General features: G+C 39.3%; 2 protein-coding genes across 3 annotated transcripts; both read right to left on the bottom strand.

Moving 5' to 3' along the window:
* Positions 1 to 31,967: 31,967 nt before the first annotated feature.
* Positions 31,968 to 76,836, bottom strand: KCNK13 (potassium two pore domain channel subfamily K member 13). 2 transcript variants are annotated; one of them, XM_036384561.2, is made up of 3 exons: positions 76,404 to 76,543; positions 48,059 to 48,135; positions 31,968 to 33,865 (listed from the first exon to the last, which is right to left on the bottom strand). In XM_036384561.2, the coding sequence occupies exons 1-3, from the start codon at positions 76,454 to 76,456 to the stop codon at positions 32,973 to 32,975; spliced, it is 1,023 nt and encodes a 340-aa protein (XP_036240454.1). In that variant the 5' UTR covers positions 76,457 to 76,543; the 3' UTR covers positions 31,968 to 32,972. The 2 variants fall into 2 exon arrangements, with proteins under 2 accessions (XP_036240454.1, XP_036240453.1); XM_036384560.2 differs by lacking the exon at positions 48,059 to 48,135 and having other exon boundaries at positions 76,404 to 76,836.
* Positions 76,837 to 80,516: 3,680 nt separating this feature from the next.
* On the bottom strand, positions 80,517 to 118,231 carry TDP1 (tyrosyl-DNA phosphodiesterase 1). Its single transcript, XM_036384135.2, has 16 exons — positions 118,155 to 118,231; positions 116,912 to 117,462; positions 115,742 to 115,785; positions 115,048 to 115,103; positions 113,004 to 113,100; positions 111,879 to 111,913; positions 110,700 to 110,792; positions 109,040 to 109,204; positions 107,428 to 107,506; positions 104,417 to 104,602; positions 103,609 to 103,657; positions 100,256 to 100,322; positions 95,286 to 95,393; positions 93,637 to 93,739; positions 85,041 to 85,155; positions 80,517 to 80,982 (listed from the first exon to the last, which is right to left on the bottom strand). Exons 2-16 carry the CDS (start codon positions 117,456 to 117,458, stop codon positions 80,909 to 80,911), a joined length of 1,818 nt encoding a protein of 605 aa, XP_036240028.1. The 5' UTR covers positions 117,459 to 117,462; positions 118,155 to 118,231; the 3' UTR covers positions 80,517 to 80,908.
* Positions 118,232 to 144,179: the final 25,948 nt, after the last annotated feature.

Genomic DNA, 144,179 nt, shown 5'->3' with positions numbered 1-144,179 from the left:
GTAAACACTGAAATGAGAACTGCATTATTTTCCATTCTTTTTAAGGTTCCTCTGCCCACAGCTTTATGATTTTACAGAGTGCACCAGGACCTTGTGTTCCAGCTTTTCTTTGTGACCATGACAAGAGTACTTTCTTTCATAAAAGCTGAGATTCTACCAGATGACAGTGACACAGGAGCTGGGAATTCCACAGAAAGCGTTCAATGTGCTCAATGCATCAATAAAATCATGGTGTTGACAAATCCCATGAATACTGATGATCACTCCAGGAGCACAGACCTTGCAAGGCAGTGATGAAACAGTAAGAACTTGTTGGTTAGATAAAGGGCAACAACAGGTGAAGCAATGAAAGGAGAGGCAGGGGAGCAGAGTTTTCTTGGGCTGTGCTGCCTGGCTGCTGGCTGAAGTACAAAGGAATTTCAGCTGACTGCTGGCACCTATAGCCAGAGAAGGTATTCTGTAAGAGTCAAGTAAGAGTCTGGAGGAGCTGTATAACAGTGAACAGAAAATGGGAACATAATTTCATTTTCAGCACTAGCTTATGGTAGGAGCACTGGAAAGTCACTGTTTACATGTGCCCCAAATAAAAAGGAGTGTTGGGCAGGCAGAGGTCTGACCTGTATCCAATTAGCATAAAACCAGCAGGAATGTAATATCTCTGTCCTCTCAAACTCCTTGGAGGAGGCAAAAATTGCTGTGAGAACCCTTAATCATTTACTTGCTTTAATGTCCTGAGTTTGTAAACAATTTGATTCCTCCCGTGGTAAAAGAGATGCGGTTTTGGTTCTGGGCTGAGATATCCTGACAAGGCTTCATGTCCCATAGAGCCAGCCTAGCCAGGCTTTCCAGTGACTCAGGGCTACTGGAGAGCTCCTGCATTCACTGCTGGCAGCTGAAAGGCAGCATCACACAGAAAGGACTAGGAGGTATTTTTTTCCTTCTTCTTTCCAATCTCCATGCATCATATGTGGCTCAACATACTCACTGACAACCCTGTAACTGAAGATCTCTATGCATGCAAAAGACAGCCTGGATTTCATCCGTGCTTGTGTGACCTGAGGATATAATTCCAAACAGATAGAAGTTCTGTTTTCATGACCCTATCTCTCTTAATCCTATACCCTCAGCTTGGGTGGTGGCCGAACATCCCAGCTGCAAAATATCACGAGGTAGGAGCATCGGCCCCAGATGAACTGGGAATAAACAACTCACTTCCCAAAACAGTGACAGAGGAACAGCCAGGTGCTGAAATTATCCAGACTCAGAAGCTGACTGGAAACTTGCAGTGACCAGCCCAGCAGGAAAATCACAGAACGTCACCCTGGTTCTCCCAGCCCTCCAGAACAGACAAGTAATAAGGAGGAATGGAAACACACACAGTAGCACCTACAGCGTGCCAGCAAGCTCCCTGCATATGCTGCTCAATGATAGACATAGGTACAGCTGGGCCACTTCACATATTGATTTAATTTTGAATGGGGGCACTGCTGAGAAAAAGAAGAGATGAGAATTTATTCTCATGTGGCTTGTAGCAACTGATTATTGCAGCAACTCAGTGTGAGAATGGGAAGAACCTCTTGAGAACATGTGAGATGTTTGGTGCCTTTTGGTCACCTCCATGTTACCTCTGGTGTAGCAAAGTTCTCAAGTCCTTTGTCTACACAGCTAATTGAAAACTAACCTGCACCTCTCCAAGCATGAATGCAACACTCAGGACCAGAACGGGGCTTGGTCATTAGGCTAATTGAACTCTGTAAAAGTAAGTTTGCATCAGGGCTGACTGTAAGAGTCTGCCTGCAGAATAGGCAGTGGCCAGAGCTAAGAGCTGGCAGTGGCCAGCTAAGCTGATGGAAGTCCAGAAGCAGCAATAATACAAATACAAGAAGCTTTCTCATAAAATTGGAGTTCTATTAGAGGCCTGTAAATTCTTTCAGCTAAGCTTAAGTGCATGGGACCAGAAGCATTTCATGCTGCTTGAGGATTATGTTATTGAGCAGCTATTGTTACAATTAGCCTTAATGGAAAAATCCTTCTAAAAAAACATTTCAGTTCATTGTCTGCACTCTGCCTTTAGCTGAGCTATTAATTTCCTATCTAGTTACCAAGTCATATTTCCTCTTCACTACAAATCCCTTGTTATTTTATGCCTCATAAAGAGCTAGTCTAAATTTTTACATGTTTACTGCTATACATCTAAAAAGTAAATTGCTTCAGGAATTCCCCTGGGGCAGTTTGTTAAGAAAAGCTCATTAATTTACTTGCCTGGATTGCCTACACACTTGTCTGCAGCTGGGAGTGCAGGTGCATGCAAACACTGGTGACCCCCCTCTACAACTGAATCCTTTCCCCTGCTGGCACTGCTGAGCGAATTGTGCTCCCTTAACTCTGCTCAAAGCCCTGCTCCTGTCTCCTGGGCTGGCAGCTCCAGCACCCATCTGTCCTGAGTCATGGCCAGGGTTCAGCTGCCTCTGTCCTCAAGATTTTTAGTTCCAGAGCCAAGCAAAACTCTATCTTGTGCATCAGAATGAAAGAGCTGACAAGTACATAACATATTTCAACAACTTCAAAAAGCTGGGAGAGGCTGTTTGTCCCTATGACCCCAGGCAGCCGCACAACAGAATGCTCCAAAGAATCCCCTCTTTGCTATAGCCCTGCCCTGGAAATATTTTCCAATTTTCTGTGATAAATATAACCTCTTTTGTACCCACTACCAAAAGTCCACAAGACTGTAACAGGCCACAGCAAAAGGGCACAGGAGATATGGAGAGATTCACTGCAGTCCTGGCAGCAGTGGGTCTTTAATGGGTGAACATGCCAATCTGATATAAAAAACTGATGGCAACTCATCTCTCCTTCAGTCCTCTACAGATTCTTCCTTTTGTCACTTGGCAACAGGGAATTTCAATGATTTTTCTCTGCCTGTAAATTGGATGGTTTTATTACTGTGCTGCCATCTTTGTGCCTAAGTTTCCAAGCTGTCAAACAGCTTTGTAACCAAGCATTTCTGATTGCAAATTCCAGATTGTTTACTTACACTTGATTTAGTTTCTCACACAAAGTCAGAAACCATGTTGGCAAATGAAAGAACAGGGCTGTGTTACTAATTACTGTCCTGCCAATTTATAATATTTTACCAAGGCTAAGCTCCCAGCAAGTGGTCACATGCTACACTCTGCTCTAAATTTGCTCAAAATATAAATGGAAACTACAGTGGTTCTTTTTCAAAAAATGCAAATTAAAATGAATGTCAAAGATGCTCTGAAGCCTTTTGTTTCACTTATCAACATAGAATTCCTATTGATTCATCTGGAGTTCATGAAGCATGTCTAGGCCCCAGCATAGAGAGAATCTGTCAAGAGGGAACTGGTCGTAGAAAGACCAAATTATGTCCAGAGGAGTACCAGTCCCCATGTTCCCCAGCACTGCAAGCAAACCTCTGGGGCACCTGCTGCCCAGGCAATGGAGGCTGATTTTTCAGCAGGGCCTATACTAGAAGGATGTGCTCTGTGTGTGCAGGGCAGAGACACTGCCATGAACAGGAGTGTCTGTACAAACACTCACCCAGAGGAAACTGGAAGGCAATGATGAAGTACAACAAGGGTAGTGCTGACATTCCCAACATTTCAGCTGCCTTCCTGCTTTATACATTAGTCCTGCAGAGATCAGCCTGAGCTTCCCAGGGAATATACTTTTTTGCCATAGCTAGGGTCAGGGCAGTCACCAATCTCCCTGCAGCAGCTGGCTGTCTTCTTCTCATTAGGATGGAAAGAACAACGTGGTAATACAAGGGCTTTTATGTTTTGTTGACCCCTAAATTTGCAGCAGCTGCTGCCACTGTCCTCGAGGTACTTGGAGCTAGAGAGGCAAGCAGAAGGAATAACTCGTTCCCATAGCAGCAACCTCCAAGCCTTCAGTGTGGAGTGAGGCATGAAGGAAGGAGCCTGCCACAGGAGAGCAGCTCCCAGGATTTTGGCAGTGTGAGATGTCAGTTCATCTGCCTGCCCATGGGAGGTGTGAGGGGTTTAGTGTTAAGTGCAGTGCACAACCTTACATCTTTTTCATACCTCTACAAACCACTCTGAGAAGCTAGCACAAGTAAATCCTCTCACATATACGTGCCACCACTGCTCAGGGTGCCAGCTGGGGAAAGCATTTGGATTTGAAACATCTAGCAAGGACTGCACTGCCTCACAAAACTGTGACAGCCATGCTGTGAACATCCTGCACTCCAGGTCCCCAGCTGCTCTGCAACATCTGTTAATTCTCACAAGGTTAATTTGGCGTTGATTTTAACAGGAAAACCCGACTTGAAGAATAGGTGACTAATCCCAGAAAGACTGTTCTGATGTGTATAATTTTACCCAGTTTATAGATAACCTTCTTAAATACTGAAGGAAATTTCACATACTGCTGCAGAGCCAAGGAGGTGTGGACGACACCAAAACTGATATCAGCAGGGTACAACCACTTCCCCAGAGTGCAGCAACAATGCCATTGGTACCTGATGGTGTCATCCATTGGCACAGTGTGGAGAATGGAGGCTTTTAGAAAGAGGATTTCTCTGCTCCAAGGCAAAAGCACTCACACAGATAGCTAAAAAGAGCATTCATGTCAATCTGATGCCATTATGTTTAACAGAGCTAAATGTGTGACTTCTGCAAAAATAAAATACTCCTACAGCAGAAGGAGGAGAGAGAGACACGTTTTACATTGTAGCAGCCCCATGGGAATGAGAATAAAGGCTTTAGATGCTGTGAGCCTAATCACACAGCTGTGGTTATTTTGTGCAGTGCAAAACATGGGATTGATATTTACATAAATTCCCTGGGAAAGCTGTGTAAGGGCAGTGTGTCTGGCTTCCTGGCTAGCATGGCCTAACAGGCACAAGTGTCTCTGGCTCCCAATTCTCTGCTTTGTGATTTCTCTTTGCTTCCAAAGTCATGCCACTACAGAACTTTTATCATCATGACAAAGGCTTGGTAATATTAAACTTCCCAGAAGAACTTACAGCTTCTCTCCTAAAATTTCAGAATTTTTTAAGTGGATCAGTTAATAAATTGTTATTATTAATAAATAATAAATTGTTGTGCTTTCTGGCTACATGACATCTAACAGAGGAGTAATGGTTAACCCACTAAAGCGTGTCTAGCCAACACTGACTCTTTGGTCCCAATTTTTCTCTCAACCTTTCTTCATGGGGCCAGACTTTCTAGCATGAGCAACAGGTAGAACCACAAAGAATTCATGTGCTCAAATTGCCACAAAAGACCACAGCAGAAAGTCTGAGATGCTAAACACAGTTGGTGCCCAGGCCTGCAGGTGCCTGGGGGAAGCTTCACCATTATGTCCTCAGAGAGAATCTGCATAAGGAGCTGCATTTTGGCAGAGCACTTGGCTTACACTGTGAGGTGTTTAGCTGTTGCTCCAGCTGTTTTCCCTGCAGGTGTTCCTGGAGCATACCTGACTGGGCTGGGGATGGAGTGGGCTTGGGAGGAGTAGGACCTCTCAACTACCCTTCCTCCAAATGTGGCAGAATGTAACACTTTGAACACATGCTATTAACACCATTTTGCCTTGGATGGCAGGCATCTCTTTTTCTGCCTAGCCCCAAAAGCAGAACTCCTCACTCAACCTTAACAAGATGCTGTATTAGTGTAGCATTATACAGATCAACTTGTATTTGATGACTCCAGTTCCTCAGATCATGGGTAAATGCTCTATTTAGAAAGAAAAGAGTACTTTTCTCCCCTTGCTTATTTTTTAATTGTATGAGTTACCATGGTACAAAAGCAGAACACTAATTGGCATGAGGATCTATTTAAACATTTAATCTGTATAATGACCTAGGTCAGGCAGTGATTTTATCTCTTGGGATCTCAGCTTGACCTTTCTTGACCTATCTTGTGATATTCTGTCACCTCCAAGGATCACAGTGTGCTCTGTCTGGGAGCTTGTTTCTCCCATGGGGTGCACTTGTGCCTTAAAGATCACAGCAAAATGCAGAAAATATACAATTAACATACTTTATACTGGGCCATATCCTGTAAGGACACCATATGCTTTCACAGCTTGCTGAGATTCTCTTTTTTTAAAACTTTCAACAAAATCACATAAGAGATGCAAATTTAGGGGGAAAAAAAGTCTTGTCATTTGGACTTCACTGTGAGCCTTTTGCAGGTCTTGACTTCATTGGTCTGAGTTAACTCCCCTGGTTGGATGAATCAAAGCATCCACATTAAAAAGAGAGGAGCCCTGGCAGAGTGCCACTGCCAACACAGTCAGATGTATTTGAGATTAACTGGTTGAGAGCAAAGTGCTCTGACTTCTGTTTGGTTACAGTCAACATGTCAGTGAGGTGAAGGTCCTGCAGATCAAAATAGCCTCTTCTGGAGAGCTTTTGGTTTTGTCCTGGGATTTACTAAATTGTCAACATTAAAGTAACAGCTGCTATGAGAAGAGTTTGTGCATCCCATGCTTAAACAACTAAGCACATTGATTCCTTTGAGTGAAATGGACTCTGCTGTTGAGTCATGCAGTCTTTATTACAGGCTGACTTCCAGAAGAGGCTGGATTTCCTACTCTCTTCAGGTCTATTTATTAGTCTTAAGAATCTCAAAGTCTTCAAATTGTCAGGCAAAAGCACAAGAACACACTGGAATGGATTAGAAGTTAATATGCTCTCTCAACAGTTACACTAATTTGGGAAGAAAATTTGTAATTGCTTTCAGGTCTGTAAATATAGATCAAAAGCCCTTAAGGCACAACTGCAGTGCATAAATGCTGTTTACTCCCAGTGCTTTCCTTTTGTACATCTCAATGCATCCTACAAACGTGAGCTACTGCAAACTATTATCGAGGTGGGGGAAGTGAATTACAGAGAAGCTACCTTTCCAAATCCCTGCTCAGAACCAGCATTATCCAAGCAAAGTCAAGGATTCATAAATCCCTATTCATAATGCATGAAGTACTAATCACACATAGAAAAGCAGTAGAGTTGTGCTTCAAGCCACATATTTCCCAGCTCAGTTTGGAGCTCACTCTACTGATTTCCCAAGCCTTAGGTACATTGGTGTGTTTGTGTGGCCAGGTGTGCTGCAAGGTGTGCACCTTCCCACTGCTCCTTCCTTCACCATGGCTCTGGCTCCCACAGGGTCTTCTGGTGAGGTCCTGCTGAGATTCCTGCTGCTCTAAGTGAATAGATTTTTTCCCCCACTGCTTGGAGTGTGGATAAGAGTCCTCCCTTCTTCCAGCAGCAAGCTCTTGTTCAGTCTGAGTAAACTTGTCAAACTGTCTCAGTCACAAATATGCCCAAATAGAGACCCTAAGAAGAGGATTTTAAGATTATAAAATGAAACCTGGTGAATGATTGTATATTCGTTAGAAAAAATTTTTGAACGCTTCTGCTTAAAGAACATCCAGTATTATTGGTATTGCAGGAAGTATTTGCCCAGACAAGCCCAGTGGTTTGGATCAATGCAACAGCCATTACATCCCTGGAAACACTCTGTAATTATTCTATATTTAAACACTGGATAGAGTCTCAAGCCCCCATCATCCTGATCAAAGCTACCTTTATATAATGAGGTCTCTCAAAGTTTTCCTTCCCCCACCAGCAAGCCTTGCCATCCCATTTCTCACAAGCCCAAGCATACTTGGCTCTCTTGGCATCAAGTAACGGGGCACAGCTGACTCTCGAGGGAACCCACATGAGGAGCTGGTACTCCCACATTCTTCACCAGTGCTGCACCATCCAGCCTGTGCAACCAGCTCTTGCTGTCTCCCTCAGGGCACTTCGCCAAACCTGCCCCACGTCACAGGCCAGCTCCATTCCCCATTCCAACTGCAACACAGCAGTTCCTGGACTTTTTTGGACCATCAAACTAATTTTTGTTCTCATGGTATGTTTTAGGAGAGTTCTTCCTCAGCTAAGAGTCAAAAGGGACTGTGGCACTTGCTCATGATGCAGAGCCTTTGGCACACCGAGGGTTCTCTGAGGAGCTGGCAGTGCTGGTAAGAGTGATGGATTTGTCCCCCCTGCACTGAGCCTTTTGGTGCAGGTCTCCCTACTTGTGTCTCAACACAAAGACCACAGCAGAAGAGGCCATAATGCTGCTGCTGCTGCCATCACCCTTTCACCTCTCAGAGAAGAAGGAAAGAGAGTAAGAGACAAAGCAAATACAGCTTTTGCTGTGCCTTACTGAGGAAGCTGTCACCAGTGTAGGGCATTTTGGTGTATTTTTCTGAGGACAAGACTTCCCCTTTTTCAAATTGCCACAGAACAAATTGCCTGTAGTAAACAAGGGATCACAGAGGCTCTTCTCTGAAGGGGAAGACTTGCTTCTTCCCAAGCTTTTACCTGCATCACCTAATTAGCTTCCTGCAATCCAGTCTGCATTGCTTCAGAACCTGATGTATCCCATATCCGACAAAGTCATTCCTGTTTCTATGTCATGCTTCAATTGCACCAGTTTGCAGGAAGTATTTGGATGTTAAATTTGATTTAAGTCATTACGTTTCATTTTTATTGAGACTCTTTGACTCACCATTTATTTAGCTGCTTCAGTTGCTTGCATGGCAGGTTGCCCATTGCCAAGGCATCTGAGAACCTCATCACCAGTTTAAAAATCAGCAGACTGACAAGCCCCAAATCTTGAGAGAGTGGGCCAGATTTTACAGGGAATGATTCATCTTTCACTTGGTAACTCCCAGCTGCTGATATTGGGAGGTTAATCCTCTGCATTGATAGCACAAGTGTCTCAGCCAGTCTCAGTCATTTTAGGCTATATAAAGAGACAATGTCTAAACTAGCTGATCCCTGAAGTGAAAGGGCCTACCCCTGTTTATTGGCAAAGTCAGGAAGGCTGTGTATTCTCTTGAGTTCCGCTGATAGCCCTTGACATCACTGAGAACAGAATAGCAGCTGTGTGCCATTTACTTCATCCATGGTATCAAGATTAGGAATCAAGATTAAGTGTGAGGGTTCTTGTGATAAAGCAGTATGTCTGGGAGCTGCCCAGAGGAGCATGTAACCTCAGAGGTCCTAAATTAGCAAGTAGGTTCTGGGAGATCCTGGGGTTGCTTTCTAATTATCCTGATGACAGTCCCCTAAACAGCCCTGTTGAGAGGCAAAAACATTTCACTAGGCTGTAAAATGCATGAACAGCAGACAAGACTTATGACATATTATGTATGAGCAGTGAAGTTGTTTTAGCAGTTACAAACATTGTCACATACAATAAATAACTGAGATTTTCCAAAATTAGGGCGTTTTTAAAAGTTGTCCTTAGAAAGCCTCAGAGCCCTTACAAGGAACTGCAAAGCCAAATTAGGGACTTCAGAGAAGCTTCACAAAGCTTTAATTATCGCAGTTAGCTATTAATGTTAGGTTCACACAGCAATTAATGTCAATTTTAGACAACTACATAAAAACTTTAGATTCTCAGAATGAATGTCCTATTAGTACCCAGGGCTTGGGGACATATTAAACAGGTATAGTAAACACACAGCCCTTGGGCATGTGAACAACAACCAAGGGCTGCATGGCATGCAGCATCTTCAGCACTGTCTCACCCACACTGCTTCATCCAACAAGCTAAGAGCAATGCACTGTCACAGGCCTGGAAACTGATCCTTTTTGGGCAATGATTATGGCAGTCTCCATGAAGTTTTTCTACATCCTATGAGACTGCACTTAATACTACCTATAAAGTATACAGGAACATCAGCACTGAAACTGTCAGACACTCTTGAGGCATTGCCAGGTGTTGCAGCCCTACATGGGGTCATGGTGCCAGCTTGGGGCTGCTCCTGCATAGTTCCTGACCTCACCAAATCCCAGAATCAATTAGGTTGGAAACGACCTCTGATTTAATCAAGTACAACCCATGACTGAACACCACCATATCAACTACATGTGGTACTGAGTGCCACATCCAGTCTTTCCTTAAACACTTCCAGGGACAGTGACTCCACCACCTCCCTTGACAGCCCATTCCAATATCCTCCTAATGTGCAACCTAAACCCCTCCTGGCATAGCTTAAGGCTGTGTCCTCTTGCCCTGTCCCTGGTTGCCTGGCAAAAGAGACTGAACCCCACCCGGCTAGACCCTCCTTTCAGGGAGATGTCATAGGACATGCACTCCAGAGCCTTCAACAGCTCTGTTAGCCTTCTCTGGACTGAATCCAGCACCTCAATTTCCTTCTTGAATTGACAGGTCCAGAACTGGAAGCAGTATTCATCATGAGACCTCACCAGTACCAAGTACCAGGACAATCACTCTCCTGGTCCTGCTGGCCACACCATGGCTGACACCTTCCAGGATGCCATTGGCCTGCTTGGCACCTGGACACTGCTGGCTCATGAACAGCTGTTGTCAACCAGCACACCCAGGTTCTTTTCCACCAGGCAGCTTTCCAGCCACTCTGCCCAGCCTGTAGTGCTGTGTGGGGTTGTTGTGACCCAGGGGCAGAACCTTGTTGAACCCCATACAATTGGTTTTGGCCCATCAATCCAGCCTGTCCAGATCCCTTGGCAGACCCTTCCTACTCTCCAGAGCAAATTTCCACCCAAATCAAACTTTTAAGACAAGGCTGACAAATGTGTTGGGGCTGTGTGAGAGAAATTTGCAAACTGGTATTTGCATCTGTGTCTCCCCAACTATCTCTGAGCCCAGACAAGAGGTTGTCCTCTCTTCACAGGGCAACACACACAATTTCATCCCCAAGAGTCAATGTCTTAGAGGAAAAAAAAAAAAGGTACCTGAAGTTCAGATATGGGTCTTATGAGTCACATAAATTTCACAGCCCAAATGACTACTGATGTACAAATCTGCTGAACTGTATAAATACCTGCACTAATGTGTTACATTATTTGGCCCTCAATTGCCTGCTTAGTGCCAAAACTCTCATCTGTCACAAACTCTGGCTTCTTTCTTTCACCCTTTTTCCATAATTGTATTTAAAACACATAGGAAGAAGATGCTTTAAAACTGTTTACATTGCTAACTGAAACATCATTAATATTAAATTTGTGCAGAATAATGAAATAGAGCAGAAACTAATTCTGATTTTTAATAAACTAGTTTCTTAACACCTTCAGCTGTGGAGGGAAAAACCAATTCTTTCAGTTCTATAACTTTTGATAGTGTTTTATTCAAAATCCAATTTAATCACAGTTACATCCAGGCATGCAGTTTCTGGCCTCCTCCCAGGAAGAACTGGTATAATGGGGCTTTGGGAAAGGGTGTGCTCTTTCTTACATGTGGCTCTTTCTCCAGCTATCCCTAGGGTAGCAGTATAATTTTTTCCTATGTCTTAGCTCAAAGATATTAAAGTTACCACAGGGAAAAATAATTGCATTGGATAAACAACAAACAAGGAAAGTGATTTCCTGCCTCTGGACCTGCCTACTTGCCTTTCTTAAATTAACAGCTTCTCAACTGAAATCTCAATGGTTTTTACACTTTCTAGTGTAAAAACCATCCATCCTGTCTATTTACGTCTAGCAGGGTGAATAGTTCAGTTAGTAGGCTCAAAAGGAAATCACTGTAAGCACCATCTGCAGCTGGAGACAGGTAACCCCAGGGCTCTCTGAAAGTCTTTCCTGTCTCTGTCCTTAGTCACACAACATGCCCGAGGCAGCTGGAAGGTGTCTGCAGTGGCAGAGCAGACAGGGCAGTGTTCCCTGAGCCAGGGGAGTCAGGCTGTAATTCACTCCTTGCATGGCCCTGGTCAAAGTACCTCTTGCCCTACCTTGTCCATGGGTCGCCTGCTGGTGGGACACAGTGTTTGTGAGCAAGGGCTGGATGCAGCAGAATGAGCAAGGATACTTCCTGAAACCAGGTCTGCCTTACCTGTCAGAGCTGGAGGTGGCCTCTCCATGTCTTGGAGGTGTTCACTAACCAAACACTGCTTCATGAAGTGAGACTGGGGAGAGCTTTTAATATGGTCTAGTCATTAAAGAGCACTGGCCCTAAAATTGAGTTAAAAGGGAATCCAGTTACATAAAATATTAGCTGTTGTCTTGGTTTAAAAAGACAGGTGTCTGCTAAGAAAGGCAGGAGCCTCTCTTGAAATGGAAAATGTAAGCCCCCTCCCTCTGAATTATTATAATTTTGAAATTAAGGGGGCTCTCAGGCAAAGATATGGGAGTAGGAATAACAGTTTTTTATCAGGAAAAATAAAAATGCAGTAATACAAAACAACACTGACAAAGTCAGAATACAACCTGACACCCAGCAGTCTGATTGGATGGTGGCTGCAGTCCTCCTGCAGTGACACATCTTGCATTTGCAACCTAAGACAGCTGTTTTTGAAGCCATAGGGAGACATGTTAGGTTAATTTTTTTCCCCATTTTATCAGTAAGCTGCTTGTGAGGCTTTGACCTGATCTCATCATTCATGTAATTGCTGTAATCACTCCTGACATCTGATGCACACACTTTTTTGCATTGAAAGAAAAGTATAAAATAGTGGTCTTAGAATTTCTGAAATGCAGGTTGGTTCTGTTCAAGCAACTGCTACCTTTACTCTCTGCAAGGCAGAAAGCCTCATGGTGTTTTTTCCAGAGAACCTGGGATTAGGGGGAGACAGCCTGACACCTCTCACTGCTTCTGCTCTCAGGTCGTGGCTGCTTCTGCCATACACTCCTCGGAAATATTCTATGACATCTGTAGCACTCCTCCCAGAGCTTGCCCTACACTGCAGAGCTCCTGATTGTGACTGGCACACAGCAGACAGCTTGGGAACCCATGTGTAAAATTAAGGAGTAGAAGTCCAGAGTAACAACCTGCAACACTGATGATGCTCATTAACATTCCTCACTTATGATTTTGTCAACAGTAAATTATGACATACTGCAAACATGGGACTAAGTTTTAATGAACAAGTGCCAAAACCACCCCCTTCCCACATGTTAAAATTGGAAAGCTGAAGTGATAAGCAATGACTACACAGTTGCTGGGGCTCAGGGGAAACATATCACTGTATATCTTTCCCAAGGACTGTCACAGGAGCTTAAATTCTTCTCATTCAACTTAACATTAGTCATCTGCCAATTTCATTACCCATGAACAAAACCTGGAACAGCATGTCTTGTAGGAGTAGTAATATAAGGTGACTTTATAGCACAGAACAAATAATGCTGAACTGCAAATATTTTTACTAAGACTTTTTTAGACCAAGAGCCAAAGCTGAGAAAATTTGCTTGAAACCAAGTACTGCTGGCAGACTGACCCAACACACCAGTGTTGCAAGTGTCAGAGCCTGACACAACTTCCAAAGCTGTGGTATCTGGGGGTGTCTCACACTACAGTGTCAGCCTTTCAGCCCTAAATTACCCACACAGTGTGTATGTGTAGACAGATTTCTGTACTTCTTGACAGTGCTCCAAAGGTACCTACTTTGTTTTTTTATTACTCTAGGGTAACACCAAAGAGGACAAAAGAGGTTCTGTAGCAGGTGACATACAGTCTATTGCTCCAAGAGCAATAAACACCTTCAAATCCCTCTAAATGGGTCACCTGCACCCTTTTTCTGTATGTGGAACAATGTCCTACTGTTACTTAATGTATGGCTGTGTCATACAGCTTTGTAATGAAAACATTTTTTAAAACTTTCAGGCTGAAGATTTTGCAGGGTCAAGTCCCATTATCCTCAGACTGCAAGTGACCCTGGGCTGCTCACCAGTGCACTGTAGGCACTGTTCCCAGCCATAAGGAAGATCCTTTTTTCTCTTCTCAAATACTGTGGTGGTATTTGTCATCAGGAAACCTGATCAGTGGGAAGTGTATAAACATCAAAATCAAGTTCCAGCTTTCCTTCGCCACTTGCAAGGTTACATCAATCAGTATATTGCTGATTGATGTACATCAGTATATTGCTGATTGATGTACACATGAATCTGATGGCTTCATGCCCACCATGCTATTAATTTTAGGCTTAAGCTGGGACAGAATAGGAACATGCAGAAAACACAGTTTCAAAGCAATACATCTGTTGTTTGGATGAAGGGTGTGCATCTATTGTACTCTGAGAAGTCAGAAAGCAAATAACTGAAATACACAGTACTGTCAGACATCTTAAAATGGAATTATTAATAATTTAGTCAGAGTTCATAAAACTTAGGTAGGTTTTTTATATGAAGGATGCCTTAGAAGAAGACAATGAAACATCTTTGTTCTTTTTACTACTGCTGTTATCAATTATTAAGTAGTAACTATATGTCATCTTGTCTTACTTTGTTACCAACTTGGGAAAGTGTTTAGCTAAAAGGGATATAGGTGTTTACATAGGTGTAATAGAAAAATATTAGTTAGAAATGTTTGAAACATCCCAGTTTTAGGAGCACAGGCCTTATTCTGCGCTGTTTTTCTCCTCAAAAAAAGTGTTTCTCCACTCAGCCCATGAAACTCTAATACAAGGTTTACACAGAACAAAGTAAAACAGTAACATCCATCTGAATATGACAATTTGATATTTGATGGGGCAATATTCTAAGCAATGTACATGGTACTGTTCCTGGAAATAAGCTACCTTCTAAGTGAAAGGCATTAAAGACACAGCTCCCAGATACGCAAACTATTTCATAATTACTGATTAATAGAATTCAGACACTCTTCTCTAAGGCACCTTGCACTGGTTACTGCCAGACACAGGTTTGATACACCATTCATCTGTACTCCAGTATTGTATTCTTCTCTCCCCATAAAGATAAAATAAAATTCTAGTTGTTTATTAATTCTGGATTCTTTTTGGGGGGAGTGACTATATGAAATGAGACAAGGCATTGGAGAATATATGGTTTTTAAGTTTTATTTTCAAGATGTTCCCTACCACCTCTTTACTTAAAATGCATTAAAGTTATTACAGAAACAATTTAACTACACCTCAGAGAATAACAAAAAAAAATTATCACCACATTTAAGAATTTCCACCATTAAAGGCATTGGAAACTGGATTTTATGTAGAGCAGAAGAAAATCGTGATAAAATTTTCCTAAGCAAGTCTTGACATTCTCTAAAATACAGAAAGGCATTATTTTAAGAAAGAGACTGACATGACAACAGATTTTGAACCCAGACATGCGTCTGTTGGATTTGGATGGGATTATCATGTCCAGGATGCCTTTATACAGCTTAATTGAGTAACAACAGAAGCAAAGCTATGACAGGCACCAGCACTAACTGCACAAAAAGCCTGCCAGAAAACTTTAGTATTAACTCTTGCATCTAGGGCATGCCACAATGTTTGCACTGATTGTCATTCAGTCACTTGGCTGAGTGGGAAGGGGGTTGCTACAGTGACCATAATGACAGAACTGATAGCAGACCTCAGAATCAGTGAGATGCAGCCCTTTAAGCATGATTCCATCATGTCCAGCAGTGAATGAAGAAAAAGGCAAAGCACATATTAAATGTAAATCAGCTTTTTTTCACCTTTTAATAACTAGCTGAAGAACAATTCACAAAGAAGTGGTGGTTCTGGAAGATCAGAGGCCTGAAATTTCCCATCTGTTGGAGCATCACCTGATTTCCAGAAGGCAGACTACTCTAGGGTAAACATTTTTCTCCCCTTCTTTTATTGCAGCTGTATTAAATCTTAGTATTTGTATAAAATATTTGAACAATCACAGTACAACAGCTTGGGCTCTTATGCAACCTAGCAGGTGAAATACCAGGTTTCCAAATCCCATTCCTGGGAAAAAAGTGTTTGCATATGAAAAATGAGTTATCAGCAATATACTCCTTGGCAAAAGGAAGAAATCAATTTGAACACTTGGAGTACAGATACAATGTCAAGTTAGACCTCTTTCAATACAACCATGTATTGCAACCATAGGAACTATAACCCACAATCAAGGCTAGCAGTAAGAAATTTGGTGGGTTTCATTGCTTACTTGTGACCATTTGATCAGCATGTGATTCTTATAACTAAGACAATTAAAATGTTGGGGTTTTTTTCCTTGTCAATGTACAGTTCTGTTAATTTTGCATTATCTGAGAAGACAATTAAGGGAAAAAGTAAAGAATCAAGCCCTAGATTACCGTGACACCAGGAGCTGGCTCTGAGCAGAGGCAGCATCAAGAAGAGCATTCCCTCCCAGAAGGAGGTGTGTGGGCAGAGCACAAACACAGAAGCAGAAGTGCTCAAGTGGGCAATGGAGCTGGTGTGGCTGAAGGCTGTGAATGACAAATGTCACCAGCACAGCACAAATTAGAGGTGGGAACATGACATTTGAGTCTGGCTTAGCAACCTCCTAGTTCATACAGGGAAGGGATGTAGAAAGGCTTGGGAACATGTTGAGAATACAGCTGGACTAAAGAGCTGCAGTTGGCAAGGCCAGGGAAGGTTTGAAATGTTGGCATGAGTGTGGAACAGTTGAAGGAGAGGAGGTGGCACACCTATGGATTGGAACAAACTGGAACTGAAGCAGTCGGCTGCCACTGTTTCACCACAGTTAGCAGAAAAATGTGTTTACAACTGACATCACAGAAGAAATACTATTGATCAATAAATGAGACCTTCAAACTGGCAGTTCCAAGGCCTGGGTTAACCATAGACAGTCCAGCACTCACCAGCATAGCTCAGCTGCCACTATATGAACACATATTTGGAGATCCAGTTACTTAATGGAACATCCATGAGGGACAAGCAGCAGTTTCCTTCTGAAGTGTTCATCTGAGAAGCGAGGACCACAAATGAGTGATTTAGTAAGAGCTGAAATTATCACCCTCCTCTTATGAGTTCCATTTTGTATTTATCAGAGCCAAGCTGCTCTCTGAAGGCTTGTGTTTTTTTCTCTAGACTCAGATAATCTTCCCCATGAAAATATTCAGTTGAGCCACTTGAGATTGATGAGAATTCTGAGTCTTTTCAGGAAGAGATGTAGCTGCTATAATTGGTGAACAAAAATTGCAGGGTCTTACTTTGATAAGCAAAGACAGTCCAGGCTGCTGGGGAGAAAAATAATTTCTATAGCTCATTGGCTTCAATATAGCTTTGAATTTTCGTTGTTTCATGTTCCAAAGAGGTGGCCTGACAAGACCTTGGGATGTTAACCAGTCCCTTTCTTTGCCACATTTGCCCTAGTACAATGATTAGCACAGAGCCACTTGTCTGTTTCAAGTTCTGATCCTTGCTGACATGACCTTTAATTTTAATGTCTTAAAAGCATTTTCCTGTTCACTCTCCATAACCCTACAACCACAGCCTTGTCTAGCATTCTTACCCACAGCCCATATACAGTGTGTCTGCTAAAAGTGGAGTTTGATTTAATTTCCCTAAGATTGATCATTTTGTTGGCTTGAATGATTCCCTACCAAATGACCACAGATCACTCCAGAGAAACACCATTATGATGCAAATGCAAACACTTAATACACTTTATCCAACTATGGATGTAACTCATTACTGCCCATGGTTAAATTTGACTCCTCACTCCCTGAGAGAAGTGAGGTGGTAAAGAGCCAATATTCTCAGAGTTCTGAGATTCATTCATCAAGATAACACCTAGTGGCAACAAAAGATAAATGTCTTTATTAAGAACACCAGAAAACAACCTGCACTGTGGTGCTTTTCTAAGCAGGTGCAAGTCTAAACACTCTTGCAAGAAGCAGAATATCTAGAAATAACCTTGCAGCTTTGTGACATATTCTCAGAATATTAGAACTATTATAGATCAAAGCTATTTTTAAAAAATGCGTAGTTAAAGTAGTGCTGCATTAGGGATAATAGTATACAGAAAGTGTCTGATTATACACTTAATGGTCAGACTCTTTTCATATCCTTTTGATATGAAAAGATATTGGAAACTGCATTTGAACTTGCTCTTATATTTTTGCTGTAAGTGGAATTGCTCGACTTTGTGCTATATTGCTAGAGCTGAGCAAAGTTAACTCCTACAGCTCAAGTGAAAGGTAAGTCCCAGATGACTGTGACATGCATGGTGATGAGCACAAAATGGGACATGGATTTGTTAAAAAGCTTACAGGTAAGCGGCACTCTCATCACTTTTCCTACTACAGATACTTCTGTTACTTATATCTTCAGGACTTGAAATTATAAAGAAATTTTAGGTACTTTTACCATCAAACTTGTCTGCCACCAAATCATTAAGAGGTAAAGAATTCTCAAAGTTGGGAAGAGAGAAACAGCAGTAAAATCAGTGGATGAGTGAAAAAAAAGATTATGCACAGTGAACATATTAAAATTTGTTTAGAGCTAATATAAAGTAAACACATATGTGCAAGACATATAATCACGAAATTTTCAAATGTAGCTTAGTTGAATATGTCTCTAAGACATATCTCAATTATTCCTCTTGCACTGTCTGGTCTGTGAGCTTATACTGGAGATTTCAGTTCAGCCTCATTTCCGAGAATATGAGAAACCTTACATAGTGCTGCTGTTTAATCTATCTAGTATTATTCTCTTAAGATTTGGCTACCATCTCAGGAAAAGCACATAGGTAAGGGAAACATTTGCAAAATAAAGGTGAAACCTTAGAGGAGTTAATTCAAATAAGCTAAATTCGACTATTTTCTGCAGGAATCTTAGAAAATCCAGTTGCATAAATTCAAGGAACTTTAACATATAGAAATTGTTTTTACTGTAGTATGACTACCACTTGCAAATAAATCCACTGCTAGTTGTTAATTAGCTGTCTGGACCACAATAGCAATGAAAACACAACTCACAAACACATTATCAGACTGCCTGTACATAGGGCAATTGCACAGGCAGAATGCCCAGGCACTTTGTGTTTTGGTTCTTGGCTCACAATAAAACCAAGACTGTCAGATCTTTATTCTGGTATTTTCCCTGCTGCAGTCATTCCTGAACCTTCTTACCCACACATGCTCCAAATCTCCTCAGTGTTGTTCCTTTTACAGTTACTTTCTTCTGGAGGGCAAACAAAAACATCCATGTTTTTGGACTGTGTGCATATAGACTTGCAAATATGTGCACTCCAAAATGGCATAGACGTTAACTGGCAACTCCAAAGAAAACTGCTAAACTTTTGTCTAAGGCAAAAGACTTGAGGTAAAATCCTATAAGTCAAAGTAACTCTTTCTTGTAGCTGTTCCAAGAGGAGACAGAACGAAGTATTCTGTATTTTCAGCAAATAAAGAATGGAAAGGAGAAACTCGTTTCCTTATTCTTTTTGAGGTCATATGTCCCATCACAAATTCCATTTAAACAGGCTACAAGAACCCTGGTGTAATAATCAGGGAGAAATAGAACCTTCAATCATCTCCTTTTCAATCAAATATTTTAATTTGGAAGCAGAAGACTGAAGTACAGGAATATATGGAAACTCATTCTGCTCCTGGATATTAGATAACTAATTCATAAGGGTGCCACATCTGCTATATGCAGGAGGAAGAGGGAGCATCATAAAGGCAGAGGAACTGCCGGTGTATTAAATGGCAAATTTACATAAGTGTCCTTAGATTTCTATCAATCTACACATGTAGACTTCCTCTGAGCACAGCTTCTGACCTTCAAATCAAAAATAATGGTCAAGAGAGGTAAATGAGACTACTTGCATCTATTTTCATCAGCAACAAGTGGTTTTAAATTATCAGTACTATGGACATGATATTAAAACTTCTGAGATAATCAGAAGTAACAGGAAGTAATCAGTAAATTGGTGGAGTATAAAAAGTAAAAAAGAGGACAACTTTAGCAGAGAGTGTGTGAAATTTGGTATGAAGCACAGTTCTCCCCTCAGATGCTCTCGGTGTTGGTATAAAAAGTATCTTATCAAAAGTTAGTTTAATCGACCTGACTACCCCTTGGAGTAGGAATAAGGCTTTCAGGCATTATTAGACCAACCATAACAACTAGAAAACATAAACTGAACAAAAAAAATCCAAAATTTGCCTCAGTACTTCATTAAGACTTTACTAATAAGCACTAAGAGAAATCAGTCACCCAATAAATACCAGAAGTTTGACTTGAAAAAAATTGGCAGAACTTGTGATTATTGCATCTGAAAACTGAGATTCTTGGAACTCACAAAGTGTAAAACAAACCCCAGCAAAAGAAGTTTCTGCCTAAAAGAATATAGGTTAGAATGCAAACAAATGAGGAGTACAAAATCCATAGCATAGTCTCTTCTGTTCTCTTCCATTCTCATGGCAGTGCACTGGCCTTATCTGCAGGTCTAATCGTTTGGACAGGCTTTCAATTCTGACCCTTGAGTTCACTGGAATGGATGAAGACCCAGCACCTGGAAGGCTGGATAGTAGACTTGGGGTCTGAACATATCAAAAGGAGTAAAAGGGCAGAGCATGAATCTTCAAAACCTGTAGCTTCCCAGAAGCTCCTCTAGTCTCCTTGGCACTGATACAAAGGAAGGGCAATATCAGGCAGTGACAAGCCAGTGTCATGTACTCAAAGCTTTCAACATCAAACGAGCCTGATGCTCAGGGTAAAGCACAGCAGCACATTTCTAGCAGAGCACCTGGTGGTTGGTATTGATTGCACTGGAAATGAGGAACAGGGAGAGTAAATTGAAAATAATATTAAGTTCAAGGGTACTGACAGTCAACAAGCAAAGAACAACAAGAGTCACACTGACATTTACATGTGTTTGTCTTGTTTCAGCCTGGTAAGTACCTACCAGGCCTGCTATATTATCAGTCCATCATGCCACAGACAGTGTGCTACAGTCAGGATTAAATGGTGCTTTTTTTTTCCACCTAACACAGCAGAGTCTTTCACCACTCCAGCTATTTACTAAAATATATCACATAGAATTTCAGGCTCTAGACCAAACTCTCTTCTGGTTAAAAAAAACCTCAAAAAAGTACATAGAAGCATCCCTAACAGACCTTTCCCCCACCAGTTTGCCTAATTTTCCTATCAAATAGTTTGATTTTTTTGCCACTTACTAATTGGTGAAATGTTGCATACTACAGTTTTTGTAAGATATAACCTAAAAGAAGCAGATCATGACCCTGTGACTGAGACACTAACCCAGGGTGTAGTAGACTGCTCTTTAGAAGAACAAAAACTAGGTCTGATAATTTGTTTCCAACAGGAATTTCAATCTGAATACTTGTTACCTGTTTACACAAAGTCAATGCCAGCATTTTCCTGTGGGATTTATCTTGTACTGAGCAAAATCCAGTTACAAAGAATCTGTAAAACATAACCCCCAGGTTACGCTCCAAGAACAACATTATCATTTACTACCCATGTGGAACATGAATTCTCCCTTCACTCACCACTGATAGTGTTTGTCAGGACCACAAACTCAGACACAAGAATAGCTTTGGAAAAAATAGAACTGGAGACATAAAGATAATCTTAATTATAGCAATGGAGTTTCAGTGAACAGAAGCATCTGCCTCTGGGCAGACAGCACACATGGAGCCTGTGCGTGGGTCTGATGCCTCGCACCAGGAGGGACAAGTGTCTCATGTCAGCCATGTGCTGAGGCCATGGCAATTCTCAGACAAGCTCCTTAAACACCCCAAAAAGGTCTTTGGAAGAAACCCCAATGTGTTTCCCAAAGTGTGCTGGATTGTAGTGTTAAGCAGGTGGTCATTTTGGTCAGTGTTATTCAGAAAAAGACTTAATCCACACACATGATAACATCACTGCCTTTCATTGAAAGGAAAACTATCAGTACCTTAGCTTTTCAAAAACCATCTCTGGGCAAGAAAATAAATGGATTGCACGCTATTAATACTCTCATAGCCTCTCTGTTTGCAGAAGACAAATTTGGTGATGATACTGCTGAATGCTGGATATTGGGTATCCAGTGAGGTATTTGATTAGGCTGTCATTGTGAATAGGAAGAAAGGGGATGGAGAACCTGCCCTAGGAACATGCAGGGGTCTCAGCACCCAAATTACTGGTGGGACAGTGAAATCTGTGTCAGAGACTGGGCAGGTGGCCCAAGGCAAAGCCTTTTCTGCTACCATGGTGGGTGGCTGCATGTGTACTTCGGGGTGTGGTGCCAAGAAAGACTAAGGGACAAGTGGCTGCGGGGTTGGAAAGCCTGCTCCTTGGGAAAATCAGGGCTGGATAACCATGAAAACAAGTTGCAAGAGTAGGGAAAACCCTTGCAGCCCTTATGGGATGGGCTGGGCATGCCTTGAAACCCTCCAGGAGTGAAAAAGCCCCAGTTCTCTGTGCAGAGAGGGAACCATGTGGTGGCTGTGTTCCTTTTGAAGGAGGCATTTGGTGTGGCATGGGCACATTCCCTGCTTTCTGTGGAGCTGGGGGGTAAGTGGACTGTCAGAGTGGGCTGGTATTGGAAACACAGCTGCTGTTTTAAGCAACCAATGGAACTTGGCTGAAAATAACTTTATTTTCAAGTTTGAACACCTAAATTATCTAGATATTTTTGAAATTTTGAGAGGATCCTAGTCTGTTTAAGATATTCAAGTCCTTTTCTTCCCTTCAAAAGAATATTCTGTTCCTGTAATAATAACTCAAACACTTTGATTATCATGCATTCTCCTGCTGCAGTTTACCACAATAATAGGATTACCATGCATTTGCTTACACATTTCTTAAAAACCAGGCCTAAACATTTCCACTTTAGCATGTCATCAGAAAGGAGACCAGTGATTCCCTTCTGAAAGTCCCAACGTGCATCCAGTTTTTGACGTCCAGTGTCACTTCCTAATGGTAGTAAGAAGATGAGGGGTATGTTTAGTCAAATCTCATCACTTTCCTTTCTGTGGTCCTGTTCTACATGGTCTCTGTTGTTTGTTATTATTATTAACTGTATTTGCCTCCAGAGGCCCCATTTAGCTCTGTGCCAGAAACTGCTTCCTGCAGTTATTGCTGCTGCCAAACAGTTGTGCTAGAACTCCTCTCATGAGCCCATTCAAAGCTGATCAAAATCAAGAGAGTGATGACTTTACTGTACTGACCTATGTCATACAAAGCTGATTTTGTATATTTAATGTGTAACTCTCTGGGGTTCAGAGAGGGAGCAGCATAACTTCCCTCCAGCAAGCCTTAGCTCAGGGCAGCTTTCCTGCAAGGAGGATTTGCTTATGATGGGTACCTGATATGGGCACTAAGTACATTTAATACGTTCTTTTTTCTGTCAGAAGAGTATTTCCTTGGATGATAAGCCAAGGTGCCTTAAACTAATGAATAATGAACTCCCTCACATTCAGCACGTACATTATAAATCCACAAGGTTTGTTTGGGAATTGAAGCAAGGAGGTTTCTATCATCTGCTGGTCACAAGTTCCTGCTCTCTTTAAGGAGATCAATGTTTGAAAAAAGATAATCAACAGCCTGACACACCAAGGGAATAATGTTCTTGAAAAATCTTTTTGTCACACACACAAAAATAGTTGTTTTGTGTTTCAGTACTTGTAGCCAGTAAGGTTAAATTTGTCTAGCATAATTCCACTTCAAATAGGATTTTATATATAAACTTAAAATAATATTTATGGAAAAATATTCCATGCTGATGTTGGACTTTTTTAAAATGGATTTTAATCAGCAGAATGGAAATACATGCTGTGTTTTACACATGTGTTGGGGATTAGTATTTTTACTTTTGTTTCTTCCTCTCATGGAATTTTGTCCCATCTGTTGCTAAGAAACAATAACTACTGTTCTTAAGAGAGCAAAAGATGTGACTGGGAGGAAGAGGAGGAAGAAGGTACAGGTGGTTACTTTCTTACCTGTGGGGGTCTCTCTTAGGAAAAGCAAAGATACTGGCGATTTTGGCTGGGTGGTGATGGGCTGGGCTTCTTTCCCTCTCTCGCTTTCCACATCGAAGGAGGCACGGACGGTCTGTGGGTGCTGCCCAGAGGATTCGCTGCCATGATGGAGCTGTTGTCATCCCACTCTGCTACCGTGGGTGAGCCTTTGCTCATTAGAGCAGCTGTTGAACTGGGGCCTTCCTAACACCCATTCTGACTGGAAGGGACCCTCACCACCTATTCAGGTACCTCAGGGAAAAAACCCAGGACCCCAACCTGCTCCCCCTTCCCAGAGGAGGTGTCTCCCTGATTCGTGTGGCAGCTGCTACGGAGGAGCTGCTGCCAAGCTCCGCTGCTTCCTGCTGCTGTCTCGGGCTTTTTTGCTACACTCAAACCCACACCCCGTGCCTGCTGGGACACTCCCTGGCTCCTGCTACAGCTGCGGAGTTTCTGACACATTTCCTTTGCTACTCTGGGGCCTGCTCACCCCTGCTGTCCCAGCCGCCTCTCCGCGGTTCCCGCTGCAGCCCATCTCCCACCCAGCCCGGCTGCCACTGCCTCCTGAGGGAGGCTGCGCTCGCGCTGCAGCGCCCCCCGCCGGCGCGGGGGAATCATCGCGGCCCGCCCTGCCGGGCCGGGAGCCAGCAGCGCCCCCGCTGGCTGTGGCCAGAACTGCAGGGACGGGGCAGCGCCGCGCCAAGAGGTTTCCACCGGGTCCCTGGCTGGGTTTGTGGTTGCTGCCATAGTTGCTGTTTGTTCTCCTTGTTATGTACATACACATACTCGTAAAGAACTGTTATTCCTATCCCCATATCTTTGCCTGAGAGCCTCTTAATTTCAAAATTACAGTAATCCCGAGAGAAGGGGATTTTTTCCATTCCAAGGGAGGTTCCTTCCCTTGGCAGACATCTGTCTTTCAAACCAAGACAATGTGTGAAAGCAAACCTAAGTCCTTCCATCTATTGCCAAAGTACTTCTGTATTTTTCAGCCTGAATTCTTCCAGGTGATCTTTCTATTACTTTCATCTATTTCTGTAGCTCTGGGAACACAACTATTTTACAATATGCAACTGTAAAAGGACAGAGTGGTGTTTTATGTTGGAGATTTGGCAAATCAAGATTTACTTTTGTATAATTTTAAAATTTATCCACTTTTCCATCAACTAATCAGTTGTGCAAATTCCCTTGAGATCTGAAACCTAAATCTTTTTTAGCTCATATCTGACAGCCAGGAATAAAAATATTGCAATTGCAGCTTACTGTCATTTACATTTGATGAAACTAACACCAAATGAGTGTAAAATTGATTGGGAAACAGTGTTCAGGCAACAGTAGGTAGAGACCAATAGTTTTGTTTCAAACAGGAAGAAAGTATCGACTCGGTTTTGCAAAAATAGTGAGTCACTGTTTTTATTACGAACTTGGATGATGGAACACAGGACACAATTTTAGGTCTGAAGATGATTCCAGGCACTCAGGGTGGCAAAGATGCTGAAAGACTAGGATTCAAACCAATATGCACATGGGAAAGAGATCTGGAAAAACCAGAAGCAACTCAATAACAATCCATGAAAGTTGTACATCGGAATAATCACCTGCATAATTGGAAGCACTAAAGTTTAGGTAACAGTTTTGAAAAAAAAGAATTTGGCATTGATATTATATGAAAAACTGAAGATGAATCAACAGTGTTTTAAAATAGCAAGCACCAGTCCAGACACAGGAACAGGATAGGTAAGCAAGATGAGGAAAATAATCGTGCTGCTCCATGCTCTCTTAATAATATATTTTCTCTCTCTGTATCTCATTTTGAGCACTGTACTTGAAAGGAAAAGTGACCAATAGATGAAACACAATCTGGAGCACAGTAGAGCAATGGTAGAAAATGTCACATAAGGAAGGGGATATTTCTAGCCTGAGATAGCAAAGACTGAGATGAGATATTGTAAAAAATACCTTCCTTTCAAAAAGAGGGGGGAATATTCTGTTCTCCATATTCAGCAGGGCTCAAATGCAAACAGTGTGCCTCAGCTGTAGCAAGGGAGAGATAAATTTAGTGCCCGGGAAAATGTTTAAAATTAAGATGCTCTGCCATAGGTTTGCAATAGGTTGCCTGGGACAACTGTGAAATCTCTAACACTGGAAATTCATTAGAAGAATCACAAAATTCTCCATTTTCTTATTGTCATGAGCTGTGGTTTGTGGATTCTAATTCCTGCTATTGCACAGACCTATTACATGGTGCCAAACAAGGACCAAATCTTCTGCAAATAGGGTGAACCATTTCTGTAGCTTCTGTTGTTCATGAACAGGGCCTTAAAGCCTTAGGAATCCAAAGCAGGTAAAAGAGTGAAAGGCAAGGATAGAACTGTGAACAAAGTTAAATCCTGGCAGATTAAAGGGATCTCTTTTTTAGAGATGCTAAAATACCACAACACTTGTTGTTTACCCTTTGCATCGATGCTGCAATCTGAGGAGGTGTAAGCTCTGTTTGACACCTTCTCAGCTGATGGGGCATTCAGAACTCTCTGTGCCTCACTTGCTTTTCCTCCTGACTTGCTTTGTGTGGTACATATACCATGGTATATTTGGCTAACAGAAGAATTTGGTGAACTAAGAAAAAAAGTAAATGGAAAGAAAAAAAAAAAAAAGAGGGAGAAAGGTCTTGCAGGTGAGGACTGAGAACAGAAAGCTGAGGGAAAGAACAAGATGACACAAGCAGTCAGCACAGGGCAACTCTTCCTTTCTTTACCCTTGCAAAACTGCAGGAATTTTCATGGAAAATGGGTTATTTGTTAGAGTTTTTTCAGCTGATGAAATGAATGACTACCAAACAATTCTTAGAGATAATAATCTAGGTACTTTCAATTTTAAATTGGTCTTCTTGAGAAGTAGATGATTATTTTTTAGACCAAAAAACGGTTCCTGTGCAATAACTTATTGCAGAACACAACACTGCATGAGTAGAACCAGTATTTGCACAGCTGTTGGTAAAAACAAAGGCTAGTCACATTTCTTTGGATCATTTTGTAAAGTGAAATTAATTCTTGTGCAAAATGCCAGATAAAGAATCCAGTAGCAAAGTCTCCGTTGGTTTCAGCAGAGCAGAATCCATTCTTGAATCCAGCCAAATCCAATGTGTAGAGCCAAAGTGCCATGAATTGCTTGCCAAAAGGATCCTGCCTAGGAGCCTATTGCAGACAGACTGACCTTTCCAGGCCCTGCCATCTCAAATAAGACTGCCAACAATAACGATACCTAGGGATCAAAACACCCATCTGCCGCTTATGAGGCTGAGAAAAGCAGCAGTCTGGATGCTATTTACAAAGAAATTTGTTTAACTTAGAGCTAGTATTTGCCCAAATGTAATGGTGCAGAGGAAGGTCTGTCACTTTCTCTTGGTAGGGGTGTTGCTCAGTCAGGACACTGTGAACAGAGTGCTGAAGAAGTATCACCCAGAAATTACAGATGGGCAGGAACTAGCTAGGCCTGCTTTGGAAAAGGGTGACAGGATGGCATCCAGAGGCATCTTCCATAGCAAATTATTCTGTGCATCTCTGAAATGGTGGTTTGGACAGCATTTTCTCTGTCTAGTTCTGGCCTTGGGCACTAAGTGCAGACAGCAGGACACCCAGAGGTTAATGGCCAGCAATTGCTGCTACTGCAGCAGTAAGGACTCTTCTGGACACTACTCAGTGTCTCCCTGAGCATTGCAGAAATGAGAACAATGGTGATTCCAGCTTTTTGCATGCTAACAAACTTAGAACAGCACCCACTGCTCAGACCATCAGCTCATTGCCTCATTTAACAGATGAACAAATAAAAGTTCTTTCACTTGAGCTATGACTACTGACTAATAAGACCAAACCTCTTTGGTGAGCTGGAGAAATTACTCTGATGTAAACTTGAGTTAGGATAAAGAGAAGGATTTCTGCAGCTCCAAGCAATACATGTAAAGTTTATGTAAGGTCATTTTTATTTTTATTCATGTGAATATTTTTCTTCTAAAGATATGAAAAAAGCAAGGTTACATTTTCTAAGATAAGACAAACAGAAAACACTGACAGTGTTCTATGGCTTTACAAGGGGGAATAGCTGTGAAAAGCATTTTGAAAGATAACATTTGTGAAAACAAAGCCATCTTGCCCCTCTGGGAGCTTCTGTATGTACCTAATAGGAAATCCATTTGAGTCCAGAAATTGCACCCTTGCCTGGAAAGAGTTGATTCTGCCTTTCATCAAACTTCCCCTTTATAGAAAGCTAGACAGCCAGTGGAGAATAATATTTCATTTAAAACATATCTCACTATTGTGCCTCTCAAAATCTTTGCAAATTTATATTTATTCTATTATCACAAATAATTAAAAATAATGAAAACTGAAGACATATATTAGAATGAAACTGAAAAAAATCAAAATATAACATAGTGTATTTTTTCTATAAGGTTGTTCTTAGACTTACTTAGGCTCTTATAAGTTTGCAGTCATGTGGGTTTTGTGTGGTTTGACATAAAACAGCTCTAACAGGCTATATCAAAAAGCTTCTGACTACTTGGATATGAAGAGTCCTTCTTTGTGGTCACAACTTCTCTTAAATCTAATAAAAATAAGACTATGTTGGTCCACCTTGATGAACAATGGCTTTCATTTTCCTAGTGAAATGTGACCTTTCAAGTAATAAGCAGAGTATTGAGTAGATATTGTTGCCAATGCCCATAGATGTTTGGAAAATAAGGAGTAGGGAAGGGATTATATTCTTATTTCCTGGATTAAGCAAAAAAGTACTGTGAACATTCTCAAACAGACACATTGTACTTGTGTATTTGGCAGTATTTTCTGCCCAGGGGAAAGAAAACACTTGCTGATTCTCCACAGCTTGTACATGAAATTAGATAAAATAACTGTACTGTTTCTTCAAGGATCTAAAAAAGTACTGTGTTAGCCCAGTGTTAGTAGCCTAAATTAAAACAACAGAAGATTCCAGCTGTATTGCTTGGAAATGCTGACCCTTCTCTAAGCTAAGGCTCACTCAGCTTCTGTTCCCAGAGTAGGGATATCAGGGGGTCACACAAAGAGTTCTACTTCCACAGCTGTTGGAGAGGAGTCATCCAAACAACTTAATATCCTCCACCTCCAGATAAAGTTTATTAAAATATAATATTAATCAAGAAACTCTTTTCCCAACCTAACCTCTTTCTCTTGATCAATTCAGTCAGAGAAATGTAGCTGCTTTATTTTTTTTATACCTAGCCCAACTTTCTCTTTGCTCTTCAATTTGTAAATGTGTCAAATATAATTTAAACTGACAGAGGCCAAGATTAAGTCAAACAAAATGTAAACATTGTTTGTGTTATTTGGTTGATGCAAAGCTTTCACCATAAAATGCTTTTAGATAAATTAATTCAGCTATTAAAGTGCTGCAGCACTGAAACTTTGCTCCAACAGTTTGAACTTTTCAGGGACATGGTCAGGTCATCTTAGATTCAAAACCTAATACATGGCTGGGGTTCTGAAACTGCCTAAGGGAATCAGGTACCTGACTTCTACTGAAAGTCGGTGTGTGGTGGGAAGTTAATTGACTTCCAGCAAGAATTAAATGCCTTTGAAGAGTCTATTCATGTCCTTGCAAAAAGCAGCCCATGTCCTTCATGGAGATAAATGAATGTAACTGCTTTCACACCCACCTACCAGCAAAGTGGCTGATGCACACATTTTACAAAACCTAAACAAGACAGAAAACCCTTAGAGCTACCTCTACTTTTATTTGATTGTATTTTGGTTAGCACTAAATATTTCCTTTCAATGTAAAATAATTATAGTGTTCAATAACGATATTACTAAGTTGTGGCATAATGGTAAGGTTATATTTCAGCAGATTACTCCATTAAGGACTTTCAGTTTCAGCCTGGCTGCAATCTGCAGTTTAACCCACTGATTTTAGCAGTACTCCTGACCTTTAAAGTGCAGATGCAAAATCTCAATGCATCCAAGGTTTCCCTCTAAGCATTTTTGCCTTAAAAACCTCATCGCTATATCTCAGTGGCCACCATGAAAATTCATGGCAGGCAATAGAGAAACTCAGTACTTTTGAAAACAGGTTTCTGTCTTGTTGACTGAGATTTTAGTGTTAAGCAATCTGGCATTAAAATTTGCACAGCTTTAAAATAGATTCCTGACTATTTCCTTTAATTCCTCATTGCTACTTTAAAAAGTAATGCAAGAAATATGATGTTATCTGTATTTTTATTGTAATTTACTTTTCATAGAGGATGGGAATTTGTCACTCCTGTGTTAAATTCTGCTCTTCTTCTGGTATGTGTACATCTGTATCTCCACGTGTTTTATTATCTTTAATATCTTTATTAAATTTAATATCTTGATATTAAACTATAATATTATAGCTCATTATAATCAGAGCTTTTGGAGATTTCTCTCTTCAAGGCCTTTACTAAAACAACTGTAATACCATGGGACTGTAGCCAGAAATTTTTCTCTCTGATCTTAAAAGTCTTATTTATCCAGAGATATTCTCTAAGAATTCTACAGTCTCCTTGGCAAAGTTACCTCATTCAATGTTGAGTGTGGCTGCTGTAAGGGGAACTCAATGACAAAGTGAGAGGTCTCTTAGGGACAGGATGATGTCATGGTACAAGATGACACAGGGACAGAATATGCTGGTCCTTCATCTCTGGCAATTGACATCTGTATAGAGATGATTAGTGCAGCTATTCCCTCACTACCTTCAGTGGACATGAAATACAACCACAAAACCAGTGCAGAGATCTTGCACCTGGCAGGCTTGTGCCATGAGGAAGGCAGTGCTTGAGTGAGCAGAAGGTCAGGGCTGATCAATGAAAACAGAGCTAGTGTACACCAAAGATCCCTCACAGCCTTGTCAAGTCTCTTGGATAAAGACTATTTATTAGTCCCTTGCTTTTATAACCATAGATGTGTTCGGACTTATTGAAAATAGCTGACAAAGATTCCTCTGTGGTGATGAGAAACCAGCACTGGTTACCAGAAAGAATGGAACAGAGCAACACAGCTGTCTCATGTCTTGAAACCATCTGAAGACCCTCTTAATGACTGCTGAAGCAATGGGTTAAATCCTATACTATTTCTGCTAGTTGGCAGAGAAATACATCAAAAACAATGAGATCTTAGGCTTACAGGCAGTGAACAGAGGTGTTTCTGAATGAATTTGGAAAGAAGGCTACAGAGCAGCACTTCTCTGTTTTTATAGCCAAGTATTTTTATTCAGTGAGATTAAGACAAAGAAGGCCTTGAGATTAAAAAAAAAAGAAAGTGTAACAGTGTAATGGATCTTGGGTATTATAATTTCATCTTAAATAGCTCAGTAGCAATTTTTGCTAAAACATACCCCCCTCCCCAAAAAACCAAACAAAACTGCACTTCTCACAAAACTTAGGTTTGGAGGCTGATTCAGATTTTACATGGATGCAAATGTGAAGGGATACTGCTAAAACTATTCCGTTGCTGCACAGATAGTTGACAGATATCAGAATTTGGATTTCAATTTGAAGATTTCCTTGTAATTGAGAACAGCAGGATTTGACTTAAATCAGGATTTTTACTCCTAATAACATCAAAAGAGCTTGCAATTTTTTCACTAGTTAAGTACATTTGTTGAATATCTTGGGTTAGCTTATTATATTAAAGGATTCCAAGCTTTTGTTTTCAAGTTCAAATATTGATAAAATGAGTATAAAAATGTTATTCTATAATATTAAAAACCTAAGTGAAAGAACTTCAGACCAGAATAAAGAAAAAGAATCAACTCCTAACACAAATGAGACTGAAAAGGCTATCTGCACTGTTCCATATGAGAGAACCACATAATGATGTTCTAAATTTCCTAATATTGCAGTATTCTGAAAGACTTTCCAGCTGTGAGAAAACATTTAGTCCTGATGCATATACTACTCTTTCCAGGAGATGGGGTCCTTTGTGACCAGTTCTGCTTATTTACACTCTTGTATACTGTTTAGCTTTAATGTGTTGCAAGTTTAAAGGAGAGCCAGGAATTCAGCCCAGTCTTCCTTAAATTCTTCCTAGAATTTATGTTAATTTAATTCCTTATTTCTCTAGCTACCCTAATACAAAGGATGATTTCATTGTCATTTAAGATCACTTCTTTTCCTCTTTTCAGGATCTTCTCACTGTTATTATTCTTCTCATTGAAATTTCCTTTCTAGTCATAATGAGCACTCAGAGCATTTCATTGAGAAAACAAGGAATTAAACATTTTCTATTTCCCTAATCAAGACACCTGTCATTATTATCACTGAAAGCCAGGGAAACAGATGAAGAATGACAGAGTTACACGAAAGAGAAAAAGGACACTGCCAAAGTGATTCTGTGATCACAGTCATTTATAATAACACTCTGGATGCTGGCATAGCAATCTAATTGCATACTAAAGCCTGTTGTGTAAACTCAGTTACTAGTTGCATTACAGATGCTGATGCTTCAGTCACAATTGAGCAAATATGAACAGAAATTTGGAAAGTCCTTGATTGCTATTGTGGAATAATTCATACCACTCATCAGTATGTCAATTTTCAATTTAATTTGACATTTTTGAAGCAGAAAGCCACAGTGATTCAACTCTAGAAGAAAAAGTATCCTTGGAAAAGAACCGTGATTTGAAAATGAAGAAAACAAAAGTAGGATAAGTTTTTATTCTATCACTTTTGACAGTATCCTATTATAGGAAAAACTAAATAAATTTTAAAGGCAAAACTCTCTCCCCATTCACACTACAATAGCTCCAGAATATACCTACCAACTTTCATACTATTTTCCATTAAATTAGATCTGCAATATCACAAAGGCTGATTCATCTTTTGGTCTCAGATAAGTCACTTCCAGGAAACAGGCATGATGAGAGTAAGACAGAGAGCTCTAAGCAATCTCTATTAAGAATGTGTTCCATAGACACACTTGGTTTCTTCTCATCCCACAGATTTCTTATCCTGAAATCTGTATGTCACATAATGGAGAACAACAGAACATAGAAATTTTATCTGAAGGCTAAATTAAAATCCTCCTGCAGTAACCTGCTTGAGGAGTTGGGACTGGTACAATGCAAAAACATTAGATGACAGCCCCCAAAAAAGTCAAGAGGTCTTCCATCAGGAGGTATGCTCTTCACATGATCCCACCCTCAGGTGGTGCTCTCTCCCTAGCTATTTCACTTGATTCATGTTGTTTCAATACCTGTTGAAATGGTTCACACTGTTTCACTGCTATTACTGTCATTATTTTACCTATCCACACTTGTCTCTGCCAGTCTGTTATTCATAATTGCTAGGGCTCCTACCCCACCAGAGAATCCGTTTTGTTTTGAGTTAGAGCTTATTTGCCTTGGATACCCATTAGCAGTTTCTGACAGCTGTTTCTGCATGATGGCCAGTGAGACTTTATTGGAGGCCAGGAAGTCTTTCATGGAGATCATCTCCCCTGACAGACGGCGTCCGTCCGTGTCGCTCTCATTGACACCGTCGGTCTCAATGGAGATGTTCCTCCGGCTGCGCACATTTCCCGGCATCACCACGTTCCTCCGTGAACGAAATAATCTTCTTTGGCACCTGTGGCAGCACTTGCAGGCCAATTTCTTTAATATCCAGTTTATGGACTGCTTGATGACAATAGAGATCACATTAAATAAGGAATAGATGCAGCACACCCCCATGAGTATGAAGACAAAGTTGCCAAAGCGGTAAAGGCCTTGGCTCTCATACCTGACGTTCTGGCTACTGACCAGATCACCAAAACCAATGGTGCTGAAGGCCACAAAGCAGAAGTAAAGTGAGTCAAAGTAACTCCACCCTTCAATCGGTGTGTACATTGCAGAGGCACAGCAGGAAATGATGAGGGATGCTACACATAAAATCAGCATTACATAGTACACAGAGGGCTTCCAGCCCGCCAGGCTGTCCACCTCGGAGCTCCCCGAGCCCCGGCGGCCGTTGTGAGGGAGAACCCCTTTCCTCCTCAGCTGTCTCTCGTGGCAGGACTTCATGACGTAAGCTATGACAGTGATCAAGCGCTCCAGGAACAGGTTAAAGAACAAAATGGTCCCTGCACATCCTATAAGGCCGTAAAATATCAGAAAAATTTTGCCTCCAACGGTGGCTGGGGTGGTCATACCAAACCCTGGAAGACAAAAAAGAACAGTTGGAAAAAATAAATCTGTAGGTACCATGTTAGGACTTTCATCACATGCAAGATGGATGAACTGGTGGCAAATCCTTGTGGTACAACTCAGCTTTGAGAAAAAATACATTCTCCCCAGATGTCACCCACTTGTGCTTGACTAAGTCTGAGCTGTAAGGGGAAGGAACACATGCCAGCATTTCCTCCAGAATTAGAATGAAACAAAAAGCAGAACAAAACACATGGACATGAAAAGAGAGTTTAGAGGAGGCCTGAATTTTGGTCTGGTTGCTAGGTTCAATCTTTCTCTCTTTGTGCTTTGGATTGCTTCCAGGCTTTGGGGTTATTGCAGCTGCTTTCTTCTGTCTGATGGTTTCCTGCACCATGGCTCTGTCCCAGAGGGGCCTCTTGCCTTCCAGAGATCCATCTGCACCAAATCTTTGGAACACAAAGTGAAATTTCTCTGAGGCTAACTTGACTCCTGGTGGTAGTGCAGGTGGCACATCACCCAGCACTCAGCACCCACTGTAGCCTGGCTGTGGAAGCCCACACTGGGAGCACACCCCAGGTGACAGCCCCTGACAGGATCATCATGAGTGTCCCAGAAGGAGTTAAAGATGCCCTGCATCTGACTTTGCTGTCTGTCAGTCATTATCAACCCCTTTTAAAATCAGCATTGCTGAAATTTTTCTATTTCTCTGTGTCCCACTCCATAGCTCAAGTCTGCATGTGGATCTTATCAAAAGTCTCCTCTGGTCTGATTCCCTGTAATGGGATTTCTTGGACCAGGGTGCTTCAGTCTACTCTCATATACTTCCCATGCTAAAGCCTGAAAATAGTAATTTTATTTTGGTTAAAGCTGTTGGTAAGATAATCTTGCTTTAATAAGATATTATTAAAGAATAGCAAAATGTCCAGAACATCACTGAGCAAATTGGAGTAACACTCATGACAAATCTTTGCTGGTGTTTTATTAAGATTATTAAAGGACTACATAACTGACCAACTAAGCAAAAACATTTTTGTTGATAGAAGAAAAAAATCACAGGATTTTTTATTTCTCTTTGTAACTATGAGATGCCAAGTATGAAATAAACACATCAGGCTCTGAGAAACAAAGGAAAGTATAGTCAGTATGACACACTTGTACTTCAAAGACATAAAAAGAGCAATGTGAAAAGACCACGTGTCCAACAGTGCCGAAGTGCACCTCTCCTCTCTTCACTGGCAACCTGCTGCCAGCACAGATTCCTCTCTAACACTGGCCCTGCCACACTGTGGAATGTCAGCCCTTACTCTCACCCCTCCAGCCCCACTAACAACAGCTCCAAGCCTGGGCTCTCCAGAGTCTGCACTGCACTTCTGCCTGCATCCACAATCGAACACCAAGTGGCCCTACCAGAGGCTCCAGCCTCCTCATTAAATTTCTGTGCTAGGGAGAGCTGGACTGCAGATCTGTGGTGTGGAAAGCAACATGACAAGTGACAAACCACAGACAAAATGTTCTTCACGACAAGAACTTTTTCCTGTTGTTGCCCTTGGCACTCAAATATTTCCTCTTGCTTTCCACCCTCCCTTTCTGTTCCATGGCTTGATCATAACTACTATAATTATAGTTTTTAATGCTTATTTTCAGTGCAGGCTGGCTTATATGCAAGTCATGACCTCCACCCTGTGGACAGACACAAAAAAACAATGGACAAGGGAAATCTCAGCAGCTGGTGAGATCTGCCCAAAGAAGTTGTGGGGAGGGAAGTGAGGGGCTGTCATGTCCCTGCCATAGCCTTTTCCTTGAAAATGGAAGCAGCTGTATGCTGGGCAGGGATGGAAAGATGAGGAGCCCCTGGCACAGGGTTAACAGCACTTTGGGACTGGCAGGCCTCTCCTAAGCATAAAGCAAATGCCCTAGAAAGAGAAAGGCTCACGCTCCCAGAGGCAGTTTTATGTCTTTGGGCTGCTTCCCACAGGTTCCTCTCGGGATCCTGCCTCTGGCATCATGGCCTGAGCCTGAACTCCTCCAGCTGTTTCTTTAGCTGACTGGATTTTGTTGCTGGGTTTGTCCTGCTACCCACTAGCAAAGGCTTTACAAAGACATTCAATAGGCATTCCAGGGAATCGTGGTGAATTATGAATAAATGACTTAGTGAGCAATTAGAGCACCAATGTGACCCAAAGAGCCCAACAGTGAAGGAGCAAGAAATTACATTGCAGATTGGGAAGCAAATGAAATTGTGAAATCATATAAAAGAGGAAATAAAAGCAGCAGCTGACACTTGGAGACTACTTGAAAGTACAAAATTGCTTCTTGTGATGAAGAAATAAAAAGACACAACTGCAGAAAAAAATGCTGGTGATTTTATGATAGGAGAGAATGCTGATTAAGTTTAGTGATTTTTATTTTACAGGCTGGGTGACATTTCTCGAAAGCACTGTTTCAAGTAGCAATTGAGATTATAGTTAATCAAGTGGAAATCAGATCGTTCTGAGTTGGGAAAATAAAATGTTTTAAAGGTACTAAAAAGTGTTTCAATCAATTGTTTCACATGTCTGCAGTGGCACTATTGACAGAAATGCATGACAAATCCTAACTTCACCAGCCCAGCAATGAAGGCAGCATTCTTAGTAAAAATTTCAGGATCCTATTTTGAAATCGGTATGATACTGATTTGCCTCTGTCCCATGATCCATTGACTTCTATACATCAGTATGATCTTTCTTAATATTCAGCTGAACTGACCAAGTAGATTCCTTAAGCTTCAATTTTTCTCCAAATATTGTGTTTTGGTTTTTTTTACCTATTGCTTAAGCAAGAATTCTGCGGCTTTTTGGTGAATATTCATATTAATTTTGAAGTTCTCTGTAGCAGATCTACTTTATTAGAAGCTGGAGGAAATTTAATTCCAAGTAGAGTCAGCAAAATTTTTCTAAGCACTGCACACCTCCTATGGAAAACAGATCTTTAGATTTTGTTATGGCAGCAAAATTTCTGTTATGAAGTCTGGTGCTGCAAAGCACTCTAAAATTCACCTGTGTGTTCAGATTATATTGTGTGGATATATTAAAAAAAACCAAACACAACTAATAAGGGAAATCACATCAACAGTATAATATAATCACTTGTCATTATTTCTTGAAGTACTGGGTATAAATGGAGAAAAGTGAGCAGCTGTATTTCTTATCAATAGCCAGTTTGATAAGAAGGACTGAGGTCCAACAGGAAGTTCTCCTAAAGCAGAATTCTCCAACAGCAAACAGTGAATAACATCAAGCAATTATTAATCTCAATCTAACAGTAAAAAGATTATACTGAAATCAAACAGAGGAAAAAGGCAAACTGCCTATTCCTGGCCAATATTAGGTAATTTCATCTTTTCTGCTGCAAACTGCTCCAGTGCTACCAGCTGCTGTAAGTGTTTCTCATGGGTCATTATCCACACTCATCTCCCTCTGCCTGGTGACACATAGTTTGGCATTTTGTGTTTTAATTCTGGATGTCCTGACATTCACAGTTACATTAATTAAAACTTCATTTCCTGGTGCAACTGGTGCCATGAAAAAGTATGAGAAATAGTTCATCAGTCCTAATCCCTCAAGAATGAAGCCCGGGGCGCCCCAAATAGTTTGTGAGTAGGGAGACTGGGACAGACATAGAGATTTCACAGTTAATTTTAGATCATGCAATTGGGTCTTTCTATTTTCTGAAAAATATCTCTCTTTTCTGATAGGTCTCATTTCTTTTCTGAATGTGTGCAGTTCACTGCTCCTGCCCTTCCCACAAAGAGGAAGTAGGTAGAAAGAGGGGGCAACAATGAGTCATTGTGATGTTAGAAATATAAATATCAATAAAAACCAGGTTCCAGTTTAGCCTACAATGAGAGCTCTTTGTGATGTGGTGTCTGTACTCCTAATGTAGTTTATTTCTTTTTTTCTGTCAGTTCAGTTTAGACACTCATTGGAGAAATTATTAATTTCCAGTGAAATAGACAATGGATAATAATTGAGGTTCCTGATAGTGTGAACCAAACTAAATAGGACAAAGAGTTTCAACTGCAGTGAAAAAAATCAAGAAAATAGTAATTAGTAAAGAGAAATACAGGAAGACTTAGATACCTGCAAAGATGCTGACCCTCTTTTTTCAGACACATTCTGTACTGAACTTTCTACATAAGGATGTTTTGTGCTTCTAAAAGAGACAGAAGAAATAACTCTAGGAGAAGCTGTACCTCAAAGACTTAGTTGAGAAAATGTCCTGTACTTTGCACTGTTCCAACAGTGTGCAGACACCAATACTTTGGCAAAATTCACTTCTCCCATGATAGCCTCCTCTGGTGCTCGCTGAGCAGGATAAGTACTCCTGACAAGACTACTTCTGCTGGAGTAATTCTCCCCTGTAGAGACTCCTGTAGGAACAGCTAAAGGGCTCTCAAATCTTGTCACATCACTGCCTTCATGACACTGCTATGTCAGCAAGCTTGTAAAAGTGTCCTGTTCCAGAAAGGAAGGAGGACATTAAGTCCTTCCCAGAAAGAGAAGAAAAAGACTCATTTCTGTAAAGACTTCCACTGTATGAGAGGCCACATTGATGGAAGCAGGCATGGTGCTGTCACAGCTACCTGATGGTAACAAACCTGCACTTAGGTCCAATTTCTGATATGAGAAAACATCTTTAGTGTTGTTGATTTTGCTAAGTCTATGCAGAAAAGTGCACACACACACACATGCATGCAGGCACCTCTGATTTCCCATCAGTGGAAGATCAGCATCTGAACTGTGCAGCTGGCTAGTGAGACATACATCCATGCATGTTGTCTTAAACATTAATTTCAACATCTTGATATTGTCTCTTATGAGGAAGGGAGAATGAGCTAGCCATGAAACTTTCCTTTAATGGAAAAATTATTTGACAAAATAATATTTTATCAGGACAGTCTGGGATGTGGTGCCATTTATTTAATTGCCAATGCTGTTTTGTTGTGCAGATGGCTAAGTGGTGGGGAAAGACTCATCCTGCCCTGGGAGGCAGGGACACATGGCTACAACAGCAGTCCTTTGTGCTCTGTGCCTTCTGTTCCCAGATTTGTCTGCCTGAGCAACCTCTGCACCTCCTGCCCAGCATCTCCAGCACTCCAGAGCTGTAAAACCTGGAAATGTCTCCTGGGCTACTTGAGCTGAGTCATAACTGCAGACTGCTGTGATGAGTGCTCAGCTGCTTGGAGACCTGGGACCTGCCCTGAGTGCTGCTGCAGCTGCTTCCATCTGTGTCAGAGTGCACCTGCTGTGCCATGCACAGGCAGGATGAGAGGGATGTAACCTCCTGCAGACCTCCTGGCAGGGTTCAGTCCATTCCAAAAGTGCAAACACAGATGCTGGAACTAATGGTGTAGGATGTCTTGATGAAACTATACATATATGAGATCTTTTTCCCTCTCTAACCTGTTTGGAGACTCATCACAGAGTGCTGACAGCACTCTGGACACTGTGTCAGGGAGGCTGGAGATAATGATTTGAGGACTGCATGGATGCCATGCTTGGTCTGTACCATCACTGGGACAGGAGCCTTGTGTAAGAGCTTGGGCATAACATTTCTTTCCCTCTGAGAAAAGGCTTCTGTAAACCCAACCCTGTGACACAGGTGCAGGTTGGTGTCACACCAAGTGTAAATGGGACTTCAAGGTTAGAAATAGCAAAACCTTGGGCTTTCACTGATTTGTTCTGCAAGGCATAAGAAAAACTGTTTTTGTGTTAATGTGTGAGGCAAAGTCTCTATTTAACAAGCAAAGTTCAGCTCACAGAGAGTCATTGTTAAACCCTCTCTGGAGTGCTGGATGCCTGTTACTGCCCTTCTCTCATCTCACATATGGAAACTGCATGTTCTGCCTTGAACAGAAACCTACCTTAAAAGAAGTTTCCAATGTTAAGAAATTTAAAAGACATAAGCAGAAGGAATGCTAAAGGGACAACATTAAATGAACAATGTCATCAAAAAATCAGTTTCAATAGACATTTTAGTCATTGCAAGATTTTCACATAAGATAAATTATGGAAACCTTGCCATTCTGTTTTATATAGTTTAGGTTATATTTTATTTAAAATTCACACAAGGTCTTCTATAAGAAATGTACACAGCCTTGTTACAGCTTCTGTGTGATCATAAATTCAATCTATAAATGTTTTATGCCTACCTTCATGTTTCTGTTTATAATTTTTATGTAGTTTTTGATGCTGGAGGTGCTAGGTCTAGTGCCTTTCCATCACCCCTAGATAGATTTGTACCTCTGTACAGCTTTCGTGTTACTATCGGGATGGAACAAAGTTCAGTTTTGAAATACCTTATTACTATTTTCAAATTTCATAATTTGTGAACAGTGATTTAAAGGCTTTTATTTAGCTTTAAAACATATAAACATTTATCTAATTAAATAGTGTACCTTGAATATTAAGTACATTTTTTGTATTTAATATTCAATCATATTTTCATTTTAGCATGTTGTATGAAAAGGCACTTGTGCCTGGCTCCAAGACAACCTGAAATCCTGTGCTCAAATGTGCTTAACAGCTTCTGCCTTGGTATGGGCACAGTAATACTGACGAGTGGTAGTTCTGTGGAGAAGGTTCATAACCAAAAAATATACAAAATTACATCTGAGTCAGATATATATACATATATAGAAACCTTCTTTTTTGTTGAATAGAAACATTTCTGTTGAATAGTCTACCTTACTAACAAATAGCAGTAACTTCAAACCATAATTCATCTTGGCAGGATAATAGTTTATCTGAATTGTGAATCCAATTAACACTGTTTCAAGGGTTTGTTTGCAGTCATTCGGTCTGTGTAAACATAATAACCCCAACTATTATGGAATAGGAACATAATACTGTGTACTCATTAAGCTGCAAGTTCATCTACTCTAAAATTTTCCTTTTTAAATCGTACAAAGCTACCTGTATTTCAAGAATTTTCAAAGGTTGATTTAAAATTGCTTATTGTTACTTTATTGCTGACACATACAGCTTTTCTCTGGAATAAAGTTTCAGCATTTCTTCTCATTTAGGGGTAAAACTATGGGAAATAAGGCAGGCTTTTTGGCCCCCTCAGGGGAAAAAACAAGTGCTGCCTGCTTGAATCCTCTTGGTAACCTGAGCTTGGGGACATACTGTTAGCAGCATCTCAGTGTAGCAGATTTTGTAAAATTAAAGCTCTTCTCTGGCTTTATATACCAACAATTTTAAGCAACAATGTCACTTGTGATTCAACTGAAGCAAAAATATCTCAGCTGTGAGTATTAAGCTCAAAAAAGTAAAGAAAAATAAATCTGCAGTATTACAGACTGTAAGGAAGTTGGACACAGATAAGAACTTATTTTTGATAAGTTGAAGAAGGAGTATATGTGCAGGTGTGTTTGTGTGTGATTACATTTTCCTAACCAATTTCAAGCCTTATCTGGATGTCAGAGAGGAAGTTTGGTAGCCATTGCTACCAGAACCACCATATGCCAAGGGCCTCAGCATCACTACTTCCCAGGAAATAAAAACCTCATCCAGAAAATTAGTTTGGCCTGATGCTTGGATACATCAAACTAAAAGATAGACCAAAAGACCATGGCATAAAACCCAGTACAGATACTGCTTTAGTTTCTTGGAGACTGACAGAAAGCCCCAAAAAGTTAAGAAAAATGGGAAAAAAAGTCATAGTACTCAAGCAGGTGCTGCAGGGACTACAAATATGAAGCAAAGCCTGTGAGGTCACAACATGTAGAAAAGGCTGGTGGTATTGTGTGTAATAAGGATTTTGAAATATTCCATATAAAAGCAGAAGCAGATATTAACATTGTAATTAAAATTTAAAAAACTGGCAGATGATGACAGACAACATTATCAGAGATTTCAGTGAATATTCATCATTGGAGAACTGTTTGTGAAGAAATGACAAATCTGAGAGTGGTTGTGATGAGCATATGATGATAAACTTCAACTTTGGTTTTATTAACTCTGAATTTTTTATCCATTAATCTGTGTCTCAAGAGCCAGGAGTTATGAAGAGGACAAAGGCTATCTCTCTTTTTTTTTACATTGTGAAAGCAAAATTTCTTTCTGGGGTGGGAGGTGCTGGTGGATGGACACTTGGGGAAAAAGTGAGAGTTTTTCAAGCAATCATAGATTTACAGAACAGTCTGGGTTGGAAGGGGCTTTCTAAGATCATCTCATCCAGTCCCCCTGTCATGGCCAGGGACACCTTCTGCCAGACCAGTTACTCAACCTGAGTAATGCTGGGCTTCTCCAAAGACTATATCACCTACCAAAAAACCCCATTTTTGGCACCAGGTGCAAAAATGTCAAGACAAACTTAAGATACCATAACGAAGGCAAAAAAAAAAAATCAAAGAGATGTGACAATGGTAGAAAGCACAGTGAATTTTGGCTCAGTGAAAAGAGTAAGTCATTGCTGAAACCTTGTGCTGGCTTCTATCCACACAACAGCAATGTGTGTACCTTTGCTTTTGAAATGTCTGGCTTTTTCAAAATGTAAAAGGACTTGCTGGAGTCCCTGGCCTAAACCTAATGCCTATGTCCCTTCCTATGAGGCTAGAGATGCTCTTTTAGTGACAGTTCTAAAGGTAAATGTCTGTAAGACAAGCATAAATTCAGTGATCAAGCCTACTCACATGATTTTAACAGGTCCAAACATTTATGTAAAACAGGGAGGCCATTTGTAAAATATGACAGGGAGGCTCAACACTCTGCTACTCCAAATCCTCCACAGTAACTTTGGCTTGCTGTTTAAATGTTGTGCCATTGCAAATGTAAAAACACCCACAACACAATAGCTATTTCAAGGGCTGAATCTCTTTTCACCTATCTGGGTGATGATCAGTCCTGCTCTCTGTGCATAAAACATATCCAGTGTCTCAGCATTTGCCTCACCCACACAAACAGTTAAACAAGGACAGAATAGGCATGCAGAGGTGGGAAGAACTGAATGAGATTGTGAGATTATAGCAAGATGCTAAGGAGTAGTTAAAAGCTACAGAGATAGGCATTTTCTGATAAAACTGAACAGTGATGGACTATGGGCATCCCAAAATGAGACAGTGGCTAAGGTAGGAAGGGACCTCTGGAGACTGGCCAGTCCAGCCCCCTTGCTCAGCAGGTGCCCAGTTGGATGGGAATTCATCTAGAGTTAACAGTGACCTCTGGCTTTCCAGTCAGATATTTATAGGTTTGTGGAAATAAAAATCATACCTTAATGATGCCTGGAAACAGAAGTGTTCATACATGCAAAGATAAAACTGCAGTGAATCCTTTCAGAGGTAAAATTGTGAAACTGTTTCTGAAACACTTTTGATTAAAGCTTAAATGGCCCATTAATAGATTTTGACATCTTTATTTGAAGATCTTTATTTAAATTATTTATTTCAAGAGATCTTTCTTCACTTTCTCTCTGCTTTAAGAGATTTTTCTCTGCAAGTGGCTTAACTGAGTTAACAGCATTTGTTTTGTGAGCTATCGCTGCACTGCTTTTGGAAGTGCAAGCCATTCTAGAGAAGCTCTCCTCTCTGCCTGAGGTATCTGCATATCTGCAGCTACTATTTCCAACAAAATATTTGAGAGCCTCCAGGGAAAGTGAGCCCTTCTCTGATGATGATCCCTGAATGGAAATGATAAGGCTGAAAAATACAAGAGTAAAAACTTTGTGGGTGAAATTATGGCTGAACTTCTAAGAGGTTACACGCACTCTGGAGTGCAGCACAGTGTGCTGCTCATTTTCTTGAAGCCTGAAGGTTGTGTCCTGGCCTTCATGCTAAGGAACAGGGACTTCAGAAAGGCCCATCTTTTCAAACATCAGTGTTTAAAGAAGGAAACACATTTTAAAATTCACAAAGAGAAATTTATCACAAGAATCATCCTAGAGATTTCAGATTATTTTGGAAGATAGCTTTTCCCAGTCTTTGGGAAGCTGTTAAACCCAGAAGCAGGAAGGTTCAGTGGTTGGCAGCTTATATACAACACTCAGTTTTGTGAATACCCTTTTCACAGATGTGGCCTGGTTTACTTGATACTGTTAATGCTCATCAGTCAAATAACTAAACTTAATTAAATTGTTTTTCACACTCTGCTTATGAAAATACTGAAGCTGAGAAAGCTTTTACTAAATATGTTTATCCAAAACCACAGTTGTATTGCCTCTTTAATTCATTGAGTATTCTTCCAGAGGAAGAAAAAATGCCCAATTTACTCCTAATACAATCTACTTGTAAATTTTAAAACCCTTGAAAAAATGACAAAATAAAGTCCTGGCTCTTCATAGAAGTTTTGAAGATGCCACTTGTACTAGTAATAGGTTTAAGGGCTTCAAACCTCATAGTTCACAGTACTTATTGCACAGCTGAACAGAATATTTTGCTTTGGAAAAGAAGAACATAATTAAATAATAGGATTTCTGAGGACTCTTAAGTGTCCAGTGACTAACTGTGTAAGTTTTGAGGCCATTTATCAAGTCCTTTCCGGACTAGAAGGACTCTGTGCTGTCTTTTGTCTCTCTATAATGGCTTCCTGGAAGCCAAGTCCAAAACAGTTTGCCATACATGAAAAGGCAAGAATGCTTTGATACAGCGTATAATGTACATACTGAAAAATAGGTACAAAACCCTATGCTACAAAGGATTCTCTTCTAAAATAAAAACTTGTTAGTGAAGTACTTGAAGAGACAGAGTCTATCAGACTTGTGAAAGAAAGGTTTTTGAACTATACAGAAAAAAATCATTTAGACAGGAGCTGAAGAAATTAATGCTTTCAAAGTCACAGCGACTTTTCTAACAGGTAGAGAAATAAGTCACATTCTCCAAATGAGTTTTAAATGAAGAAGAAAAGATTATACTTTTATGTGAAGTTTTGAAAAAAATCTCAATATATACGAGGAAGAATGATGCAGACAGAGAAAAAATAACCCTTTTTCAGCAGCAGAGGCAGACCACAGCTGCCAAACTCCCACAAGTGCAAAAGATAGGAAAAAACCCTAAAACTAAAACCACACCAGACTGTTGTCAGCAGTATAACATGACTTAAGCATATATTAACATAAGAATGTTGAATGACCAAATTAGGTGGTCCAGTGCAAAAGTATTTTGTCAAATAACAAAAGGATTAAAAAAATTGGCTAGTAATTATTCCAAAGTACTCTGCTTCATCAAGGCTATTAGAGCTCCTGGGGTGCTGATACTTTAATGAAACCTGGTGGTCAACCATGGTTGACCTGGTGACGCGATATTTTGCTGTGTGCTGTATTGCTACCTTCCAGGACCTTTGGGAACACACGTAAATATGTATCACACATACTGGATTTGACAAAACCAACCACTGTCCTTTCCTTTCTGGCCTCCTATGAAATGAAAATTGGCTAAAGTACTTTTTGCTCAATGTATTTATAAGTGTGTGAATATATATATATATTTGTACATATTTAAAGATGTGATTTTAAAGTTTGACTTTGAATAAAATTTTGCTTTTGAAGTGTCACAATGAATGTTTTCTAAAAAATGGTTAAAGAAAAACTAGCAAAAACATAAAACCAGCCACCAGCTGTTTTGCAGTCCCAAGAGTTACGGTTTGCTTACAAACATGACAGTAATATTCTTTACCAGATGTATGTCTGGGTTTGCTAAAATTTGTTTTTATATACTCTTGATATCTTTATGGCTTCATGATTTATCTTTCTCAAAAGCATTGCTAATAGTTCTCCTAACAGAAGAACAGGAGTGACAAGCTTTAGGTAATTTAAATGACCACTTGAGAGGGGGATCTCTGCAAACTTCATGAAGTTCAGCAAGGCCCAGTGCAGGTCACAGGGATCCCAAGCAACAGCCTGGGCAGAGAATAGTTGGACATTAACCCTGGGGAGAAAGACCTGGTGGTGTTTGTGGATTAAAAGCTCAACATGACCCGGTGACATGTGCTTGCAGTCCAGAAAGGCAACCAGATCCCAGGCTGCACCAAAACACGCGTAACCAGCAGGTTGAGGGAGGTGCTTCTGCCTCTCTGCTCTTGTGAGATCCCACCTGGAATTCTGTGCCCAGCTCTGTGGTCCCCACACAAGAAAGACATGGACCTGATGGAATGAGCCCAGAGGAGAGCCATTAAGTTGATCACTGGGCTGGAACACCTCTTCTGGGAAAACAGGATGAGAGAGTTGGGGTGGTTCAGCCTGGAGAAGAAAAGGTTCTGGGGAGACCTTACAGCACCTCCCAGTACCTAAAGGGGGCCTACAAGAAAGCTGGAGAGGGACTTTTCAAAAGAGAATATAGGGATGGGACATGGAGGAAAGGCCTCAAACTGAAGGAGAGCAGGTTTATATTAGATATTAGGAAGAAATGCTTTCCTATAAAGGGTGGCGAGACACTGGACAGGTTACCCAGAGAAGTTGTGGACTCTCCATTCCTGGAAATATTCAGGGCCAGGCTGGATGGGGCTTTGAGCAACCTGGTCTAGTGAAAACTGTCTTGTCCCATGGCAGGGGGATCAGAACTAGATGAGCTTTAAGATAATTTCCAACCAAAATCATTCAGTGATTCTATGAAATGATAAATCCTCTAATTAAGAAATAAAGCATCCAATGTTGTCAATTATTAAAAAGCATTTAGAGTATCTAGTGCAAAATCAAACATAAAATCCATCCTTGTTTGAACATTTAATGGCTATTCTGGTAGAGCATGCATAGTTCAGGGAAAGAAGAATGAAGATGTTTTCATGACTGAATAGCAAATTAAACCCCATCCATCTGAATGAATGTGCACTGACAGATGAGGATATTAAGATGCCCTGCCATCCCAAAGAGTTTTCTTTTGTGTAAGATCTGTTATTGCCCATATAACACCAATGTTAAGATGTCACCAAACAGAAGATCTGAATATACTTGAACATTTGGCTAGCAATGGCAGCTGTTCCATGTGCATGTTAGAGCCAATTCATGTTCTCTTCCTTCCATCCTCTGATCTGCAATTTTCAATATCAAGACCTTTTCAACATCCATTTACAAGACTCACAACTGACAACCTAATGTTTAAAGCTGAAGATGTCTTAGCAGACCTACTGAAAACTGAACTCACAAAATTCTGACACCTGGATTCAAGAAGCACCTCAGGAACTGGTCCAGCTGCTTGACCACCCATGAGTCATTGCCACATACCCCACATAGTATTTGGCAGTGCAGAAGGCCCAGCAATACCTTCACCTCCTTCCCAAATCCTGGTAGGGGTGCAGCCCATAGATTATCTGGTTAGAACTTCACTGAGCAGGTGAGCTTATTGGAAGTCACATTAATTTCCATTTCCATGTCTAGCAAACTTGTCTTGAAAAAGACAAGTGGTGGACAAAGGGTCACAAGCAGAGAAGATACCTTCTAACATCCACATCAAAGGACTGTGCATGCTGAGGGTGTACAGGGGGAATGGACTGATGACTTTGACAAGGCTGGCGTTCCCAGATAGCATCACCTCCTGCTGCTGTTGGAATGGTTAGGGGACCAGGGGACCATTGATCTGGCTTTGCTGGGAATTTTTTTAGTTTTTATAGGAACTTTGCTTCCCTGCTAGCTCTGTCAGGATTTCTGTTATTCCAGCTCTGCTGCACATTCTGTCCTTTCTCCCTCCTATCTTATCCTTTCATTTTGGGTTAGATGCCATGTTTTCTGTTGTGTTCCTTAGCAAAAATTCAAGATTAGAAAATCCTTTTAACCTTGCTTCATTACTTAAAAAAGCATGTATATTAGAAAATAACTACTATGAAACTTAGAAACGTCTCATTAATCAGCTTCCAGCATTTCATAGAGATTAAAAATGACATACTTACTGACACAATAAAAAACAAAGACATGAGGGAGGCTGGGCTACTGACATCATGCACATGATTGAATTTTGGGTACCTCCTCCCAAACAAGTTTTGATGTGAGAACCAATCTGTTCTCATAAAATTATTAAGGGATATTAGCAAACCAGATTAACTTTACTGCATGCCAATTTAAATTTGAGAACAAGATTCTGTGGCTAAAAATATATTCTTTGAATGGCAAATTACTGTATTTTCTCCCTACATTATTAGGGTACATATTTCTCTTCAACACAAAATAATCATGACTACATGTATTTCAGTTTTATTTACAACTCAATTATGAAAACACAGAGTGCTCTGTAGATTTACCTCCTACATGTCTTGCCACAGCTGAGGCCTTGGAGCTTGTGGGGAAGAGGATGTGCAGTTCTTCCACTCTTGTCTTTCTACAAAACATTCACAATTTCAGTTTAAGACACTGCCATTTTACTTGGAACCATTGCATCTGAGGAGATCTCTGATGATTCAGGCAAAGACAGCATTCACTTTGCAGCCCATTCAACACATGGAATTATTTTTTTTCAGGGATGTTGTTCACCTCAGGTTCACTGAAAACATCAATGCTTACAGTATATTACTTTTGGTACATTAGAAAATGCAACTTTAAAAAACCCCAAAATTCCACCTTTTATATATCACCATAAAAAGCACCCTTTTAAGGAGACTGTATAATTATGCTTCTTTTAGTACAATTTAATATTGCTTTATTTGTTCTACTCAGTAAAATCTGAGGTTTTATTATGGTATCCCCCAATTAATTTTATTTTAAATAGGCTGAAGTGACTGTTTTTAAACTCAGCAGTGTGAGGGCAGGTAATTCAGCATAGCCACAACTTACTGATGTGAGCAGGAGTGAGGAAATGGCAGATTTATTCCAGTGCTGTATGAGTAAGCACATGCCAACACAGCCTGCTCAAGGATCAGGTCTGCCTCAACACAATGGTACCAACTGGTAGAGCATAGATGTCTCTAAAAATGAAATGTGCTTTACTGCTTTGGCTTGTAAAATGTGAACACATTATTTTAAAACTCCTGCATTCCCCATTTGACACAGCCTTTTGCAGCAGTGCTCTCTTTAGAGTGAGCCAAAGCACACAGTGCTGCCTGTACTGATCCCCAAGAGCTGGGTCAGGCACACAAACAATTCAACAGGCTGAACAAAAGTAAAACCTTAAACCATGGGTTCACTGCTTTGACTAGGAAGGCATCTTGTGAGTAAGTTTTTCTGACCACTGCACTAGCTAAGGAAAATCTAGGTTCCCACTACTGTTTCCATAAGCTTCTCTTCCAAGATTTACACACCTGGTGTGTATTTTCCAAGTCTCTCTAAAGCCCATGCTCAACATGACCAATAGGAATTCACATTCAGTTTGAGAAGCTATCATATAGTCCCATTCCACCATGTTTATTAGACATCTGCCAAACACACTTCCTTTCTAATTTGTATTTGGTCATGAGAACAGCAATAGCTGTAGGAACAGTAATAATATAACTCCGTCCTATTAAGATAAATTAGGGGTAATGCACACTAAATAAGAAAATGAAGGTATTATTACCATTGATGGGGGGCAGACTCAAGGATTTTGAAGCCTCAATGAGCTTGAAACAGAAACAGCTATTATACATCTGAGTTTAAAAGCTGACTTTTATCTCCAGTTCTTTTACAACTGTATTTAGTAGTGTAAGATGGACAAGTCCATGTATGCCACCATGCCTCAGCTTTGTAACTTTTCCATGACCACAGCAGTGAGCCAGAAAGCTCATTGAAAGCAAGGTAACAGGTATGTATGGCAATGCTACTGCTGGAAGCCTGCGACAGTGTTTTTCCTCTGTGTCCTCCAGTTTGTCTTTTCCTGCTGTCCTGGTCTCTCCTGTGGATACTGGTGCAGGGAAACCAGGAGTGCAATACTGCTGCTTCCATCCCAAAGGCCACCTGGACAATCAGATAATTGATTTTTCTTATTTTAATAATCCATCCGATTGCTGTTTCCTTTCTTTTCCCAGATCCAAGATAAAGTTTAGATTAGCTTGCTTGCCTGCTTTATTTGTCCTTAGGCACTTCACTGGCACAAGTCCAAGCCATTCAGGAGGAGAGGGAGGACATTCCACAAATAGTCTTCTTTGGGACACTTTCTGGGATCAGCATTGTCTAATCTTGTTCAGATTAGATTCCATCCACCTCTGCTTTATATGATGGCAGTTCAGCTAAATCAACCTTTTTTCAAGTATGGCAAATTATTCACTTTTTAACAAACTCAAGTAAGACAAAAATCTCCTGGGATCTTATTCAGCCAAACCTTATTCACATGCAGCTTTGAGTTTCATGCTTTATTTATTTCTAAGACAAGAAATTGACTGCAAAGATTAACAAGAACTTATCCTGAAATTTGCAAGGAGGTCTATCATATAATATTTTATTTATTCTTCTATTTCCCAGAGGATAGAATAAAGCTGTTTTAAGAAGTTATAGTTAAATAGTCATTGACAGTTTATATTTCACTGCATTTTTTCAATAAAGGATGATTTTATCCAAGTCAAACTCCAATAAATTGAACTAAATTACATCAGGAACCGATCCACATCTTCAGGTCTCCAAACATCTCCCATCATCATTAAACAGACACAGTAAAAGTCTGCTAACAGCTTATAGAAACCTGAGACAGATTTTTAAGTAGATGTGATTCTACCTGAAGAAAACATTCAGATCTCCTGCTCCTATTTTTTCCTCTTCTCACATTTGATACCGGTATAATTTGCTAGAAATCAACAATCGCACATTCTTCATGTTTTAAGATTCTCCTCCCTACTATTTATGTGCAGGTAAACTAACTGGAACACTGCAAGGGATAATTACAGCTCTGTACACAAAATACAGAAAGAACAAGATTTCACTTCAAAGCAGATGCACAGCACATGCACACCCACAGATGAAGTGCTGTGTTTAGCATCCTGTATAAAATGCAATATTGACACCAATAATTAAGAAATAATTGCTAACACTTCCCACTGCAGAGCAAGTGAACAGTTCCATCAATGTAAGCTTGGTCTTGTCAATTTAAAGTAACAAGATGCAGGAAATTGCCACATTTACTATTAATAGAAAGTTAAGCAACTCTTCATGGGCAATGGATACTTTTGAGTTCTTTTCACACATTCTAAAATTTCTCTTTTTCTGACAAAACCTTCCCCTCCCTTCCAGGATGAATCCCACTAAGTGTCAACAAGCAATATTGTACTGCTATGAAGGGATGCTTGGGTTTAGCTTGACAGAGAGAAATCAAAGCCTTTCAATGGAATGTGCGCAGATGGTGTGTGGCTTATGCCTTGAAAAAAGTGAAGTCAGGAAGCATGAACTTGAGCTTTTTAGAAAGAAAAGCAGTTGTTGATGGCATGTGCAGCTAAGAGGCAGGTGTGCAATGTACACAGTGAGGTGGAGTCTCAAAGACAGACTTCCTGCTGAGCTTCTCACCAAAATATGAATGACTAAAAATATTGTCACTTCTTTCAAAAACTTGCATATTTGCTTAGTTTATCCTATGGTGAGGAACTTCAGGCTTGAAGCTGTGACAAATTGCAGTGCATGACTCTTTGCTTCAAGAAAGGAATCAACCAATGGATGGCCATTCAATCCCACTGATAATTCTTCTCTGCACTTTAATTACAATGGATGGATCTGACATTTTCTTTCAGTGATACAGAAGTCTGATCTTCTGTGCTCTTTATTTTTTTTCCTGGTTTAAACCAATCCTGATAGAGTTATAATTGGTTCTCTCAGAGATAACTTTTGTCTCTACAATACAAATCAAAACCAACTCAAAGATTTATTTTTCTTCATTGTTAGTTACACAGTCATAGACTACTGAAAGTGAGAAAAACAAGAAGAAGAAAGCATTTCAGTAATTGCCATCTGTAGCTCTTTGGAGGATATTTTTAGTTAGCTTGCAGTTAGAGAAAGTGAGTTCTGCTTTTACATCTGGGCAGATGCCTGGGCAGCAATATACAATGTCATAATATTTTGGCTGCAAATACTACAAAAGTGATGATTTAAAAATATTTCTATTAAATGATCACCATGTCTGCTACAATAATGTGTTTATCAGCATATGGAGTGGTAATTTAAGTCTAGAGTAAAACATTAGACTAACATTTTTTCTATTATTTAGAAAAATATGTTTTATGTTCTATGTTTTAGAAGCTGGAGACAAATACCTGCCACAGAGCATATTCTCAATGTAGTTTGATGCAGAGATATATGGGAGGAGTCACTTTTCCCCTGTGTATCACATGAAGTTCAGAAAACATGACAAATAAAAAAAAGCAAAAACTATTAATGTCTGAAAGGAAACACATTATGTAAGATTGGAGATTATGTTTAAAGCAACAAAACTGTTTATAGTCATTTACTTGGAATTATATCAATATTCTTGCTGTCAATACTTCTTGACATGGGAAAGTAATGAAATTTTTAGCAGGAAAAAGAACCCCTTCTTCATAAATTATAAATGAATGAATCTGTCAATGCTGATGGACAAATTCTGCCATAACTCCAACAGCTGAAACAAAACAAACACTGAAAGTCTAAGCTAGTCAAATTATACAAACCCAACTGCTAGACTAGCTGTATCTAAAAATCACTTTCCTGTTTCTCATGCAGGCACAAAAGGATCACAGCCCCCTGCTTTTTCATAGCCTCTAGGCTTTTCTTAGCAAACAAATCTTATGATACCCTATTATTTCCATTACTTTTTCCTAAAAAATTTATCTTCTCTCTCTACTCTTTGTATATAGCTTGAAGCAAGAAAGACAAAGCAAAAACTTGACCAAGGGCGAGAAACCTGGTCTCTGTAACATACTTCAGGTGTCTTACTGAAGAAAAAAAGACAAAGTGCAAAAAAAAACAAGCAATGAAGCAGGATATTAAAGACAATCTGTCAAAACAAATATTTCAGTGACCCCACGTTACTTATTCTCAAACCAGGTGAGGCACAGAATTTCCAAAATATTTCCTAATAATTTTAAACCTTTATGGGGCATCTTAAAAACCCATTCCATTAGTTCAAGTGTACAAAACCCCCTGCATTTGGAGTAAAGTCTTGGCTTGCTGAACTCAATGACAAAGAATCACTTAGAAAACTGCAGAAGCCAAAGAAATGATGATTCACAAGGCTTTCACATTGGTATTTGCTTGTACTTTTCATAGCTCAAACTCAAATATTATATTCCATTGGAATGGAAATGGGATGTATATTCTATTGTGGTTAAACTGACTCTCACTGCAGTTATATTAGATAATTGTTTGCCTAATTTGGCAGATGTTTATAAAACTAAGACAGAGGAAAACCAAAGTCTATCAGCTAGTGGTAAAACTTTGACTCCCTTTTCTTTTAACAACTTACAGCACTAATTCCTTGACTAAACAGATGTACCAGGAGTATAAAACAAGTGCTTATCAGAAAAGCATATTAAAGTAGTAAAAGCAACAAAAACACTTCAACTCCTAGCATCTAACAAATTGATCCTATTGGCTGACCTCTAATTGACTTCCCATGGACCAGTTACTCTACATGTGACTGCACACCCACAGCTAAAGCTGCCCTGTGCTGCTGCAGTGGGGGCAGAAAGGATGAACTGCAAAAGGCCATCAACAGCAATGGCCTCACATCTTCCTGGCCTTTCCCAGACAGCCAGCCTCCCTAACAAGGCAGCATGTTAACCCTGCAGCCCAGTCCAGGTTTGTTGGCCACTTGTGTGCTGTTCCCCAGGTTAGCACCACCCAAGTACTTCTGCCCTTCTGAGAGAGGCCCAGGCACTGACAGTCAGACACTCTGCCTGCTGCACAGTGCTACTGGAGTGTTTGGTTTCCCAGGGAATATAGATATGGCATTTTGGTGTTTGCATGCCCAACATGGTGTTTCCCACCTCTGAAAATAACCAGCTAACCAGTCTTTGTAAAGGGAAGGACTGCTTCCAGTTGCCTGTGAGACAATATGTCTATATCAATTAGAGAGCAGTTTAGTCCCCAAAGCATAGCTATTTACACAGCTTATGAAATGATTGACTTTATTTTTATACATTCTCATCCACCATATACAGATGTTCACACAGGAAAGTTTTACACCATTGTCACTCCTTTCCTGTGCCTTTGTAACTCCATCACAAAAAATCTGTTTACACTGGGGAAACACAATGGTGAGTCAGACACCAAGACAGAAAATTAAGTGACATATAGATCTGCTATCAACAATAGATTTAAAACTTTGCACAAGTGACTCAATACCTAGAAAACAAAATAAGCATTTTCTCAAGGTTGACAAAAACTGGAGGAAAACACCAAAATCTCCAAATAATTTCAATAGCCTAGCTGAGTAATAAGCTACATAGTATTTCAGCTACATTACTTTTATATTATGTAGAAAAATATGAAAAGATTTAATATTCTGAAAGCTACATGTTGGACATAGCTTTTCTGTTAAAATAAAGTTACATGGTATTCCTGAATTTAAAATAGGATTCTTATTATATCAAGATTTCTAACTCACTGAAATTATTAAATTGGCTAAAATGTAACATGCAGTAGGATCTACATAACATCTAACAAAATATCCCTCATTGACTCATAAAATAATCAAGAGTCTTTTCCTGTGCAAGAACTACATCTTATTAGAAGAGATGCTACATAGGTGCCTCTTCTGCTTGTGACTGAGCATGTAAGTTCTCTCAGCATCTGCAACTGTAGTTCATCTCCCACTCCACCTGGCACAATTAAAACCTTGTATGGAAATAATAGGCAATTATTCACAAAACTTTTAATTGTCTTGCCCATAACCTAACAGACAACCCACGTAATCTTCTAGACCACTGCTGATTCAAAACCACAATCTGATATCTCATGATTAATAAAATTCCCAATTTTTTCCCTGATATTTATCTTATACTTTTTCTTACTTAATATTAGTCCATTACTATTAATCATGCTTTTTCATGTTAACTAAATCCACTCTTCCCGTAAGGTTATGTTTTCAAATACCTGTAGATTGTCACCAGTTTATCTTGGACTACAAACAAGCTACTACATAACAGACTCTTACCATGCAATTAATATTTGCCTTTTTTAAATCCTGTCGCCTATTCACACCTCGACCTGCTGGAAATCAGTGAAGCTCTCCCTTAAGCTCTCTTTATTTGGGAATAATTTTGTTTACAATAGCAAAAAAATTAGTCAAAAAGCTCTGTGTGTTTACCCAGATGAAGTTGTGAGAAAGCACTTCAGGGCCCCAAAAGCCTCTTCCACTCTGGCCAGGTGTGTGAGGAGCTGGTTGGGGCTGGTTGAAGAGGGGACCTGCCCCAGCTCAGTGCCCACTCTGGCACCATTTGTCTCTCCTCTCCCTGGCTCTGGACAGGGATGGTGGCAGAGGATCTGTTTGCTCCCCTGCCAAACCCTGTGCAGCCCTCTGGTATCCAAACAAGCTTCTAGGAGGCTTCAAGAGGCATCAGCCTGAGGGTTTTCTATAGAGGCTCTGTTCTAGAGAGGCAGTACAATGGTTGCTGGCACTACCCCACCACCTAAATGAGGGAGGCAGAGCTCCTAACTGCAGACATATGCAGAGCAAGGAAAATGACATCTTTCCCCCACTTCCTTCACAAAACTCTGTGAAGTGACTAAGCAATAACTGAGTTTTCTGGTTTCTAGAAGTACAGTGGAAATACATAACTTGACTTGCAAAAAACAATTGTATTTTCCTTGGTGCTAAAGCATTTATCATGAGGACATGCCATTAGTGCTTCTAGCAGTTGTGACTCAGAGAGGGAAGGGAACTGTTGGGTTCTATTTTAAAGAAAATACTTCCTTAGAAAAGTGTGGGCTTATTTTTAGAAGTCTGTAAAAGTCACTTTGATTCCTCAGAGTTCTTTCAAAATTACTGGAATGTGTGATGCATTCATACCTACAATAATCACATTAGGATATTTGTTAGGAAACTCATGCTTAATAAATACTGTTATTTGCTCTAAAACTCGATTTCCATTGATGTTCATGTTCTGAACAATGATCTATTAGAGTTAACTCAGGGCAGCTCTAACAACTACTTAGGAGAAAAGTCTGTATGTAGGCCCCTGTTAAAGCCTGTGGTGACTCCAAAATCCAGAGTTTCAGTGGTAAACAGGCAGTAAATTTATCCCTCCAAATATCCTGTGTTATAGATTAAATGGAATTTTTTCAGTGTTTTTTCAGATAAAGACAGATTCATTTAAAACTTTATTTCTAAGCATCTATTCTAAACCACCATTCATATTTATGTGCTACAATGACTATCAAGGGCTACTTAGACTGTAGCCTTTCTGATTTCATTATATACTCTATACAAAATTAAAAGGCATACCAAGTGCTAAAATGGCAATAATACAAAGTATAGAGAGGCTGAGTTAATTTTATCACTAGCAATTTTGCTGTTACTATGGCAAGTGTGAAAGCTTTCCCATTACTTAAGGCAGGATTTTGCAGTGCTACAAGTCCTCATCTCAGAGATACTTAAACCCTTTTTTAATATATTAATTACTTCTACTATCCATCTTTGACTTTTCCTTGTGGACAAATATTTCCAGCCCATGGCCTCATTGATTACAGCTTTCAAGACAGTTTCAACACAGCATTTGGATCTGATTCTGTCTAAAACTGCATACATGAACTGGCTCTGCTCCTGATTTTACCCTTGGCCAGGGAGACCACCTGAATTGAACCTTGAATATTGCCAAGAGAATGGTTCAGTAAAGAGTCTCCCTGAAGAAACAAAAATCAGACTGTTGGAGGGGAAAAAAGAAAATATATATGGAGGAAGCAGCATAAAATATATTAAAAAACCTATTTAAATGCATCTATGCATGTAAGCCTCTTAACTAGTGAAAGATTTCTTCAGCAAACTGTGCCCAGCCATTCCCTGAGAATTTAAGTCAAACTCCATGGTTTGTCCTCCAGGAGAAAAATCACAAAATACTCTCCCCCTAACTTTCTGGTGCATTTGCTCATTTTCAGGGGACAATTTCACACACTGCCCTTCTCTTGTCTTTAGTTTCCAAGTTATTAAGTGGTTAATCCCTAACAAGCAAGCAGCAAAGCCATCACAACAGGTAAGGAGCAAACCTCCTAATGCTCCAATTTGTCTTCCTACCTGCTGTTTAAGGGCATACTGCGAAAAAATGCTTCATCCTTGCATGGGAAAATGTGGGATGACAGCCTCACGAGGGTGAACATTTTTCTCCCGATTTCTTTTTGCCTTGGCAGATTATCTCAAATTATTTCTATTTCCTAGAGCTTCTAGGAAAGCAAGGGAAAGTAACACCAGCAGACCATTAATCCTACTGTGGTAAAGGCTGGGGGCTTAAATCAACAGCATTTATGCATGTTGCATAACATGAAGAATGTGTGTGTAACAGCTGTGTGTTCAGCCTCACAAATGCATCATAAACACTATATACACATACGTATACTATCTTATGTATCTCATATATTATATCTTAAAATCATTCAAGCATTTTACTCCTGCTACATTTCTGTAAGGCCTCATGCTGAGACATTAAGCCAGTGTTTCCTCTATTCATGCATGGTTGCTGTGGAAGCAGGATGTAAAGATCCCACAGCATTTACAAGGTGTGGGGAAGTCCTGCTGCCCTACCCATACCCCCACCTTCCTCTCTGCCAAGGCACTCATTGCTTTCACTCTGAGAAGGGTATGCCCCAAATATCACTGTAGTATGAGATCAAATTTGGAAATACAGGAAGATCTGCAGGAAAACATCACTTCAGAGAGAACTAATTTTCAGTAGCTGGCAAATCATTCCTGACTTATATAAACAGGAACTCTAAGGTGACTGAAACTTAGATTATAACATAGTCCATTTTAATGTTCAAGACTATCTGTAACAAATTGACAGCAACATCTTGGCTGCCACATCTGCTTAAGTGTGACAATTAATTTTAGGGTCTAGTCTCTTGCACTGAGATAATCAAGTCCATATGGTCCAAAAGGGAAATTTTATTCCAATTTTCTACTTAAAATACCTTGTTAAGGAAGGCAAATTAGCAAGACGACACTGTGTGCAGTATTGTAAAGACCTTAATCAAGTCACCCCTTTGAGCAATATCCTGCAAGTGTAGCTTGCTGATTTCTTGGCATTTTTCCCATTCCAAAGCACTGAGCCAATCTTAAGATATTTCAGGACTAAACACAAATCACCACAACTAACACAACTGGATGCATTAGCATGAAAATATTAAGTTACCCATTCCTTAAATACATTTCTTCCTTCCAGATCCATGTTTATTTTTAAGAACAAAGCACCACTTCTCCAGGAATACATCCAGTAATGCAGAGTTTGGGGTATGGAAAAAAATACATAATCCAAACTCACGTAGGCAAGAAACTGAGATATGTCCTTTTCTCCTTACCTATTATAAGCTGACTAGTAAGAAATAAAAGTGTTGCTGAGTTCTCAAATTCAGGACTCTCTAGGCTTAGGTAATACCATCAAGCTCTAATCTAAGAAAATAGATTTGTGACTCAAAACACACTTAGTTCCCAGCAACAATCAGTGGCACTGCCTCTATAAGAGAGGAACTAAAATCGCCATTAACAGCAAATTTCATATCCCAGTGTGCTAAGCAAAACCATTACCACTGTAAAGGTGCAATCACCATTTTTCCCCTAATAGCAGAGCAACTAATTTAATTGCAATATGGCTCCTGAAGTGAAGACAGAAGTCTTAGGATGATTTGCATTTCAATATGGAAACAAGAACCTGAGAGCTGTAAAATCAGCTTCATACACTCATATTATTAGCACTGATCTCTTCCTAGCAACTGACAAAACTCCAAGGACAGCAGGCTTTCTTGCCTGTACTTGCAATACTCTTCTTTCTAGCTGGTATGTTATGCTGGTTCTAAATGGTGGTTCCATGTTTTTTTAAATTATAAATATCTGGGTGAATTGGTGTATTTTTTTCCATTCTTTACATTTCAGGGTTTATTATTTGTCCTGGATTTTCCCTACTGAGTACTGAAAGCTCTGATAATTTATGAGCCCAAGGTTTATACTGGGGGATGGAAGAGTGAAAATCTCCCCCACAGAATCTCCCTCAACTGACTCAAAGCCTGCTTTCTCTGGTAACTCTTATCTTACAACTGCTGAGGAAGATCCATTGTACTCTTGATTTTCATTAAATGTGATCATGAGCAATGTGCAAGAGTGAAAGATGAGTCACTGAATTTTATGGAGGAGAGAAACACAGCTGTTCCATTTATACACAGCAAATTTTTTCATAGTCCCACAACAATGAAGAGAAATAAAATATTTCAGCAGAAAAACTGATGAAGGTAACAATAAGGATGCCACATACTAGTTTCTAAAAATGGAAGTAAAGTTTCATCTCAGTCATTTTCATAAAAGATTTCAGTTTTGTTTTACCCATTTCTGCTTCCAGCTCAAAAGTTGCTCAAATTTTAATCCAAGCACATGTGAATATCCAGTCTCTAGCCTTCCTTCTTATCCTTTATATTCTAATATATTTAGATAAGTATTATTTTCAAAGCAAAAACATTTTTAGACAAAGATCATGGTTTCCCTGCATATTCTGCCATGAGAAGTCCTCCATAAGTCTGTTGAACCTATGTATGTACATTTACATACTACATGTGAATGCAAAACTATTCTTTCATGCCTAGCTTTGTATTAGAAAGAGTAATTACACCCACAAATATGTCGTGAAGCTCAAAGCTTTCAGAAATCTAATGAAAAGCTTGGCATAGGAAAATCCAGAACTAATAGCATCTAAAACAATAACAAAAAAAGGCATATTTGTAGTATTACTTGGGCTTTGCAATAAAATGGAGCTTATGTGCCCACTTGCCCCCACCTCTCTGATTATCTGTCAGTCATACTATGCTTCAATAATTTTTGGAGTTGTTGATCAGTCTCTGTCAATTCTCCAAGATAATTATGATCCTACACATTTTCTGACAATTTGAATTTAGGTGACAGACAGAGATGCTAATTCATGTTGTTGCAAAAGAAGAGCAGCCTGATAAAAGCTCAATATATTATGTTTGACAGAGATCAGCATATTCACATTTCCTAGCATCTAGCAATGTAGCTTCATAAGACACAGCATAGCCTGATTTTTGTGAAATGAAGGGGATCAGAAGGTAGGTAGTTTCTGTAGAGGGGGTTGGCTCAAGTAATGAAAGGAATAAATCAAAGGAAACACAGTTCAAGTAAAAATTAAATTTTAAAACAAATCTGATCAAATTGTAACAATCTTAATCAAGATTCAGTAGATCCTCACCAGGCCATTTGGGATGTTAACACATCCACAGTTCACTTGAAACATGAGTTATAGCCCTGCTTTCTTTCCTGAGGTTATTACCAGATGTGTGAGTACATCAGGTACAGCTAGAACTAAAATCACCCCTAAACTCAGTTCCTCTATAAGGACTTGACAGTCATTACTAGTCTCTGTATGACTTGGATCAAGTACCCACATTTTCATGTTCAATACATGGTATTACTCCTGCATTTTGATTGCTTAACAAACACAGATGTTATCTATATGATGTATATGGTTACTACATGAAAATATCCTACCTGAAAAACAGAAAATCTCATATCAAGTACTGTCACAGCATCTATCACAGTTGAGACAGCCACAACTCAGAGTACCACCATAGAATTTTAGGCTTTAAGCAGTCACCCATACAGCATAACACCAGACCTCATCAGAAGACTGCAAGCAGCTGCCATTTCTTGTTCTTCAGCCCAACCTTTTATCCCCTTATGTTGATGCATTGCACCTGTGTGCCTCTGTACCCTTTGTGGTTGGTCAGTGCCCCTGGGCACTCCAGGGCTCATTGCTGTCAATGCTGCTCACCTGCTGCTCACAGCTGTGCCCACTGGGGATGAGGCTGGGCCAGCCCCACTCCCAATCACCACAAACTGTGTGCCTACAAAGTACTGATAAATTTGAAGGAAGATTTGGAGGTCTGGTTTGTTTTTATGTATTATTTCACTTTTTTTGTGTAGGTGTGTAAATGAATGCAGGTCTTCTACATCATGGCACATGTCAAATACACATTCACACAGAGGTATCTCAAAAGCCTGGGCAGCCCTTCTCTGTAACTTCAGCAAGGAAGCAATCTGTAAGATAAGAAATCTTCATTTCTAAGTGCTGATGCACTGAAAAAAAGTAGTTTCTGTCCAAGACTAAGCCAATCACAGCCCTGCATCTGCAGATCAGCACGGTCTGCTGGCATGGTGGCCTTGGCACTTTGGCTCCTGGTGACACGCTCAGGCCCCCTTGGCAGCTACCTTGTGACATAGGGGCAGAAAGGCTCCCAGTTTAGGCTTCACACTTCAGGCACAGGCTTTGACTGATGACCATGAAACTGTTTCTGCCATGGCTCATTATGTTATGTCTAAGGGGACAATGACAGTTTTTCCAACAAAATGCTCTTGATTTAATGAAACTAAACTGTTATCAGTTGCAATCCAGAAAGGTTCAAAGGAGAAAATAATCTCTCAAATGCTGCAGGGTTGTTGTTTTAACTGCTAATTTGTGCATATTTGGACAGTAATCATTGAAGCCTGTGATGGTCCCAGAGGTTCCCATGGTGCTGCTATAAGATGTTTTGGCAGATTCTGCAGTCCTGAGACCAACACTAGGAGGATTTACTCAAGAGCATACAGTGGGGTTTTTCCTTTGCTTCATACATCAGAACTTCAAGCCTACATAGTTTTGTCACAATACTTTGAAAACTAGTCTTTTAATGTAAAATTAAATGGACACTAAAGACTTGAAATCTAATAAATCTAAAAAATAGCTACTTTTTTCTACTGAGATTGAGGTTTTACAGAACACTCTGCTTCCTTTTCTGTTTCACCTTGCTGTAAAAAATGCCAGTATGAAGAAAATGAGCAATATTTCATTGTCCTTTGAAGAAATTAATGGAGAAAAAAAGCAAATAAGAAATTTTAATTTATGTTTTGTATGTAATTGTAGAAGGAAAAATTAAAATTTAACTCTGCAGGGACCTGTTTATATGTTTTACTTACCCCAAGTAAGAAAACAAGTAGTTCTGTTACTTGAGGGTCATTACTAAGGATGCATAAGATTAAGCATTTGCATAAATTTGGACTGTATTTCAGACTGTATTTTATTGTTTGTCCACAAAGTACCCAAAGTGCCTTAATATCAGTTTCTGTGAATAAGCTACAGCAATTCAGCCAGACTTCCAAATCCTGCATGCTAGGAGTCATGTAGAGAGATGTCCAAGCTCTCTTTGTATCCTTGACTTATATTTGTTCACTTTACTAGACACTGGCAATTATGGATTCTGCTCAAAATCACTAGTGGTGTTGCCTGAATTTATTGTACTGCAAGGACTGAAATAACCAAACACCTGTGAAGTCAGAAGCTTCAGCTTCAAGTCCTGCTTGGCCACAGAGAGGCTTCAAGCATTGCTTTTATTCCCCAGAGCAGTATCTAAACCAACCTACTTTGAACACAAGGCTGAGCCTTTTCTGCTCCTTCTTAGGGAACCTGTGCCATGGTGCTAACTTCACAGGAGGAGACATGGAGCATGGACACAGAGCTGCCATGGAAGGCAATGATTGCGTTGCCCCTTCTTTCATTTTACCAGTATAGGGAAATTTTGACACTGACTGTAACCACTTACAAATTTTGTTAAGGGGTCATCTTTCATCCCTGCCCTAGGAAAGTTAGGTTCTTCACATGAATCTGCTTCTGGAAAAACCACTCCTGTCAGCCCCCTAGCTTACTGCACAAGACAGCTGGCTCAGGTAAAAGCCTGAGGGAGCTTCTCCAGACCTCTGTCCTAGAAAAGCATTCTTCAGGGAAGCCAAGATCCAGTTCAACACAGCCTGAAACCCTCAGTCATGCCTGTGTTGTCATCAGGGGCAAGGTAATGGTCAGGAAAAAATGAAGAAGTAAACAAAGAGGGGGGCAGAGGAAGATTGAGTGCAAAGTCTGTGGTTGTTGAAAGCAATTTCATATAAAGTGGAAAAACCATTCATAGCAGTGTCTGTTGAACTTCTGCTGACTTCAGACCCTACAGCTTTACTGAGTCCTGAAACAAAAAACAAGACCCGGGAACACTCTGAGAGGGATTTGTTTCTCTGAAAAAAATAATGGCAAACACAACATTCTCCATTTTAGAAATAAACTGAAATTAAAAAGCCTACCACTATTGCTGCTTTTTGACACAAAACTGGATTTCATTATTTAAGGAGACAAAACCTAGCCAGTTATGCTATTTCTGAGTCCTATTCAGTGTTTGATTATGCATCTACTTTGCTGAGTATCTTTTTGTTCTACATTGCTTAGTTTTGTGGTGTCTTGCATAGATTTACTTTTTTGGATTTCCTCTGAAAGGGCAAGTGTTGAAGACAGTACACAGCTACAAAAACAGTTGTCATGTGCTTCAAAAGTAATTGTCATTCTTTTGGTATGGCTGTTATTCCCAGTACTTAAAAGCTGTCTTTGATGTAATTGAGGCTTTTACTCCTCTCTATCTATTGGGCTTTTAATCACCTCCTAATTAATGAAGTAATGACAACCAATTATATTCACATCTAACACAAAGCATATTGTTAAAGTTTGCCATTACCACTTTCCTTTCTTGCATGCTAACACAATGTTGTAACCCTAACATTTTCCGCCTCACTGCTGCTGGGAGCATTAATCAATAAAGTTATTTATTCCATTTTAACATTTTTATTGACTGTCAATTATGCATGAAGAGATGAAATGTCTGCATAACTCATGACTCTCATAATGCTTCTTTCAAGCAAAGTAAAATTATTTCTTCCATTTTAACATTTTTATTAACTGGCAATTATATATGAAGAGATGAAATGTCTGCATAACTCATGACTCTCAGGATGCTTCTTACAAGCCAAGTTTTCAAAATACTTAAATGTATCAGGATCCTATTGTTTTGCTCTGGACAAAGCTTCATTAAAGCTACAGAAGGGAGCTACACCTCTCTCTACAGGTCTACATCCATGTTTTATCACTGGTTTCAATTATCTAGTCAGAGTTAGAGCTCTGCAAGAGCACAAGCCTCAGAAAAAGTGGGGAAGGCTGACTTCACTTTCTTATATTCTTGTTGATCAGCACTGCTGGGTTTTTTGCCAAGGAGAATTTGAATTTGGTGCTGTATTTAAGGCAGAGGTTTCTGACATTCTCTATGAAAAAAAGTTTGTTTGCTTTCTCTGGATTTAAGTAGGATTCTATTGGTCACCACAGATGAACTTCACCAGGACTTCTTACCAAGTCCCATAATAGTTACTTGACGTGAAGAAAAGCCCATGCTGCCAGTGGCTTGATTCTTTCCTAATTTTAAAAATAGAGCATCTTTGAAAAATGAAAAACAATAAGGGAACAAAGAAAGAAATTACTTCTATTAGAATTGTTTCTGTTTACTAGAATAAACTAGGAATTTTCTAACAAAGCATTTTTTCATGGGATATAACGAAGCTTCAAACCCAAGTGATTCACAGACACATTTTGGTTTTGATATACTTTTCCCAAAACAGAAACAGGATTCTGACAATTGAGCAGCCATCATCCTTAGTGCTCTGCTGAAGAGCTCTGGTTTCCTTGTGTGTGGCTCAGGGACAGCCCCCCCACTCCGTGGCTTGTCCAGTCACAAGTAACTCGTAACCCCAACATGAGTTTGTCACAGAGCCAAAGGTTCATGACAGCCCAGCTGTGCTGGCACTTCTCAGATACACAGCACTTCTCAGCCTCCTTTTGGCATGGGGAGAAATTATCCTTATTCCAGGAAAAGGTCCCCAACTGTCCCAATACCAGAAAGGTTCCAGAAAGCACTTTCTTTTCTAAATTCAGCAAGTGGAGTCCTTGGAACACTTGGCAGTGTGCAGAATCCCTGGCATTACATATATCTCTGCTCCATGCTGCTTTGAAAAAATAAGAAAAATATATATTCCTGCAGATGAACTTTTGTGTATGATCTGTAGAAACTTTTGGAATCTCTGTATCTGAACAGATATACAATCTGTATAGAAATACAGTGCAATAGATGGCTTTTAAAGTGATTGAAAACTCACTCCACTTTGTTATTTACATGCTCAATTTTAAACACAACAGGAAAATGGTTCAAAAGTTTCTACAATAAAACCTCATCCAGTTAATTTCTTTTTCCAGTACTCTCCTGAATTAGCTCTTGAGGCAGGAGACAAATCATTCTAGGGGAGCAATAGAGAAAAAGCATCTCAAGTAGGAACCTTTCTCCTTATAAAAGGACAATTTGCAAAGCTTTTTTTTATACAGCTTCAGCTGCATAAATTACAAAATATTTAGTGTTTTGTCATGACAAGCCTATTACCTCTACCTTCTGTTGTTCTGCTCTTTTGGAGTCCAGACCAAGAAATTGGAAGGGACAAATGTAGGAACATTGAAACTGTCCCTAATTGCCCTCAAGAGTAACTAAGGACACTCATGAGTAACTATTTTATTTCTTTTTGCAATATTTCAATACTATAACTTCTGAGAGTTGTACCCCATGGGACGTCAGACAACAGCCAGAATACAGCACCCAGTGAAAACATGGCGAGAATCCTTTTATGTACCTTTACCTGGAGGATCAAGATTAAACTATGGGCAAGGCCAAAGTTTTACAGTGGGTGCCAGGACTCTTCTAATGTTGCAGGGTTTTGGTTTACAGCTTATCTGAAAGGCAGCATCTCCTTCAGCACAAGGATGTTTAAATTTGTGGTGAAAGAGGAAAGAATGGCCAGTACTGCTCCCTGGAGCACGCAGACAGTCTTAAGACCTTCTCATTAAGGCACAATCCAGTTGGACCTGCTGACTTGATAAACCAGGAATATTGCTGCCTGAGAGGGATGAGGTAGACTCTAGCTCTTTGAGCAGATGAGAATTTCTATTTAAAGAATTATACATGAAAAATGAAAGGAAGAAGAGCAGCCTGTATAACAAAATTAACTCCTACTTACAAAAATAAGAGAAACTGGCCATTACAAAATATTTTTCTTAGAATAAACAGCAAAACAGTGCCAGCACATAGCATACAGGGAACTGAAAAGAGATGTGATATAGGAAGACTACAAAAGGAAGACACATTATAAAAAGGAATTGTTCTGCAATATGAAAGAAAAGTTACATATATAGAGATTATTTTACCCTAACAGCACTATTCTACTTATATCTTTATGGAAATAACTTCAGAAAAAAATATTTCTGCCCCTAACTGGACTATAATATTTCTTTATTTTCCATGCCATTAATGGAACATGGTTTTGCTCTAAGTGGTGTAAAATTTTTGAGCTTGATTATATTAATAACTTCATGTGTGTGCATAAGAACACAGAATTCAGTATTGTGCCAGTTTGGTGGGCATTATCCTCTACCAGAGAGAATCAACAAAGCTCAGCTATCCCTACAAGCAGGTAAGAATGAGAGAATCACTAGCACAGATGTGCATGAGGAACAGTCTATTTCAGCAAGAAGGCTGGACAGCTGTTTCTGTGAAGTTCTGACCACTTACAAAAAAAAGAGTTTTGCAGAAAAGTACAAAATGGATGCAAATACATGCTTAAAATAGGAAACTGTGCTTAAAAACAGTCACTACTAAAATAGGCATATTAGTTCTGTGTGAATAAATCATATTAAGTGTCTTATTAATATTCTCATTGTGAGAACAAAACCACCTCAAATTCAAAACTGGCTTGAGGTTGCAAAAAGCCTGGGCTATATTTGCAATCAAGAGCACCTACTGATATATTGAATTTTCACTTGTCAAGAAGTCTGAGACACTTCCAAAAGCCATATTCTGCCTTCAGGGATGGCAGTGTGAAATCAATGGAACACTAAAACCTCATGAATGCTATAAAAATCTCCATGCTATAATACTAAATATTTTTCCTAGGAATTTAAATTATAAAATAATATTTCACTATTTAGCTACAAAAGTTCTTTTTTTTTTTTCATTTTTAATATTGAAACCATTCTAGTTTTAAGTATTCTTAATGTGCTGAAAAAGCTTTAATATGTGAACTGCTGGTATACCAGTCAGCTGAACCTTTAACAGCAGAAATAATTCCACTGGAAAAAGTACTATCTATCAGTAAACAGAAACAGTAACAAAGCCTTTATCTCCAGTATTTTATATCCTGACCAAATTATTTAAAAACTCAGTTAAGACAGTCAAAGACAGTCAGCTAACACTGGGATATAAGTTTGCAAGCCTTCCCCCAGCATTTGCGATATAATTTTAAACAAATTTCTCCCTCTTTGTATATGTGGGTTAATCCAAGTAAAAATAATTATTTTATATTAATGACTATAATATATATCATTATTTAAACTGATTATTAGTTAATAATCACTTAAGTCAATATAGTCTTTTTTTTTTAACCATCCTTACTATTCTGCATACCTCTTTGTTCCTAGAATTCATCCATGGGACAAATTAAGACTGGTCCTGTAACCAGCAACTAATTTGTTTAAATAAGTGTTTTTCTTTTCTCCATCCAACTTATCCCACTTCATGGCATGCCTAATCTTCTCAGCCCTGATTAGGCTTCTGTTTTCAATTAAAAAAGGAAGCTTTCCTCCAGGAAATAGGAGAATTGTGTCGCTGCTCCAGTCAGAAAACCCTCACATGCTGAGTGCCACAGGCCATAGCACTGATCTCCAGCTCAGGCTCCTTAGGGAACTTTTGGTTTGGAAAATGAGAGATTCCTTGGAAGAGTATTAGGCAGAAGCAGTAGGATGAGAGCAGGGCTATCAGTCCATGAGATCAGCAGGCTGGAGAGTGGCCTGGCTGGGGAATGGGTGCATTCTCCACTTGGATTATCTGGAGGAAGGCAACACCTGCTGGAGCTTTCCTTGGCCTGGTGTTTGCGTGCCCAGTCTGGCAGGGAGCTGCCAAGGCCCTGATCTCCTCCCCTTTGGGCAAGGGCTGCAGTGCAGTACCCTGGGCATGGAGGCCAACATTTCATTCAGACACACAGGGCTCCTACATGGTCCCTGCTGCATGTCACCTGCACTACATTCAATTTTCAGCAGTGTTTTGTGCAAAAAATGGACAATAACAGTACTTTCCTCACGCTCTTTGTCCTCAAGTCATACCAGTATATCAAACACAAGCAGAAAGAGGTACAGCTGCCAGAACAGAGACTTCCAGGAAAGTACTTAATTCCTTGCAGGACCAAGTCCTTCAAAGTAACCTCCTGTTTATTTTTAGCTGGTTTTCTTGATGCCTATTTTTCCATCCAAGTTTTTTTTTTTTTTTAATTCCAGCATCAGTAAAAATACTGTTATATCTGATTTCACTTCTTTAATTAAGTAAGTACTTCTCAGTCCATGATCAGTTCTATTTTGTTCTGGTTTAAAGTTTATTTAATTTGAGACATATTTCAACCAGGGTAGCATAATGGCACGTCTCAAGGCCTGCTTGATCCTAATATTAAAATGTTAGTTTATTTCCTGAAGGTAAAAAAAATATCTAAGAAGTTTAGTGTAAATTTGTCAAAAAATTCTTTTTATCTGCACTCTAAAAATAGAAGTCAAAAACAGCAAAAGAACAAGACTCTATATTATGCAGTGTGATTACCACCCTGCTTCTTTTTTTTTTTTTTTTTTTTTTTTTTTTTAAGGCTAATAGGAATAATGAGCACATACTATCACTGAACCTGGGGAAAAAAGCCCTGGCAGAGGCAGAAAAATGTAATCTCATCCATTCACTGCACAATGAGGGAATTAAGGATTGTGTATAAATCTTGTTAAGTGTCTGGTTAACCTGAGTGCAAAGGATTCTGGTGCTGAAATCTCTGTGTCATTCCTAGGCAGACTGCACACTTGCTTCATTTCATTCAGAAAATTTTTTCTCATATACAATCTGAATCTTCTGTGTTGCAATTTAAGCCCATTGTCTTTTATTTCTTCCTATCATCATTCTTTTTTTAAAGACTGGCAAAATGTTTGTCATTTTAAATTGCCTGGAATTTCAAACCCTTCTACGAGTTGCCAAAGTGCCCATTACTGCTTTAGTAATTTCTTTGAATATTCTAGAATGCAGTTGAGTTAGCTTAAATGATTTTAAAAGATCTGACAGATTTAGGGATTCTAACCTATTCTTTTACTTTCCGCTTTCTTACAAGTGTTAATTGTACCACACAACAGTTCAGAGTTGACCTTTTCAGAAGACTGATACAGAAAAAGCCATTACAGATTTCAGCCTTCTTGGAATCATTTGTTGAGAGCTCTTCCTCTTTTCTGTACAGCAGAGCAATGTTTTTCTTAGTCTTTCTCATCACTATTGTGCTGATGAATCAGTTCACATCACCCATGATACCCCTTGCTAATAGCATAATTTTGTATCTGTTCCTGTATTTCCATTTTATTCCTTTTATTTGTCTTCACTGATCTAATTTTCTATCAGTTTTCTGTATGTTTTCTTCTTGTGACAGAAATTAACTTAAAATCTCTATCTTTCTCTTTTACTGTAGTTCCTGTCCTCCTCCTGTATTTCACGTTTGGATCCCTTGAGCCAGAATCATTCATATATTTTGTCCAGGAAACTGAAAGTCCCCCTTAAATAATTTTTCTTCAGTTTTGGCTCCTCTGAGATTCTAAACTGCAGATCTGTATTTAAAGCTTTACTCTCAAAATTCCCTGGTTTTCTGTACTTCTTCCTTTCCCTCTGAAGAATAATGAACTCTGCCACTGCATGGTCATAGAATTTGCCTTCTACACTTACTAGGTTAAAGTCAAATCAGAAAGGTTTTTTCTTAAATTTATTATATATTTCAAAAACTTACTAGGGAATTTGTGCTCAGGTCCCAGCATATTCATCTGGAAACAGAGAAATCCCCATACTATTATAAAGTCATGCCCTGGAAAATGCCAATTCCTCACAAAAATCTAATCCTGATCTTCTTAAGAGAGTGTAACTGATAACATGATTTCCTTTACAGAATTCAAGTGTTTTTAACTACTTACTGATCTCATTTAAATGAGAGAGGGAGAGAACCTGTGGCAGAGAAGTTCCAGTCAGTACTGCCAACAGTGCTGATCTGGTTCTGCTGCTGCCTGGGTGTCCACCTGTAGATTGACAGGGTGGGATTTATTTCACCAAAATTTCAACACTAATAGAAGTATGAACCTTTGCACATGACACATCAGCTATTTAATTCTAGCCATGGAACAGGCACATTAGGACATATAAATTCATGTAATTTATTTTAGATATCTTATGTAAAACTGGATGACTGGCAGTAACAGATGTAAGAAAATTTACATGTGAGACCAGACCTGGCCCTTCCCCTAACCTTGTGGATTACAAACAGATGGCTTAACTTTTATTTTAACCAGTGTCCAAGAGAGAACATGCTAGGCTATCACACGTGTACCTTTTTTAGATCTTGCTTATAAAAGAAGATTTCCAGGTTGCTTTAATTTTATACTTCCTTTCTACAACATTATTTGCTTTAAGTTTTCTACACTGTTCTGCATATAGCAGAGACTGGTGACAATCCTATCATTATAACCAATGTTCTCCTTTTCACATTTTCTCTACATCTTTGCTTTATAAAGATCTATCATATATTATAGAAAGCTTTTGGTAAAGTTAGAGTAAACTATCTAATAACTTGTCTTTCAAAGGTGGGCAATGTTCTAGTTTATTAACGGATGCAATCCAAGGCTGGTGGCAATTGCAACTTCAGTGAGTTGACAACTACAGTAGTCTCTGTAAATGGCTTCAGTTCACCTGCAGCTTCCCTAAAAAGCCTTTTGCTCTAGAGATGCCTTCTTGCTCTACTTATGGCTCAATGGCTAAAGCAGGCAGGTCATTTTGAATTATTAGAGCTGTTTGCAGCTTGTGTGCAACAGTTTTGGGCACCACAATATTAAAAAGACATTAAGTTGTTAGAGAGTATCTAAAGGAGGACCATGAATATCATGAAGGGCCTCGAGGGGAACTCTATGAGGAGCAACTGAGGTCACTTGGTCTGTTCATCCTGAAGGAGACTGAGGAGAGACCCCACTGCAGCCTACAACTGCCTCGTGGAGGGAAGGGGAGGGTCAGGCACTGATCTCTTCACTTTCATGACCAGTGAGTGGACTGAGGGATTGGCCTGAAGTTGTGTCAGGGAAGATTTGGGTTGGATATTAGAAAAAGGCTGTTCACCCAGAGGGTGGTTGGGCATTGGAGCAGGCTCCCCAGGGCAGTGGTCACAGCACCAGCCTGACAGAGTTCAATAAGTGTGTGGACACTGCTCCCAGGCACATGCTGTGACTCTTGGGGCTGTCCTGTGCAGTGTCAGGAGCTGGACTCGATGATCCTTGTGGATCCCTTTCAACACAGGAATGTTCTACAGTTCTATGATTCTAAATTCTTCAGGCATGGTACTGTTAGGTAAGGGCAGACAGTGTGGTCTCTGTGAGACCAGGAGTAAGCTTGGCCATGGCCCCAGGTGGAGCATTTACTGCAGCTGCCACTCTCTGCTCAGTCTGTACACAGGTGGGGAGGGATAGAATGTAAGAAAATAAAGATAGTGCAGAAGGTAGTCTCACACCTGAGGAGTTGCAGCTGTACTAATCACCAAAGATTAGGAACAGGCCTGCCCTTAACAGGCCACAGCTGTGTCCAATAAGAAGAAGAGTGCTACAAAAGAGTGGGTTAGCTAGGTGAGGAGTTGTTGGAGTGTTGGAGTTTGCTGTCTATGTTGTGAAGAGAGATGGAGGTTGTTATCTGTGCAGTGAAGGAGTCAGTGCTGTGAGGAACTGCCCATGAGAAATCACTGAGAAGGTATGGAACTTTTGAAATAAGAGGACAACATACAGGAAGACAGGGTGATCTCAAGGCTCTAAGCACTAGTCCAGCTCTCTGGGTTTAATGACCTTGGTGGTTTTCTGGGCATTATCACATACGCTTTTCTTCTGCACAGCTGTAATTCCACTTAGCAGGAACTGCAGTGACAGGTGAAAATGAGGAAACAGGCACTTTGTGACACTTTTCAGAACTCCTTCCTTCACTCATGACACAGCTGTAACAGGAACACTGCAGTCGTTTCACTCCATACAGACTTTCCCATTAGCAAACAACACTTCCGTGAGCAATCCTTTCTATGAGGCTGCTTAAAGAAGATGCTATGACTCCTTCTATCCCTTCTGTACAGTACACCATGTGGCTGCTTATTGCTGTCTATTATAAAAATCCCAGCCTTCACTCCACTCCAATTTTATCTTTTGGGCCTCAGGTAATGTATCAGTTGACAAATTTCTCACCTTATATCCAGAATTTACACCTCCAGCCCAATTTGCTGCAACTTTTTGTAGAGAGGAAGGATGCAAAATTTAACAATTTCTCCAGAAAATGGAACTGATTTTGTGAAGATGATATAATTTTCTCCTTTGCCTCACTGTTCACACAGAGAAGACAAGAAGCAACAGGTTCAAATTGAAATACAGGAAATTCCATTTGAATAGAAGAAAAAGACCCCCTTATAATGTGAAGTTGGTCAAACACTGGCACAAGGTGTCCTGAAAGAATGTGGTTTCCACCAAGAGAGATACCCAAGCTGCAACAGGATGCAGTCCTGAGCAGCTGACTGTCATTGACCCTGCTTGGAGTATGGGGGTTGGGCCAGACAATCTCCAGAGATCCCCTCCAACTTCCAGCGGCCTGTGAAAAGGGCAGGAATATCATAAGTCAGTTTGAGAAGTTGTTTCATGTTATGTGTTTTTAACAAGATACATTTTATTCCAGCTCCCTACTTCTTGGAGGCACTATTGTGCCAAGGTACCACAGTAGTCCTTGGATATCAGAGCACCTGATGATGACTGTGACCCTACAGTCTAAGGTTGCTGAATACCCAGAGCCTACCTAATATGTCTCTGTATAAAACACATAAACATTCACTGAATTGCAAATTGGGACTTAGATGTTGTTTTATTTTCTGGTCTGCAGATGTTTCATTAGGCTATGCAAAGTGGAATAGTTTCAACAGAAAACACTGAGAGTCCCACCTTGAAATTATTCCTCAGACTGGTGGGCAGCGCACTTGGATGAGACACAGGAATTGCTGCAAGTCCTACTGAGAAAGAAGTGGCTTTGAACTCTTCCATCCTGAGATATTACTACTACCACCACCTTATTTTTAGGCAAAAGGGACAGTACATTATGTGACAAAGAGTAGATTGAAAGCAAAGTGAGCTTTTGGAGGAGCCCGCTGGACATGTGTGGATTAGTTAGGCACCTGCCTTAATGGGATTGAGGGGCTTTGACACCATCTAATTCCTTGGGATTGCTTCCTGGACAGTCTAGACAGTCTCCTAGTTGGGCAGGTATTTGTGGTTATGTGCCTTCATTCCTGACTTTTCCCTTACTGCAAAGGAAACCTTAGTACTGGGTCACACTGGAGACCACTGCTCAAAAGACCCATCAAGATTAGAGGTTACAGGCTGAGCACTGATAGGAATAAACACTTTTATGGACGAACCCTTTAATTACTAACCTGAGAAATTAATTAATTTTACTAGTTCAGCTCTGTTTAGCTTTGTATTTTCTTGACAAATGAAAATAGGCTGGTTATATTTAATTTTGACCTCTTGACTTGGTGCACTGATACCATGTTCCAAAATCCACTGGATTGTGGATGTGTGTCTAACATTTTATGCAAATCTTCATTAAAAAGACAAGATTACTCCCTTAGTTACTGCAAAACTCTACTTTCCTCTGAAATACATGATGGTATTTCTTTCTAGCTAAAGTCCAGGGAGCAGTTGATGTGACATATAATGTTTGACTGATGCTTTAGCAGTAAATCAAAATGGCTAGGTTCACCTTATTCACTGTGGAAGAAATAAATTTATTCTGGTGGAGTAGCAAAATAATTCCTATTATGCAAAAGAGAAAAAAAACCCATAAAGTTTACCAAAAAAAATTTGTTTTTACAGCAACTTATCCGCTAAATATAAAGCTTCTATACCAGCACATAGTAGTGAGTGTAGAAGGTGAGCTGGTATTAAGAATATGTCATAAGCACCTTTTCCTAAAAAACTGTTTTTAACCGAAGACATCAAATTTTGTTTAGCTGTAGGAATGTACAGAGCCACCAGGAGTATAGACTGAAAAACACATGAAATAAGCTTTCATACTTTCCTCAGAACTAGCAAGGCTGCAGCTAGAATAATACATTAATATTGGAGCACTGTACTAGGGCATGAGAGAAGATTGGGCCATTTGGAAAGAGCTGAGAAGAGAGACAAAATATTGATTTCAGAGGTGTAAAACAAAATCTATTATTAGGATGCCAATATGGTTGATACAAATGAGCTTGTAGTTGCCTTCAGGAGAGCACTGCTGAGTGGCACATCTGAGGAGACCTGGTTGAAGCACAATCCTGAGAGCCCATCCTGCAGCACAAGCTAAGTTAAAGGATTGAAATGCACAGTCAGTCCCACAAAGCAGAAGTTCTACTAAGATTAAAAAAGAGACATGCTATTGATATGATGAAGAAGTGCAATGCTGCTGACAAGATTAAGAAAGAATGACGTAATTCATAAACACGCTGAGAAAGTGTCATCACTGATAAGACTGAGAAAAGCAATGTCAGGTCAAAAGAAGGGACAGGATGTAAACTGCCAAAGTCTCCAGACCATACACAGTCTGAAGGAAAACAGAGTCTTGAGGAGATTTCTGCAGAAACATTAAGGGAGCTGTAAAATGTGAGCAATGGAAATCAGCAAGTCATAGAAACTACCAAAAAGTGTGAGTGGCTAAGTGGATACTTGTGTTTGTGATCATCTGCAGTTAACAGGATCACAGATATGCTTCTCTCCTTAACAATCTTATATAAATAAGACAAAACTTAATGTAGAAATACTGGCATCAGTTAACACCTGTGAAAAGCAACTGTATCACTGCAAAAGGAGTTACAACACTGTGGTTTTCTGAACTGAGAGAAGGCTGAAGGGACACACTGACAATGGTCTTTGAGTACCTCAGAGGCCATTCTCTGAGTACAAAGGATGGCAAGAGAAAAATAACACAAGTCACTGAACTGCAGTAAGGCAGACATCAGAAAAACCCCAGGGTAATAATGCACAACGCTGGATTCCTTGCTGAAGCTGTGGAATCTCCAACAGCGCAGGTCTGAAATGGCATCTTGAACCAACATCACAAAAAAGTCCCATATAACTGACTCCTCGAGGAATAGAGGCAAGGCAGGTGGAATTTTTGAGATCTGGTCCAATCTGATCTGATCTTTTTACTACAATTTTATGGCTGTAGCAAATATTCGCAAAAACTCTGCTTAATTATTTTGATCATACAAGAAGCACACTTCAAGGGACATGTTATAATGGCAAACAAACTACAGCAATCCACCAAAATGGGCTTAACAGTTATTTTCAGTTGCCAGTTCAGCAGAACACTGAAGCACAGTTCTTGGGTCTTAAAGACTTTAGGTCTAAGGACACAAACCATTCAAATCTTGAAGCATTGATGAAATACAAAACCAGTCCAATGACATCTTTAATAGAATAACCCCAGACTTAGAAAACCTCAGTATTAGAGAGGAGTATGCTGCAGGACAGGGCAAACTCTTACACATCCCACACAAGTAAGGCATCTCTAATCTCCTCTTCAGAAAAAAAAACCAAACCAACTGTTAGTGGAGATTTCCTGAAGAACTAAATAACCATACCACAATGTATATTTCATTCATGGAGAGGGACTGATGTGAACTGGCTGTACCATTACTAAGATTTAATGATCCCATTTGTCACAGTGATATAACTGCATACAGATTGCCTGTCTTTAACTGAAGAAAGCTCACTTCCTCCGAGGCTTTTAGCTGTCTGCAGATGCCTAAATGAAGATTTTCTGTTGACACCCATGGGCTCCCTGGGGTGCTTATGTCAGTTCCTGGTGCTACCCCTTTTCATCTTAATGTACACCTGTCAGACTGCTCGGAATTTCTATTCAGTATCACCTTCCCCTGAAGGCTCCTTCAGCCTGAATAAACTTGGGTTTATTCAGGCGGGATAAGTGAGATAAACTGTGCCCTCCGACTTGACGGTTCTGCCTTGAAAAGCCTGAAGGAGCAAAAAGCCAAGTGGTTTGAAACCCAATCGTTGTACACTTTGCAGCTGGACACCATAAAGTCTATTTAAGGGTTCTTTTTAGGACTAGACGATCCTCAGAAAGGGCCCTGAGCGTACAGCCTATGAAACCACCAGATCTAAGATTTTCTGTAACATTTCCCAGAATTTAAAGACATACAGGACTGTTTAAAGCTTTCGGCTTTAGTGACACCCGCGAAGAGCATCCTTGTGTCCACTGCCCTGCTTGCCCGGAGCTCGGCCCCCAGCGCCTGCCCGGAGCTTCCGCGGCGCTCCCTGAGCTCAGCGTTTCCCGCGAGAGGCGCGCCCGCCGCAGCGGCTCTTTGGAGGAAGAAGGCGAAAAAAGGAGCAGCGAAGAGACAGGACCGTGCCCGGGCACCGACACGAGCCCGCTGTGAGCCGGCGAGGAGGAGAGGGACAGCGCATCCCCGGCATCCCCGCCGCCGCCCCGGTGCCCGCCCGTCCCGCCGCTCACCGATAGTAGAAACGACGGTGCCCACGAAGTAGAAAGCGCCGGTGAAATCCCATCGGGGCCGGATGTCATCGACGCGGATGCCGGCCACGCTCGCCTCCTCGTATTCGCGGAGGAAGTGCCGGAGCTCGGCACGGCTGAGGTTGTGGCGCCGGGTGAAGTTCTCCAGGCGTTCCTCCCAGCGCTCCTTAGCCTCCCGCTCCGTGGGCAGCTCGATGGCCGAGAAGACGGCGGCGCCGCACAGCATGTACAGCACGATCAGCACCGCCAGCAGGAGGAACCGCGCGTTGTCCGCGTTGAGGCGACCCGCGCTGGAGCAGCAGCAGGCGCCGCGACACGCCATCCTCCGCCCGCGGGACCGGGCTGCCGCGCCGCCACGCTACGTCGGGACCCTGCTGCCGCCGCCGGGCATCACGGCGCCGCCCGCCAGCCGTACGCGGGGCTCAGGGCGCCGCGGAGCCCGGCGGCGGCGAGCGGCGCTCCCGGGAGCCGGCCGGCACCTTCGCCCCGGGGGCAGGGCGCGGCCCCGGCACGGCCCCGCGGCGGGCGCGCTTCGGGCTGCCGAACATCCTGAGGGCCAGGGAGCCGCTCGTCCCGTCCCGTCTCGGAGCCCCTCAGCCCCAACGCCCGCCGCGCGGGGCTCCCGTCCCCGCCACTTTCATATCCCCTTCCTGCCCCCGCCCCGAGCACGTCGGAGCGGGGCGCAGGGACAGGCACCGCCAGGCGCCTCCTGCCTGCCGGGGGGGACGAGGCGGGACCGGCGGCAGCTCGCCCCCCGCCCTCCGCTTCACCGCGGGGCTCCGCCGCCCGGTCCCCCGGGCCGCCCGCACCATGGCCTCAGGGGAGCCGCGGGCCGGGCCGGGCCGGGCCGCGCCCCCAGGTGCAGCTCCCACAGCAGAGGCGCGGGCCGCCGCCCCCGAAGCCCAGCGCCGGCAGCGGGCAGGGCGGGCTGGCAGAGGGCGGCTGCCCCGCGGCCTCCAGCCCTCAGAGGGGCGGGGGCCGCCCCCCTTCCCGCCTCAGGCTCGGGCTGTGGGGGCGAGGAGTGCCCGAGGCAACCGGGCACGAAACCCGTCAGTCGGTGATATCCCCTCCTATCAAAGCCATAAAAATTAGCGCCCTTTGCCAAAAGATAGCTCCTTCTCCACAGGGTCTGGTTACCCACTGCCTTCCCGACAAGGTGCTACATCTCTGTCCTCCAGCGCATGGTAGTCGAAGGGAAATTGTTTAGGGAAGACAGAAGCAGCCTTTCCAGCTGCTATGTGGTTTTAAAATTAGTTATTTGCAGGTTCAAAGAGCAGAGCTGTCGATCCAAATCTGCTGGAAATATCGTTCTCACTATAAGAAGAAAAAGCTAAACTCAGCAATATCTGGTAGTTGCTACAGTGCTGAATTCTACTTTTAAATAATTGGGGCTGGAATTCAGCTGTGCTAAACGTAATAGTATACAAGCACATTCTTTCCAGGGAAGGACAACCTACATATATTTTTTCAGAAAGCAGGTTAATGAACTATAACATCCACTTCGCTTCCCGTTCTCCTCCACCCCCCCCCATTTTCTAATAATTGTGTTGCAGTCAAAATGCAATGGAAGTGAACACTACGATCTTAGAAATGTCCCTTAATGGCAGATAATTGTACACGCCATATAAGAGCCATTGATTGTCTCACAGCCTGAGGTATTTGAGTATTGGTCTGAGCCCTAAGGGTGCACTGTGAGCAGTTCCAATGCCAGTGTTTGAGAGGATCACCACCTGTGTGACAACTGCTAGAGCAGCAGGCACAGGGAAAATGAGTCCTTTTCTTATGTTGCACAGTAAACCAGCAGCCGGGGATAAATGGAAGTCATATTTAATTTTTTCCTATTTGTTGTTATTCATAGGTGATACATCATGCTGCAGGTTTTTATTCCCTCTTAATTAGTCTTTAGCATAGACTTTAGCATGGAAATTAAAATTAGCAGCAATACTGGAAGATATTAAATAGCCAAAAATAGGAAGATGAGATGCCAGCCAAACTAACCAGACTGTGCTAAGTGCTAACGGTAACAACACCCTTCCATTAAAATATGCTGCTGTATCTTTAAAATTATTGGCAGTTCCTATTAGAGGAAAAAACCAAAACCCACCTATACTTCCTGCTTTGCCAGTCAGAAGGAAGATGGAACTCAGCCATTACATGCTCAACCAACAAAGGCAGCAGAACTGAGTGTCCACCCTTTGTCCACACTTATGGCTCCATCCATCAAATCTGTTCAAGGGTGCCTTGGATTAGCACAGTGGGAAAAAGAGCCTTTAGCTGCTTGCAACCATCAATGTGATTTTTTTTGCCCAAAAGAATATGAACAACAATAACACTATTCAAAGGAATATCCAAGGCAAATTATTCAAGGTTATTGAGTTCCTCCTTATTTACATCTTTTGTTAGTGAGGAATGTCATTTTTGTGTTTGTCTTAGGCATAGAGATAATTATTGCATTAAAGCAGGTAAGATCATCTGGCAGTTTTGAAAGACACATGTACTACTGTCATTAATCATCAAAAATTGCAAATTCCCCTAATTTGTCAACTTTGATCTTGGCAGTGATTTAATCATCTCTTGAGAAGGTGGCTTTTTAAGGATATGCTCCCTATTAAAGGATAGAACAAGAACAAGTTGATATTGACCGGAATCTTGAAAAAGAAAATTAGACTATGGCTTATTCTAAAGAATACTTTATTGTAAAACAGGTCACCATTCCCACTGCTCTTGGGTAAATAGCTGGAAAAACTGGAGTGTGTGGAGAGCAGGAACAGTGTAATCAGTCAGCCATCCATAACATTTAAAGCAAGGTAGAATACAGAAATACAGTGTGTTCACTGGCATAAGAAAAATAAAAAGTAACTTTTGGTTTCAGGTTAAAAAAAAAAATAAGTAGTTAAACATGTTGCTGACATTTAAATAAACCCCAAATCAAAGTGAATACCTTGCAAGCCTGAGCCCTGAATGCAATGGCACTACCCTCAGTACAGTCACTTGGCATCACTATCAGGAAATATGCTGTTTTCCCTACCTCTCAGCAGCACCAGCACACAGCTCCCTAGTCTGTGTGTGCAGGCATTTGGGGACAACAGATTGGTGGTGGTAAGGCTTAGCACAATTATAAAATAATATGAAAGAAAAATCAATACATTTACCAATTCTGTTGATATTGACTGGCAGCCCTGTAATTAAGAAAGCTAACAGTCACTGAGTACCCCAATAATGATTACTAGTAAGTGTCTGGTCAGAGTAGAATTATTATTAATGCATCATCAAATTACTTGGAAGACTCATGCAGACGTTTAGTTACTCTCATTGACGTGTCAGTACATTTTAATTAGAGGTCTCCTTTGGGTGATTAGCTGGTACACTTAACCAAAACTCACTGATTTTCTTTGGTGAAGCTATGGAATGGCTGCAATGTACTCCTGAGCCAACTTTATGCCTAATGAAATATCCTGACAGAGAAGCAAATAAACCAGCCCTCCATTACTTTTGATACTGAGCAAAAATTCTTCAGGAACACAGTTAAGGAACATCATAACCTTGACCCTAACAAACCAATTTGAACAATGCCTGACAACCCTCAGTGAAGGATTTTCCCCTAATATCCAATTTAAACTTTCCCTGGTGAAACTTCAGGCTCCTCTTGTCCCCTCACTTGTTACCTGGGAGAAGAGGCCGATTCCCACTTGGCTACAACCTCCTTGCAGGTAATTGTAGAGAGCAGTAACATCTCTACTGAGACTCCTTTTCTCCATGCTAAACATTCCTAGCTCCTCCAGCTATTCCTTGGAAGACTTGTGCTCCAGACCTTCCAACCAGCTCCACTGCCCTTCTCTGGACATGTTCCAGCCCCTCAATTTCTTGTCATGAGGGGCCCAAAACTGGACACAGCACTCGAGGTGTGGCCTTAAAAGTGCTGAGCATGGGGGGACAATCACTGCCCTGGTCCTGCTGGCCACACTATTTTTGATCCAACCAATGTGTTCTATTAATGGGATGCTGTCAATTTTATAAAATACCTGGGAGTACACTTGCAAGATACAAGTTCCAACCCAATCCGAAATGTACATATTTAGAAGACAGAAAAAAGGATATATTAACAAGATTGCCTTTATTTTAATTTGAATTTTCCATATAATAACTTTTATTCCAGCTACTGGGGTCAACTGAGAGTCTCACAGAGCAGTAATTTTAAAATTAATTACACCTACAAATGCAGAGAGACTCTCTGAGAACAGTTCTTGTCTTGAAAACCACAGTAAAGAAAAAGCATATAAAAAGGTATTCAAAAAAGCAGCTTCACTTGTAATAATGTGGTTACAGATTCTCCAGTAATCTCTCCCTTATTAACATTTTAATGTTTCAACTACAAATTAACCATTATAGCAGACATTATAGCTTACAGAACAGAAACAAGCAGTTTTTGCAAGTGACACAGCAGGCTCAGTGTTAGCAAGTGGAACATCACAAAGTACTGGAAACACTTATGATGGAACCCACATATTTCCATGTGTATCAGGGGCATCAGTGTAAGGAATATTCCAAATCCACGGTTGATCTGTAAACCAAAGCAGAAACATACTCATGACAAATTAATTTATCAAATGCAAAATTTGGTTCTCTTCCTCTTTTCCCTTTGGAGGGAAGAAGAAGGTCCAAATTCTCACTGATTTTCAATTGACATCATGTGCAATTTCAGTTTAGTGGACATTTTTGTTTTCTTTTTTTAAAACCGTAAGATAGTTTTCAAAAGGCTTTGCTTTTCCCCCAGATATTATTTTAAATATAGTTATAACCCAACATGCTCACCAGCTGTATAAGAATTGTATTTCAGATAACATACAAGTACAGTAATGCAGCCAAATTTGGTATGGCCTAGTGCCAGCAAGTTTTGTGCTGCATCTCTCTTAACCCAATGTAATTATAAATAAGCACTGTAACATATGAATATTTTTCACAGGGACAGTGAGAATTCAGTACCTAAGAATGACACTGCCTGACCTCTGAAAAATTCACATTTACCCCTCACTTCTTCAAACATTACACTTTCAGATGAGCAACATAAAATTTGCTCAAGGTAGCTATTATTGGTTTGCACCACACAGTTCCCTCCCACTTCTCAGAATACAGAAGCTCTTTCCATTCTTGGGAAAGAGAAAAGGCAACACACCAGAAGTCAACTGCTAGCTCTGCAACCTGCTCTGTGCTCTTCCTCCTACCATACATGTGGCAGAAATGCAGCTGTTCTAAGAATCCAAGGTATTATTCTACTCCTTGCAGGCTACTCCTACTGAAATACAGAAAAATCTTTAACCCTTTTTTCAGTGATTTTTCTCAATTAAGAAACTTATGTAAATCTATCCTGCTTCTTCTCTCCATGTACAAAATGAGCCCTGAAGGAATACAGTGACATTAATCTGTAATACGCATATATTAAACGGAATTGTACCAAGGATGACAGGAATAGCTATTGATTGAGATGACTTTTATCCAATTAAATTTACAGGATCCAATGACAACTCTTGACAATACAGGAAGTGAGAATTACTGTAGCAAGGAAAGGAGAGTAAGAAAGTGACAATATCAGTAATGAAGGGTTATATAAAGTACACAACAGCACATTGTGACAAGTACCACGGGAATTAAACATGGGGCAGAGGGACCACTGCTACTAAGTACTCATTATTACTTGCCACAGGAGTGTTCTTAATTCTCATACTGTAGTTCCATATGTTGCAGTAAAACATATCCCAGCTATGCAAATGTTTTAAAATGTGTCTGTTTACAGCAGGAAGAGAGCAGTAGGGTAGGTGGTTGGTTTTTTGTTACAGTGGACAGGTGATTTCAAAGCATATAAAAAATAAAAGGCACCAGAAACCAGAAGAAACTATAGCACTTAAGTCACAGTGCACTGCCAAAACTCTCTAGGTTTCTGGCTCAACGGCAAGATATCTAGACTTTGAGTCATCTCTTAAAAAGAAAAAAACTAGCACCATTATTTCCCTAAGCATGTTTTATCAGTCTCCTGCTGGAGAGCCATGTGTACCTTTTGTACTTCAGGTGAATACCTTACCAGATAGTAAACATTAACAGTTAAAAAAATGGGTACAGAATAAAGCAAATTGGGAAAAGCATTGAGGATTTCAAACATACATTCAGATTTAAACACTGACCTCTATCTATGACATCAGAATAAATCCAGTCCCACTCAAGCACTGGAATCTGTCACTCAAGAGTACATTATGCAGCTTAGACCTATCCATCTTCCCTACTTTCCTACCATCTGGCAGTGACTCTGCTTAATTCAGCAGAACATGCAGGCAGAGAAAAACTTCAGATGTACAGAAATAAATCCAGTCACCTCCTTAAAGCATGCTGAGAGGTCTCAATGCCTAATTTAGCTCTTTCTAATTGTAGCTATCTAAATAAAATTTGCTCAAGGTAGCTATTATTGTACTTGGAACTTTGTTCTGTTAATGGGATGCTGTTGATTTTATAAAACAGCTGACAGTATTTTAATAAGTCATGTGTAGAACTATTGCTGATACAAATTATAATTCAGTTATTTATAAAATGGCAGGTTCAATTTAAAACTATTCATCACTTTTAATAGGATCTATAACACAAGAGAAAAGGCAATGACTGTGCACAAATACTGTATGATGGCAGCTGTTTACTGTTGCACATGAAAATGACTGCCAAGCTTCTCAAAGTTAATTCTTTTGATCTTCTTGGGGAAGAGGGGGGTGGAAACAAAGCCCCAAAAATTTCTTAAGCGTCTTTAACATACCTACCTTTCACACATTTCAAGATCAGTGCTTCATTTCTGATAAGCCAACTGCACCTCACTGGAGTTAGTGTTATCTACTAGGCTGGTACCACAGCTTCACTCTTGCCTCATTTACAAGCAGCAGAACTCCAGCAGTGGAGTCAGCACTCAGTAAAATGGGGCCATTCCTGTCCCACTGCTACTTAAAGATCGTCTGAAAGCTCAAGTGGAGCACTATTTCAGTTATACTCAGATTTTTGAACATTCTCTCACAACTTAAAAGACCACCACATTTCACTTAAAGGTAGAGAGGCTCTGGAGAACAAGACAAGTTCTTTTTGAGTAACGCCTGAGTATCACTCAAAGAATCCATGCTGGCAGGCCACCTCAAGCCTTCATGTTCTCATAAAGATGACAGATGGCAGTACAGTCAAAACTAGGCATACACAGTTGAATAGCAAAGGATAAAACACAAAGAAAGCACCTTTGTGATCCTCTTCCTATGGGTGTCTTTTGCACTGTGAGTGGAGATCTGGATGAGAGAATTCCTGGTTGATTTCTAAACTCAGAGACTGGATTCTTACCTCTACTTAATTTAAAATGATAGCTTCAAAGCAACAAGTATTCACATATATAGAAAGGTTGTAAATAACCAGACTTCAAGTCATTCTACATGGCAAACACTCCCTGCTGCATGAATCTGGAAAGTTCTTCCTTAAGCATTTGCAAAAGGTGCACACTGCACTTCAGTCTCTCTTGTCCCCTCCCTCTGGATAAGCATGGCATTTGAAAAAGAACTAATCTTGCTCCTCTCAATGCAAAAAACATACTTAAAGATTTCAAGAAGGAGGAAAGGCAGATGGGGAACAAATGTGGGATCTATATGAATATTCACAAACAAAGTGATGATTTCTGAAGGCCAGACAATGACCACTTGTTTGGGGGAAAAAAAAAAGGGAAAAAAGCACCACCCAGTACTGCAGCTTTAAACACAGGATTTGCTTTGTTTCTCAACAAAGTGCTGATGTGATGAGGAAAAAGAAAGTATTTTGCACTTCTCAGACCTCCCCCAAATTGTTATTAAAGACCCTTGATATACTTATGTATTAGAAGTTTCGATGTTCCTCCACACAACAGATGATTTCCTCAGTCAGTAAACCATTTAATATCTATATCACAAATGAAGTGAAACTCCTTGACTACAGTAAGCAACGTGTATTGGCAAGAGAGATAATAGCAATAGTGCAACTGAGACGTGACGATGGGAGCTCAATGAGAAAATGTTATACAACAAAATCTCAGTACTCATTTAGAAGATTCTACAAGAAAATAAAAATCTGAGTACTGTTAAAGACACAAGAATTTTATTTATAGGCTATTGTGTGCATGATTCCCAAACACCAGATTGGATAATTTTCAGCTTCCCTTCCAAGGAACTCTCAACTCATACTGCTGGTCTATAGGTTTCATTTATCTTAGTATCATCGATACATTGAGCTTTGCAATAGTCTTTTTTATTATGACAGCCTGAATCTGTTGGTTAACTACAGAGACCTTCAGGAGATTGATGTAGGATATGATTTATTTATCTAGATATTGAGTAGTACTGTCAGCTACCAGATTTTTTTTTAATTCTTTAAATGTTTTGCCCTAAAGATACATCTGCTGACCACAAATGGCTTTCTGCTGTTCAGCTGACTATTGGAGGTGATCAACTGCAATTGCTCAAAACAGCAACGTGGAAAGAGTTAATAATGTACATGTTGCACACAACAAATGTTATCTGCTAAAAATTAATGAGGTCATGCATAATACAAGCCTACTTTTCCTCTGAAGTCACACCTTACCTTTGCTTCCATACTGTTCTGGTGGGAGGTCATAAGGTACAGGAAAGTATGTTGCTGAATCTTTCCTTTCTGGAAGCTTTTCCCTTCCTACATGAAAGTAACCTTTGTCCAATCCCTATGAAAGAAGGGAAAAATACAGAAGAAGACTCATTAGTTTCTGGGGGAAAAGACAAACTTAATCTACAATAGATACTTTCTCAGTAAGCTATTTTAATGAACAAAACTTTCCTACCTCCTTTACTGAGATTGGATACTTCATGAAGCACCATCATGTCTTAAAAACTCAGCTTCTCTTACTTCTACTATTTCAGCTCTCTTTTATTACAACCGTTGGCTTGGCCTTGTGGGTCCATATTGGATATATTCTGCCTTCTCAGACCCCTACACATACACTAATTTATTTCCATATTCACGAGGTGAAGTCCTTCAGTGTTTAATATTTAACTGAAGTGAAAAGCTTCTAAAATTTCTCTTTGCTGCTTAGTTTCATTCTGACCACATTAACTGGATGCTCAGTATGTTTCATGGACTAAACTAGAATCACTTGGTGTTATAGAAGCAAGTCTTCAAATCTGTGTTTTTCAGACATGTCGGGTAACATCATCCACAGACACAAAAAAATTTAATGAAGATTTGAAACTGCTTGCACAAAATCTTCAAAGACTTCACTTATATTAGAATGACAGCATTACTGTCAAACAAGGTTAAGGACTAAAAAAAGAAAAATGCAATACAGTACAAAGGTAGACACATTTAAAGTGATTTGAGTAACTTGGGCAGATGGTATTGCTTAGCTACTTCTCCAGAGAAATTGGATCCCAACTGTAGTGAGTTACACAAAAGCAAAATCTCTTAGTTCTGAGCTTTCAAATAGCTTACTGCCAATCAAGTAGTTTGATTAGAACAGACTAGAAATTTAAAGGCTATCAAGTTTCTTTATTTGTAAGATATTACTGCAACTATTTTTCTTACTAAAATCAAAGAATAGTTTGGGTTGGAAGGGATCTTCAAAGGTCATCTAGGTCAATCCCTGTACACTGGACAGGGATATCTTCCACTAGTAGCAGGTTGCTCAGAGCCCCATCCAACCTGATCCTGAATGTTCCTACGGATGGGCTATCTACCATCTCTCAGGGCAACCTGTGCCAACGTTTCACTACCCTCACAGTAAAGCATTCCTTCCTTAGATCTAGTCTAAACATACCCTCTTCTAGTTTAGAACCACTCATCTTGTCCTATCCCCCACAGTTCCTATTAAGAAGTCTGTCCCCACCTTTCTCATAAGCCCCCTTCAGGTACTAAAAGGCTGCAATAAAGTTTCCTTGGAGCCTTCTCCTCTCCAGGCTGAAGAGCCCCAAGCTCTCTCTTGCCTTTCCCCACAGGAGAGGTGCTCCAGCTCTGACCATTTCTGTGTCTCTTCTCTGGACTCAGTCCAACAGGTCCTTCTTGTGCTGGGACCCCAGAGCTGGATGCAGCCCTGCAGGTGGGGTCTCAACAGAGCAGAGCAGAGGGACAGACTCCTCTCCCTCCCCTGCTGCCCATGCTGCTTTGGATGCAGCCCAGGACACAACTGGCTCTCTGGGCTGCTCATGTCCGGTTATTAACTTACACTTGATTCAAGCTCTATGGTCCACCAGTCTGAGTTTCACAGCACTACTGTTTTGTGATAGTACAAGCAAGCATCCTAATTGCCAAAAAATCCTGTGGTATTCAAACACACACACTGTCTGAATGGAGAGTCCCAGCTATACACAACACTGCAAGTCTTTCTTCACTGGAGTTTTACACCATCAAATGTCATCATTTTAAGTTGGAGACAGCAACATCCACATATGACCACACAAAGCATGGGAATTAATGCAGCCTTGTGCTTTCTTCTTTAATATTCAAGAAGAATAGTAACCTAGAAAAAGGAGAGCTGCCAATGACAATGTCAGACAGCTGTTCTAGCAAGTCAGTTCAAGAATCTCCTTTAGAATATAGATGCACCTTTTGTCTCATTACCCAAAGTAAGAGCAAACTATAGGTTATGATGTAAGAAACATTATATATTATTTCAAGGACTAGGCAAAAGCCACTGCCCTTTAAATGAAAGAACAGAGGAAACAAACAAGGTCTAATGCTAAAGGACTGCGTGAAAGAAAATCCAGTTTGAATGTCCCTTTCTTATATCATTTCAGTGAGATATTTTGATAAATCTGCATTAAAACCAGCCTACAGCATTTTGTGGAACTTAGCCTTGAGATAACAAGTACTATGTTCAAAACAGACCAATGTAAATATGCAAGATTGTTTTTAAAAGCTCATAAACATCAAAGGGTTTGAAAATGACTGTAAAAAAATCATAATTACTTACACAAAATGCAATCAAGTTGTATAGCCTTACTTCCAATGAATTTGAATCACTCAGGAATTGGTAGAAATATCATGTAAAAATGCAAAAACCATACTTCTGTTTGTAGTGGAAAGAACATGATATATCCCAGGAATTCTATAGCTCACAAACAACAGGAACTGTGTAAATGCTGAAAGATATTTTTTCATAACTCACAGCAGTCAGGTTGCACTTGGTAGGAGGGTCTGGGTGGTGTGTATTCATAGATACTTAAATTGTCAGCATGTATGTGACATGTGGTCTGATTGCCCAGGCATCCCATGAGTTTCTCTGATCTTCTACATCACCTATGGAAGACGCGTGGAACAGCAGGGAAGGTTCCTCTGCCATACTGTGAGATGGTTTTATGCTACAACCAACTTCTTGTGCCCGATCGACAGCACCACAATTACAAAGCTGCTGCCTGGCACCATCTGAGTTGGACATTTGTGAAACCCTTACTATCACAAAGCACAGTAAAACAAAGCCTACTTCAGCCTCTACCTACAAAATAAGGACATTTTTCATCTGGTTTTTTTTTCCTCCCTGTTACCCATTGTTGTCTTCAACCTAGCAGTATTTTTGTTTCTACTTCATTTCTTCTACACTCCATGCCCTGTTACTTCTTCAGTGTTTTTCTTTCCAGGCATTTTACTTCCTTCGCTTGTTCTACAACTGTGGCTTTCCTGGCCTTTTCTTCCTCAGTACTCAGCAATTGTATTTCTCTTTCCTCTGATGCTGTCCCCCAGTGCAGCTTGACTCAGTTCATCCCAGAACAGTTTTGTCTGTCAGAATTTAACCTATAGAGACCTTCCATTCAGGAAATATTTATCTAAGAAAAGACATTGGGTTTTCCTCAAAACACTGGAGTATGTGTCTAGTTTGTGGAATATATTCTTTAACAAGGCTCTCTGAGGAGATTCACATGCTTTTAAAAATAACTCATGTGTCTATCTTCACACAGAAATTGAAGTAAATCACACACTTTGTCTGTTTTGAGCATTTCCTGAATGTTGACAGCTCTCACTATGGTTTCCAAAAAACAAACCAGCAGGATCTTGCATAAAATAATTTTATCTGACTTATAAATTTTCCTCGGCCATATTCTATTCTTTCAGAATTTTTCCCTCAGCAGTTTTATTTTGCTCTTCGAATAGAAGAACTTACAGCAATACATTTTGAAATGCTGATAAATACATATCTCAATTGGGGAAGAATTTTTTTGTACTTTTAAAACTTTAGGTGCCGATATGGCTTTTATTAGTGCCTTAGCATCATGCTTTGAAAAAGCAGACATTGGGAAGAATGGGAAAAGGAAGTTTAACAGCTTTTCAAATACTGCCTTCCAGCTTTTGAATGTTTTTTGCCCCAAACACAAAGTATATTGCACGCTATAAAAAAAAGAGATCACAAGATAAAGGTAAGAATTGCTAGCCCTACTGAAGTGGGAATTAAGACTGATGCCATTACAGAATTTTGATCCTACTGAAGTAACTTTAACAGGAGACAACTGATTATCCCACTGGATGATTATGGGAATAATATTTCCAATGCCAGTAAGCAGAAAAATAGTCCTTTTTGACAAAACTTTAAAAACTTGCTGGTTTCAGCAGCACAGAATTAAGGATGCACACAAACTTTACAGGGGCCAGGCTCATCAGGCCAGCAGAATACACAGCAAAATCCTTCCTCAACACTGGGCACAATTATTCCAAAGACAACTTTATCCAACTGTACCAGAAGACTTTTTTTTTTTTTAATAGGAAGCCAACAGTGACAAACTAAACCCAAAGTTTCTTGGTTTGGATAGTATTTGTCTGGGTGTCTTTAACACTAGAATTTAAAAACCTTGTGGCAGTTCTGTGAACACATAAAGCAAGGCGTAACATCTTGAAGTCTGCATACAAAATCTTGGTTTACTTACATTGTATTAGCTTTCCCACTCCATTTTACATGGGATAAAAGACTTCATCTAAAACTAGAGAAACCAAAGAAGAAAGTGGTACTACATTGCCTTGGAAGTCGATATTACAGTCAAAGAGCTTAACTGACTTGATTTTGGTTCTGCTCTAAGTTGAGCTATGGCTGAAGGTGCCTGGCTCAGTTATTCAAACACAGCAGAAATTTAAGCAGTTCAGTTCTGAAAATCACATGCTAATGCCTGACTGATCTCTAATCCAGTTCACACACCCAGACCCAGAGTCAAGTACAAAACAGCACTTCACTCCAGTGAGTATTCAACATCAAATACAGCACTTCAGAATCTGAAACATTGTTGTAAGTTGTCTGAGTTTGATTATCTAGATATAATTACAGGATTTGACAGCACTAGGTAGGAATTATGGGTGGGTTTTCATTTTAATAGCATCTGTTATATTTCTGAGCTTGTATTTCTAAAAGCTGACTGAGCCAGTATCATATTCAACAAACCTCTAAAAAGACTTAGGTATTTCACAAATTTTTATACTAGTGCAAGTCAAGCTCAAATTATCTTAGCATCTTATCAGACACAGAAGCTGTGAGGAAGAACCATTTACTTAAAAGGCTTTCCATTAGCCACTTCCAAGATTTTTCAAACAAAATAATTACTAGAACATGCTTTCCAGAACTCCATACTTTTTGGTCACTGCATTCTCACTGCATGTTTTACCTGTTAAAGATGTACTTTATCTCAGCCTCTGGAAAGGAATCCCCAGCAGCTGAAAGAGCAAGTTGAAAAAGAGAGAGTGTGGATGTAGGAGGTGAGAAATGGAGATGGAAAGGGAAATGTAGTTGAAACACAGGACAATCTTTCTTATAAACATTATTTTTTACTCAATAGAAGCTTGTGATCTAATGCCAGCATCAGCTGATTTTTCCCTAAACACTAGAACTGTAAATGATAACAGCTGCTGCTATATTGGGAACAACTATTCAACATATTTTTGAGAGTCTGTATTAGCACACCAGGCCAAAACCCAACCTCAAAGCATAATTCTGGAAGCATTTAAAAAAAAAAAAGACAAAAGCTGGCAGTCAGCTGATAGCAAGTGAGGAACGACCCACTTCCAAATTTGTATTCAGCAGAAAATAGAAGGCACAAACTGCAGAGCTAGAGGAGTTCTTTAGATAAGTGACATGAAGTGTGTGCTATGCAAATACACCAGGGTAGTGTGGCCAAGTAGTCCCAGGTGCTGGATTAAGGCTCCAGTCTTTTCTGGGACATGGGTTCAACTTCCATCACAGCCAGGAATATTTTAATTGGATTATATGATCTTAAAGGTCTTTTCCCAGCCTAAATGATTCTATGATGCTAAGTCTTAACTTCTACCAGAATAATTGTCGTGAACTTTGTGATAATACTGCATGAAATAACCTAAAGAAACAGAACTATCAGAAACTGGCAGCATTAAATCAGCATTCTGATAGCTAGAGCATGGTGAGTCCCTCGAGGCCTAGGAAAGCTCAGTTATGTTTCAAAGCACTGCATGTAGTTTATATTTTGCATAGCTTTAGTTGTGAACAAGCATTTCTGTTTCTAAAAATTTTAGTCTATTCCCAGTTCTCTGTTATCTTCACTTAACACTACCCCACCACACAGCATTCTAAAACCACAATGAACCAGTGTGACTAGCAGAAAACTTATCAACGAAGCACTTTTATGCAGTTAACTGCAGGGCATATGCATAAGAAATTATAAAGTAAGCAGTGGAACTTGAGTATCAGATGACTGCATGTACATAAACCCAGTATCAGTATTTGTCTGACTACCTCCTTGTTACCAAGAGTGTCTGCAGGCATGCACTTCTCAGTGAAGAAAGGAAAGCAGCTGCAGTGTCTCTCCCTCCTTTGCTCCCACGTATACTGTGGGATATCACATACGTGTGATTATCAGCTGACTTGTTCTCTTCTGGTTGCCAGTCTTCACAATTAATTATCAATATGTAGGAAACTGGGGAAGAACTAAGTATTCTCATCCAAAATATGTACTGTTATATATTCTTGCAAGTTTTAAATGAGTTTCAATTAAGTTGTGCTCTGAGAGGTCTGAAACTCAAACATAAGATTATCTTGTGCACACTGACAGGTTTTAGTACCTGGTTTAGTACCAGGTTTTAGCCATCTAAAAGCTGTAGAAATTATAGAAAGCACAGGAGCTTTCTATAAGAAAGACAAAGACAAGGGAGGTGAGGGCTGTAGAGAGAAAGCATTGTATTCACACCATGGTTAGCTAACCTGTTACACACCACTTTGTAAAAATACAGCAGACCAAACAGACCAGTGAGAACTCTTCAGCACCTCCACCAATAACACAGACAGCAGGACTGAGCGTTCCCTCAGCAAGCTTGTCTTGACACCAGGATGAGTGATGCAGTCAACACACCTGAATGATGGAATGCCATCCACAGGAAGCTGGACAAGCTCAAATGGGCCCACAAGAACCTCATTAGCTTCAACAAAACCAAGAGCAAAGTGCTGTACCCAGGTCAGGGTAACCCCAGACAGGAGCACAGACTGAGAGAAGTCGCTGAGAGCAGCCCTGTGGAGGAGGACTTGGGGTACAGGCCAGACATGACCTGGCAATATGCACTCGCAGCCCAGAGAGCCAGTTGTGTCCTGGGCTGCATCCAAAGCAGCATGGGCAGCAGGGCAAGGGAGGGGATCCTGCTCCTGCTCTGCTCTCATGAGACCTCACCTGCAGTGCTGCATCCACCTCTGGGGCCCCCAGCATGGACCTATCACAGCGAGCCCACAGAAGGGCCACAAACATCATCAGAGGGCTGGAGCACCTCTCCCACAAAGACAGGCTGAGGAAGTTATTATTAGAAAGTTACATGACTGGGTCATCTGGAGATCAGTTATGTTTATACAAACCCATAATTTACTAGGTGCAAATATACCAGTACCATAGATTCTATGCCTGGCAACACCCAGAGATATCCAACTTCCAAGAACATTATCCCTTTCAGGTCAGTTGCTGTTAAAAGTCAATTTTTTGCACAACTTTGCCCAATGCTTCATTATTCTGTTATTAATAGTTGTTTACACAAATGGTGTTTCCTTTTTTTAGAGCTCATTGATATAAAAAACAATGCTTCCTACTAAAAGAAGTCATAGAATTTTTCTTGTTTCACTCTCTGATAAACACATCTTCTTCCACATAAATGATGCTGGAGAAAAACATCTCTAAGGTTCATGATATCAGAGACCTCACTACTATGCAAACTCATTACAAATGTCAAGAGTGAGTTACAGGAATTCTTTAGCTGCAGTCAGAAACCATCAATCTAAATATGCAATCTCAGGAAACTACAATTATCCAGTTAGGGAAGGCAAACATTTTTACAATGTCATAATATTAGTAAATACTCATTTGGGACTACATTACTAATCAGTAGAAATGACAGAACATTATGTGATCTTCTGTGAACATTATCTAGGAAATAAATACTCTTTATCAGCAAAATATTTCTAAGGACTTTTAGCATACAAATACTTTTTCAGAGAAAATTGCAGTGGTCTTCCCTGAAAAGAAGAAATTTCACATAGGAAGAAGTTTGAATGGTTTGTGATCATAGACTAACTGCTGTTGAGAACATTTTGGTATCGTCAGCTCATCAGAGAGAAGGAGGAATCAGCCACATATTGCATCTCTCCCCCGATCAGGTAATAGACAAAACCCAACCTAAACAAAGAAGGGAAGCCTTTTTCTTAAATACAATGTATAATTAAGGACTTTCTACCACAGGATTTCATAGAGGGCTAAGAACCAGGAAGTGTAGATCAATAAGGAACTTGATATTAAGAGAGAGTCACGTGACTGAAAATGCATTTCAGAGAATGAGCAAGAACAGCGACTGGTGCAAGATTAGGAATCATTTCTCAAGTTACAACACACACAACACACACCCCTTACATTAATGTGAATATGCACTCACAGGCCAGTTTTAAAAAGCACAAAAGAAGAGATTTGATCATCCTTTCCAATAACATTTAGGTATATGTTACAATTTCAAAATATTATTGCCTGTCAGTAAGAGGAAAAAAGTCACAGCAATACCAAATCTATACCCGCTGTGTAGGAAAACAAGACTATGAATACCTCACAAATCCAATTTGCTATTAACTTTTTTATCTGGAAATAGAGAACCTACTGATCAGATTATTCAGTTATGCTTGTATTCATAAATATTTGCAGATTTTCATGATATCCCAGGATTTGTGCTTGTACTATGGACTTACGAATGCTGAAGGCAGGAAAAGAACCCCAAGTTCGTAGGAACGGATCATCAGCTGGCTGCCATTTTTCTCCAGAGCTCCCCAGGCTGCTTTAGATAGATTGGCACTGTTAAGAGAAACAAAGCATTTTAGTGAGGCACAATCTTCAATGCAGAAAACGTTTAAAGAACATAGCCTAGCAATGTCCTTCTAGCAGGAGAACTTAAATTCAATCAGAATAGTCTTCTCACAAAAAGTGACTTGGTTGTTATTCCTTGTTGTTATTTTTACAGCACAGTGGGAGCAGCAGAGACAATATGTAGAAAGGCATTCATATAACACATGTGGTTAATTATACAAGCCTATTTCTGTCATACAGATCTACAAGACAAATTCAGCCTTTTGAATCTTCTTTGCACATTTCAGAAAGGAATTTGGTACTGGTAAATAGCTTCAATTTGATGACTTATAAAGATTAAAGGCTAGCTCAGTTAGGACTAGTTGCAATACCTTCAGTACAGAGTGGGTTTGCATTTTACATTTAGTACAGAGTGTTAAACAGTATCTTTTGCTCTTGGCATTTTGTTCTTGGATCTATTTACGATAAGAAATACTTAAGAGGTTTTTATGATAACAAATACAAAGAGGTTTTGTTTCAATTTGCTATTCAGCACCATTCTGTATTTAATCTTTCATCAGTATCTACTACAAAGTAGATCAATTTGGGAGTCAAAAATATATGCAATTCTGTTGTCAAAACCTACTTCTACAGCACAATACAAAATTTACAGCTTATGTTTCACCTGATGGACATACTGGATACTGTTTGGTAACAGCAAATGGTGGAGCAAAAGAAACATCAGAAGAAAATAAAGCAACCATGAATTTCTGTATTAGATGGAGTGAGCATCACATTTAAATGACTTAAAACCTTTTAAAAAGCACACTAATCATTACCACTATGGCAAGCAACAGTATCAATGAGTGATGAAATTTAAAGAGACCAAATAAAAAGAGAAAAAAATATTAAAGTAACTGAGCATTTAAAAGTAAGGACGGACAGATCATAATCTGTAGAATATAGGGTTGCATAAAAACTGAAACATATCTGTATTTTCGTTTACAACAAGTCATTCTCCCTTCAAGTCAAGAAATTCTTGCTTCCTCTTCTGGCTTTTTTAACAACTAAACAACAGAAATATAAAGCTTATACTTCCAGGCAGACTGCTAAGCCACTCAATCTGACAAAAGATCAGATTTCAAATTCTATGTATCTGTATGTTTTATTACAGTAGGGCAGCCCAAGTACAACTTCAGCTAACCAAACTCTGTTTTGTAGAAACCAGCACATTCATACTAAAGCACACCATATCTTTAAGAAACTTAACCCAAATTTAAAAATATTTATCACTTTAATTGGTGTTGAACCCCAAAACTGGTTGTCACTACTCAGACAAGATTTTAGTGTGATTATCAACTGTTTCTGACATAATCTTTTCAATCTGCAGCCTCAAATGGGGCAATGCAATGGAGAAACATGAAATATGGACAAAAATTCACATCACTAATTGAAATTCTATGTGGGTTATGGAAGTAACTCACCTGGGCCTGCAGCTGACAAAAAACCCCATATATAAAGTTCTTAATGAGAACTGTACTGGTTAGATGTTTACCTTGTTACCAAGAACCAAGCAATCTTCTGGAAGTCAGGAGAGAGTCTCATGTAAGTCTTAATGTGAGGTATAGCATGAGTTCGACCTGTGACTTCTGCTGACCATTTGCTAGAAAAGCAAAAGGAATTCTTTTCATATATGGTTTTATTTTGAGGTATAAAAAAATACCATACAACAGCACCATGATTTCAGGAACGCTACTTATACTTCTCAAACTCAATACTTCTCCTAGAAAAAAATCTTAAAATACCACATTTAACTGAACTGTTAACAATTCTACTAGAAGTCAGAAGGCGAGGGTTTTTTTCCTTAAAACTAGCCCAAAGAGATATTCTCCTCAGTGTGTCAGGTTCTCCTAACAATTTTTTTCCATTTCTCTGTTCCAGATAGCACTTAAGGAACTAAGTCTAAACTTGTAGACAACACATGTCCTTTGAAGACTATCAACGGTTATGACTTCAAGCAACTGAGTTTGGCACCAAACTAAACCTCACAGAGTTCTGAGTTTACTACAGTTTATTATCCATGACATAAAGGCAGGGAGCAACTGGTAGATTGTTGCTGCTACTCTTCCTCTTCCCCCTTCTGTGCCCCTAAGCCACTGAGAAGTTTGAGGGTTTAAGAGAATAGAGATCATATCTATGTGCATATAAAAAAACCCTAGATTAAAATAACAAACCACTGCTAGACTGATTCAGCATCAATGTTACAGAACTAAAGTGCAAGCAAGCAGTAAATATATGTACATAACTGAAAGTATATAGCCACAGCATTAAGAAGCACTTTATGTTCACAGCTGTTAGTCCTCATGCAAATTCAGGAAGAAAGCTTCTTAACACACTTTCCTTTACCCAGAGACATTTCTTTCCACAGATTTGAAGGAAGACTCTGGTTCAGTTGTCACAATCTTGCTTCCCTAACTCAGCATTCTATTCTAATACGCAAATCAAAAAGGATCAATTTACTCTGAAAAACTTAAGTGCACTGTGTTCCTCTAAAAGCCTGAGCAGACTGACTTGGAAGGGCTGGAATTATTTACCTATGTTGACTTTAACAACTAACACTTGCATACAGTGCACTTAAAATTAAGAGGCTTTATATTTCATGGGTGAGGACCTAGTTACTTTAACAACCCTATCTCCCCTGATCAAGGAAAAAAACCTCTGAGAACTGGTCCTGTATTCTTAAAGGGTAAAAGCTGAAACACTCTGCACATTTGATGCAAACTAGACTTCTTTATGTTTTGATGCAAGCCACATCAAAGTATCTTTCTATAGGACAGATGAAGATATATATGATACAGAATTAGCTGACTTAACTTGTCTTCCCCTACAAACTCCACAGTTCCCATACATACAAATTATAAGGCTGAGTCATGACTCAACCACCCTGGTTAATAGCTTTTCTCTCACAACTGACAGTTTAGACAAGCATCTTTAAGTTTATGGGACCAAAATACTTGGGTAATTCCAATAAAATTGTAAAAATGAAAAACAGGAAAAACTGGGAATTTAAAATTTATTTTCTTTAGATTTACCTCACTGCTTTGCCCTGGGACAAACTTCTCCCCTCACCACTAACTGCAGTTATACTGAGATACTATCTCAGTCTACTGCCTTTTTGCTTCCTTATCTAAGACAGATACAAATAGTGTGCCTTAGCAAGAGTAATACCACTTCTATCTATTACCTACAGCACTCTAACTGCAGTTTGATTTCATCTAAAGTGATTGAAACTCCTATTTTAGAAAGTTAAAATCAGAATGGGGAATATATATTTTGGCCATGTTTTCCCTAGTAGGACAGCACAAACATGTAAGGATTAAAAGGGGAAAATGCATGCTAGTTTTGGCTGGGATAATTTTCCTCATGCTGGCTAGTATGGGGCTATGTTTGGATTTGTGCTAGAAAGAGCACAAACACACAGATATTTCAGCTGTCACACACAGCCTTTTCTGCCTCTCACACCACCCCACCAGTAAATAGGCTGGGAGGGGACACAGGCAGGACAGCTGACTCCAGCTGAGCAAAGGGATATTCCAGACCATACTCTATTATGCTCAGCACATGAAGCTGAGGGAAGAAATGGTGATGAAAGAAAAGATGGAAGAAATGGTCATTCAGAGTGATGGCCTTTATCTGCCCAAGCAACCATTAGGCACAATAGAGCTTTACTTTCCTGGGGATGTCTGAACACCTGCCTGCCCAGGGTGGGGTAAACCAACTAATTTTGCTTTGCTTGTATGAGTAGCTTTTGCTTTATTAATAAACTGTCTTTATCTCAACCCATAAGTTTCCCCATTTTACTCTTAGGATTCTCTCCCCCATCCCACTAGGGGGGTAGGAAGGAGGGTGGGGGAGCCCAAGTGGCTTTGTGGTGCTGAGCTGCAAGCCAGGACTAAGCCATCACAAAATCCTGGAAATTTAACTGTACAGACATATCCAACTCATAAACAGAGACAGGAATAACTAATTTTCTACGACACCACCTCTTTCAGCATTTGGTTCTCTTACTTCAAATACCGAAAGAATTTTCTAAAGATACTGGCAACAAGGCTTGAGACAAATTAAAACAACTCATACCATTAGTTTCAACCTAAGAGAACACTTATGATCTCAGTCTCTCATCTTGTATGATTTTAGGGGAACAACACTGTACTTCTGCAAATTAAGAAGAAAACTCAACGCTTATTCAAAACTTTATAAATCTAAAGAACACGCAAAGCTCTAATACAACAATCATTGTGGACTTGTCAGGCATATGTCAAACAAACTCTTGTCAAATCAATTTCTTCCACTCTTTGAAAATAAATATTTGACAAAAGTAACTGCACAAACATAGGGCACACCATATTAAAAGCAAATAAACTAAAAGGAACGTTAAAATACAATACTATTAAAGCTGATCAAATGTTTTGAAAGGAGCAATTAACAAAAATTATTAATAATTGCAAATCTGTCCTCATAAATTAGTAATACTGGAAGGAAAAACAAGCAATAATACCAGAGAGAAAACTCTGCAAATTACTCTGTTTACACAGTAGCTAATCTAACAAAGCAGTCTAGTCATCATTTGCTACAATCAGAAAAGTAAAAGCAATATTAAGTTCAGTCACACTCTTTAAAAAAAAAAATTAAAGTTCTGAGCTGTATTACAGGTTAAACACACTCAGCTGGCAGAAGAGAGAAAATCAGCCCACAGACATTATAAAAAGTCATGTGCTGGGGAAGACATCCTGCCTCTTCAGTTGAGAGGCTGCAGGACACCATCTTCCAACTCCATTTATCTCTCCCTACTTGCAAAAAAAAATTATTCATTTTCCTTTACTGTAAGCATAAAATACTTAGGTTGTTTTTTTTCCTTGCAGCTTTGGTAGAATCCCTAATTTCCTGCTGGTTTCTTACTATTTTCCAGTTTGAAGAAAAATTTTCTAAATTCCTTTAATCCCTCCACTGCCCAAAGATTTGCGTTATAGCAAGTCTTTCAAACAGGTCATCTTGTATTTACATCTAGTGAAACCTGCTGTTTTCTGTGTGTCCCAGGCTCCACAGATAAAAAGGTGCCTCCTGCCCTATGGTAAGAGTCTACATGCAGGCTCTGCTCAAGGGCTGCTGTGCTGCATTCTGGCAGGGTAAGGGCCTGCACCTGGGCAGTCACTACAGAGCAATTCTGCAGGGCCACTGCCATCCGCAGCCAATTCCACAGAGGAACTTCAAACAGCCCTTTTGCTGCCAGAGCAGGCCCCTGGAGACAGCTATGTGGGCATTTTCTCATTGAAAAGGAATAAATCAATTAATTATATCATGATTAAGTAACATTCTGTGTACTAAATAAGAGACTAACTGAAAAAAGGTTACATCTTTTCTCTAATAAGATTCTCAGGAGGTATGACTACAGAAACCCAATTAAGACTGCACAAACTCCCCAGATTGATGATTTTTTTTCTTTCTGAATCACAACTGAACAACCTTGAAAGTTTCAAGTTGATTGCAGCTTTCTTCCTTTGCTGAATGTGTTCAGAGGACACAGTTTAAAAGCAGGAGACAAAGCCTCACATGCTTTCTCACTGAGTTCCATTCCTTAGACATTGACCAGCAAGGTTCACAACAGCAATCACCTTCACTCTAGAATGGGGGATGCTCTCTGCCACAAGCAATTCTGTTTCAGTCCCCTGAATATACACCCAACTGAACACAATCTTACTTGGTAAATTTTCTTACCAGAGCAACTTCCGTCCAGAAGAGTTAACAGTTTCTGATGAAAGGAATGGGAAGTTGTGGTCTTGTAAGAGGTTACAAGTTCTATTAATTTTTTTTGATCTTTGCAAAACAACTTTTCCCATTGTTCTCTAAACATGCATAAGTTTTTAACAATTCAGCCTGAGGGAGACATCTGGCATGGAATGTGTCAGACTCCTAGAATTTGGCACAACTAGTAGCATATGGAAATACAAATTTTTAATAGAAAATGTCAGGCATCTTTAACAAAAGATATTGCCACAAGGGACTGAATTTTTGCAGCAGGACTGCTGTACTTACAAGAAAAAAATAAAGCAACCACCAAAAAAAGCCTTTCTAGTCGTGTTGTGGCTCAGTTGAAATCCCATTAATACAGAGGCACAAGTGGGGAAAGAGAAATACAACTGGAAGTTTAAAAAAAAAGGAGTAACATTACTCCTGTTTGGAGAAGGAAACATTATATAAAAGTTTACAGAAACCTAAATCCAGTAGCAACATTATCCCACATAATTTTTCTAGGTAAACAGCATGAACAGCATATTTTCTAGCAGCTGTTGGAGAGAAGACCCAGCAGATAAGGAACTAAAGGCCTTTATTTTAAGGAGTTTAGGAATATCATACCTGTAACCACTTCCACTTATTTGCTTTTAATACTCAAACATTATAGCACTAACTAACTTTAAACATACAGTCTGAATTTAAAAAAACCCCAAAGAACTGAGTTCTACTTACTGAAAATAGGAATGCAACCACAGCTGTTTCTGTGCTGTCTGTATACTGTACGGAAGTGAGCCACCAGCTTAAGGAAAAAAGCAGAACATGTACATTTATTTTTTGGAAGACATTCTAAAGGCAGGAAGCATCTTGGGGAATAAGCTATCTGTCCTACCTTCATGAGTTACTTTCAGGAAATTGTTAAGTGCTCCAGTAGTATAAAATGGTATATACTTGCTGGAGTTCTTTCCATTCTTATAATTTAGCAAGTTCCTAAACACCACACAGCACATTTACACTAGGAAAATCAGAAACTGTATATAGGGAGAACTGTGGGTAGTTTTTTTATATGATACTACTTGATATCAATAGATTGGAATCACTACCCATACAAACTAGAGGAAATAGATCAAGCAGCTTTCAAAAGAAAGAATAAACCTTCCAAATCCCAAACAATGTTATTTTAAAAAGAACTTCTATGATAAAATTACATTTGTATTGATTTGGCCTTTGGCTAATGCATGTTCTGATTTCTTGAAATGGATTTAAGAAGAATCAGCCAGGCATACTGAATTATATTAGTGTTGTGTAGCAAAAGCATGATGCAAAGCCTACTCTATTCAACGTGTCCTAGAAGACACCAAAAGAACTCATTACAAAAGCTTTACTACTCTCAGGAATGCACTAACTACAGGAGTCTACAGAGCTGTTCATTTGCACGGAGTCGTAATTCACCAAGTGTAGTGGGTCTCACCCTCTAGAATTATTTACTCATTTACTGCTGTGAGATAAGGACTAGGAAGAGAGCAAAGTAGGCTCAAACTTTAAAGCGTATAAAGAAAACTTAACAGAATTAAAAGCAAAATAATAAGAAATCAGAATAAACCTTCAGAACACTTTTCTCAGAACACACCCTATACCTATAAATTCTCTGGCTGCAATTTCTATGTATGTCCAAACACTAACCAGAGGAAAGACAAAAACTTCTGAAAATATTCATGCTAGCTCCATGTTCAAAATCCACCAGCTGCTAAAATTCAAAAGCTAGTCATGCATAGGAACATAGCTATCCTATATAGCTTTGAACAGCAACACTTTTAATGATTCAGCAAAGCCAAAGAATTCCTGAACTGTTGAAGTTGAAAGCAGCCCCTGGAGATAATCTAGAGTAACTCCATGCCCAAAGCAGGGTTCAGCAGAGCACACTCTTCAGTACAGTGTCCTCTCAGGCTTTGAGTATGTTAAAAAACAGAGACTCTACAGCTTCTATGAGCAACCTATTCCATTTAAATATCAGAAAACAATTTTGCTGTAAGGATAAATTGAGATACAGGAGATTCCTATGTACATACATTGCCTTTTGTTCTCTCCCTGGTCACCATGCAAAGAATCTGCCTCTACATGGCATCTTCTCTTAATTTATATATACTCATAAGATTTCTCAGGAAAGCATTCTTCTCCGAGTTCCAAGAATTATCCAAGTCTCTTAGCCTCTCCTTTATTACAGATGCTCCAGTCCCTTATTGATCTTTGTGGCTTTCTGCAGTACTTTGGTTCAGAATGTCCATATCTGTACTGTCCTGTGAAGTCAAGAACTAGACACAGCACTCCAGAAGTGGTCTCACCAGTGCCAAATAGAGGGGATAGATCACTTCCGGGCAATGTACTTCCTGATACAGCCCAGGATTCTGCTGGCCTTCTTGTCTACAAGGATGTCATGGACATATTTTATGAAAAATTCTTTTGCTAGGATTTTTTCTCCTGAGACGCTGAGAGGCCTCAGAAACAAAATGTAAACAATAATTATCTGCTGCTGTGGAATGCAACAGGTGCATCTTTGAATGGTCTCATGTGGTTGTTTTTAATTAATGGCCAATCACAGTCCAGCTGTCTCGGACTCTGGTCAGTCACAAGATTTTACTATCATTCCATTCCTTTCTATTCCTTGCTAGCCTTCTGACAAAATCCTTTCTTCTATTCTTTCAGTATAGTTTTATATATAATTTTCTTTTAATATAATACATATCACAAAATAATAAATCAGCCTTCTGAAACACGCAGTCAAGATTCTCATCCCTTCCCTCATCCTGGAACCCCTGCAAACACCACTGCACAAGGCTGCATTGTTGGTTCATCTTCAGCACTGCCTGAGGTTGCACTGGGGGAGGTTGATGTCTGCTCATTTCTCCAGCCTGCACAGTTCCTCTGACTGACTGCACTGCCATCCAACACATCAACCATTCCTATTCAGTCTGTATTATCTGGAAACTCCCTACAGGTGAATTCTGCCCCACCATGCAGGTCACTGATGAAGACATTAGCACACGGCCCCAGCACCCAGTGCTTGGCACATGCCACCACTGACCTTCTGCTGCCCTTTGTGCCAACGCTCACAACTTCTGAGACCTGGCAGCTCAGCCAGTTTCTAATCTGCCCCACTTTCCACTCATCCAGCCTGTACTTCATCATATCATTGTAAAGATGCTGAAGACGACAAAGTTTTTAAAGTCAAAGGTAAACTTAACAACATCTAGGGGCACTCCCTCATTCATCAAACCACTTATCATAGAAAGACTTCAGGTTAATTAGGCATAATCTCTCCTTTAAAAATCTATGCTGACTACTCTGAGTCACCTTCTTTTTTCCAGGATTGGAAGTATTTGTTTGGAAGAATGTTTGGAAGTATTTCCAAGATTCCTTGTTCCATTACCTTCCTAGGGGTCAAGTATAGGCTGGCAGGCCTATGGGTCCCCAGATCCTTCTTCTTACCCTTGCTACAGACAGGAAAGAATTCTTTTCTTTCAGTCCCCATGAATCTCTTCCAATTGCCTTGACCTTTTGGAAACTTGTTTTTGAGTTACAGGATACTATAGTACCTGTTCCTGTTTCAGGTTGGCTGGGGCTGCTTTTACAAATATGACTTAATGAAAATAAACATGGGAATAATGAACAGAACAGTTGTATATTACAATATTAAAAAACAGACAAGTAACACTTTAGCCTCTATTGTATCTAATGTGCAGAATGAAATTGCATTCAAAACAGATGGAGAACTTGACACACTCAAACCTGAATTTTCTGCCAAAATGAAATTACGGCTGGAGTAAGAGCAGTGGGTAGGAGCTGATGTTTTCCTATACAGTGACATGTGAACATGGCTAGGACAGACAAATGTTACAAACCAATGCCCACAAAACCTTATCTATTCAATCACAATAGGAGTCAGGGCTCCAGCAAAAGCAGTAAGATTCTACTGTCACCTATTCTATCACATTATGAGAACTTCATGTTCATTTAACATAAGCCACTGAAGTGATTTTGCAGGACATTATGATCACAAAAAGCAAATAAACGGGGATTCATCTGCTTACCAGGATAGCCTTCTAGACTTTGCCTCACATTGTTCACAGTAGGATAAACCTTCATGGAGGTAGAACAAAAAGTAACTTTAATAATACAGCTCTGAATAGACAAGCTGTTAATTTTAACAAACACTTGAAAGAAAACTTGAGGAAAAATAATATTAAAAGCTTCATTTTTTCAAAGTAATAAATTTACACTGCAGCCTACGACTACAATTGTGCAAATAACACAAAGTCTAGTATTTTTACCATTCTTACAGAGTTAACCAAAATTAGCTAGCAAGTCTCAAGTAATACTGCTTCAGCCACTTCTACAGTAGCCAAAGTTAGTTCTTAACATTATTTTGTGATATTTTAGTCTCACAACTCAAATGTGGGATGTAAGTATGCAGGGGCAATTAGCACATGGTAAAAATGATGCATGTGCATCATTTTTCCTTGATTTAACAAACTCCTGCCACCAACTTTTCTACTTCTCCCCTTAATTCCGCTAATAAACAAAGGTATTAATGACTAAGGATTCAGCTACATCTCAGCAGGAAAAACAGCTGCATCTACAAAACCCAGTGGAAGACAAGCCATAGAATGAGAAGATAATTTTAATGAGATGATATAAATCTAGTGTCATGCAGATGGAAATTATGGTACATTTTTGTAGCAAACCACATACAACTAAATGGCTTTAAGTGGCATATATATAATTTCATGATCAAAACTCCATTACTGTCTTCCAAAAGTTAAAAGCAAAACAATGACTAAGATTTCCAAACAAACAATTAGGTGTTAAATAAAGGTCACCAGCATCTCAAAGACATACCAAATGAATTGGGACATCACATTTACGGAAAGTTGTCACACTGCTGCCTGCAGCCACCAGGCTCTCCTGGAACTCTGAGCACAGCCACTTGGACCCATCAGCTCCCATTGAACCAATGCTTGAGAACTGTCCAACAAGAGGCCAGGACTCCTGTGCTGGTACTGACACAGCATGCTCCTTCAGAAGCTGGTGGGGGGAATTAAAACACTGTTAGGCCTCAACACACACCAAATACCTTCATCAGTTCGATATCACTTTTGATTTAATAAATCCTCTGTAATTTACTTCTGATAATGAAGGAGATTAACATTCATACTACATACTTAACTTTGCAATAAAAAAAATCATCAGGCTTTCCAAATAAACTCTTCAAGAGAAGATTAAATCACAAGTTTTATCCAAAAGCACCAAAGCCACCCATTAAATAATGGGTGAAAAGAATGTTAGCAGCTCTTTCTAAAAACATGAAACATTAACTTCAGAAGTTCCAACAAATAAAACAACTAAATATTTTTCATATTTGGTGGTTGTTGGCCATAAAATTCCTCTTGTATCCTAAAGCCATGACACCCAGCTACAATAGAAGTCTACAATAAGAGGGGAAAAAAGAACAATTGAAGAGAAAACTGAAATGATCCTTTCAGAGGAGTTCTTCAGCTGTGAATGGAATTTAAATTCACATTAAAACCAGATTTATATAGACAGATATTAAATTGTATGTAGTTGCCACCTTTACACCACTCTAGAGAAAACACACAATCTAATGGCTTCAGTCATCAATGTTAGTATCATCAGGTCTATCTCCATTGTCACTAAAAAACCTTTTTAAATCACAGAAACATCTACCACAAGATCATCTTTTTCCCTTACAAGCTTTTTCTGTTTTATTTTTTCTTCATTCTATGTCTAAATAGGCAAAAAACATCAGACAAGGTGTACCAGAAAGGACAAGCTCTTAATGAGCAAAGGGATGTCCACAAGAGTAACCTCATGTTGAAAAGCAATGTGATACATAAATATTCTGTATGTCACAGAAGTTTGCCACAGACAGCATTAGATTTTCATATAAAATTCACGACAGTATTTGAAATAATGCCATTTCAGCAGGAGGTGCAGGTTAAAAATTCTTCAATTATGAGAAGCATTTAATAGATTACATGAAATATCTCATCAAATTCTGAAAAACAACAAAAAAAGCCACCAAAAACAAGAAGGGTCCAAACTAAACAAGAGGGATCCCTGCAAACTTGATATATGCAGTCTTGAAGACTTACTATTACAGCTTACCTAAATAAACATAAGACCTCTCTAAAGGCAAGAGAGTTCAACTATTAATATAATACTGCCACATTCACCCCTAACCATATCCCTAAATCCCACATCTACACATCTGTTAAATATCTTCAAGAATGGTGACTCCAACACTTCCCTGGGCAGCCTGTTCCAATACTTGACAGACTTGGAAGGAATTTTTCTTAATATCCAAACTTTATCTCCCCCAGTACAACTTGAATCCATTTCCTCTTGTCCTATCACTTGTTACTGGGGAGAAGAAACCAACCCCACTCAGCTACAACCTCCTTTCAAGTAGCTGTAAAGAGGAGTAAGGTCTTCCTGAGCCCAAAAAGGGCTCTAGGCTGAACACCTCCAACTCCCTGAGCTACTTCTCACCAGCACCATGGTCCAGATCCTTCATCAGCTCTGCTGCCCTTCTCTGGACATACTCCAGCACCTCAGTGTTGTTCTTGTCATAAGAGGCCCAAAACACAGCACTTGAGGTGTGGCCTCACCAGTGCTCAGTACAGGGGGATGATCCCTACCCTGGTCCTGCTGGCCACACCATTGCTGACACTGGCCAGGATGCCACTGGCCTTCTTGGCCACACACTGGCTCATGTCCATCTGTTGTCTACTAGCACCCCCAGATCCCTTTCCACTAGGCAGCTTTCCAGCAACTCTGCCCCCAGCCTGTAGTGCTGCTTGGGGTCGCTGTGACTCAAATACAGCACCTGGCAGGCACATGGTCTTGTTGAGCCTCACACAGTTGGTCTCCACTCATCAATCCAGCCTGTCCAGATCCCTCTGGAGAAGCTTCCCACCCTCCAAGCAGATCAACACTCCCCTCCAACTTAGTGGGCTCAATAAGGAGCCCTGGGGAACACCACTTGTAACTATCTGCCAGCTGGATGTAACTCCATTCACCACTCTGAGATCTGCCATCCAGCCAATTTTCAACCCAGCAATGAGTGCACCCATCCAGAACAGGAGCAGACAGTTTCCCCAGGAGAATTCTGTTTGAAGGTTTCACTAATGGTCAGGTAGACAATATCCACAATCTTTCCCTGACCCACCAGGCTGTCACAGAAGGATACAGGTTAGCCAAGCAGGATCTGCCTTCATAGTCCTGCTGATTGGGCCTAATGACCTGGGTATCCAGTCACTAACTGGGATCTCCCCAGTTAGCCAGAACAGCTGACAAATGATTGAAAGCAGCTCAATGAGCACTTTTCCCAGCTCCCTCAGTGGATGATTCCATTTGGTCCTATGGACTTGTGTCCATTTCAGTGTTGCAGCAGATCATTGACCAGTTCCCCTTGGGTTATGGGGGTCTCATTCCACTCTCTGTCCCTGTCTTCCAGCTTGGGGAGCTGAACACATGGAGAACAGGTCCTGCTGTTAAAGACAGAGGCAAAGAAGGCATCAAGCACCTCAGCCTTTGCCTCATCCTTTGTCACTATGTCTCCCTGCATCCAAAACATGATGGAGATTCTCGTTAGTCTCTTTTTATTGCTAATGTACTCATAAAAACATTTTTTATTGTATTTTTCATCAGTAGACAGATTAAGTTAAGTTCTAAGTTGCAAGCCTACACATGTTATTGCTAACTTTAACTGTAACAATGTATTAAAAGACTGATGATAGCTGGAAAAACCAGAAGGAACTGAAGAATTCTGTTCAAAATTCTATTTACATTTTAAAGAATATCAACAATGAAAGTTACAGTTTTGGTACCTTTCTGAGCCTAAGATGGCCCCACTTTTCTTTATCACTGCCTTGATATCGTCCAGGGGTAGAACCAAGCAGAAACACTCTAAAAATAGAAAAAAAAACAACAGGTTTTTGTAGATCTCAAGTGCTTTGTTATCAAAGTAGCAAGATATTTAGGTAAAACTTACCAGCAAGATTGAACACTCAAGCGCAACCATAAATATTTAATGTCTCTCATGGGATTTATAATACAAAGAAAAGTGGAATTTCAACTGTAGAATTTATTATCAGCCTCCTGCATGGCTGTCATGCATCACCAGGCTGTTCTACAGCAGAGACAAGAACTAGATCTTTTTCAGTGTGCAAAAATGCAGAAGACAGATAACGCTGGCAGTACACACAAACAGCTCATTTGTCCCCAACTGGGCACATACTTTTGAGTAAAGCCAATCTACTGCTGCATCCAATCAGCAGATTCAGGTATGAGTTTTCTTTTGGGCACCTAACAGTTCAGATGCAAAGTACAGCTTTTTCAACACCTCCTAATAATGGGTTTAGAAACCTATTTGACTTTAACCTGAAAAGAGGGAAGAGACCTGCCTAAAGTCACAACAAGCAGCTTTAAGCTGCTGTTCCCTACTGTATACATCTCAAGGCTAACTTTATTCATGACTGAATGCCCCCAACAGCACATCAAATGGCAATCCTTATCCTAACAAGTGACTTTCCTATCACATGCATAAATTCCTATCAGCTAGGGCTCAACTCATCTGTTTAAACTCATGCTGATTATCAATGCAATCAGAGCAGCTGTTAGCTCACCTGATTTAAAGTACACTTTTTTTTTTTACTCCCTCCAATCTTTTAAGACACTACGTAAAAATAAAAGCACTTTTTTATGTATAAACTAGACAAGGTTTCAGTCTTCACTACCACCGCAGTATGTGACCATTTTCAGCTTTTCTTTTCAACAATTTTTGTTCAGATTATAAAACAGCAATTAAGTTGCTAGGGAGATTTACACTTTCTGAAGTAAATGCTCATATTTACGTGCAACTACTTATCAGAAGTAAATTAAGCATCCTGAATTTTTTTAAAGTAATATCAGCAATGTGATATTAGAGAAGACTATTCCAAGACCAGTTAGACACAATACTGCCCACCAAAACCAATCCATGCCTGTTATAGACAAAATTCTACAGATATGTATGTTGATTAAACTCTGCCTCATTCCAGTAACCTTTGCTTACATGATCTCTCTTACATGACAAACTCTATACAACACAGTTTTTTCCACTGGTAATATTACTAGAGTAAATACTTGAGCCAGACTGGCTCAAATGAAACCAAGTCCTTATTACTTCATAGCTACCTCTGTGAAGTTGCTGCTGGTGTACGTTTTTTTCTTCTTTTAAAATGCATGCTTATAAAACTAGAAGTTGGTCTACTTGACATAATCTACATAAGAGAAATTTTTTAAGACCACATAGAGACATGTATGAACACTCCAGCCTGAAACAAGATTTTTGTTACCTTACAAAATAAACACGAGGTCTAACAGATCCTAACACAGATATTTAATTTCTAGAAAAAAAGAAAAAACCCACAGTGCAAGTTACTTTAAGATTATATATACCTTGTTTCTGATAAATCATGTTCTTGAATCAGATCTATCCATTCCTTGAGTGCAGGAGAATTGTAAGCTGCCAAGTAACTTATTAGGTCAGATTTAAAATTAGTTGCAGATTCACCACCAGATGCTCCTTTAGGTAGCCTTGGATATAAAGGGCTTAACCATATTCTGAAAAGAAAAAAAAAAGAAAAAAATCAGCCATACAAACAAGCACACTATGCATTAATAACACATGGGTTTAGTATGGGAGTAAAACACATCTGAAGGTCCTAAACAAATACTTGACAGATTCATTGTGATACTAACTAAAAATGTCTGTGCTAACTGGTCAGGCTCAGACTTAGCAACCATCAGTTCTTTCATCAACATTTTCTACAGGAACAGAACATTGCAATATGTTCTGCTAAACTTCTGGTTTGTGCAACTGCCTAGAAAATCACCAATTAAAGCATCTGAAAGGTTTATATATTTGAAGAGTAGCCCACAGTAATACATTGTCCCTCAAAAACCTCCATCAGAGTAAAATAGGATGGAGACCACCAGGGAAAACATTTAGTATTTCTTTCCACTCACACATTACTGCAGCCATGGGAACCAAAGATTCTGCATTATCAACTTTACAATGTGTTGATACTACCCTTTGAAATTCAGAACCAACATACTGTGCTCCTGCATAACAGTGCAGTATGCAAAAGCTAAAAAAGAAAACTATTTCTCATATTTGACAAGTAGGGGAACTTGTTAAGTATCCCAGTAGGTATTTTCATGCCTTCTCAGCTTTCTGAAAAGCTAACTGCCATATGATACTAAAGCCACCCATAAGATTTAAAGGCAAAAAAAACCCACTGCCTATTTTTGCCACTCAAAGAGCTTGTCTCAGACAAGTAAAGTCTCAAAACCCTGCCATATTTGATGGCAGCAAAATGGATGTCAAAGTGACAGTAACCTCTGAAAAACAACTTCCCATTAGTTTGAAGAAATTTTATACCCTGATTTATTGTGGTCATCTAACTACAAAAATGCTCCCATAAAAATAGCCAAAAAAACTGAAGTTTGAGGACCCTTACATGAACATGCCACTGCATCCTGTCTTTTGTGCTCTCAACAAAACCATGTCCTAAGCTGGTCATTAAGTCAAAAGACTCCTACCAAAAAATAAGACAGGAAAAAAAATCCTTCCTAGGAAAGGATACTGGGTGAATACTAGGTCATCTACTGTATTACAGAGCCAATAATGCCAAACATTTATTAGACTACATTCTAGATACAGTCACAACAAAAGCAGAACATTTGCACGTCCACATTATTCTTGCAGGATTAGGACAATTTTAAAATAGCTGCTTCAGATCTATATAAATGGTACTTTATAGCTACAAAGTTTTTTCAAAGATTCAGCACAGCATGATAAAATTTTGTATCAGTCAGATTGATTTTAAGCTATCAGCCAACTCAGAAAACAGTTTTATTTACAGGAGAAGCAAGAAAATTCAGACCCAGACAGCTACCAGTTCTCTAAGTCAAATTTTTAAAATTTTTGTTTTAGAATAGCTCTATCTTAAGAGTGTAAGGCTTGCAACACTAGATCACCTAATATCCCATCTCCAGCAGAAGCAAACACCTACGGAAAGTATTAAGCATTCACCTACTAGGGATTGTTGCTTACCCCTGAGTTTTTTGGTGCCAATCATCAGCAATAAGATTGGATGTATGTATCACAACTCGAAGACCTTCTTCATACAGCAACAACATCATTTTCCTTTAAAAAAAGATATATAACTCTTCATTTATTTCAAGTACACTGAGAGTAGGAGATAAATTAGCAATTCATTAAAAGGTTCCAAGGTAATTATTTTCAAAAATATGCTCTGCATCATGCAAGCACTTAAGACTTCAATCCATGCATTGCAAGCTCACATGGCAGTCATTAGACTATCCCCATATATTTTATTCCAGAGTACAGTTTAACATTTCGTGCAACTAATTACCCACAACAAAGTGAATATTTGCAGAACACTTCCTATATTTGCACACCTCTTTAGACACTTATCTTTTTGCAGACAGTCAGAAAAAGAACTAAGGAACATAAAGGCCTTTACTGATAACTGAATTTATTAAAAAAACCTAGTTACTTCCTCTTTAACTTACTTCTACCTTAAATGTGGGTATGTATACAGCTAAACATTGTGATGGCAAAAAAGCTACTTATTTATCATAACTCTTAAGCTACAGCACAACAGAATTTAAAACTAGTGACTGAGATAAACATACACATCTGTATCTTTTGTAAAAAAATTGCTCAGATTTTCATATCCAAGTTTTCATTACCTGTGTAAAAGCAGCATATCCATGTGATCCTAAAGGATGAGATCTGAAACCCAAACTGAACTCAAATGATCTTTGCTAAAACATAAGATCTGATCTTTTCTGTCGATTTCCATCTATAAAATTCACCTTAAGACACTTCTATTATATCCAATTCAAGCTTTTTTCTTGAGAAGATCCCCAGATTTGCTAGTTATTTTCAGATCCTCCACATGAACTGAAAAACATAGTAAATCAGTGTTGTGTCCATCCTGGCTATGACTGAACAAGTTTGCATTACAGTTTTGGTATTAAGGCATGATTAAGAGCCAGGACCTGCAGTCCACCCCTGTCTTAGACCAGTTCAACTTCAACTGTTTAACCTCCACATCTCATATGTACTCAAATGGCTAATTTGTCTTATTAAACTAGAACAATCCTGTCATCTCTAAATAGAAGATGTTTATGGAAGCTTTAAGACTCAACAATTTCTATGAACTCCAGTTTTACTGCAACCTTTCTGCTTCATGGTGTTACTTACGTATGGTGAGTTCCAAATGCAATATCCAGTTTAGCCTACAAAATTAAAAGTTGATCATTAAAAATTGCTATTGTGCATTGCTTCTAATTTTGTTTAATTTCACTGCTCTCTAGTGGACAGATCACAAAATACATTATCTTCCTTCTCCATAATTCTAATGCACTTTTCACAAGCTAGATTTAAATGGTAATGCTGGAACTGCTCCAGAATTTGTGCCTCTTTTACTAGCAGCATTTTCAGAAATAGTCAGCAGAAAATAACTCAAGGTTCCTGCTGGACATGAAACAGAAGCCAGCAATGTGCCCCTGCATGAAAGATGACTACAGGGTCCTGGCCTGCATTGGAAGGAGTGCTGCCAGCACGTCAAGGGAGGGGATGCTTCCCCACTGTTGAACACCAGTGAGGACACACCTGCAGTACTGGGTCCACATTCAACAGGAAACTCAGGATTACCAGACTGTTTCAAAGAGAACAAAATTCCAGGATCATTCTCCTCCTAACAAAGAGCACAGTGTCCCCATGATCATTAATATATTTCACCTGGCAAAATCCTGAAACACTGGCAAATTGCCATAGCCACATCCTTCCCCAGGATGAAGGCAATGGATTCACCACTTAGGGACAGCAAAACAATGAACAGAACATCAGAGGTAAAATGGCATGTGCCAGGAAGCATGCTTACAACAATTTTAACAGTATTATGGAGATTATTCATATCAGCATTCTTGTGTAAAACATATTTGGGAAATAATAACTCTCTGATGAGATTTAAGATTATAGTGACACTAGGACTAAGTTTAGTGCTTTACATAAAAATAATGCTTCCTTTTCAGCCACTGTAAGAACTTGAATGTAACATGTTAGTGGAGAAGGTGAGTAGCTCTTCTGTGAGCCCTGTGGCATTTCTGTGGGCAGCTATTCTGTACAAACTTTTGTGAGTGAAGCCTACCGTAATCACATCTGACCAAGATCACTGTTACCATGTTCCTACGGCCCTGGTATCCTGGATATTCCTCAAAGTGTAACAAAAACCTTCACACATAAGGTGTCTTTTCATCAGTAACAAGACTCTGAGTGTAAGATATGGCTTAACTTCAACCAAAGGATGATACAAATGTTAATTACCTGACAAAAGCTAATATTCTCATAAGGCCGTGCTTGTGCAATTAGTTCAGCTTTGGATTCTCTCTTCTCACCATGAACTATCAGCAATGGCTTCTTCCTTAAACAAAAGGGGATTACCATTAAAACATCAAGTGAATCAGCAATTAGCCTAAACCATTCCTTCATGTAGCTATATCTGGCCCCTAAATCTGACAGTCCAGCAGAAAGATGGCACTGAAATCAATATGCCTTATTAACGAACTCAAAATAGCAGTAACTACAATAGAACCTCTAAAGAATAGACACCGGAACATTTTAACAGGAAAAAAAAAAGGGAAACAGGTAGTGTGGAGTAAAGCAGGCACCAAAATAAAAACTCTTAATACAAGATCATGAAAGAAACTCTTTCCCTAGAGCTTGAACAGAGAAATATAAGCTCTCAAAAGCACCAATATATACAATGTGAACCTAAGACAATTTAGAAATTATTATCTTACAGAGAAGGTGGCAGATTGATAGGGAAAGGGAGAAGGTCTATTCTGGCAGTAATTTGGTGTTCTCTTCCTAAAAGCAAATTTCTGGTCCTGCCAACCAGATCTAATCCATAGGGAGGTGTGTTGCCTCCTGGGGTCCAGGTAAGAGACTGGACCACCAAGAAAACTCAGCCCACTGATTATTATGGGTTTTTCAAGTGACTACCAACAAAGTCCCAACAAGACTGCTGACAAGTGAGAGGGACCTCAAGGCCTTGGGACAACTGGAGGACAAGTTTTGTTCTCTTCTCTCCTGCCAGCTACAGGGAATGATGGACAGGATGGAGATAACTGCACAGAGTAGAAGCAGCCAAATACATAACTACAAGACAGGACTATGGGGCATCCCTTTGCACCCCCACTTGGATACTGGCACACTGAGATACTTCCATAAAGCACCTGCATACCATAGTACAGGGAACAAACAGAAGGAACTGGAGAGCTGTGTGCAGTCACAGGGCTTTGATCTCATTGCCATTACAGAGACATGGTGGGATAGCACACACAACTGGAATACTGTCATGAAGGGCTACATGCTGTTTAAGAAAAACAGAAGGGTGCAGTAGTGGGGTTGCCCTCTACATGAGGCAACACTTGGAACACATCAATCAAGATGTTAGGGGTTAGGATAAAAAAGCGGATGAGTAAGAGTGACACTGTTGTTGGCATTTGCTGCTGCCATCTGATCAGCAGGGCTAAGAGGATGAGGCCTTCTACAGCAGCAGTACAAGCAGCCTCAGACCCAAGCTCTTGTGGGGGACTAACTACCCTGACATGTGCTGGAGAAGCAACACAGCAAAGCACAAACAGTACAGGAAGCTCCTTGAAAGCACTGATGACAGCTTTCTGACACGCGTAGTGGAGGATCCCACAAGGAGTGGTGTGCTGCTGAACCCAATGTGGTCCCTTCCAACCTTACCCACTCTGTGATTCTATGAATTCTGGTTCTACTGCACTTCCAGCAAAACAAAACAAAACAAAAAAAAATAGAGGCACATTATATGCTCACTCCATCTGCAGGAGTTCACAATTTTCAGAAAGGAATTTCAAGCAAACAAGAACTGCTTTTATGACAATACTCATCACCTTACTATATCATATCCATGAAATCATCCTGATCCTTTCCACACAGTTTTCTTGTGCCCCTCCTACATTCTCTCCTTTCTCTTGCTCTGTCTGGCTCTTTGACTCAGTGAACTGTATGGCAAAAAGCTTCTTGTTCCATCCTTACAGGTCATCTACTGCCATCTCATTGAGGCCCACAGTGGAACCTCCTCAGTGTTAACTAATAACAATCAGAAACCAGCTATCCTGAACTCTGACTATTTCCCAGTCTAGAAAAGAGTCAAGAAATCAGAGAACTAACTACAGCTGTGGAATGAGAGAAGAAAGAAAACTAAGTCTATGTATATCAAGTTGGTAACAATCATCTGCACTGCAAAGAAGTGTTTATCATTCACTTATAACAGGACCTTGTATGAACAGAAATAATCTGGAAATGTCATCATTTCACCTTTGTAAAATAAACATACCTGAATTCCTGCGGGTACTGTCTTACAAGCCATCCCACATCTATACAGTAGTTAAACTTGTAAGTAAGAAAAAGAAAATAGACTCATTAAAAAGAGAAAAACAGCTATACCAAGGAACTACAGCAAAAGCACTTTTTATGTTCATCACACATTACTACTTACCTCATATATAACATATTCTAAAAACAGGTGTATTTTTGACTTTTATATCCTTTCTTTCTTTCCTCTTTAACAATTCAAGAATGAATTTAAGTTTCTCAAAAGTGTGCATTAGTACTCATAAAATTTACCATCCAGGGAAAAAAAACAATCACATGCACATAATGTAAAAGCTTAGGTTCAAGGATCATCTCTTTGTCAGGTGTTTATATCATGAATGATAGCAAAACTTCTAGGCAATAACAAAGATATTATTCCTAGATTGCAAAGCATTCTTTCTTTCAATCAACAAACCTCATTTATATGAACATAAATTCACACTTCTCATTTGCATTTTCCTCAAAAACAGGAGAAAATAGTCTTATAATTGCCTGAATTCTACAGCAGAACATAGGATTGTGTTTATATTTCAATAAATTGTTCAACAGTTGAAAACATTTAATATCAGCCACATGGCACAAGCACAGATTATCAAGTTTAAGACTAATGTAGTGAAACAAGCAAGAGAAATCAGTTTGACAAACAGGAAACTCACCTGGGCAGAAGATATGAGAGTTCCAAAAAGAGGAGACAAAATATCTATTAAAAATATTAAAGCATAAATAAATAAAAAAAGACCTCAAGTAAACATATAGCATCTTGAACAGCTTGATAACTACCACAGCACAAGGGCCTGTGGTTCATAGAGCTGGTGTAACAGAGGCATTCTCAAGTTTACTGTTTCAAGTATTACAAGTCATTGACTCTCCTGTGAATCATTCAGGATCATATGCTTACAAAAATTAATAATCCTCTCAAAGCAGAAAACAAGTTTTAAAAGCTGATTAGGAAAAAGTCCAACATCATATTGAGAAAGGGACATCAAATTGCTCTCTCCCCTGTCGAGTGAGCTTGAAGAACTGTGGCAGAGTAGCAGCAATAAGGGCTTATCAATGCTTATTAATCTGCTTATTTAAGGCTTATTTATCTGCTGCAGACTGATTGTGGGATATGTCTATCCATAGTTCAATCACAGTAACACAGGAAACTGTACACAATTCTCTTATTAATTCTTGTTTCTGATTCTGTCTTGTGATGTGTAAGATTTTACTTCTCACTACAGGGATGTTTACAGGTGCAGAAAGCTCTTCCTCCCCTTACATCAAAGGACAACTAACAGAACATTCCTGAGGCATCAGTATTGTACTCCAAAGACTCCACTCCATCTTGACTGATGGACAGCTCTCTCCCAGCTAAATTTAAACAGATCCATGAACCCCAGACACAGAATTTCAGAAGTACTTAATCTAGTAATAGTGAATTACTAGGTCAAAACCACTCAGCAGCACAAAGGCAAGTGCAAACAACTACTCAGAGAGTTATGCACCCAAGTAAAGCACCCCTTTAAGTGCCACAGGTGGTTTTCCCCAGACTAGCTCACAGGGAAAGCAGCAATGAGAAGCAGCATGACTCGCCTCGGCTAAATACACATTAGACTTCTGCAGCCTAAGTTGCAACAAAGTATCAGCAGATAGTGTTTTATACACTATACTTCTAAAAGAGAAAGGTCCAGATAACAGAATCAATTTCTACAAACCTGCACATTTAGAGTATTAAACCGCAGCAACACCAAGAAATAGCTGCATTTAAAAATACCCACAAACTAAAAATAAGCATTCCCTTGTTTCTCCCAAAAGCCCTCTAGTAGGAGAAGCCACTTGTTCACCTTTTATGTGCAGGGCTCCAGAATTATAGTTCCGTTCAATTCCACTGACTTTAGTGAGAAAAAACCTGAAAGGATTGCCTCCAGTTACCAAATCCCAGATATCTTGGGCTTCACTGGATGTTACATTATACTCCTCTTCTTTCAGATTCTCTGAGAGTTTGTCATCTTTGCAAAGATTCAGAGGATGCTCTTTGGACACATCGTGTTTTTCTTCTTTCACTGTTTCTTTGTGGACATGCTTTTGCTGATCTTCAGGCTCTTCATCACTACTAGAAAGACACCAACCTGAACCTTCTTGGCTTGGTCTCTGTTTTACTGCTGGAGGTGCTTCTGCAGAAAGACTTGTATCAGTGAACTTCACGGGGGAAGCTTTTCTCTTGTGAGCAGCTTTCCTAGCTTCAGAGCATGGATATTGTGGTTCACTCGTTCTACCACACGCAGCATCCGATAGTGAAGATGTACATGGTTTTTCACTGTCCGAATTTTCCTCGGCACTTTCATCACTGCTAGACACTGTCCATTTACCGTGTGCGCCCTCCTGAAGCATGTTCCTAGGAATGGAAAAACACCAAGCAAAAATTGAACGTTTTTGTTATGGTCAAGTCTGTCTACCTTCCTAGCTCCCACTTGTTTATTACTAAAGAACTGTGCTTCGGTATTTGGCAGAAGCTCCGGGAAATTTCACAGCGCACAAGGCTTGTTTCTGTGCCCGGGAAACAAAGAAACACGTGCAATAGGGGCAACCATCAAATGGGAAGATGCAAACGTGAAAACCCGCACATGGAAAACAGGCTAAGATAGAGGAAAGCATTCTAAAAATCAGAGGTGCGATTTGCACGACACAGATATTGCCCCATGGCTGAGCGACCCAGCGCGCCCTGCGGAGCGGATTGAGGAGCCCGGGCCCAGCCGGGGAGGCGCTTTCCGGCAGCCCCCGCGGGAACACCCCGGGACCGCGGCCTTCCCCCGTCACCCCCGTGGCCCCGGCGAGCCCCTCCGCTGTGCCTCCCCCCTAAACCCCGGCGGCAGAACCCGACAGCCGCCGCCCCCAGCGCGCCGAGGGCCATGCGGCCGCGGTTCCCGCCGCCGCTCCACAGCGAAAGCAGCGCCCGCGGCCAGGGGAGGCACCGCGCGGGCCACGGTACCAAAGAGCCCCGGCAGCCGCTCGGGGCCTGCAGCCCGCCGGGGCCCCCGCCAGCACTCACTCACCGCCCGCCCCCTGCCGCCGCCGGCACTCACTCACCGCCCCGCCGCCCGCCCGGCAGCGCCCGCGCTGGGGAGCGAGAGCAGGCCCAGGCCCGGCCCGCCCTCTCCGGCGCGGCCCCGCCCCCGAGGCGGTGGCGCGCGGCCGCCGTGAGGGCTCCGGGTGGCGGCTCCGGGGACTGCGCCGGCAAAGCCGGCGCGTCTCAGTGAGCTGAGTTATTCTAACGAGCCTTCATTGGACCTTAATATTAGTTATGGGCAGGTGCGGAATTTGCATAATGGTTTCGCTCGGCGCGGTGTTAATTGTTGTGTTTGAAGTGCCCCGCTAATGAGATAACTGCGTGAGGGCTTCAGCAAGGAGAGGAGGAAAGCAGGTGTAACGTTAATCAAAGGAGGAGCGCGGCCCGCATCAAAGCGCGCTTCGGCTGCGACTGCGCTTGGTTCTCGTTACTCTTAATTTATTGTAAGCTTGTGGCTGCAGTTAACAAATTCTGGAAGTGTCAACACGCAGTGAAAAGGGCAGGCTACTCTTAGAAAATCTTTCCTGAAAATTCAGCTGGTTTGTGAAATTTCCTCAGTGCTTGTCCGCAGAGCTGTGTATAGTGGTTTTCCCTGAAGTGCTCCGTGGATAGACCTTCGCTACTGTAAGAGATGATGCTGTGTTATCAACTCTTGCTGAAGGTGTTCTGTGGGAAAAGCTCTTGGGAACGTTAGATGGATTCCTATGTTAAGTGTGTAGTCTCTTCTCTAAGTATAGGCTCTGGAAATGCTGTTTTGTCTTCTATAAGTACCTCAGAAAATTTGATGGCTTCTGACTACCCTTTTATTGCACAGCTCTCCTCATAGTTCCAGTCTTTATAGTGGCTTAATGAGAGTTAAAGCTCTCTGGCATTTTTCAAGAAAAAATGTATGGTCTGGTAGAAGCAAATTTTATGTGATTTGTTTCCCAGAAGTCTGTACTATGTATTCTAAGTTTGCAAAAAGCTTTTTCATCATAAGCACATAAAATGTAGCAGTATGAAAAAATTTATTTTAACCTAAAAATCCCAAACTGAATGGACTTGCCCATTTTCAATTTTACTGGAACAAAGTAGATGAATAGAGGTGATTCAACAAGTGTTTCTTTTGTTTTTCCTGTAACAGTTAAGCAAAATAAAAAATCCTAGGTTAGGTTTATTGGTTTTTAATGCAAATCACTTTCTTTCTGTAGGTTTTTGAAGTGTGCAATGAAGATAACAAAGGCTATTTAAGCAGAGAAGACTCTACAGTTGGTCTAGTAATGTCTTTTTTGCTAGAAACCCTCAAAGGTATATACTTTTTTATGTTCTGAAGATCCAGCTTATAGATGTCTCACTGTTGAGAACACTGGTCTACACTAATTGGAGTGGATTGCTGTAGGTGTGGTAAACGGAAATACCTACAAATTCTAAAAGTAATTTTCTAATTTGCATGTATTTATTCCAAAAGAAAATAATCAAACCCCTGGCTTTTCTGTTGAAGACTGTGATGAGTAGAAGGTTGTATTGTATTTCATGTACAAGATGTAAAAAGTGACTTACTGAGCTTGTTATTGGTGTTTATTAGTGGTACATTCAATTCTTTATTCAGTGGTTTCAGTAAATATGAAACTGCTACATGTCCCAGTAATAAACATGTATTCTCAAAAATATATCTGGTTTTAGTTTCAGGTAATAGTTGGACATTTTTAGGCATGACTTCTCAAATGTAAATCTACAACTGTACAGAAATCTTAAGAAAGATTGAGAGAAATAATGTGTTTCCCTACTTAGAAGAAAATACAGGATATATATTGAATGGCTTGATGTAGTTTTAGAAGTCACATTTTTATTCAAGTAAGTACAAGTGAATTAAAAAAGAGTATGAAGAACACAAAAGATTTCAGAATACACACAATGTGTCTGTGAGTCTTTTTCATGCCATGTTAATAAATGAGGCCAATCTACTATAAAGTGTATTATATTTGTTAAGTATAGAAAGGCTGAATCATCTTTCTTCTCCAGCAATCTTCTTCCCTAATGACCACTTGGGAATAATTATTATTATCTTTAAATTAAACACGTATATTACAAAAACTGTCTTGACAAGGTCATAAACAAAATTGTGTCTATGATAATTTAGAATAAAACCCACCAAAATAAATATTTTAGTAAACTATGAGAGTAGTAATTTCTGATGCGTTTCAGCTATGGGTAAACATTTTCTCAATGAACTGTGGCCAGATCTAAAAATGCTTAAGGCTTCTAACGTGAGTCCTAACTGCTGAATTATGAATCTCAAAATGCTCAGCTTCTTCCTTATCTATCTTCTCCTAGCTATTTTTACCATATAAAAATTAAGTGTTCTGTCAAATTCCCTGGATGTTTCTTCCAGCAAGAGTACTCAAAACATGCTTAAGGCATTTAAACAAGAGCAGGCTCTGTGCATGAGTCACTGATGGCATCTCCTTGGAAAGAGAATACAAGTAGAGGACTCCTGGGAAACAGGAGATGCAGGTTTAGTTATTTCTTCCTGAAAAGGTGCCAAGTCACACCTGCTGTGGCTTTAGGCACTACTGTGACCATTTGGTCTGTGCAGCTGCACAAATTAATTAAGAAACCTCTGTTCTAGGGCTGATTCTGTCATCTCTTGGTTTTGCTTGCTCCGTAAGTGGGCCCAATTCCAGCAACTGTTGCCCTTTACCCAATTACTGCTCCTTGTGAAGATCCCTAAAAGGTCCCTGGGGAGGCAGATACCTTTCTTTTTGTGGCTTCTGCTAGTGTGCATTAGGTAAGGTTTGTAGCACAGCCACAAGTTTTGCTTTTGCTGATGACTAGGTCCTGAGTGTGTTCCTTTCAACATGTGTGTGGTTTTTATTCTGGTTCTGAGAAATGCAACTTTCTCTGTGCACCAGAGAGGAGCCAAATGCAGATGTTGAAATCCTAAAAGTCGATTGTTAGGATCCAGTTCTCAAGCATGTTATTGTGCATATTGCTTTGTTGTCAAAATTCACAAAATCCTAGGCTACAGGAGCAGCCCTTCTATTTTTTTTTTGGAAACGATTAAGAACACCCCTGGCAAGGAGAGTCCTTTCAATTGTTTTTGCAAGACTTGGGGAATAGTGTGCATTCATTATTTCTTAAGGTTAAACTGTTTTTCAGCTGCACTACTTACTAACATAGTACTTTCAGTAGAAATGGCAATTGCTTAGCATCATCAACTGCAGTCAAGCAACTGAATTTTTAGTAAATTGTTGCTGCATTTTTTTTGGTCACGTTTGCATTTAATTTATAAATTAAAAGTAATACTAACTTTACCCACTAGATGTCATGAATGAACTCTTCCTTGGAAAAGCTGAGCTCTAAAAATTTGAATCACATTCCTATTCTGTTTGATTTTTCTAAATAATTTGTAATAACAATGCTATATCGTAAAGTATTATTTTAGTATGGTTATTAATAGAAATCTTGAAATTTATGTAATTTTAATGTTTAAAATTAAACCTTCTGAGGCACATAACTGGGAAAACTGTAACCAGAGATTAAACTCATTGTTGAACTGATACTGTATGTATATCTGCATAAAAATACTGTCATTTCTAGGAACTAGCAACGTTGTAGGAATCATGTCTATGTGACTTTTATTTTTTCATTCTCTGACAGTTTGGATCAGTGATCCTCTTTTCCCCAAAATTATTTGAAGTCATCTAAAATGCTCTTATATTTCAGCAACCATTCAGCTAACTAGCTCCTGGCACTTAGTCTTCCAAATGAAAAGGGGACTGAAGGAATTGTAGTCATTAAAATATGTAATTTCCAAGCTGAAGTTTCCTTCCTGGTCCTGTTACATTTAGACCTAACTAAAAGCCCTCCCTGCAGTGTTCCTGGGAGGCCAGGCCCCCAATGTCCAGGGTTTTCCTTGAGCCAAGGCTGTACCTTCACAGGAGGACACCAGCAGGTCAGCAGCTGCTGCTGAACGAGATGCCAGCAGCAGGGCACGCTGACACCCAGGGGAGAGAGGGACAGTCTGAGCTCAAGGCTGCTTCCAGCTGCTCTCCTGGCACATCTTATCAGAGCTTTCTAGACAGGACTCCCTGGTCTGTTTATATATCTGACATGGTCATGGGGAGGTGTTGCAGGCATGGTGGAACATGCAGCCTTAGCTTAAGTGGTCTCATCATGTTTGGCTTGTCCTTTCTCCAGACTGGAATAAGCTGAGGTTGCTCTGGAATCTGCTCCCATCCCCTCAGGTGGCTCTCTCAGTGCTGCAGCTATGTGCAGTCTTGTACTCTGATAACACTGATGTAAGAGTTTAGACTCATGAGCATGCAGTCACATCAAAAACCAATATAATATAGCTCAAAGTGGACCTCTCTGCTTTATTTGTCTATATACTCCCTTTCTGATCCTTACATTGTTTAAAGATGTTTTACAGGGATCTCTTGGTCACCTCCTAAATCAATTCTGAAAAATGTTTTTTTTTTTTTACTGTTTTCCTCATGTAATTTACCTTATTGCTTTTGTACTATAAATCATCCTGATAACACACTAATATTAGTGAGTATTAGTGAATCTTGGAAATTTGCCAATCAATATGTGTCACTCCAGTGTTCCTGTCAGGTAAAGTTGTGAGGTAAGAACCTGCTGAAAGACACTAAAGGAGATATATATATATAGTACATAAAATAAGATGGGTTCCAGAAAAGCTGTAGAAGCATAAATGATGCAAATATTTCTTGCATTTCCTCTTATTTTTTTCTATATTTTTATTGAATTTTTATTTTAGACAGATTTACCAAATTAATTTTGATCCAGCTGGTCTTCAGTAAATTCCAATCTGAATATTAAACCAGAAATTTCTTTCATTGTTTAGAGGAAATAACAGATGTGGATGCTGATGCTCCAGAAGTTAGATTTGAATATTACAGTTCCTTTGTGTATAAAGAACTCAAATTTCTACAAAGTTAAGCATCTTTGTTTAAAACTACTGAGTTTGAGATTTTGATGTTGATTAGTACTCTATTAGGACTATATATATACTTCTTTTTTGGATAAAAAAGTGGTTTTATTTTAATTAGAATAAAATATTTTCTTACTTAAATGCCATAGTTGTTGTATAATATTTCCTAATCACAAAGCTGGTAAGGGGTCAGGAGAGTCAGACATAGGAAGAATATCTGAGGGATCTGGGGTTGTTTAGCCTGGAGAAGAGAAAGCTCAGGGGGGACCTTATCATTCTCTACAACCACCTGAAAGGAGGTGGGGGTCTTTTCTCCCAGCAACCAGCAAGAGTCCAAGAGGAAATGGCCTCAAGTTGCCCCAGAGGAGGTTTGGACTGGATATTAGGAAAAATTCCTTCACCAAAAGGTCTGTGAGGCATTGGGACAGAAGCCTGGGGAAGCGGTGGAGGTTCTGGAGGTATTTAACATACATGTACATGCAGTGCTTAGGGACATGGTCTGGTGGTGAACAAGGCAGTTGTCAGGGCTAACAGTTGGTCTAAAAGATCTTGAGGGTCTTTTCTAACCTAAATGGTGCCATGATTCTAATCTTTGAATCTGTAAATGAGCTGACCATGGCTATTAAAGAGATTTCATACAGTTTTGTAATATTTTTAGTGCTTCTATGTTATGTTTAGCTTGAACTTATTCTTGCCACTCAAAGTGGCATTTCTTAATAGCAACATTATATTGATTAATGACAGAGAAAAGTACTTAGTAACTTTCAGTGTTCAAGCTGGTGATGAAAATTTCTATGAATTTTTTGATAATGATACACTATTAACATGGGAAAATACTGGACTCCTACACCATAATTCAAGAAATAAGTTTCTCATTTATGTAGTCCTGCTTGGGTTTTGTTGTCCTTGACATTACCAATTTACACTCAAATTTCTGTTTGTGGGGTCATGTGGAAAGTCTTATTGGATAAATTATTCATATAAAAAAATGAAGTTACAAAAAACTGAGGTTGCTTTTATGCTAAATTCCATCTTCCCTTTTGCCACCTGACTTCACAGGTATTTATATCAATATGTTTGAAAAGCATTATGGAAGCTGATTCTGTTTATGATGCTAGAACACATGCTCATTAAGCCACACCCTTTCTGGTAAATCTTTAATTTAGGCAACAAATACAAAATAAAGATTGTTTGGTTTGGGATTTTTTTTCCAGGAGAAAAATCACATGAATGTCTGAATCAGAAACAGTGAAGATAAAAAGATAGATCATGGATTTGTTAATACCTAGTGGCTTTTATAATTTTTCAGATGTCCTTTTTGTGTGTTGACATAGCTTTGCAGCCTTTTCTAGTAGCACATGAATCGGCAGCTCTCCAAATCAATGAATGGGTGGGACTCTATTATAGGAGTCCTTCTATAAAAGGAAAATTGTATACTGTAATTTTCTGGGCTCTTATGTTACTATGAAAGAGAAGGAATAAATGGATGGAAAGCTTATACTGCTTTTTTATAATTTCACTTCCATAGTTATCCAATTGAATAGAAAGCTGCTCATGCAGGCAAGTTCAGCATGTTTGGGCAACCTCTGTTATTATAGAAATGGTGCATGTACAGAACCTAGTAGTTGAAAGCAGCAAGACAGTGTAATCCTGGAAACTGAGATGGTAATAGTTCTTAATATATGATTTTCCAAGAAGAAGTAAGCAAAAAAGCACTGGAAATCTGTACACTGATAGACAGATTTAAATTGAGACAGCAGGTGGAGCTGAAGGAGTTGTGCCTTTGAACCACTGCAGGAAGACAAGAATATGAATGAATCAAAAGAAAAAGAAGTGCAGAGCTTTTGTTATGTTACTAGATAAAGGAAAAATTCCTCTAGGATACAGTCATCTTCTCAAGAAGACGAATTTGTTTAAAATGAACATAAGTCATATATCAGCAATTATGCCAGAAGAGTATTATTGTGTGTTTACATATTGAGCTGAAGTGGGATCCCTTTTCCAAAAAAACATGCATCTGCTGAATTTTTGTATCAGGATTTTTGCTTGTTTTATGGAGAGACCTTAACTTTTGCGGGTCAGATTTTTGTTTCTTAATTTTTATGTTTTACTTTTATTTTAGAATAAATGGTCAATTCAGAGCTTACAAACAAGATTTATATTTTAATTTCTTTAATTTTCTGTTCCTTAGAAAGGTAAAGATTAATTTTCCAAACTTGCACACAGCATACAGAAGGAATAACCAATTCAGTTTTACACTCAATTTTATTATGGGTTTCACAGGAATCTGTAGCTGGGGTTATACATTATTTCAGACTTAGCTTCTGGGAATGATGCCAGATAGATTGTTTATGCAGCATGGATCTTTATCCATGGCATGCAAATGGCTTAGAAAAGTCCAGGTTTCTCTCTAGTGTAAAGAAACATGAGATGGCAGGTAACAAAAAAAGGTAGAGGTAAACAGAAGTATTATACTCAAGTATAGAAAATATGTGAGAAAAATTTAACTATATTGAAATGTTTTCATGATTATTCTCTAACTTTGAAGGTTATTATTGCAGTTTTATTTTTATTTCTATTTGTATAATTAAAACTTTTCATAATCAGTAGACCTTAGTTGTACATATTTTTAAGGAGGAAAATGAAACTGGCTTTTTTTTTTTTTTGGCAGGGAGATATATTTAATTTTACATTTTTCTAGATCCATTATTTGAAAAGTTTGTTAAGTTTTATGAGGACAATGAAGATTGCACAGTTATACAGTAATGAAACAAGTAAATATTTACAGCTCTTGATACCCCCTATAAGGATTTTTTCTTCTTAATATTTGAAATATTAATTTAATTCTGAAGCAATTAAGCAAAACAGCGCACCTGAAGGAAATAAAAAGACAAGATGTCCTGGATGCAGCAAAGTTAAATCAAGTACTACTAGACTAATAAAGATGGTGTTGATGTGACTGGATGAAGCCGGGCTCAGTGGAGTGCAGTGTTTTCGACTGTAGCTCTGTCTGTGGTAGCAGCAGCTCCTCCAGCTGTTAAAGGAAATCTCTGGCCATTCACCTCTCCTATTTGCTGTTACTGCCTCTCATTATGTCTCTAGGACTCATATTTCCCCACTCATTTATGCCACAGGCTTTACCAATTCCCTTGGTTGTGGCTATAGATTTTTTTTACTTCTCATGACAGACCAAGGAAGGCAAACCAAAGGAACAAAGGTTTTTTGCTCATTCTCATTGGGAAGTAGATGTGGAGATTCTTTCTCATTCCTGTTAAATAGCAAAGGATGTGCCATCACCAAACTGAAAAAGGGAAAACTTTATCAGAAACCTCTGAGCTGATGGATTTTCAGATCCTCTGCCTTTTTCTCCTGATCTCAGACAGGACTATAGTCTTTGAAAAGAGGGAAAGTGAAACATATGGCAGATCAGATGTTGGGATGATCTGATAAGCATGCATTCAGCTTTTTGCCATGAACTAAAAGTAGCTTTTCAAGTGTTATTTTTAGTGGGTTATTTCAAAGGACTTAACTGTTTCAAGCACTGTGCTTTTGTTTGCCTTGCTATGGTCTACAGTAGCCTTGTTTGAGATGCTTTATTTTCCAGATGAGTCTGTAAGTGAATTCATAACCTGAGTGATTGATCAGCTGATATTGCTCTGATATAATGCATTCAGCAGGATTAAACTGAACTAATAAGTTGAGTAAGTGGATTGTAACATTTGTGAAAAAAAATTAAAACACAATGTTCAAAATATCCAAGTTGTCAATAAAAATGGTAGATTTGAAAAGTAATTTTGAATATCTTATAGTTATTTTCAAAGCTTTGCAAATTTCAATTTTTCAATTAGTTTGTTCAGTTTCTCAAAATGTCCACTTGTAAATGAAACTATATAAGTTTATATATAAGTCTTATAAGAGTTATAAGCTAAGAGTTGTAGATGTAGGCACATTACTTTTGGGGAGTTCACACTGGCAAAAGGGAACAGTCAGTATAAAATTTGTTTTAGATTGTTCATCTTTTTATAGTTGCCTCTCTAAAACATTTTTCTAATGCAGTAACTTAGAGTGTATCTTCATTTCAAAACTGGGAATTGATTAGTTTACATGCAAACAATGTATTAAGTAGTTTTAAAAAACACCCTAATTTACATTATTTTTCTCTTGCCTATTCTTAATCTAAAAGATAGAGGATTTTTGCCTTTTGAAGACTTCAAGAGAGCTTTCAATTCTGTTTCTTCTAAGTTATCTGAAAAAATCTTATTTGAAGCCACCAGGTAAGATTAACAAATTGATCCATATTCCTGGATAGCAGTCTTTTTGTTCTTTCAGTTAATTGAAATTATTAGATTTTATCATGCAGCTGAAGATAAAAGCTTCAGCACCCATTACTGTTTCAGTGCCTTTATTAATAAAGATTATACACAAATTATTGTGTAAATAATGTAATAATTAATATAAATTTTATTACTAGTATTTTTAACATAATAATAAATAAATAACAGGTACATAAAGTAATTTGTTGCCTGTACCATTTCTTAAGAAGCTTAAAGCTATTTGCTTTTACATTTTTCTCTTCTAATCAGGAAATCAGTGTTCAAGAGCTGTCTCAATAAAATTTAGTTAAACAGGAGTGTATATTGCAAGGTAGTAGTGGTGAGATTTCTTGCAAGGTGAAATTGGCTCAGAAGTGTGGATGTTGAACTTTATTTAGGGAAACAGAGCTAAGACTTTTGTCCTAAATTGATCTGTACAATTGGATTAAGACTGTATGAAAAGAAAGCTGTAAGAAATATTTTGGTCACAGATATTTGTGAGAAGTTTCATGTATTTCTGACACAGAATCTATATTACAATAGATTGTTGTAACAAATGAAGCATATATATTTTCATATTTGTTGATATGTTTCTTGTTCTTCCCTCTTTTTACCACAGAGATCAAAATTAAATTTTGGCACTGAACATAATTTCAACATGTTTCTTTTACATTAAGTAAAATAGTGTACAACACTTAGAAGTTCCGTAAGAGTTTTTAAATGTGATGACTGACCAAATGTGAGTTCTAAAATTATCTGTGTATTAGCAATTAATACAGCACAAAGGGATCAGGTCTGTAGAGCAGGAGGTTTATGATGGGGACCCAATATCTGTATTGAGGGGGTTACTTGGCCCAATTCTAGTCTGGTCAACAGACTGAATGATCCCTAGAAGGTGGAGTCCTTTGGGTGCATGCCAGGAGTATATCCTTCAGTTTCATTTCATCTGGAATAAATGCAGTTTGTATACTATGAGCACTGTGATGTTCCCTATAGTACAGTCAGTGATGAAGACAGGGAAATTCAACATAAAAAAGCATTCCAAGTCTAAGTAAAGCATAGGTAAATATTGAGACAAGGGGAAAAAGTTTAATTTGTATATTCAGAGCTCTGTGATATTGTTAAATGAAAAGGGTTCTTTATGTTTATTTGTAAAATATTCTCTTTGGTGGAAATGCTGTCTTCAGACTGGTTCCTTTAATTTGGAATGCATTGTTGCATGCATTATTTTCTTATACTTTAAGTAAGATGTTGCAGGATAAGCAAAGTCTGTGCCTAGTGTCACAAAGGCAGGAACAGAAGGGAGGTAGGAAAAGAGTTAAAGGCACATTCATGATACTTAGCTTGTCTACTCACCATACAGAGCAGGAAATTTTATGCTATGGAATGTAACTCTCAACATATTCTGAGATGTAAAATTGAAAACAAGTGTATTCAAGCTATGCAGAACACAAGGAAGGAATAATACCAGTAATTGATTTGCATGAAGAGTGAAGGGCCCCACCAGAGTCATTTACCTTTCAGAGAAAGTAGAGTTGATTTGTAGGTATGCAAAATGCTCATAATAAGGGCATATATACATGTTGAACTAATTTTAACAAACTTGCAGCTTGAAAATGGAATCCTTTTCTTTATCATTCATATACATATATATATATGCCTTATTAATATTAAAAATCTTTAAATGTTCAATATAACGTAGCAAGAAAGAACAATGGATTATTCTGGATTATTCTTCTAACCTACCTGTTAAGAGCTTTCATGCTCAAAATCTTTATTTGGCTACAAAGAAGACCTACTTGATACTTAAAGCCAGTATTTATCTTTACTATATACTAAAATCTTAGCAATCTAATTAAAGAATTATTTTAATACAGATTTAATAATTGAAAAAAAAGAGAGATAAAAAAGTACTTTGCAGGAAAATGTCTCAAAGCAGTTGTTATGCACTTCCTACTACCTATCCCTTTCTCTGTGGTTACTCTCAACCTTCCACTGTCCCTCTCAGTCCCCAAGCTCACAGGTTCAAGGCAGTCATGCTAGAGTGAATTACCATTATCCTGACTTTTTCACCAGAAGGAGTGTAATATTCATGTTTTCTTGTCTCTCTAGCATCTACTTTGGGTTATTAAATATGTTTGCCTGCCCACTTTACACCTTTGTCTTTCTTCTGAAGTCTGCAAGCCCACATTGTATTCCAATAGATGGCACAAACTACATATTTCAGGTATTTGTTCTTTGCTCTGTCACCTATAAAAATATTTTTGTCTAGTTCCTTTGTCTGCATGTCTTTAACTGACCATAAGTGAGGTTTTTAGGCTTGGTCTTTCAGTGTGCTTTTCACTTTTAGCCTGTGCCCTGTATTTTAACATTCCATGCCTTTACTACTCCATATGGCATGTTATTGCATCTGCTGTCATGCCAAGCCTATATTTCTCTACATAAATATATAATTTTACATAGAAGAAATTCTTGTTACTACTATCTGTGTAAAGCTATGTTTATCCTGTATAAAGTTAAGAACAAATTAGACATAGCCACCTGGTCCTTGAAAGAAGTGTTGTTACAGATAAAGCGAGTAGAATCTCCAGGGCAGGTCAAACAAGTTCGGACAAAACCTGAAAAGCCTCAGTCCTTGCAAACTCTCTGCAGAGTTTGTGGCCTGTTACTTGGAGTGTCTGTACTGAATCTACTGAAATCTCTTGAGGACCATATCTAATCTCATGTCATACTGATAAAATAATATTTCATGTAGATGTACTTTCTCTTCAGGGGTTGTTTTCTTACAAATATCAGTAATATACTGCATACAGCTGTTGCTGAAGTTTGGAGAATATGGACAGGTTTTCAGTTTATATTTGATTGTATTAACTGACTGTAATATTGCCTGAACAGTAGAGTAACAGTTGTTTCTGATCTAATATTGCAGTCATACTCAACAAAATGATCAGGGGTTTATTATACACCTGATGTGCACCTGATTAGAATGCCATTGAACCGTAAAAACTCAACATTCTGGACACAGGAGTTGCAGAAGTGGCTGCTAAGGTAAATGGTGTGTTCTTCCATGGTGAGGTTCTCTGTAATGGGTAACACATCCATTAGAAGAAGAAGAATTGCTTTATGCTATTACTGCTGATCTTCGTGTAGCTACAAGTATATGAAGTGTGCCAAGTCCTTTGCAGCAATTATTTGTGATAAATGGCCATCTGTAAGTGAACATGTTGTCATTTAAGGTGGGATTCAAATTCTTAAAAAACAACTTTAAGTACTGTTTTCCTTTTTTTCTATTAATATGAATGTCATATTTTAATTATATAGTATTATTAATTAAATATGCTGAAAAAAATATTTGTCCTAGCTGTAACATTTGCTCAGAAAAACAGTTTATTTGTATGTTAAAGCCTCAGAGCATGATAATGGGAATAATAACAGAAGTAAACTGAAAACCAACCATGTGTAAATGTGGATGAACCTATAAATGATGAAAAATGTCTTAAAAATCAAAAGTGGACAGAAAATTCCCATACAGTTTTTAAAGCTAGCAAGCATAACTAAGATCTTAAGGAAGAAAAGAAGGCAGTCATGATCAGCTTTTTATGCTACTGTGCCTTTAGATTGATAGTATCTCACAGTAGAGGTATAGTAGTACTTTTGCATGTATTGGTACTTTCCATACAAAAAAATGACCTAATTGTCTCATTTTTCTTTCATGTTATTATCTAATAATGAGAAAATAACCTGTTTTTCAGAGCCACCCCATGGAAGAAATCTTATGCTCTTCTATGCAAGTTTAATTTATAGACATGTACTGCAGAGCACAGTGAATATGAGACATTCATCTTCCTATGGCTAGTTGCTATGGAAACATAGTACACAGTACAATGTCATTCTAGCTCTGGTGATGCCTGCAGTAGTTTATCCCTTTGTTGTTCTTGTTTCTTAAGCAACTGTCTTGCAGCCTTTCATATTATCACACTTCATCACCTATACAAATCTTTTTCCTTATCTCTTGAGGACCATATCTAATAGAAAAGATCCATTTTTTCTCTACCTGTACATGTCAGTGTATTTTTTTTTTCAATCATGGGTTAAAAGCTTGTCCCATGCCCAAAAATAATATGCCATTGTCCTAACATTGGTAAAAAAAGATGCAAACCAGACTGCGCATCCGAATGTAAGGCATCTGTGTCAGCATCTTTATTTACCATTTCCTGTCAGGGACTGGAGTTAAGAATTATTTTCTCCAACCAGTATTATTTTCTCCAACCTTCCTACCCAAGGAAGACAGAAAGGAAAATTAATCAGACTGTCCCACCTGTCCTTGTGAAGTGTTCAAAAATTCCAACAACTGTCTCAAAATACTCACCCTGTTTCACGCTTGTGAGGGAAGAATTGGAGAAGTAAAAGGAGATCCTCATAATTTACCTGAAAAAATACTAAGGGTGTTATGGGGAACAAGAGTCAAATTGAATGTTTATTGTATTGAGGGCCTGTACCCCAACAGAAGTTCTTTTTTGAGGCAGTATCTGTTTCATAATTCGTTGCACAGGGAACCAACACATTAATAATAGTCTATGTGTCTCAGGCTCTGTGTAAGTGGGGTGATACTTTGCAAGCAAACTTTGTCAGTTAACGCCTAAAGATAGATGTATCTTTTGGGTAGTAGTAGTACTAATGAGGTATGTTTTGCTTTTCCTATCTCTAACTATGTTGCCAATTCTGTCATCCAATTACTTAACATACTTTGCTATTTGTGGTGGGCTGACCCCAGCCAGTGACTCACTGACTGCCCCCACAGTGGGGCGGGGGAGAGAATCAGAAGAGTGAGAGCAAGAGAACTCGTGGGTTGTGATGAGGACACTTTAACGAGGGAAGCAAAGCTGAGCATGCAAGCTCAGCAGAATACAGAATTTATTCACTACTTCTCATCAGCAGGCAGATGTTTAGCTGCTTCCTGGAAAGCAGCACAGCTAATCATTACTTTGGGAGACAAACTCCATAACCACAAGCTTCCTTTCCTTCCTTGTCTGTTCCCTAAACTTTAATTGCTGAGCATGACGTCAAAGGATCATAGAATGGTTTAGGGTGGAAGGGACCTTTAAGCACCGTCTAGTCCAACTCCCCAGACATGGGCAGGGACATCTTCCACTAGAGCAGGTTGATCAGAGCCTTGAGCATTTCCAGGTGTGGTGCATCCACAAGTTTTCTGAGCAACCTGTTCCAGTGTCTCACAACAGTCCCTCAATGTAAAAATTCTTCCTTGCAGCAGACCCTCTTAATAGTTAAAACTATTGTCCCTATCTTGTCACAACTACTAAAGATATATCTGGCACCAAATCATTCTAACAAAAATTTTAAATATATGTTTTAGTGATTATAACCCAAGTCTGTCTGTTATCCCAATCCTACATAAAATTAATTTAAAAATCTGACCATTTTTTGCTTATCACTTTTTCTGAAGAAAATTTTGCATAACTACAGGTATGTATTTTTTCAGGTTTGAAAGCAAAACCTAGCATGCAAGTGCTATACAATGTGCCACACACACGTTTATCCCTTCTAAATACTTAATTTGAGCCAAATTACTACATGCAATATTTGAAGTTATTAATTTAAATTAAGTTCATATGTAAATTTAAAATTTGTGCTTTTTATATTTTTGAGGGTATGTCCAAACAAGCATTTAAAATTATTTTAGCAAATTTAAATAAGTCACTGGTTCCTACCTCTTAGTTATCATTCCTGCCTTTCACACTGACCTTCTTCTTGTCCTTGAGGTTCAGTATAAATTGTTTTAATAGAGATCATTCTTATTTAACATGAATCCTTTTTTATTTTGTATTGCTGCAAGTAGGGATATGCACATGGTCAGTTGCCATAATACATTCATGGTAATACAATTTATTAATGTTAATGCCATAGGAAGTGCTTAGCTGGTCATATCCTCAGGACTCTTTTTTCAAGCTATTTTCCTTCATATTCAGTAAAACTGTGACATAATAAAACTATTGGAATGTGGCAGCTATAAAATAGACATCAAAGATTTTTTTTTTTTTTATTGTGATTAACATCTGTGGTAATAGCAGTACACCTGCCAGCATGCCTCAAATGTCAATCAGTTCTTTTAATAATAGCTTGTATTTATTCAGTTTGGTGATGTCTTTACAGGGACTACCCACACAGATGCTGATGATTTTTAATTGCATTGGATGATAGAAACTGCAAAAAAGACTGACCCAACCAAACTGATTTCAAATGAGTTGAACAAAATTATTGAACAGCCATTAGATGACAACAGCTCATGCTCATTTTCATCCAAAGCTGAACCTTTACCCTGAATGGAAAATTATTACTTAAGTTCTTCAGAGCATACATTTTATTAAAAGAAGATTTTTCTCCAGAATTAAGAACAAAAGATTTCTTTTCAATAAAAACTGCATCTTCTATTTCAAGTGCAATTTTTGATGTATGCTGATAGACTGAAAACCTGATCCATCACCTCTCTAGGAAACCTGTTGCAGGGTTTGATCACTCTCTAGGTAAGGAATGCCCAGTCTAAAGTCCCCTGAATGAGCTTTGAACTATTCAAATGTCCTGTCACTGGATCACAGTGAGTAGGGGTCAGCACCTCCCTCTCCATTTCCCATCCTCAGAGAGCAATGAGGTCATCCCTCAGCCTCCTTTTCTCCAGACCAGACAAGCCCAAAGTCCTTAGCTGCTCCTCACAGGACATTCCTTCCAGATTTTTTGTCTTCCTCTGGACACATACAAAGAGTTGCACATCCTTCTTGAATTGTGAGGCCAGAATGGCACACAGGAGTCAAGGTGAGGCCCACCACTGCTGAGTCCAGTGGGATAACCATCTCTACTGAGCAGCTGTTTGTGCTGGGTTTGATGTACCCCAGGATGGAGCTCACCCTCCTGGCTGCCTGGGCACACGGCTGACTCACACCGAGCTGCTGCCAGCCAGCACCCCAGATCCCTCTCTGCTGGGCTGATCTCCAGCCACTCCTTTTCCAGGCTGTACTAGTGCCTGGACCTGCTCTGTCCTTGTGCAGAATTTGGCATTTTGACATGTTACATTTTCTCCCATCAGTCCTTGTCCAAAGCCCCAATCTATCTAGATCCCTCTGTTGATGTCTTCTGTTCCTCAAGACAGTCAACAGCACCTCCCAGTTTGGTGTCATCAGTTAACCTGCTAATGGTGCATTCAAGTCCTGCATCCAGATCACTGATGAATATATTGAACATATATTGAATATATATATTGGCCCTAGAATTGAACCTGAGGCACACTGCTGGTGACCAGGCACCAGCCAGATGCAGCCCCATCCACTACAACTCTTCAAGCTCAGCTCTTCAGCCACTTCTTCACCCAGTACACAATGAGATTGCTCATTCTAAATTGTGAATTCCACAGCTAGGCAGCTTGTCTGGAAGGAAGCTGTGAGGGACAGTATAAAAGGCCTTATTAAAATCCAGAAAAATTACATCCACTTCCTCCCCTACATCCACTAGGTGGGTGACCATATCATAGAGGGATGTGAAATTGTTTAAACAAGACTTTCCCCTTGTGAACTTGCACTGGCTGTGCCTCATGATTGTGGTATTCATTAAATACCTTTCAATACCACCCAGTATGATGATCTCAATTTTTCCAAGAACTGAGGTTAAACTAAGTGTAGTTTCCTGCATTTTTCCTCACAGCCTTTTTATAGATAGGAATAACACTGACTAGCATTCAGTCAGCAGGGACCTCCTCAGACTCCCAAGATCCTTGGCAGATGACAGAGTGGGATCCTGCCCTAACATCTGCCAGTTCCTTTAGAACTCTGGGATGAGTCCCATCAGGCTTCATGTACCTGTGAACATTCAGCCAATACAGCTGATCCCTTACAATTCTGTGTCCACAAATGGAAAGTCACTGTGCTCACACTTGTGGTCGTCCGAGTCAAAGGCCTGAGCAGACCAAGGTCCACCAGTGTTGTTAAAGACTGAGGCAAAGCCCCACAGAGAGTACAGTAGAATAATATTATACAAATAGTATGAATAATATAAATAGCAATAACTCCTTTGCAGTAGCAAAGAGGTGTTTGCAAAGTCCAGCGTCCCTTTATAGCAGGAAATAAACATGACAAAAATAAAAATGAGCCAGTCTATGGCATAATAAAAGGAGAGTCTTATGTCAAATAGTTAACTAGTTTTCTTTGGATTTAGATTTTTTCTCTTCTCTTGCAGTCTCTGCTGCATTTTGAGAAAATGAAGCAGCATCAGAAATGTAACACAATTAAAAAGGGGATATTGTAATACTACATCCTAACAAAACTGAAGCTAACTAGTTTAAAAAATGCCAAATACCTGATGACAGCACTTGTTTTTAATGTGACAAAGTTATTATTTAATTTAATAAATTTAAGTGGCAACATATACTCTTCATAACACAGCTGCACTGTCTCCCTTCATCATTAGTATTTTGTTTAAATTAATGATGTTATTAATAGCATTTAACTGATCTATGTGCTGTTAGCAATCCTTATATTCCTGAACTGAACAAAGTTTATTAAAAAATTCCTATTTCAACTTTACAAGAATTTTTGTGGGATTTTTAACTGCCTTCTTATGAGACTTATAGAATAATGGGTGTCAACTTACTGATACCTGTGGAACTTACAGGCTGGTTTCAGTGAGAGCTGAGATCAAAGAAATCATTTTACTTCTGCAAGTTTTATAAAAATAGGTGAGCAAAGAAGACAGAGATGCTGCAATTGCTCCAATGGAGGAAAGGGATGTTATATGAGAAAATGAATCTTAGCAAGCATCACAGAGTCTTCATGGAAGCAAGACCTCATGAAGACCCAACTGTGGAGAAGGTTTAGACAAAGATTTCATCAGACTTGATACTTTGTCAGTCATAACATACGAATATACAAGGAATCAGGAATTTTTAGTTCAACTATTCCCAGAATTGTTTGATATGATCTATAATTTTATCTTCTTTTCTTGTAATATTTCCCTCAGCAGTTTGGAAAGCATAATGCCATAAATCCTGAAAGTTTAAAACAATATCTGAATTTTTAAAATGCATCCACTGATTTTTCCTCCAAATCTCTTATAACTTGTTCAAATTCTCTTGAAATAAACTTATTTTCAAGAGAAGATTCCCTTTTAATCTTCCCTTAAAGAGAAGATTCCTAGAAAAAATAAGATTACATTTGTGCTGGAGCACATGCTGCATCTCGTGTCTTGGTGCATTGATGATACTGCAGAAGAGGAGTCTTCAGTAGATGACAATGCACCATGACAACAGGCAGTGTGTACACATTGTGCCAGGGAAAATTCAGGCTGCATGTGAGAAAAAAAATCTTCATTGTTGAGAATAGCCCCACTCTAGATTTTCTTCTCTCAGATGGAGCCAGAAATTGGGTCAGACTTCTTCAATGTGTTTATACACTGCAGTCATTGTAGGAAAGGCACTTGGTTCACACTAAATTCTCTATTCCTCTGCAAAATAAATATTTCATGGCAATTTCTCATCCTATTGGTCTTTAGTTTCTAATGTTTTAAATTTTTTTAGTTCTTCATCCCATCCCACCCCCTCCCTATGAATTCACAACTATTTTTTATGATACTTATTTCTTTGTCCATTTTGGCTCCTAACTAGGAATAGGAAAAAAAAATGTAAGAGACTAAAGTGCTCCATAATTATTCTTTTTTGGAACATCTGATGATGCCCACTGTGATAGGTAGGTAATGGGGGAGTATGTTACTTACTCATCAGATATCCTGTTGTTATTGCTATATTGATATTGAAAAACATTATTTTTCCCTAGCTCCTCAAAATTCCATTTCAGTCAGGAACTGTCCCTGTTCAGGTTTTGTATCCTAGAATTGAACCACAGCTGAAATTGTATTCTTTGCATAGACCCTTCTAAATCAATTCTTATTATTTATTTATTTTCACATCCTGCCAATGCTGGTGAAGGTTTAAGTTTCCAATTCTATCATCACATGATATGGCATGGGATTAATCTGATGTGGCCTCATTACTTACATTTGTACCCAGATAGATATTTACAAGACAAAATTAACCTTTTATAAAAATCTGATGTACCACCAATGCTTTGGGTCCTCTGTCAGGACTACTAGGCATGACATAATCTTTCTATCTTGATATGGGATATGCCTTGTATATACTGTATGAGTATTGCAGGTGTATTTCTGGAACGTGTACCTGTGTTTAACAAACTCTAAATTCATTCAATAATTTAGATTTGGTTTTTTTCTCTTTCAGGATATTTACCTCTAAGATAATAATCAAGTACCAATAGGCTTAGAGCTTTAAGGCACATTGCTGATACCCAGACAGTTGGTTAGCTTAGAAGCAGAGATTTCTCTCTTTTTTTCCTTCTCCATTTCCAACTGGCTGCTAACAATCTAGAATCCACAAAGACTTCCCTTATAAATTGGATTGTGGGTTTTAGCCATTGTGGAGTCTCTTGTATCTGTTCAAGTATTTTCTTTGTAGAATTTGATGATAAGAATTACAGAATAATTGCTCTGGAAAATTGAAACCAATTTCAAGAAAACCAAGGTTTTACTTGTCATATTTCAATCAATTACTTGACTGACTGTTGAAAGCCTGTTGTCAGAATTAGTAGAAGGCACTAGAATATGTGTGCACTGTTAAGCAGTAGAGAACAGCCCTGCAGTTGCTCAGACACACGCAGAGGTTGTATTTCTACAATCAAAAATGCATAGGGAGACAGATTCAGATCTTACTATCAAGACAACCCAACACTTCATATTCCCAAATGGCCTGCAGAAACAGGTAAAGAAATTATTTTGAGTTCTTCGTGAGTCAAAGCCTTATTCTCCAAGCTATTTATGAGTCTTGCTGAAAGCAAGCCAATTCCCATATTCAGAATAGAGTTTTGCTGTAGAGAAAGCAATCTATGATCTCTGTAATTTAACTAGTAAGTACATTTACCAAAGCAAAATAATGAATTTTTTGTAACTGCCTTGTATTAAGGATTTTTTTTAGCATATTCTTAGTGAGTCTGTCTACTGTGTTATATGTGTGTCTTTGTCGCCTGATTATAAACTCCTAGTACTGTTAATCTCTGTTGGAATCAAATAATTCTAGGAAATGAGAAAATTAACAGCCCTTGTTTTCTTGACAGATAGCTTTGATTTGTCTTATCTACTGCAACTACTGTGTGTCTTGCTCAATCTAATAAATACTAAGATGTTTGTCTTACACATCTAAATCACAAACTTGGCAGAAAATCTCTTCTTCCTTCTATTGGTTTTTATCTGCTGGGATTTTCTCCCCTGAGTAACATAAATATGGTATATGCACTACAATGCCAAATGTAATATTAATTCTCTACCTAAGTTAGGGAGTGTTAATACATAGTGGCATTGTCTTCTGCTTATGCATAAATATACATAATACACTATGACTAGAATTTTTGAGCATGAGTGTTAGTCCCATTTAAGGACCTAATAGATTTTTAAAATACTAATATTAATTTCATAGGGAAAAATATAATTCTGCAAAAACCAGTAGCATTTTAGTGTAATTTTAAAGGATGTGTTATATTTCATTTGAAAGAAGGAGAACATCTACTCTTTGTTCTTTTCCTCCTGGCTTCTTGTGTTGAGGTTATTACATTCTTCAGACAAACATTTTCATGCTGTCAAACTGTGCTTCATAAACACTTCAAATGGAGTCGTGTCTGGAGTCATCTAGTAAAATGGTCAGTAAGGAGTCAGATGCATTTCAATAACAAGGCTTAATTAACTAATTTCTTCTCTGGCCCTCACCTTAGTGCTATTTTTTCTGTTTATCTTAGTGCTTTATATGTCCTATGCTTGTTTTCATGGATGTACAAAGCACAGCCATACTGTTTTATAGACTCATTCCTCTCTTTCTAATGCATTTAAAATCCTGACTGTTTGGGACTACAGGATTTTCACCATCAGCCCACTCTCATAGTGAATTTCCTTTTGCTTTTGCTTATGTCCATCACTTAGAAGAGAGTAAACAATAGTCATACTTCATATATGTGCCTACAGATAACTCAGGATGGTATGAATTTTAGTAGCTTCTGAAGTCAAGTGACTAACATTATCAGTACTCAAAGATCATTGATTTCCCCTGAGCAGTGTCTGTAGTTAGACTTTAATGGATTTGGAAAATACTGTTCTTACATTTTAACAGTTCTTCATAGTAATGGCTTGTAGTAGTGGACACTTTTGTATTTTATCTTGCTTTGTACTTGCACTTTTAGGAGTGGAATATCTACACAGAAGCTGAAATAACTTCTTCCTAGTCTTTCAATGAATTCGTTTTTGGTAACAACTAATTCTAATTTAAGTCCAGAACTCAATAATTAATGTCAAGGAACATGGTGACCATGCCATAAAACTTTATCAAAAGGTTTTTATGAAACTTGATTAGGATTTTTTCACTGGCATGAATTGAAATGATGTTATCTTACTGAACTGAATGCATAATGAAGCCTACAGAGGCACTCAGATGCATTTATTGCTTATTTAGCACATATGTTATTTCATTTTCAAATCTTCATGAACTTTCAATGTGACAAGATATATACAGCCTCCTAGTGTCATGTGATCTCCTTCATAGTCTTGTGACTTGATAACTCTCATGGTTTAATTCCAGCTGGAAACTCAACCCCACAGCTGCTTGGTCACTCCACCCCCAGTGGGGAGGTGAATCAGATTGAGATAAGAACAGTTTGATTATTGAAACAAAGTAAAATAATGATGATAGTAATAATAAAAAGGTGAGAGGAGCAAGTGTTGCTCAATACCATTGCTCACCACCCACAGAGTGACCCCAAGCCACTTCCCCAGCAATGATTGGCCCCTCCCAGCCAATTCCACCAGTTTATATACTGGCCATGGTGCTCTGTGGTATGGAATATCCCTTTGGCTAGTTCAGGTCCCTTCTCCTGGCCATGCTCTTTCCGGCTTCTTGAGCACCTGCTCACTGTCAGATCACAGGAAACTGATAAGTCCTTGATTTAGAGCTTAGGGCAAGCACTGCACAGCAACAACTAAAACATCAGTGTGTTACCAACATGATACTCATACTGAATCCAAAACACAGCACTGCACCAGCTACTAGGAAAACATGTATTGCTGCCAAAACCAGGCCAATAGTATAAGGCCTTTTAGATATTACAGAAAATATTATCTATGACTGCAGCTTTAATAAGGAATCATGAAGCATACTTGATAGTTTTTAAGTTCATTTAGATTAAGTGGGTTTAAACTTCTGAAAATTCAGGAAAATCCTGCATGATGGCAGATGTCCAGCCACATCCAGCTGTGATTTACCTTTGGTGACCAAAGGGATATGGGACCTTTGATTTGGCTGGTTTGTTTGCTGAAGCTAGTGCTGCCAAACTGTGTTCCCATATGAATGGTATAATGTATTAGAGAAAATCTTAGGAGAAATTGTTGTATCGATGGAATTTCTGGTTTCTACTACCTTCCTCCTCAGCCTTTTAAATGTTTTAATGCTTCTTAGTCCCAGGAAGACGTGTAAAGTGCAACAAGATTTTTTGAATAAATAGAAAAACTTGGTTGAGATGAAGTTCCATGCCAAAGAATAAAGCTTTCTTCTTTGTGTCAAAAGAGTGATTCAAGACTGACATATCATATAACTGCAATTTATTAAAGATCTTGTGCATTGCCTGCGGATGGTGCCATTTGGTGTACTTTCAGAGAGGGGTACAGAGTACTTTTGTCAGTGCTTGAATATATTATTGATTTAAGAGGTCAATCTTTATTGTATAATTCAGTGCCAAGTTAAAAGCAAAGTTAGAAGTCCTGTGAAGGGACAGTGTATGTGCTGACATGCAGAAGAAAGACCTAAGACTGGGTAGCTGGAGCAAATTGCAGCATGCTGCCTACTCTGGAGTAGGGAGACACCTTGGCTTTTCATTCTCTATGGTGATTTTTGATCAATACTAACTCTATTTTTTTCTTTCACTGTATGCAATTCTGGTTTTCTAGGGAAGTAATTTCAATGCATTTACACTTTCTGCCTATCCTGTCTTAATTATTTTTAACGCATTGTCCAATTTCAACTGAATTAAAGACAAATAGAGGCTAAATCTTCCTAAGTTTCTATAATTCAGCAACATGTATTGTTTTCCAGCTGAGGCAGAAATTCAGTCTGAGAAATAGAAGCAAATTATCTGTTAAGCCTGTATTTATTAATTTCTTGCATATATATTATTTTTAAACATAGCTAAAGCTTCAATCAGTTGTGGCATATAGTGTCTCTTACTCAGCCAAACAACAAGGAAAAAGAAAAGGGTGAGAAGTGTGAAGAGAACCAGAAATGTTGTAAAGTGAGAAGTCACTGAAGAGTCAGGTTATTGTGGTAGGTAGATGAAACAAGTCTGTGGAAGGCTAGATGAATTATTTCTCCCTTCATTAAACAACTTGTTTCTACTCCTCTAAGTAATTTTTTTCTAGAAGAGAAAATTGGATTGATGCTGACAGCATCTGTTATTGGCAAGGCTAATTCCTTAGGACCTTGTTAACCCCTTTCTAGCCTGCTATAACCCTGAGTGGCTTTTTGAAGAGAATTTATTAAATATTCCATGACTCTGAAAGAATGTCAGAGAACAAAAATGAATAGAGTTACAGGAGACTAAAGGATGGCAGGTGATTGAATTTCTTTCATATTCTGTCATAGCTTATGGCCAAGATTTTTCAGTTTTTAGTGTTGATAGGAATGCTTGAAAGCACACACCTGTGATGTCTCTATAGGAAGTCTTAACAGTCTCCCAGAGAAAGCTTACTGAAGTTAACCTGTTTGCAATTCTGCGTATCTTAAAAGAAACATACAGTACTAAAGTCTTCTGTTTCCTTATGGATGAAACAATTGGTTAATCCAAAACATCCTATGTTTTAACTCCTACATTTGCTTCTTTGTCTTAACTACATCAGATTTACTCTACTCTGTACCTCTCTGACTGTCATATTTATGAAACAAGGTCCATCTTGGGTACTAGCTCATGGTGTCTTCTACCCTTCCTGCAGGTCTATTTTGGAAGATTTTTCTCTTTTTTGTATTCTTGACTTTGTGCCTGTATTCAAGTTAACAGATACATTTCTTCATAGAGAATATTTTGTGCATTATCTTTCTTTTTAATTAAATAGAGATAAAAATCAAAGAATGCATACTAAACTATATTGCCTGTTTAGGAATTATTTTTAAAAGTCTATGGTTATTCTTAGGCAAGTTACTCTGAACAAGGTGTGAAAAAATGTGGAAATAACAGCAGGATGGAATGGGATAAAATACTGGAAACGAATGACACGAACAGGAAGTAGAATGTGTTCAAAGATAAATGAATGTATATCCTAATGTTATGCATGTTGCTTAGCAACAGGCAGTAAAAGTGTGAATGAACAACTGAGCACAAAAAGTAATTAAAAGAAAAAGGCATGTGCATGGCATGGTGTGGATAACAACCAGAAATACAAAAAAGATGGGAAAAGCAAATATGGAGAAAAAAAACAGATTTAAAGAATAGTGAAATAGTGAATAGATTTAGAGAAATAGTGAAACTTTTTTATTATTCTTTGTAGATGGATTTTTTCCCAATAACATTAGCTAGAAAAAAAAAGGCAGCAATTTCCTCTGTAATAATGCCTCACTATAATACAGCTTATTGTAAGGAAAAATAAATTTGAAAATGTGAATTGACTATAAAAAATGTAAAACACTCACACAAAATAATTAATGGAAAATACAATAAGAATTTATTTGGCAACGTAGAATTATCACAGAGTTTTAATTACTTAAGTTACTTAGGAAATGAGTATTTGAAATAGAAGTCTTCTTTTTTAGCAAAAATCCAATTTGCCTGTCTCTGAATCACTTCTCCAAAGAGTGTGTCCATGTGTTTTCTTCTAAAGCCTTATTTTCAAATGCTTAGACAAAGTATCTTATAGTGCAGTTGTTCACTTAACTGTCTTCAAATATGGTTAAGAATTTCTTATAAAATTCTATCAAATATTACCCTTTTTTTTCTTCTCTGTAGTGGAAGATAGAGTATGTTTTAATCAAAGGTAGAATAAGATATAGTTCTGGAGAGCCTGATCAGTGGAAACTTCATAAAAAATACCTGATTCGTATATAGTACTTCTCATCAGCACATCACAAATCTCTTTGTATAAGAGAGAGTGTCATTCTTTCATTTCATACAAGTAAAATGTGGTGATCTCATGGTAAAATACCTGTCATCTTTTAAGTGTTCTTTAGATGAAGAAGGTATTTTCTTTTGCTTTGTTTTTTTTTCTCTTCACTCTTGTTTGCAATTTTTGGAAGGTGCAGGAAAGTTATGCTATGAACATTGAAACAAAGTTTCTCCATATTTAAGGATCATAAAAGGTCTTTGAGATGGGAGCTGGCTTTCAACTTTGCTGCATATAGTGAGAGAATGGCCAAATGTCAGCACTGACATAGATGAGACAAACCCATAGATGGGTTGTAAATAATATTTTCTGTAGAAAACTTAGTGCAGTTGGAAAACCTGAAGGTTTTCAGATGTAACAGCTTTTATTGAGGTCAGAAGGCCAAGCCTTTCTTTATCAGTCTTGTGTATAAATTCAATCTTTTTCTGAATTTGTGCCAGAATTCATCAGTTGTAAATGGGTATCTAGTTGCTTAGGCTGGGCTACCAAACCTTAGCCATCTCACACTCATGTTGTGGCCTAGAGAAAACAACAAGTAGAAAACT

The sequence above is a fragment of the Molothrus ater genome, chromosome 6, assembly GCF_012460135.2.
Source record: "Molothrus ater isolate BHLD 08-10-18 breed brown headed cowbird chromosome 6, BPBGC_Mater_1.1, whole genome shotgun sequence".
Lineage (NCBI taxonomy): Eukaryota > Metazoa > Chordata > Aves > Passeriformes > Icteridae > Molothrus > Molothrus ater.
Note: the sequence above shows the minus strand (reverse complement) of the source record. Positions and strands in the feature narration are given on the sequence as shown.

What these genes read in the sequence shown, in the direction of transcription:
- KCNK13 (XM_036384560.2), bottom strand. Translation starts at nt 76,743, where the DNA reads ATGGCGTGTCGCGGCGCCTGCTGCTGCTCCAGCGCGGGTCGCCTCAAC. An exon ending in CACCGTCGTTTCTACTATCG is followed by an intron (nt 33,866 to 76,403) that starts GTGAGCGGCGGG and finishes TTTGTCTTCCAG; the next exon opens with GGTTTGGTATGACCACCCCA.
- TDP1 (XM_036384135.2), bottom strand. Translation starts at nt 117,458, where the DNA reads ATGCTTCAGGAGGGCGCACACGGTAAATGGACAGTGTCTAGCAGTGAT. An exon ending in CAGTACCCGCAGGAATTCAG is followed by an intron (nt 113,101 to 115,047) that starts GTATGTTTATTT and finishes CTTTTGTTTAAG; the next exon opens with GAAGAAGCCATTGCTGATAG. An exon ending in TTTTCCTGCCTTCAGCATTC is followed by an intron (nt 85,156 to 93,636) that starts GTAAGTCCATAG and finishes CTTCTTTCATAG; the next exon opens with GGATTGGACAAAGGTTACTT.